Raw genomic sequence first — 119,432 nt, forward strand, 5'->3', positions numbered from 1 at the left:
GATTTTAAACATCTGTGGCTGTAAAATAAATACTCAGAAACGAAATATGAATGCAAGAAAAAGTAAGTAGTTTAGATTCATACGAAAGCACAATAATCAATTTATACTTAATAAAATTATGTTTATTAGTTTGTAGTTTTTGTTTGAAATAAATATGGTCAAATCAAACATGTGTACATTATTAGATTCCATGATAGTAAATTCCAACTGACCCTTCTAGAAACGGACCATTTGAGCCACTCTGGGTCGAGGACCTCGGTAAAGTCGTCCAGTATTTACGACTTTATGGTAATGTGGCCCGCACGGGAAAAGTTGTTGCGCATTTTGCTTGCTACTTACGGTAATCGTAGCACAGCAGCGCGTCTTTCAGCTCCGAGGCAGGAAATTACGGTCCATTCAGACCATGGATCTATTATGATCAATGATCACATAGATCCATCATCATCATGGATCTTTTATGATTCAGACCAGAACCTCTCTCCACAAGTACAGTTTTTGCTGGACACCAGCAGCACCTGTCACTTTAATAACTCACAACTTTAATTCATCTATTTGTACTGATAGTGTTTCCCTGTTGCTCTGTCCACCATATTCCAAATATATCCAGTCAAGTCTTTTTTCTAGTCCAGCACATGTCCAACTAATTTAGTAAGTGATACAGGTCATACACAGACTCCAAAACATGTCATGTGCAAAAAGAAGAGATTTTATGTTGAAAGCAGTTGGTACATTAAATGAGACAGGAAATGTGTAAAATGCGGTGTTTTGATTTAAAAAAAAAAAAAATCTGTAAGTACATTATCACTAGGACATCTTTATCTTGGTCAAATTCAAGAAAAATCTCATATTCCCTGACCTTAATCAAAATAATAATCACTACTTTATCAATTATGGAAATAATTGTTTATAAAATGTCACTGTTTGTCTATGATTAATTTGTTGTTCCATATCGCAGAAGCAAATTGTGAATATGACAATAGCAATGAAACTTTCTGATTTAAGAGTAGGGCTGGGCAATTAATCAAAAGATCGACAGATCGAGTCATGTGAAATCGTCAAATATTTGGTCCACAGACAATCCTCTGTCAGTAAAAAACATGGTGGTTTTGAGCAGAAGTCAGGAAGAATTTTGATTATTATTTGTGTTAAATGGCACAGATTAAAAGGCTGTATAATTTATGTTCATCAAATCAATACTAAAAGCCTTTTTTTTTTTAAAGGCCAAACAACATTTTTTTCAAAATCAATCAATATAAGCTTGCCCAGGCCTATTTATGAGTAGACTAAAAAACAAAAATCTACAAATCATCCAACATTAAAAATAATTTTAAGTTATTTATAAGAATATAAATCAATTAAAAATAAAAATGTAATCGTAAGGCTGCAGCTCAAAAAAACAATCAGCTCACCCCTTAAAATATAAAAAATAATAATTTACAGTGAATAAAAATAATGTAAAAGAAAAACAAAATACAATTAAAAAAAGGTAAACATTTCAGGTCTGATGTCTGAATGAATAGATGAATGAAGAAAAATAATTGAATAGGCTTAAATAAATAAACAAATAAACAAACAAATATATACATTGTATGTCCCTAAGATACGTCTGGTTTTCCAGGTCGAACATGTTGAGGTTTGACACTGGTGACAATTATGTCCTTCAACTTTTCCTGAAGCCACTCCTGTCGTTCTGCCACTTGTTTGTGTTCTTGGACATTATGCATGAGCTGCACTTCACTGATGGTTCTTTTTCTGCAGGAGAAAAAGCTTATCTCAGCCAAAAAGCTCTCACAGAACGGTAAGCGAAGTTTATTATTAAATGTTAATAACTTTTGTACCCCCCAAAAGAGTCAAGATTTACCTCAGAGGTTTGGCTTTTGTTTGTAAACTGGTCATGAGAAGTATCAGAAACACTATTCCCAAGTGCTTTAGTGAAAACCTCGTCAGTGACTAAAAATAAGAGAGTAAAGTTAATCAAATATCAAATAGACCATTAACACACTTTCTAAAGTTGCATATCATGAACAGATTTTTTCCTTCTTCAATTAAATAAATAAATAATAATTATAATGATTATTATAATAATAATAATTGTATACGTACCATTGTATTCCTGAGCTGTGTTAAAATGAAAAACATTCACCCGTGACCTTCTAGCAAAGAAGTCTAACTTATTTATGTGTGTTTTTCGCGAGGAGGGCTCAGTCCTTTATATACGGCCTGCCCTCCCCTGGTCATCAATGCCAGTTTCATTCTTGATGTTGATGTCACTTTTCTAGTCCATCGATGGGAACTGGCATCTGCATGACACCACTTCTCACTAACTTTTCTGTCAACACCCCGCGCACCTCTTTGGGTGTCACATTGTGTCCTTGTTTCGGTAGAGTAATAGATTCAAAACATACTTTTTGTAATATTACACATTTCAGTGTTGCCACAGATATGTCTGATTGGATGCTTTCATGCACCAAGACTGCACTGAAAACATATACTCTTTGAAAAGGCAATGACTGTCAGCTTTATTGGCAATGCAATTTATTTTATGGTTTGCGTTCTTGCATGCATTTAAAGGTCAAGAAGAGGTGCATCTGGGCCAGGCCACACTGAACTGAAGTGTCCAATCCTAAACCAGCTGCACCAGTCGCCACACATTCAACTCATAAAGCTCGTTTGTGACATTTGATCTGTTCATTTAGAAACACATTTAATGCTTTTGTGCACAAAATATTTTTTTGTTGTATTTGCTTTTTATTATTTTGTAGTGACTGATTGCATTGATTTGAATGGTTTCTTTTTGCTTTTATTCAATTACGATGTATAACCTTGTCAATGTGTCATGAGAAACATTAGGTAACCATTGGAGGCATTTTCTAAATGTGGAAAAGGAATGGTTGTGTCCTCAAGAAGAAACAGTATCTTACAAGGATCTATCTTCCTGTCATTCAAAATGATAATTTGTTCTGTCTCCTCAAAGTGGAATACAAGTATGCATGGCAAAGTCAATTTTTATATTTCCTAAAGGCGACTACAGTGACAATTCTGCACTGGTTGTTGATTGATGTCAATACAAAGCCCCTGTGTAGTAGTGTAGCTGATGCTGACCTGCGTTTTTAGGATCTCAAAGCATTGAGCTTCTAACTGCGCTGCACCTGCGGCTTCAGCTCTGTGTCCACGTGGAGTCCACTCACAGTGCCACTGTCATTACCTCATGGACTCACAATGCGAGTCATCCCTGCAATGGCACGCTGCTGGGGTTCAGAGGGACCTGTCAGGGACTGATGGGAAGAATTCCCTGCAAATCATGTACGTGGGTCACCCCATGTCACAAAAAAAAAAAAAAACAGCTCTCACTTTGAACTATATATAAGTGTATTGGCCTCAAATAGCTTTCCTTCTCTTAGTGCTATCAAAGCACATTGTTTGAAGTTCCTACTGCTCACAATTATCTTTGTTCACCTGTCAAACCACAGTGAGTCTATAGCAGGGAAGGCATCTCCAATATTGTGCTAATAAATACTGGAGAGGATTAGTCGAACTCATTAGCCATCTGATGTGTTCCGTGAAATCTAAAAATGGATTTACTTTTTGTGTGAAATGAGGTCACCTCATATCACCTAACCAAATATATTTAGAAGAGCTACATCAACCTTTGCTTGTAAAATAAAGCAAACACATACAATAAATCATAACATGACTCTCTAAATATATAAAGACATACAGCCGAGCCAAATGTTTGATTTCTCCATGTTAATAATGCCTTGTCATCATCAGATAATAACTCATTAACTGTTATTTGCACAGGTGTTATTGCTTTCAAACTTACAAAGTGTTTTATACTTTTGAAATCAAACTGCTGTATAAATATTTTTTAAAATAGCATAATTCACATGCAGTTGTTCAGAAAGACATGTGATCATTGGGTTTGTTTTATTTGACTGGTCCTCGGATTCTGTATTTAAAAAGTTGTAAGCAAGATATGGGTTAATTTCATACAACATATGAGTCTTTGCAATCAGGAAGTTCTTGATAGATTTTTTGCCACCAGATGTGACAGAGTGGAGCTCCGCTGAGCAGCCAAACATATGATCTTATAATACTTCCACTCCTGCGTCTGCAGCTAGACCCTGAAGTATGTCTCAGTAAGTTGTTTGTAAGTTTACAGCATTTATTGTTTTTGCTTCCATTACTCTCATCTACTTCAAGAGCCTTTCTGATGTCCCAACTCGGTGTCTTTTTTTTTTTAAGGAGAATTGTCACATCCATGTTTTTTACATGGATGTATTATTAAACATAAAACAAACAAAAAAACAACGCTTTTTCATGTTGTGGAGGGAAGGGGAGGCGCTCTACTACGGACACTTGTGGGTTACCCAGACCTGAAGATAGCAGGAGTGTGAAATACTATACTGGTATATATACTATTGGTATATTACGTGCACAAAAGTCTGTGGACATTGTCTCAATCCATGGTCGGCTGCATAAACAGAACCACAATAAGCTATTTAGCACATGTGTTTTATTTTACCTTTCCTGGTGGATTTGTTTTCTCATTGTTCATTCCCCAAAAAATGTCACAAGAATCAGGACAGCTTAGGTCAATGAAGCTGACTTTTGAATACTTCTTTGCCATTATGATTAATTTACTCAATTTGAGAATTGGCTGGTAAATCCAGAACAATCCAGAAGGATAGTATTTTTTTTAATAAAGATCGATAAATAAAAGTGTATTGCAGCCCCATTTTAAAGTGTTTTCCCTCTCGTTTGAAAAGTATAACATTTTGACTCTTAGTGGAAGAGTATACAATGCCCCCTCAGTTTGGCCTGGACCCGGGTCGGCCTGTCAGGTAAAAATAGCCGAGGGGGCATTTCTAACATGTTCCACTAGGTGGTAGTATACACACAACATTAAGTGCCTGCAGTTTGTGCACCTTCTCAGGTCAGGGACCACTGATCGCTCTGCGGCCGCGGGGCTGGGAGCCGGGCGCTTCTGTCTTTGCCTGAGACCATACCTGAGACGACCTGGTGCGGCTTCCCGCTCATTTGACGAGTGTGTCTCCGCGAAATCGACGCTCAGGTGGTTTTAGGTTTAGGGTTAGGTTTGTTAAACATAAACATAAAGCCATAGCCTGATTATTTCCAGTCAAATCAACAAATCTGGGATGATCCAGGGCAAATTTGACGAAATAAAAAAATCTGGATTCCGCCTGGACATTTTAATTTAGTTTCTTAGCTTATTACAAGTCCCTAAATCATATTTTTAGTTAAATTTGCTTCAGCTCTTAAATGTATAAACCCAAGAAATGCACAAGTGCATAGTGTCGATCAGTCTATACCTCACGACACCAGCTATACACATTCATACTAAAAAACACTTATAATTAAAGTAAATCAGGCATAAAAGGCAAAAACTATAGAGTCTCAGCAAAGAGTCCAGCCATATCCTTCAAAAGGTTCATAAGCAGCTTCAGATTTAATTGGGCTCATTTTAGTTGAGTGTTTTTTTGAACAATAGGCCCCTAAATGGTCACATTTATACAGCGCTTGTTCTACCATCAAAGCCCTTTACATCAAGGAACTAGTCACCCATTCACACACACACATTCACACACCAGTTGTTCACAGATACTGGGGCGAGGCGGGTTAGGTGTCTTACCACAACGGCACTGAGCTACTGCAACATTCTTCCCCTATGCCTATATTCTGCAATATACAAATAATCAGCAGATGGAGCTAGTTGTGCACTATTTAAAGATATTTAATATTTTGCTGTTAAAAATAACGCTTCAGTGCAAGGTGTAATATGGACCAACACCTTTGAAGCTGGTTCAAGTCCCGATTGTGAGTAAAAACTTTTACAAACTCAATTTTTTTTTTTTATAGCTGTTTTATGAAAAGAGCATTATTTTGGAAAGGTACATTTTGTAGGTTCTGTGCTGGGATACAGTTGGCCTTCTGTCCGAAAGTAAGAACGCACAGCGTCAGGTAGATATTTATGTGACGGACTCAGAGAGGAAGAAGCTGTGCAACCTCTGCTTTCAGTGTGAGAGGTAAGAGCATGTTCCACCATGAGGAGGCCCCGCGGAAGACACAGGACACTCTGGAGGGTCTAGGTCTCTCGGCTGACCTGGGAAAACCTCGGGATCCCCCTGGAGGAAGTGTCTAGGGGTGAAGGGATGTCTGTGAGTTCCTGCTGATCCTGCTTTAACTGGAAATTTCTCAAATTTCTATATTTTTAATAATTTATCTTGCGTATGTTGTACTATATTGTTTGCTTTTCTTGTACTTTGCTGTTCCAACACTACAATTTAATGAGTTTAATGTATGTATTCAGAGTTAAAATTGTGACGTGACCCTTGGATAAGAAGCTGTACTGCCCTAAAGTGGCCCAACAGTTTTAATTGAACTGAGAGAAAACATATATGACAAGACACTGTATATAAAATGCTTAGTTTTTCCCATTTTATTCTATAGAAAAATCCAATCCAAGAACCCCTTTCAAAATAGTCGATACTTTCTCTATTGCAAACCTCCTCAGCAGCACAAATATCTTGATCCACTGCTCACAGACAGACTGAACAATTTCCCCAAATCCTCTGCCCTTTCATTCAATATTACACAGTGGAAATGGCAGAAAGTCTCAAACTCAATATATTTAACATTTTCTTTCTATAGGCTACAAATGAAAAACATCTTAAAATAAAATCAAATAAGCAACTGCGTCAACATGGCTACTTGGCTACTTGTACTTGATACTAGTGAGTGTAGAAAAACATTGAATAAAGTCTCTTTTTTAAGGAAACTAAACCACCCAAGTGTTCGAAATGATAATATTATATTGTGCGGATCTTAATGAGTTAATGTTCTTCCATGTGTAAGTTTATTTGATTGTCCCTAAAAATGGAAAAAAAATCAACAATAGCAGTCATAACATTAATCCCATTTACCGTACACAAGCATTTACACTAGACACATAGACATTGGCATTAGACCAGGGGAGGTAGGAGACTCCAACGCAACTAAAGATGCTCAGATTTCCTCCAAGTATTGCCTTCTCAGAACACTCTTGTTGATAAATTTAGTCTACAACAACTTGCACATCCACTTGCTTCTCCATTTATGCTCAGTGCACTTACAAGACGCAAAGAGCCCTGGAGAAAGAAGAGTCCATTTTTTTTTCAGTAAACGCTGACAAAATAGCAATTTTACAAACTCAATTTATAAATAACATGATCAAAAATAGTATCTTACAAGGAGGACTTTGAATGGTATCGAGTCATGACACATGTGGAAGATAAGGATGAGTACAGCAGCCAGAGTGAAGATGAAGATGCCAGTCCCAGTGAGAGTTGGTCCTGGGTAAGAACACAAAACATCTATATCTTAACATACTGGGCCCATTGTTTTTCTCTGTAAGCAGATGTCATACAGGTGCAGTTTGATATTATATTTAAGATTATATAAGATGTCGCTTACTTACTTCTACATGCTAACAAAAAGCAACAACACTTAAACTGCAGATGGAAATTAGCTTTCATAGCTATAATCTGGTATGACCATTTTTACCCTCGGGCATTATGAACTAACTGCATGTCAAAAGTTTTGTCTTGTGTCATGTGTTTTCATGTATAGCCATGGGCACGAGACATTTCACATCGCACTCTGCAGAAATATTGCAAAACAAAAGTCCCACACTGAGACCTGTTATAGCATCTGTGGGGTCCCAACACTTCCCCTCCCTGTCTGCGATATTAAATGCTTTTATGCAAGGGTCCCTTTGTCAGACATGTCAGCGTCACAATAACAAAATATGATGTTATTGAGCTAAATTGTGTGCCTTATTTCCACAGAAACCAGTCACTAAAAAACAGCTCAGGATGTTCTGTAGTAAATCTCTACACTGTGGTGGTTGAACAGTTCACTTGAGATGTATATCTCAAGCTTTTTTTCTGATTGGCTCCTGTGGCCCATCCCACCGCAACACCCACATAACCATGGAGATGATATGAATGCATTCTTGACCCCAGAGTTCCTGGGATAGATCAGGCCAGCGTTGTCTCAGCAAACCACCTTGTTCCTTCCCCTCTCACGTGTCCAACATGAGGCAGGCACAGAAGTCAAGCATGTAAACAAAATCACTGCTCACTACCCAAACAAACACACTTGGACTACACACTTTAACGGACACGACCAATAAATCAACATTTTCAACAGTCAGCGTGACTCATTGTGTTAGCCCCAAGCCAGGGTAGATAGAGAAAGTGGCACCTGGAATGGCATCGGGAGTAAAAACTCACTAAAGACACAGCAGTAGAGTGCCTGTCCCACTGCCTCTAGGTGTTTAAGACATAGCATTAAAATAGTAGTTTAATATGACAATTATAGCTAAAAGTAAATGAAAAGAGCATCATGTTTTCTGCATATTGTGGTGGATATGTAGAATGTGAATGACAATTTCAATTTGAGGCATCTTTACTGTACTACTTTTGTTATAGAAGAAATGTATAGTGCTCCCTCTCTGTCGTCATAGGCTCCCCTTGCAGTGCCTCTCTACCCTCGCCTCCCCTCTCTGTTCCAGTCACTCTCTGAAGGATTTTCTTAGAAACCACTGACACGTGCTTCCTTTCCTTCCTTGTTCCATATCTGATTGCCTGTTTCTCTCCCTGCCATTATTGACCATAAAGCAAATAGTCACATGATCCACAAGCTATGCACCATAAGTCACTGACAGCTGAAAATGAACCACAGTCCAATGAACTATGACCAAGTTAAGGAATGGACATTAATTAAGGAAAACAATTGGACTGTTAAGAGGTGTTTTGCAATGAGACAAGAATAACAAAAAGGGGCCATAGTGTCTGTTCTTCGAATCAGTGAGAAAAACATGAGAGCCCGCCAAGGGAGAGTGTGTGGGGAAATCTTCTGTTTGTGGTGGGCTGGACCAAGGCAAAACTCAACCAACCACCATATCACCTTATATAACATCACAATCTGATTACACACATAAAGGACAAGAAAGGTTATTGGAAAACACGTTGAACTTTCAAACTTTCATGGTACAATATATTTAAATGTAAGCATTATTTAGTGAAAGATCTCAAATATGTATTAAAATCTAGATAAACATATTTAATAATGTTTTTTTGTTTTTGTTTCTGCAAATGCACAAGAGGAATAGGGCTTACAAAAGCCATCATATCAAATAGCTGATCTGTAAATGGGACAGGTGACTGAAGTTGTATTTTTAAATGAATGACAGGCCTTTAGTTCATTGCACAAGATGTTTTGGAGCTGAATGTCATTGCTATTCTCGTCCCTGCCTTTGCATACAAGACATAGCAGCCTACGTTCTCACAATATATACTCTTGTCCGCTTCAACGTGAAGCTTTTCCAGTAGGGGTCTGCCACCTGCTTGTCTCCATGGAGATATTACTGCTTTAACCAGAATATTCCACTGTATGACATTAAATGTATGTGTTGTATTTATTCAATGTAAAATGCATTTACTGCCAAAATCTTTATAACATAATATATTTCATGTAAAAACATGATATTTTACTATGATTCGCCTCTCCACAGATCTGACGTGAAACTTGGCCTGGTGGCATCACTTGATTTTCTCTGTTCTGAGAGGTGAATTTAATGCCATACTGTTTCCATGCAAAGCAAGAACATCTCCATGGAGACAAGCAGGTGGCAGAGTCTCCATCAAACCCTTGAAAGATACATTGTACTCCTTTAATCTCATTTTGACATTAGAACTTCTCAAATATCACTTACATTTTAAACATTTCTCAAAATCCTAACATAAGCAGAGTAACAAAGACTTCAAAATCTAAGAGCAGTCAAATTCTAGTTTAAGATTCAAATATTACATTTTTATGACATACTGTAGTAGGCTTGCTTAGGCTAGAGAACAAATGCATTTTAGTTTTCTCATGTTTTGTCTGACCTTCAACTTCTGAGTGTGTTTGCTGCTCCTCAAGTGACAAATTCAGTTTGTTGCATATTTTGGCCAATTTAATATGTTTGGCCTATGATCCATAACGCTTATGCAGGTTAACTGGTTATTGCTAATTAATTAAACCTTTTCTATGAAGGGGGCGCCCCGCGGGTCCGCCTGTCGCGTCACTGCGCAACAGCCAATAACGCGCGCGCGTTCGTGTTGTGGCGCTCGCGGTGGGAGGAATATTTTGGCTGCGCTTTAAATAGAAAAGACAGACTCCAGAGAAGATCTTACATCATTTATCAGTGTGGCTTTTTCACGCGCTAAATGACAAGCACAGTCATGTTATGTTATTCCAAAAATGTGACGAAGTGACGAAATACACCCTTGAAGGACGTTTGATGGAGACACATTTTATGGCCAAAACAACCCGAGACGAAACGCGTCACGTTAATAAATAATGTAAGTAGGAAAACCGTACAGCTCTGCATTGAAATGGAATGCATATATTGCCTGAAATGAAGCTACCGGCTGGTTGTATTGTTGTAGACCGTGTATGCTTTTCCCATGGCGATGCTGCTCTTTGAATGAGGACACGCAGCCTCACCCGTGTGCAGTCTGGTGTTTACACTGCTTTATAATGGCATGGTATGATGCTTGGAAATGTGGGTGTATTTTACTGTGGTTTGGCTTGAGAAATAATATCACTGTCATAGTAAAATGTGTAACGCTTCAGGAAAGGTGTGTACAATAATTCGTTTGTGTTATGTAAACCATTTAGTGGTGTTTACTCTGTTATGTTGTAGTTACCTGATCACTCCTTTCATAGACAATGAATAAACAAGGCTTGGACGTTGAAGTGTTTCCTTACATTTCGTAACAAGAGCTCATTGCTCAACTTGAAGCATTATGAGGCTTTCGCAGGTTGGAATTTTAGTAAACAATGCAGCAACTGCTATGAATGGACAATCATTTGTGTCTTGTGATTGGTTAGAACATAATGCAGAGTTGTGATTGGCTGTGGAAGTGTCCTGCTCCCGAGTGTGAGTAAAGGAATCTGTTATCACGTGGCCTCTGTTGACAGTGATATCAAGTTGGAGGTATGTTCTCATTGTATGTTCATGTGTGTTTGTGCTGTTGTGACCAAACACAATATAAGAGCTTTGACAAAGGGGTCAGAATGTTACATAATGATTGTACAACCACCGGACCAATGTTATGTGCCTGAGCAGGTGCACAGAATTATTTAACCTAATTTTGGTCTGAAAAAGCACACAAACGCATGGTCAAAATACTGTTGTTTTACCTATAGTTTCACTGAAAGAGTTTGAGTATTTAGTTTTAAATTACAACATATGCTGATCATTATTTTACATTCTGTTCATTATAAAATAACGGCTTAGTAGTGCAATAAAACCAGGTCTATTAACTTTGGGTTCAAAACTGCACATCTGATGACGCAGCAGATATATATTGTTGTAAAATGGCTACATGACATTTTTAAATGATAAGGAGTCAGAATTTTTTAAATAGTCACAGGTAAGCACAGCAAAGTAGTAGATGCTATTAAGGTACTCATCAGTGATGAGGGAGGGGGCGCCAGCTTACGATAGGATTTCCCATTACAGGGCTGTAAACAGGACAGGACAAGATGGGCTGGCCTTACTCAGATTGGGATAAATATCTGAGTTCTCAGACCAAATCCGCTGATTGGGAATGACTTATTTTTCTAAAACAGTGTCTAGATGAATAAAACTGAATCTTTTTCTACAATGAACAAATTGTGGACAAATGAGAGATTACACTAACTTGTTTCCACAGGTGATTATGTTTTGTATGTGTGATTTAACTGAGAACCCCTGTGGTGAAGCGTGTGCAATGACAATAAAGGTATTCTGATTCTCATTTTCTAGTGCTCAACCAATATCTTAAGATGCATCTTGTCTCCAGCCTCATCCACTTCTATAAATGACCAGTGCGTTACAATCCATGAATGTTCACACAGTGCCACTCCTCACTTCCCTGCTTGTCACAGCTTGATGTAGAGCAACACAATAATCTCTCATGCACGACACTTAAATGAGAAATCAAAGTAGTAGTATCCAACAAGTTTTAGGCTTCTTAAATATAAGTCTTTGCATAAACTAAATGAGGTTTTTGGTCTTGCGATTGTATGAAGGCCACATGAGAACATTCATTGGAGTGTTTGTCCTGCTGCGGGGAAGTCCATTTCTGAAACTGCTTTGGTCAATTATAACTGACACAGATCTGTGTATTATTTTTAAGTAAATCCATTCTTAATTTTTAGCTGCAGACCATGAACTATGTGGGACAGCTGGCGGGCCAGGTGTTCGTGCAGGTGAAGGAGCTGTACAGGGGGCTGAACCCCGCCACATTGTCCGGGTGCATCGATGTGATAGTGGTGCGACAGCCTGATGGATCCCTACAGTGCTCCCCTTTTCATGTCCGTTTTGGCAAGATAGGTGTGCTTCGGTCCAGGGAGAAAGTGGTAAGACAACACAACACACTTGTTAATGCTCTCCTAGTTTAAAGTGTTTAAAATACCTTGTCCTGCAGGTTGATATAGAAATCAATGGAGAGACAGTGAGTTTGCACATGAAACTGGGAGAAAATGGAGAAGCGTTCTTTGTCAAAGAGACTGAAGATACTCTGGTAAGTGCCAAATAATAATGCGGGATTGTTTATGAGCAGGTGAATACAATGTATTATATGTGTTTGTGCTGAATCCGCTTTGTGTTGTAAAAACTGAGCTTTGTTAGTCCTGTGTTTTATTGGAATAGATTAGAGAAACTATTTTGATTGTCAGTTATTATAGCACTTTCTTATAGTTTGGATTTAATTTGAACTGGCCCAGATTTATTGACCTTGTTTAATAGCCAGATTGATAACATAAAATAAATACAAATAAACATTCCGTCTAAATTTGGAAAATTAACTTCCAGAAGTACACTTTAAAACCAGCAAGATAATTGTACTAGTTAGTCTGTTTTTACAGTATTTGCATTATTCATGTCCATGTGACTACTCACAGCATCTATGAGGCAAAGGAAAACACTGTTAAATGGCTGAAAAAACACAATAATGTCAGGGAACACCAATAGTTTTTACTGAATGTAAGAGAGAGTCATTGAATGCACAGTTAGAACATGGTTGAACTGTAGGCCCTAGATAAGGGATGGCCAGCTTGGCTTGTATGGGAAATGTACCCTTTTGGTTAAAACACTTGTGTAATTAATTGCATACAACACAAAACACCTCTAGGTACAGAATGGACATAGAACGGAAAAGCACATTTATTTATAGCTTTGCTGGCGCGTCCATGGTCACACAAGAACACAACTGCTGCAGTGTGTGCGTTCTTTCTTACCCACTTATACAATCGTACTGTCTTTTCGGGTTTATCAAATCGTGTGTAGAACTGGGAACATATTTAAAACCCAAGACATTGAATTCCTTCCTCTTTAAAACAATAAAACAACTATGGAGAAAATGTTGGCCTGAAGCTAAATCCTGCATGTGAAACATTAACCTGTGTCAGCACAGTGATCTGCAGACTCAAACAAACAAGCTCTTCTCAGACCTGTATGATAGTGTGCTACACTGTGATACACTAGCTTGGCGTGCTTTCATTCAATACAATTATTCTATGGATTCGTAAGCGAGGGCTGAGACGACTGCAGATGAGTTTTGTCCTCTTGACATTCATAGAGTTTTCTTCCTACCTCCAGATGAATTGGGCTGGGTTGTTTGGACAGAGTTGTGACACGTGCTTTAGGAGGCATGTGTCATTGGGGATCATCTCTCTCCTTTATACCGTGTCGATCTGTGCACAAAATTACTTTGCTAATCCAAGGTCATAGCAATAGATGACAAAAACACAACAACTGCATTTTGAACTCATCAATGAAAATTAAAATGTTATTTTACAATTTCAGTGTATGTAGTTTGTTTATCAAATAGAACGGTTGCCAAACTTTAACATACAGTAACATAAAAAGGGGAAATGATCTTGATAAAACAAATAATGAAAATATGGGGATTTAGGGGTTGAGCCAACTTTTCAGTCATATTCATCGATCACAATTTTAAAATTTTCCTTATATTTGTCTTATTAAAAACTAATATAAATATTGCTTTCAGTGCAACAGAGGATTGTCTATGACATTTAGAAAGGACAGAAAATACAGTAAAAGCATGTGGTTTGGAGAAAGAAATATCTTCCTTCCTTTTAGTGTTAAAATTAATGTATTTATTGTTTTTGCACTGCTGGTGAGAAACAACTTTTCTCTGTGTATTCATAGTGAATACCATGTGAAATGACAATAAAGTCATATCAATACTAATAATAATAATCTTGTTTCATTCTGGTGTGTTCAGGAAATAATTCCACCCTACTTGGCTACATCACCTATCATTTCAATAGGACAAGAATTAATGGAGTCCCAACTAAAAAGAAACCCTTCCCAACGACACGGTAAACCACCTCATTGAATGTTTAACATTTACCAAAAATCCTGTCTCTCATTTACGTTATGCTTTTCTGGTGTTGTGCAGTCCTATGCAGCTCTCTGCCTGTTCACAACCTGGGACCACAGAATGATGGAGGGATGAGTAAGAAGAGGAGAAAGAGGAGAAGGAGGGTTCGACCTGATGGAGGAGGAGGAGGAGGAGGAAGCAGGATTGATGAGAGCGAGCTTTCAAAAGACGAGGACATGTTCACCATTGACCTGAGTTCAGATGAGAACACTGACACCACCAGGTACAGTTCATCCATCCATCCATTTTCTACCGCTTGTTCCCTTTCGGGGTCGCGGGTGACTGGAGCCTATCCCAGTGACTTCGGGCCTTAGGCGGGGTGCACCCTGGACAGTGGCCAACTCGTCGCAGGGCCAACACAGAGACATAGACATTACAGACAGTTAACGCTCACATTCATTCACTACGGCCAATTTAGAGTCACCAATTTTTACCCAACACATGCATGTCTTTGGACATGGGAGGAGCCGGAGAACCCGGAGAGAACCCACGGTAACACGGGGAGGACATGCAGACTCCACCCAGAGAGATCATGTGATGTTGGTCTGGTCCGGGAATCGAACCCATGTACAGTTCATGTTGAGATAAATGCTACATTGCAACACAGCTTTTATTGTTTTACATTGTGTCACATGCAGAAATTCAGTATGATAATCAACATCGCTCCATAGGCGAAATAATAAAAGTGTATATAACAGATAAAATAGTTGTATTGCGTTCAAATGAAATACGCCTTAAAATGTTTGTGTACAGCCCTTTGAAAATGCCTTATTGGATTAGGGCCAATACGGCAGAGATTCTTCCGTTCCCTCGGGGTTCTCCATCTCTTTCAATTCATAACTCACTGTCCTGCCCTCACTGCAGGCAGAATGATTTTGTAATACTAGTTACTGAAAAGTAACAAAATATAATTGGTAAAAAATCTACAGCAATTTGACCTCAATCAACAAATAACATGTTATTTGTAAAGCACAATTGATACAAAAATGCATTTCAACACAATAAAAACACAATGCCTTATGAATCTAGTGTATATACTGTATTGACTGTTGTGACCTTTGTGTTGTCAGGACTGGATTTTGTGAGTCTAATGCCAGTGGAAACACATATACAAACAGATCAGACAGGTAATTAACATTACTAAGATAAGGTAATAATACAATTGTCTTTAATAATGCCTTTGTACAAATCGCATTGAAGAGTTTTTCTGCTTATCCCCTAAAGGTCATTGCTCTGTTTCTTTCTGTTCTTGTAGTACTATTATCAAGGACACTCTGTCCATACATCCGCACTGTGGCCTTTCTATCTCTTGTCCTCAACAGACCTCTCACTTTTCCTCTATTAGGTATTTTTAACATTTTCCTTTTAGAACATGTAATTATTTGTTTATTTAATGTTTTTTTTCTTTTTTTTTCTTGAATGTGGTTTAACAGCAGTCCAAACGATTCACTGTCCTCAACTCCAAAAAGTGACTCAGAGATCTCAAACCAGAAGAGAGAAAACCCTGAGATGTTGTGGACCTGGGGAGAGCTTCCACAGGCTGCACAGGTGAATACAGCTGTCATGTCAGGAATGTCTATTCTTCTGTGTCTCTTTATGTATATACTATTGTCTTTTCCATAGACATCCTTTCTCACAGAGAACCAGAGACAAGACTCTACCTCCACTGTGACAATCCATGTTTCTGACAGCACTCACTTCAGAGCCATCAGTCACTGTGAAGTCCCCTCCCTCACTGTCTACCCCCCTAAAACAGACAGGGCACACAGCACCAAGGAAACCACTACAACAACTGCACAGAATATTACAGTTGAACAAGGTAAATAACAATAATTCTATATGGTCCAGAGATACATGTTGATAATAATAATAATCATCATCATTTATATCCGAGCCTTGGTGAGTCATGAAATAGAATCAGGTTTATTCTTTGTTATAAGAGATAGGATAGGACCAAGCCTGGCCAGCACTGGCCATGGACGGCAGCCTCACGGCATCCCACCCTATTTTATACCTGAAGTACAGAGGGTCAGATAAATCAAAACAGAATGACTTTTGCTCACAGTCAAATGTTGATTATGACAATGTTGATTAACATTCACATAGAGCACATTTCACACACAAGGCAATTCAAAGTGCTTTACACAACAGAAAAGATGTATTAAAATCACAAAGAAATGACAGACCACATACATAGCATTCCAGACACTCTTTCCCATATTTATTTGACATTGCCACTATGACAGGTGTCTCCGGGATGGACACATCACTTTTAGATTGATTCTTTCCCATATCAGCGAGCTATCTGCAAACTGCTCACGTCTGTGCTGAGCGTATGTATCTTTTACGACGACTCCTTCGTCGACGCCTCCACCTTATGTGTGGCGCTTTGTATCTTTAATGATGGACCCAGTCTCCTCTGCCCCTCCCTAGATTTAGCTTTCACTAAACTAATTGTCCCAGATAAAACTCGACCAAAGCTTTTAGTATTAAAACTGGCTATTGGTCAGTGGGAAGGTGCGCCAGGCTCTTCCTGGTCTTTACAATAGGCTTAGTGCCGACCGACAATCTAACCAGCGAGTGTTCTAGCCCACTCCCCGAGCACCTCCTCTGCTGCTGCGCTTGGACACCGGCACAATGGACTATTGTGTCCAGGAGAAGTATTTACATGTTCAATTTCAATCTTGTTTAAATAGTAATAAATTTAAAGGTGCTATTTTTATGATAACATTTAAACTTGCAGGGTACTACCTCAACCTCACCAGACCCGTATTTTAGTGTTAAAAATTTTAGTGTTATAAATGTCAAAAATAGGTCACAGAATAGTCCGTCTGTCAGTTAACAATTAAATCACAAAACAGTAGACAGTCCCTGATAAACAAAATGTTTCCTGGTGGAGACAGTGGGCCTGATAAGCTTCTTCACATATCTAAATGTATATCTGGCTTCTCAGGCAAGATTACATGCATTAACCCAAAGACAGATTTCTTTCTGGATAAGAACATAAACATTGATACATTTCCATCACAACATTTTGTCTACTATGTTGCTTTAGGGAGAGTGGTTGAAAGCTTTGCCTTGTCATTGTCAGAGATGGAGGCCTGCTCAGTATCTCCCAGAAGTCTCCCTGACCATCTGGACAGAGGTGAAGTCAGGGGGAGTCCCAATAGGATAAATGATTCACCCTCAAAGAAGACGGGTACAAACAGCTTAAACTAGAACACATTTTTTATTATAGGTATTAGGTGTTCAGTTTGTTTGTTTTTTCTCAGAAAAAAGAAGCCAACACTTGGGTACAGATGGCATGTACCTGGATGATATTACAGGACTTGAGCCTGACGTCGCTGCTCTCTATTTCCCCAAAAGGTAAGAACGACAATTTGATGTAGAATTCAAAACTGCAGGGTGAACTTCAAAAGTATTATCCTGTATCTGCCTTTCATCAGCTCTCATTTTCTGTTTTTCTTGTCTGGTGTTAGTGATGGTGTCGGCAGCTCAGTGAAGCTGGACGCAGAGATGATGTTATGCGTGCGCAGTGAGAACCACTCTCCTCAGTCTGTGGGCAGCAGTGGGATGGACAGTGGTGTTGACTGTTTACCCGATCACTTCGGCGACCAGCCTCATGTGGCGATCTCTTTATGCGGAGGCCTCACAGACAACAAGGAGATCACAAGAGGTACTATAAACCAGCACACATTACTCTTCACTAATATTCACATTACTCATAGAGGACTGTTGTTTATGCCACAGAGCAATTCCTGCAGAGGGCAGTATCGTATCAGCAGTTTTCTGAAAATCCTTCCATTATTGATGATCCCAACCTGGTGGTGAAAATAGGAAACAAGTGCGTACAACAAATTACACTATAAATCTAACAGCAATCAAATGTCTTTAATCTTTAATCTTTCTATCTTTAAATACAGATAGCTGTTTAGAATGAACATGTTGATGATGCTATATTGTGCTTCTCATTATTGTAGATACTACAACTGGAACACAGCCGCTCCTGTCATGTTGGCCATGCAAGTTTATCAAAAACCCCTGCCCCAGGTAATTACACCACAACAGACAATAACTAAAACTAACTGACTAATGCAACAAGATGTTCACAGCGGATATCGTGTGAAAGAGTGTGTTATAAAAATATTATATCAACAATTTCACAATGGTTCAATCATTGAATTAATGGTACTGGGCTGATCAATTAAGAAAATCATACCATATTGAAAATTATCCTCCAATCATTCAGAGAGCGAGAGAAAGTTAGTGTGAATAAATGTTTATTAGATTTTTTGCACGTAATAAGCTTGATTGATCATAAATCTTGTTAATTGCACAGCCCTAAACTGTGATGAAACCACAGTGAAATAAATCGTTATGTTGAATCAAAACCTAACTTTAATAATATATTTCTTTCACTTCTCCTGTTTTTATTCCCATTTTATTTGCCTCACCATCCATCCCACATTTGTGTGATTAAAGTGCTGGTGCTTGAGCTATGTGTTTTCTGTTTTTGGTCTCTTCACATACTGCTTTCCTGGTCTTTTTGGACCCAGTGCTTCTGAGCATGTATGGCAGTTGACATTTTAGTCTGTATTTCTCATTCAAGTTGAATGAAACATGCAGGTAAAACATGCAGTTTATGTTTAATGAATGATTCAATTTAAACATTAACTGCATGTTTTCACAGTTTCAATTCACTGCCTTAATGCTTATATTTATTACATCTTCTGTTGCATGCATTTTGTGTTTCCGTGAGATTTGTGCTTTATTTTCATAATTCATAATTTTGAGTTATGTGCGCATGTCCTCAGGCTTCAGTGGAGAACATCATGAAGGAAAGGATGCCAAAGAAAGGTGGACGCTGGTGGTTTTCATGGAGAAGCAGAAACAGTGACTCCAAATCAGTATGTCACTGAATCACAGAACAAAGTCATCATTAATTCCTCTATACACCAAACATGCTATATTATTAAATCATTGTCAATGGCTTTATTTTACAGGAGTCTGGGGCAGAATGTGGAGAACCGTCACTTGCCATGTCCCCAATTGACAGGTTAGTTTGCACGTTTACTAAGGAAACAAAGTGATTTGTAAGTGAGGCTGAAAGTTAATCTATTTTTTCCAGGCTGAAAGATGACTCATCCAGTGATGAAGATCATAGATCATCTAATTTTGTGTCAGGATCTGTTCTGCCTGAACCTTTGGATACATCAAGCAGCATCTGCTACAAGAAGACACTGAGGCTCACGTCAGAACAACTGGTAAATCTTCTTTAAAACATATAAACAATGTATTGATCATTTCTACAATTGAATTGCTAAGAATCAAAAGTATTGACACAATTTTACAGACTAGTCTGCAGCTGAGGGAGGGGCCCAATGATGTGGTGTTCAGTGTAACCACACAATACCAAGGGACCTGTCGCTGCAACGGCACCATCTACCTTTGGAACTGGGATGATAAGATTGTCATCTCAGATATAGATGGAACTATTACAAGGTATAGTGAAAAGGACATTAACATTAAAACTTTAGTAATTTAGGGTTCAATGAATTTGATTAAAATGATGTCACGGTTTTGTTTTAATGATGACTTTCAGGTCTGACACCTTGGGTCACATTCTTCCCACACTGGGTAAAGACTGGACTCATCAGGGAATAGCGAGACTCTATAACAAAGTCAGCCTGTCAGTACAAGTGATATCATTTAACATTATCTTTCGTTGTAACTTGAGTGGAGTGAAGTTGAAACTATCCCTCATGTTTCACAGGAATGGATATAAGTACATGTACTGCTCTGCGAGGGCTATTGGCATGGCTGACATGACCAGAGGTTATCTGAACTGGGTCAACGAGAGAGGAACTATGCTGCCTATGGGTCCAGTTCTCCTCAGTCCCAGCAGTCTGTTTTCTGCACTGCACAGGTAATGTGAGACAAACATATAATCGAAGTATGGTACGTTAATACATACAGTAGCATCAATAATGTTTGTTTCGTTGCATAGAGAGGTAATTGAGAAGAAACCGGAAAGATTTAAGATTGAGTGTCTTACAGACATAAAACAACTTTTTTACCCAAACACTGAACCGTTTTATGCTGCTTTTGGTAACAGAGCAACGGTAAGGACAAAGAATAGGGTTAAACATGGTGCAAAATCAATATGCATTTACTCAATTGTCCAAATGTTATTCCAGGATGTGTATTCCTACAAAGAAGTGGGGGTTCCCCTCAACAGGATTTTCACTGTTAACCCCAAAGGAGAGCTGACACAGGAACATGCCAAAACCAACATTTCCTCGTAAGATTTTGAGCTGTTTATTTGCATCCGTTTTGATCCGTTTTCAAGTACCTGCAGAGCCTTGCATAGTCTGCACTCTTAACGCTGACATGCTTTCTTCACACAGATTTGGCCATCTGTGTGAAATGGTGGACCATGTTTTCCCCGTGCTCCTGCGAGATGGTTCTGAAGTACCTGAAAACTTTGATCAGACTAACTACTGGAGCAAACAGCTCGATGATATGAACACAAATGAGGTAGAAGACGGTCTACAGACTGCTGAGACAAGTTAAGGAAAAAACTAAGTATTTTGAAGGAAAGGCATTTTGTGGCACAAATGTGGTTATAAATTTCACATATTTATTACTTACTTTAATTTGGAATGTATTTTGACAAATCAACAAAAGTAGTAACAAGCAATGAATGAACTGCAAACTAAAAACTAGTACCACTTTTAACTGTACTTAACGCTGCACTTACAGGTTACATTCATGCAAAGGTCTCACAGAATGTCCTGAAATGTTTTTCAGGTTCACATTTATGATCCATGGACCTTTCTACTGTGAATGTTTTTTTTTTTTGTTTTTTTTTAGCAATAACGTTAATAATAAGGTTTTCATATGGATGAATGCAGAATCAATGCAACCATATGCATTTTGCCTTTGTGTTGTCCACAGAATGTCCAAAATGTAGTTATTGTGAATGTGGTTTATAAACGTTTTATAATGTCGATCAATGCAAGTTCAAGTTTATATATGTCAAGAGTTCAAACAAAGGCAGGACATTAATGTTTTCACACCTTCGTCATCTTTTATAGCTGTTTTAAGAGAATCATTTCATTTTCTGGCCACTACTGGATGTAGATTTTATATATATTATATCAGATTTTATATATTTTTATATTGGTCTGTTGAGCTTGAGTTTGTTAGCACTTGTAAAAGTAGTCTAATTTTGTAATAGGAAACACATTTTTACTCACAAATGTTTTTGAGTGATAACTCTTGGACAGCTATATTATTTTAAGTCTGTTTTGTGCACTGGTTAAAATGACTGTTTCAAACCAGTGATGGATTTATTACCCTTACAATCAATAGCATCTATAGTTTGTTAAACACCTCAGTATAAGCTAATGGTGCAATTACAGCATCCTGCAATAAGATACGCACAATACAATAACACCAGAACTGTCCTATTGCATAACGAAATATGAATTACTTTGAAATGTAAAGTGTTCTGGGTTAATCGGTGATGTGCAAATATTGTCTTTGTCTGTGTGACCAACTGTGAGTTTTGTATATTATCGGATAGATATATGTTGTTTGTCTTAAATTAAGAATTAAGAAACATAATTATTTAAATGGCACTGAATGTCACTGTTTGTCACATTAACATTACATACATAAGCATTTATTTGCATCCATTAACATGTGAATTGTGATCTTTCTGTGTGAACTTGATTTTTGCTACTTTTACTTTACTGTATGAAGACCCTTGCACTGTTCTTATGTCTCCTGCAGAGGAGCAACATCTGTTTCTAATGCATTTCTCTGCTCTGACATCATTCGTAGTACAAAACTTCTTGTTTGTTTTTTTGTTATTTGAATGCAGTGTCTCAAGCAGTAATCATCTTTCAGATGGTTGTATCATCCTTTCAATAAAAGATACATTCATTGCTATTACCTGTTTGCTGTCTTAATTATGTATCATTTATTTGTATTTCATTAGGGACAAATTGAAGATACAACAAACAGAATAACACATGGCTAATTCTTAACATCAGTCCCTAGAGGGGCTTAAACAGATTTCACTGAATACTGTGTTAAATTAGTGTAATAACAATATACAAGCAATAAATACAGTGGATATGTCAAAAACACCAAATGTGTGATAGGACAGCAATATACACTCACACATCACATCCACACACTCTCTATGTTGACAACACGTACAACATGAGTATGATTTAAAGATTCAGGTCTCAGTCTGTTGTCAAATGTGTTGAGCAAATGGGTCTGTTTAAAAAACACATTTCTACTAAAGTGATTCCAACCTAAATCTATGTGTGAAACGTTGTTTTTCTGCCTGCTCCAGTGTGAGGCTGGTGTACACATCTGTTTCTCAGTAAAACCATGAAAACTCCTCACGTGACACTCCCCCGCGCTCCCCCTGATCCGTCTCACTCTTGTGTCGTAGAAGAGGGTTTTTTTAATATAGTCACAATAAATAGGGAGAATAAATAGAATAATACATAAATAGGGAAAATTAAGCAATTAAATGAACTATATTGCTTTCTAACGTGCTGGAAGGGTTAGGCTGATGGGGCGGGGGCGGGACAGTGACGTCACAGTTACGTACGTGGTTCCAGATGTGCTCACGTCGTGAATCTGAGCAAAGCTACGGGAACATCTCTGAAACACGGTATGACTTTGCGTGTTTTACACCGGAATATACTGCAAACTGTGTCCAGAATCAATCGTGAGCGTGTCAAGTCAAGTTTTTCCAGGCTCTGGAAAAACTTGACTCTTTTGTGTTGGAACTTGCGATGTTCTTTCAGGGCTGCTCTTTGGCGTAGGATAGCATAACACCACCAGACTTTTGCAAATGCGTTGTAACATTGTTGCTACTTCAAAATAAAGTAGCCTAAAATAGCTTTAAGTTAAATTAAAATTATAGTTAAGTTGCTTGCATTGGCCACTCAAACTACCACTTCACTAGGCTATTTCTTGTGCATTCAAAAGCAGTAGTTGACTGTATGTTTGAACAAAATCATGTGACTTCTGTGTATTTGTCTGTCTATGAAGATGTCAGCTGAACTTTACATACCACCAAGACCCAGAGACAACAATGGATTGGTCCAAACCACCACTGCAGGAGGAACCAAACCATTGCATCGCTTCATCAAAGCACAACCAAAGATAGTTGGAGTAAATTGTTCATCTCATATTGTTCCCTTTTCCAAAACTGCTTTCCCGACACTTACCTTCAACCTTCTGCACTGTTTTGTTTGGCTTTCAGATCATTGTGCTCTGTTTGGGAACATCTATCTTCACCATTACTGCTGTGGTTGTTGAAGACAGAGACATGCACTACATATGGAACGTCATCCCACCTGGCTTTCTGCAAGGAACACTGGTTTGTACATTCAAAAGAACAACACTCGGCTCTCCAAGGAAATCCATTCGACAAGTGCAAATGATTGTTCTTTTGTCTTACAGTACATCATATGTGGGATTTTGTATATATTAACAGAGCACAACCCAACAAAGAAAACAGTAAGGCCACCCACTAGTCATCACCTTTTATCTATTCTTGATCTTGTCGAAGCCTCGTTTGAGCAAATTATGGTAACACTTTTGTTTAGGGACCACATTCGCTGAGCACAGTAAGTGATCATTGGTTTGTTTTTTCAAGTATTAGGTAGTTTTTATAAAGCAAATATGAATGCATAGTAAGATAATGTCCAATATCACCCATATGATGCTTGAAGAAAATATCAAAGGGAAAAACTGTTGATTGCTAAATAGTTTTACAGTTATACAGAATAAAATATACTTTGTAAACAGTAACAAATATCTAATGAACTGCTTAGTATGCCTATAATTACCTATGCGGTCCCTAAACTAAAAGGTCCATGCATCCGACACTGTATTTGTTGCTGTATTTATAAATCAGGCCACAATATCATGAACAATTTGGATTTAGTGGCCTCTTTTGTCTTTGATTGTTGTAGGTGACCTTTTGCTTAGCGTTGAGTATCGTCACTTTACTTGGGACTTTGTGGACAATTCTGCATATCGTGCCTGATATTGCTCATTGGCATATCAGACACTACAAATATATGGAAGAAAATTTCAACGATACTGAATATTTTCCGTCGTTACAATACGAGGCAAGTGTTTCTCATGAATTATTATTATTACATTTTTGACTCAAAACTAAACTTTTGTATTCCTTTTACTATTCAGACAATGGGCAAGAGTTTGGAAGTGATTTTTCTCGTCAAGTTCATAATGGGAGGAATCATTTTTATTGTCATGTCAACTCTGGGAGGTATTGCCCTGCGATCCACCAACAACCAGGTAAAATCACATATAGCATAATTGCATATAGCATAATTGCATATAGCAACGATTTACCTTTTTCTGTTTCAATATCGATAATCAACCGATAGAAGTGCAGAGACTGAACATAGCATTTTATTTCCAAAACTGATCCAAAAGCGTTATTTAACTATCATTTATACTTCTAGTACCTATCAATCATTATGAGACAACATTGGCCAGTAAAATACTACATTATTTGATGGACCCAAACAGAACTAAACCAAAATCCTGGAACCAATACTCGATCCAGCAATTTCTTTCATGATCAGGCCCGATATGTAACAGCGGTATCTGTAAATCGGTGCAGCTGTAATAACAACGTCATCCTTGGACATCGATAATTATTATTATTTCCTCTTTTTTCTCTAGGCCATTGTAGTGATGACAACGGCACAGACAGAAACCCCTGCGGAATAGAAGTCAGTCATTGAGAATAAATACACCACCAAGTTTTGTACGTAATGTTCATTTCCCATATAGTCTTTCCTTCATTTATTTAGCGATATTAAACGATGAACAGTTTAAACTTTCAGTAATTATTATAAACACACGAGACATGTTTTATATTAAAGGCACAATTGACTTATATCCATCATATTTATAAGATCATATAATAAAGATTTATTGAGAGTCATTGTCAAGTCTTAAGTTCTGTACCCTCTGTATTTTCGACTCCGATCAGGCATAACATTATTCGACATTTGACAGAGAAACTGAATATTAGATGGAGTTTGGTCTTTTTACTCAAGCTCCAAACCAAAGAGAAATAGTTTACGTTGCTGGACACAAGAGAATTTAAACTGAAGAGGCTGGTGGCTTTGGAAAGTCAGTCTCGAGGGCAGAGCGCTGGTGAACACGCATGTGCTCAGCGACCCGGTACTGGCGCGAAAAGGACATGGGACATCGTGGACAGGGGAAGGGCCGAACTCCAAAATGGCTCCTGACGTGCCTGTTCAGAGATCCTCTTTGGCTGAAGGAGCGCTCACATAAGGAACACCGGAAGGCATGATGCGCAGGTGACGACGGGTCTGATGTGTTTTTTTGCACGCAAGATGAAGGTGTGAGATCAGACACGGACATGGACAAAGTTGAATTATGTACACACTCTTTACCACAGTCAGATGTACAGCGTGTGAAGGATGTTGTCATGACATTCACCCCATCTGCATGAGAAGATGCTCTAAGTCTATCATTACCCTCTTGGTATTCACCTTCACTGTCTTCACTCTTGTCGTGATCCGTCTTTATTTTATGTGCGGTGTCAGTTGCGTGTGTCTCCATTTCAGAAGTACATTTATAAGACACCAACATCTCAGATGATTTAGAGCTAATGTCCAACAAAACAACTTCCCCTGCACCTAATGTTCCTGTTTGACAAAGAGTAGAAAATATAGACACATTGTCCTCACTGGAGGTGTCTGCAAACGTAGGGCTGCAATTTGCAGCAAATGGTATGTGACTGGTCCTGGATTCACAGTGGTAAAAAAGTTGCCCACTGTATGACGTATCAGTATAAGCAGGCTGACATGTGTTTCCTTCTAGTGGCAGTGATAGACTCCTATACAATTTTGTGGTTGGTGCATTCATGTTTTCCAGTTTAGCTTCTTGTTCGTTGTTGTAGAAAGAATCTGTGTTGATTTCTGTCTCGACAGAAGCAGAACATGCCAAATCATTTTTTGCTGATTTGCAGAATTTGTCACTGTTTTCCTCTTTTAGTTTCCTCTTGACACATGTCCCTTTGTTTCGAAACTTTATTCTTGTATCCGATATTTCATCAGCAAATGCAACTTCAACATTGTCAACTGATGAATTACATGCAGTATTTTTTACAGAAACACTAACAATTTCTTGCACTTGTGAGTGTTTCCTGTGTCTCTTGTCTGGACAATACTTTGAATATTTCTCATTGTTCTTTAACAAATTCACACTACAGCTACTGTTGTCATAAGACGGGTTGTATTTCAGATCTTGGTTGTCGAAATGGCGATTTGGTGTCTTCACTTCTTCAGCAATGACACAAGATGTTCCGTCTGTCAGAGTGTGACTGGTGCAGGGCTCAGTGTCATGAGAAGGTTTTATTGCCACATTTTCTTCATCTTCTCTTGTTACTCTGCTGCTATGGCGGATAACAGATGTAGAACAGGAGGAAGAATTATGGTTCTTGTATTCTCCTGAATTTGATTGCATTTCTTCAACTTTAACCATGCCTTGTTTGCAAAGGTCTGGTGTCGTCTCAACTTGGCTTTGTTCATTCTGTTGCACTTCGGTTGAGACAGATGAATGTGATCTGACCTCTTCCTCTTTATTTTTGGCATCTGAAGATAAATGTGTCCCACAAGTATTTTTGCTCTCAGATGAGCAGCGGAGTGGAGCTTCCGGGCTTTTATCAATCCTTATCGGTATTAAAGTAAATCCAGTGGCTTCATCAGTTGTATTGTCATTTTCCAGTGTATCTGTGTTCTTAGTCCTTATAGTATGTTGTAGTTCATCCATCTCCAGGTATTGAGCAGCAGCAAGCAAATCCATATAAAGTTTGTAATCCAAATGTGGCAAAGTGCCAGTGTAGATGTAGTCCAACAAATATCCCAGGATGCAATCAGATAAACAAGGAGCCTCCAGCTCCACCAGGACACCACAGGAATACAGGATAGAAGCAAGCACTGGGCTGGAGGCAGCCAAGATACACCTGGAAAAACATGGCACTTATGAGGAGCACATGGGACAACATGTTAAAGCCATGCTATGCACACTTGTAGAAGCTGTAGCATTCCTCCACTCTCTTACCTGTGCACAGGGTAGACTTGCCCATCTCCCTTTCTAATGACACAGTCACAAAACTGAGCCTGCGTTCTCTGGTGGTTTAATTTGACCATCAGCGAAGAAGCACAAATACCGTCATCCTCAACTGTAAGTCCCATCTGTGAAGTACAGTCAATTATATATTGTAGAAAATACTTATAGTTGCGGCTTTTGTTATTCATTTATACTCCTAAGGGTCCAATCACACTTGCACATATAGCGTGTCAAAATTGGGATTAAACTGGGAACTAAACTAAAAAAGCACCAAAGTCTATATCAGGACCTAATAAAGCTCAATGAAGGAAAATGCACTCTTAGATATGCAACACAGAACAATGTGGTTTCTGACCATATTTATATGATCTTTTAATTTTAAGTATCGTAAAATGAATGCCAAAAATTAGTAAAGGAGTTGCCATGGTAACAATAAGTATAATAGAGTAAGTAATGAAGAGTCAGCATAATAATAGCAGTAGCAGACTAGTCTTAGAAACTATAGTGCTAGTAATAATATGTTTAATATAGTGAATGCTATATTAGTCACTAAAGTACTAACTAAAATGAAGTAGGTTATTTCCTGTAAACTAAACTCAAGAATGTTATTTAGTTATTTCCTGTAACTAACTCAATAATGTTATTTAATACCTGCCTTGTAATCTTTCAAGTAAAACATATCAAATATATCCTACCTTAGAATGTCTTTGGAGCAGCGTTTTAAGTACGGCAGGAAGGTTTGAATGAGTAGTACTCACATGTGGACTTTATAGCTTCTGCTCGTGGCGTCTCAGTTGGAAAACAATCACACGGTCGGAGCAGGGAGCATTCTGTGACGTTGAGGGACAGCTGCTCACGGGGGGCACTCGTGATGCCACTCTCCACTTGTAACTTCAAAATATAGACACCGCATTGAGCTCAGGGACTATGAAAAAGAGAAATGTTATACCGTGATATAAACTATTTCATTTATTGTGACGTACATTAAAGTTGAGGTGTGTCAGTCTATGGAAAATGAGCAGAACGCCACAACGAATCCACTGATCCACAAGCAACTGTAAATATAGTTATTTTTTTATTCTAAGTATTCTTCAAAAGCCCCACGAATATGAATAATGTCCTGTAGTTTTCTTAACAAGAGGTTTTCCTGGCCTCTGTCCTAGTCTGTGCCCATGACGATTTGTTGACTATGCCATACAAGGTAGTTTCTCCACCCTTTCACACCATGTGCTTGTCACGCCTCTTCATTTCAGGCGTCTCTAATATTACTGTGTGTGACCAGACGACTCTGGCGATGCTGCAATGGAAATACTCTCTTATTTAGCACAAAGTATATTCTCGATTGTACCCAAGAACATGTGATCGCAATAATGTCATTAATAAAGTAATACAAATCTTTATCTGAAGTTATCAAGCATTCATACATTCACTAGTTTAGCTAATGTTGTGAGACTGTAACATTATTAACATATCCAAATGAGAAACCTTATGTAAGTCACTGAACATTAGGAGTCTGATTAAAAATGTATTCAGTATTTTCTTTTGTGCCTCTAAAACTGCTCACAGAATCTACAAGACTGGACTAAACAATTGGAAATGTTAATATTTCCTTAAAAGTAAAAAAACAGTTCATTGAGTAGAATATAGAAATAGAATATTTACCACGATACCACCTGGTAATATCTGTAAAATCTGTAATCTATATATATGTGCCGTCGTGACACATATTCATGTGCAATTACTGTCGTGATCACATGAAATGGTATTTATGTATTTATTTATTTGTCTATGGGAGTTTTTGTTTATAGAAGATTTTCTACTGAAATTGTTTTTCAGACTTCCTATAAGTGATCTGTTCTTTTCTTCTGTATCTGCCTCTGTATCTTCCTGCGTTGCACCAATGAAATTTCCCCATGTGTGGACAATAAAGGATTATCTTATCTTATATAGTTAGGCAGTAGACTAGTTTTTTTGGTTATTTTTTTTGTCGCAACATATTAACCAAAACTACAACCTTACCAAATCACACCTTTAAGTAAAAAAGTGGAATATATAATGTGGCGAATATTGGTGTAGAAGTTTACTCAAAAGACAAAATGGTAAATTGTTCCGTTAAAGCCATGTGTGTATTCGTTTGGAGATTGGAAAAGCAAGGGTGTACAATAACAACAATAACATCACATGAATAACCAACAGAACAGAATTATTGCATGTACGAGTAGCTGGGACTGTTTCTACGTTGATTGAAACTCCAGAAGAGACTGGCTCTCTCTGGCACACGCCTAGAGACTGGCACCAAATCGCTTTCGACACTGTAAATGTATCTCGCGGTCGCCTCTGCCAAATTATTTCAGTCATACAAACTATTTAATGCGGCCACAACATGGACACGACCCCAGTGTCCCAGGCCAGTCCCACAGCACAGTGTGTACAATTATTCAGGACAAGGTTTATTACCGTTCTGATCTACACATTCAGACAGACCTGTTGACCTTTTGTCAGATTGTAATATTCTGAAAGTTATTCTGAGAAGTGACCATTACTTTATACCACAGAAAGTATTTATTGCAGTTACAACTGTTGGTAATGGAACACCAATATTATTTGACACAGATATTACTGAAATAAAAGTTCTTCGTACAGCATTTCCAGGGGACTATTACAATACCATACGAGCACATGATTTCCTCTTTTGTAGTCTGTAAATGTATATTGCAAGTGTTAATAAGCTAATAAACAATAGTCAATCGTTGTAACCAAACTTTGCATCATAAATTCCTACTACTGGTAATTGATATGCTGTGACAAAACTAGTGATTTACATCCCTAATAAATATGCCAGATTATGTCACACTTGCTGCATCCAAAACAATGTAACACAGACATTAATTTTCCTCAGTTTCAGAAAATGCTAGCACAGAAAAAAAAAATCTCATTTGAAATTTAAGATTGTGTAACATGATTTATGTTCTTAATATGCACTATGCAAGATATATTAGTGTAAGGGTTGTAGGAACTTGGGCAGAGTTTCTAACAGGCAAAGGGTCATGGCTGAGATCTTAATTCTTCTCCGGGCCAAAGAATGTGAGTATAAGACTTGGCAGCTGCAATCACTTTGACATATAAATAAAACCAATCAGACAGAATCAGAAAATAAGTCCCTTGACCAATCACATTCTTCATTTTCCTCAATTGCACAGTCAGACAATTTACACACAGACGGGGACTCTGGTTTGAGTGGTGCCTTACTTAGCTTTGCAGGAGTAGGTGGAACAGTATCGTCTATATTGTCAATTCCAAAACTTGACCTGCGTTTACAGATTCTTGAGTTCAATCTTAAATCATATCCGAGTTTGTCTGGTTTTCTGAATCTGCTTCTAGGAGTAACACAAAGTGTGGCCTGGTTCCTGCTATTTTCTTTTGTATATTTTCTCATGTATTTGTTGCTTAAATTTGACTGGATAGAATTTTCCTTTTCTGCAGGTGTGGACTGAGAGGCAGGAATAAAATCAACATTTTCATTGAGTTGAAAACTCTCTCGACGTTCACCCTTTTCTAGTTTTTGATAGTTTGGTGTTGAACATATTTCAGACAAAGGTTGCTGTATGCAAGGTTGTGTATGTAAGTGTCCTTCAGATGTTGGCAATGGAAAACACACACTGTGAAATGGAGACTTGTCAAAGGTCTCAGCGCTCATGTCCATCCTCGGTGAGTTGCTGAAGAGATCTGCTGAGTAATTGTAGACGCCGCTTTCACACTGCTCATCTTCACTGCTTTCCTTAGCCTCTATTGTTGATGCCAATTTGCTGTCATTTTGCCTTTCACAAACATCTCCAGCTTGGCTCCCATCTAAAACTACCGGTATATCCTGGTGATCACCTGGTCCCAACGACGGCTGAGTGTTTTTGTCCTTAAAAAACGCAGTAAGACTCTCTGACAGTGGGTATTCCTCCTGACACTCGAAAATAGATGTTGTAAGATCTGGAGTGGAATAGTCCATTTTATGTAGAGTCAGTCCAGTGGTTTTGTGAACAGCTGGAGAAAGACCCAACCAGGCTTTGAATGGAGAGCTGCTTTGCACATCCTTTTTGATAACAGGACTGTTACTGACATCCTGGCTCATTTCATCCTGCTCTGCTGATGAAGTAATTAGTCCCAGAGATTGCTGCCAGGGCGGAGTAGGGCTGAGAGAGCTGTCCAGCGGTGATCTAGAAGAACACACATAATAAGCATGCCCATGTTGTTTATAGTTATAGAAATATGACACATCAGAACAATACATATTTATATAAACACATTTACTTATAATTATATTACAATTTTAAATGACATACCTTGAAAGAGACCAAGGAAGGAAATCAGAAGAACAAAATGTGTCATTTGTGAATCCACTGGTTGGTGAATTGTGTGGAATTGGCCACAGAGATTCTCTTTGGAGTTTTGCATTATTGAATATGTTTGTTGTGCTGAGCTTGGCTTCCGCAGCTTTCTGAAGAACTGCCTCAAAATAACTAAGAACAGTGCAGCCCCTTAGGCCTGCAGCTTCAGGAAGCATCATCTGTGTGGCAATGAGCTGAGCCATATTATTACTGCCACAAGAACGTCCCACCCAAGGCTCATGATCACTTTGAGTTACCTGGAAGACAACCAAACACGAGTATGAACATTTATGGCTTAGGAGAAGGCCCAGTTTAAAAAAAATATATAGAATAAAACTCAACCAGTGAAAGTGTATTCGTACCTTTATACCAAAGATGAAATGCTTGCCAATGAAACACTCCTCAACTGCTTTCACCAACAATGTAGATTTAGATAATGTCTCTAAAGGACCAGTTTTATCTGACACCAACCTACAAAAATACAAAGACATATCACATTTATTGTATATGTTAGGATCTTTATCAGTGGTGCATTTTATAACAGTCCCTGACCTTTGTAGACCACTTGCATGTATACCAAAGAACTGATTCAAGCAGTTTCCAAAGACTGTGACTCCAAACAAGCAGCTTCCACGGGCCACTCGCACAGACAGACGGTACCGGAAGTCCAAAAGGCTCCTGGCACAGTTGTATCCACACTTGGAGCAGGAAAGCCTTTAGAAAACACCACCAAGAGCGTTACAAAACCATTCTCTCCGCGGTTGAGCAGTGGAGACTCTTACCGTGCGCCGGTGGAGTCAGTGTGTATTCTTGAGAAGCAGCCTTTGCAGCTCGGGTAAAACACACACGAGTCTTGTAGCGACAACACGGCGCACTCCACCAGAACTCTTCTCACAGACATTTACCGGGCAAACACAGCATGAAACATATAACATCAGCATCTAAGAGTTCATTTAACAGTGATCGACGTGTAAACATTTCCCCGACGACTTTATGATGTTAGAAAGTGTTCATTGGCACTTTTTGTTTACTTGTGAAAGAAAAGCTACGAAAACACGGCCTCTGATTGGACGATGTTTCTTCTTCTACGTGTCCATAATAGTTTACTACTGCCATCTGCTGGTGGTGGTTGGTGCGTCACGTCATACTTGACGTCAGTACAGCGCTTTTCAGAATCTTTTGAGTCACTTTATTTGAAAAGATGTTACAGCCCAACATCCACTAAAACATTATCAAATGACACAATTTATAGAAAAAAGGAGAGTGTCACTATGGATTTTTACAATCGTGGTTTTGTCTCTTTTCTTTTTCTCAGGTTTGCTGAGGCTTTTCTAAAATGCCAATTTATCACTATAAATAACACTGTGGGGAAAAAAAGAAAGTGAAATCGTTTGGCAAATCCACTTTTTTATATACTGGAATAAAAGCCTGGAATCAATTACCTAGTCATGTACAGAATGCTCAAAATAAGTCTCATTTTAAAGCTCTAGTCAAAACCTTTTTATTTGAATGTCTAAATAGCCAGGAATCAAACTTGTCTGTATTTTATTAACATGTTTTACATTTCCTTTTTACTTACTATACAAGGACCACAAATAAGTGCTTGCGCTTTTTTGTGTTATCCTGGCTTTTTAAATTGTATTTTACATATTTACATTTATGTATTACATGCTCATGCACTTTATGGCAAATAATTCGATTTTTCCCCCCCCAAAGCAAACCTGCAATAGGCCTACCATGAGACACACCAGTGCTGCCCAGACACACCGATTGGCACTCAATGCTTTAATGCGTTAATATTATGAAATGCATGTGTCAAAAATTCTGTTGATAGTGATGGCAAATAAATTACAGTTGATATTGTACTGTTGCAGTGGTTTTATAAACTCAACTTTTATTCAATCAAAATGTTAAATAATACAATGTCATTGAACATTCACAATCAAGTATCTACTTTGACTAATTACTAATTACATTGACAGAGTTTCACCATAAAGGAGCTCTGGTCAGCATTCCCTTCCAGCTGTGAGAATCCGCTATCTGAAAAGGAAAAAATAATCTTATAATGAGTTAAATCTACAAAATTACATCACATTCAACCAGTTATTGTGTATTGAAAAAAATAAATAAATACAAACTCAAAATGTTAAACATGTGTTCTACAAATAAAATTTATTGATTGATTGATTGATTGATTGATTGATTACTAACCTGCATTTTCTTGTGAAGAAAATTCAACTTTTGGGTGAGACATTCTATCTCCTAAGTATGATCAATATAATTTAGTGTTTACATAATTTTAAAACAGTTTATAAATTAATAAAAAAAATACCTGGGTCAATTTTTCATCCTGTCTGTGTTTAATCTTAGGCAGCAACTCCTCCAGTCTGTGAATCTACAATAAAAATATACTAGTCTACTTTTTATTTTTAGACAACATTTTGCTCAATAGGTCTCACTCACCCTTCTATCAATGACATGCAGCCTGGTTTTCATGCTTTTGTTGATCACAGTCTTGGGAATGGTTCGCGCCTTTACAGCCACTGTCAGCATTAAAAAAAAAATGATTTAATCTTTGTTGAAACATCAATATTTATGCCAAACCAGGCTTACCATGTTGAAAGATGTTGGTCACCTCAAGTACATATGGCCTAAAATGAAAAAGACACATTAGTGCTTTTTGTCATTTGGATTGTAGTCTCTGTCAGATCACTTCACTTACTTATGCTTGCCGTTAACCGGAACGTAGCCATTTAAAGGAATCAAGAAGCCACGATGATTTCTGATTTTTAATATAAGGTTTGATGAATTCAGTCGAAATGTACTTGTGAAAATCTGGAAAATACAAGTTTACTCAAATAATTCTGTTGCAATTTATACAGGGAGGACTACAATGTCAAATGTGGTTTTATTTCTTATGTGCATAGAAAGGCCTTCTCTTTTTTCAGATAATGTCTTTATATGTCTTTCATAGCGCTTTTTTGGTTTACACTAATTCTTTCAAACACAGATTTCTGATGGTAAACTTCCACTGAATGTAAAGCTTCCCTGGGACAGATGAACAGAAAAGTGTCAACATCTGTGACTCTCAAGGTGGCTTTTTTTTTTTTTTAACCTAAAACACAACAATAACAGTATGCAATATTTGAATGTGCACCAACATTTGGGACAATGGATGAACACAAAAGCCTACTGCTATTGGTATTAATAAAAATATAACATGACTTACTTGAACAACTGTTGCTAAATCAGCTGCTGGAGGAATGAGCACTTCTCGAAGAGCTACCACTCTGTCATCTACAAGAAACAACATCAATTTTATCCTTTGATATTATCCTTTAAGGTCTAACATTTATTTTTTAAAGAGCATAGCAAAATGTAATTATTCTTTCATATAAAATTGGTCAAACCTCAGACAAAAAAATATTTCTATATCTATCTATATCTATATCTATCCATCTATCTATATCTACATCGATATATATATATATATATATATATATATATATATATATATATATATATATATATATATATATATATATATATATATATAATTGTATTTTTTTCAAATTACATGATGGAAACAAAAGGCACGCACGCGCATTGCCTACGTGGGGCCTTCCGCACGTGACCTTTTGTCTAATGCACCTGTTCTTAAAAGGTGAAGTGCTTAAATAATCATTATTTAAATGTGTTATGTTTTAATAATGTGAACAAAATCACAAAATAATTTCCGCGTTACAACCTCACAGTGTGTTAAACGACCTGTTGCTATGGACACAGATGAACGGGATAAAAGGCTTACAATAAACAAACAGAAATGTAAATATTCCCACCAAAACAAAAATACAAACCATTTTTATCCAGGCGCTTCAGAGCGATCCAGACCTTGGATCCTCGCGGTGCAGTGTCAGGCTCAGCGTTGGTCCTGGACATGTTTGTCGTCCGCTGTGTCCGCGCTGTGTCCGCACAAGTGTCCGCAACAGACGCTCAGCTCGTGCGCGCTCAGCTCAGTGCGTCAGCGGACAATAGCGCCATCTCCTGGTGAAGAACAACAGGTTTGAATAACATGAGTGGGCCGTCCTTCCATGGAAAGTCGGACCATATTTCCCAATAGTCTGTCACAGGAAGAGACACATCCCCATGGAAGCACTGCGAACTACGCAGATGGACGGGAAATGAAACTAAATATTTTGGAATGAAGGTAACTATTAATCTGTTTTTGTGTGGACTATTACAGTCATGGTAAATCAGATGTAGCCTTCTATAATGTTCATGTTTGTTATAACGTCTGTATTTTTTTTTTTTTTAGCAAATTCTCGATATGTTTTTTCGGGTCTTGATCATTGCGGAGATCCTCCTTTTTGAAACCTCTGGTAAGTCTTGTTTGTTTGTTTTTGTTTAGTTACGTCTAGATGTGAATTACATTTGTACAATTCTCAAATCCAGGTTTCAAGCTTCTCTGTACAAACAACCAAAACACATCGATCTCTTGCCACATTGACACGACACATTACGCGGAAGTCAAAGTGAAACTGACCCTTAACGAGACTGAATCGTAAGTGGACTTTCTTATTTTGGGAGTGTTTCTTTATTACGGTGTTCCCCTGTGGTTCCCCTGTGGTCCGCAGGTTCGAGACTTGGACGTGCGCGTTTGATCCGTGCGTCGGAGGATGTTGCTGCGAAATAGACGTGACTCCCATAATGTTACTCGACAATATATTTCTAGCTGAGATTTATGTTGGTGAACAAAGAGTGCACTCTCAAACAATCAATGCACTTAAAACATGTGAGTATTCAATATAAATTATATAAAGCATCATCATTTAATTTACATTTTAAATACACAGTGAAGGACGTGTGCATTTGAGTCTGTACCTCAACCTGATGTTTGTTTGAAAACAGTCAAACCCCCAAATCCATTTATCATCTCTGTGGATAAAATAAATGAAAGTTATCAAGTGAAATGGAGAACAAATACAGAAAGGGCTCTTCGGGAGGATCTTTGGGCCGTTGTCACGTTCCAGAAAAAAGGAGACAAGCCTAAAGTAAGATTTATATGACGTCTGTGATGCCTCACTGTAATGTAATGCTGCCTTTGTTTGTCTTTTCAATTAGAAATCAGAAATTTTAAGGATGAGTACAGTGGAAGACATCAACTATTATGAGATCCTTGGTCAGGATTTAGAGCCAGGTACAACATATGCGGTCAGTGTGAAGACCTACACAAGATATAACGTTTCCAGTGACAGCAGCAAAGAGGTGGAATTCACAACAGGTAAAACACCATTATTAAAATCATTAGATGCGTTTCTGATGTCTAGATATTGTGGGTGGGCGGTTGAACTTCTTATATTCACACATTTTCATTACATTACTTAATCACATTACGTCTCTGTTCTCCACAGCCCGAAATGGTGTGATTATCGCAGTGATCTTAAGCCTGTGCGTTGTTTCAATTGTTGTCAGTGCAGTGTTATTTGCAGCTTTCATCAAGTAAGTCACATAGATAGATACATAGATAGATCAAATTACTATGTCTGTAATTAGACTGTTTTAAGTGTTGTTGTTTTATTTTTACTTGCAGGTTAAAAGGAAAGCTATGGGACAACGCTGTGAAAGTTGAAAAGCCCAAACTTCTGAATATTAAACCTAAAAAGCAAATGGTAAGTGTTTTGTTGTTAAAACATTTGAATAATGATGGGTATTTTAAAGTGACATTGTAATTTCTTGCTTGTTATTCATGCAGATTCTGACATCGGAGTCCCTGCTCGTACACTCCTTCAGTGTAGAGCCGCTTGTTCCAAGAAAGAGCCTGACGTCGTAAGTAAAAAATATCGAAAAATAACAATAAAACAGAGATAATTGAATAGAGAATGATTGAGACTCAGTACACACAGAGAAATGTATTCCTACTTCAAAGTAATATGACTCAAGTAAATAGTGGTAAGTAAGAGTTTAATAAAAGCGTTTGGACAAATTAGTATACAAAGAGTAACTGTGTGAATTTGAAGTTGATATAATTATAAGGACCACACAATAAATAAAAACACAAAAAAAAACAACACACTCCTATCTGAAGGGGCGGTGCTGGAAACACAATGTTGAAATAATTTCACATTGCCAGCATAGAGCTTTTGTCCGATGAGCACTTCCTCACAGTGGAAAGAAGAACCAACACTTTTACTCGAGTAAGAAAACTGTTAAACTGTGAAATGTATCGCTCAAGTAGAAGTAAAAGTATGAAAATGAAATGAAAAGTACAATTTCTTCACAACATTATTCAAATAAATATAACCCACCACTGATTTGAGTTTTTGAATTTTTTCATAGTTTTGGCCGGGGTGCGACTTATACTTATATTCATACTTATATACTTATACTCCAGAGCGACTTATACGTGATATTATTTGTTATTTTCACACTTGCAACCACATTTCATACTCAAGTGCAACTTATACATTTTTTATTTTTATTTTTTTATTTATTGTGGTTTGGTCAAAAACAAACCGAAGGTGCTCAACATTCAAGCACAAAACTAAATTCGAGATACATTAATGTTTTTTGACCAGGTGTAGGCAGAAGCCAAGGCTTGTTGTGCCTACCCTTCTCTCAAACGCTCAACATTGGTGGATATTTTATAGTTCACAAGCCACAGTTCATCAAAAAAAACAACACTACATAATACTGGACAGTCTGCTCACAAGTATCCTCCACAAACATTCAAGGTATTATAACAAAGCTGCATTTTCATTCTGCTAAATATTTTTCTATGATTGTTTCCTTAAAGATCCTTTTAAACATAAATAAAGAAATGGCATTTTTTAATTCATCGCAACAATTGTTCCATAATTTAACTCCTTTACTTGACAAACAATGTTCCCTCAGCGTGGTTCTCACATAAGGTCTGTCAAATATACACGTTCCCCTTAAATTATATTTACTTTCCCTCTGGGTAAACTATATCCTCAATGATGTAGGTACTTGATATATGTTTTTATCTTCTCTATTATGTGTTTTTTGGCTGGTGCTACTTATACTCCGGTGCAACTTGTAGTCCGGAAAATACTGTATTTATTTTATAGGGATAATTCACATTAGTCAACATCCGTATTGAACAAATATGAATATACCGGATTATATCTACTGTACAAAGCTAATATACATAGTCCCTTGTCCCTTTTATCTTCTGCCTCAACCACACACCACATCATCTCAATTACTAATGATAGTTCAAAAGTAATGTAACTGTATTCCACAATGTTCTGTTTTCTCTATTTGCGTGATAATAATAAGGATCCTTCCGCAGGTCTAAGGAGTCTCTGTCCAACAGCTGTGGAGGATCAGGTCAGACCAGCGGCATGAGCTCGGCCTCGTCCTCTCCCGAGTACGCCAACACAGAACCACTCGACATCGACATCGAGGCGGTTGTCATGGAAGCCATACAGAACGATTTGCGAATGTTCACGCCGAGTATGCACGCGCCGGGATCAGGAGAACCCAAACCAAACTGGGTTTTTTTTCCATCTGAGACCACAGCTGTCCCATTGGTCTTTGAAAACACATGTTATATGACCCAATCTCCAAAAATGACATGCGACGTTGGCAGGCCGGTGGCTAGTGACTCGAGTTACCATTCAAGTGATGCACCGCGGATACAGGACTTGCTTATTCCCCCTCATGTTTCCACCATTGAGACGGACATGTCGTATCAGCCATGTCCTCAGTCAGAAGAGGCCTCGAACGCAGCTGGCTCTCACATCTTTCTCCCCGTGGTCTACGGCTTCCAGGATTTTGAGAGACAGTCCAATAACGTGCTATCGGGACACAATAGCGAGTGTCCGTCATTGATAACAGGATTTACAAATATTTTACAAACCTCAGACATGGGTCAGTTTCAGGTTGGAATCCCACAAGTGTCTGATGAGATCATTGTAGACTCTGGTTATCATAGTGTTTAAGTAATTATGTTCATTGTCCGCACACATTTAAGATATAGAGATACTTCATTGATCCCAAAGAAAATGATAATCATCCACCTTCAATGTGAGGCTCTCTGGCTGCTGTGTCAGCATGCTGCATGTTTATTATGTAAGTCATTACTTTATGTCTCACACCTCACAGTAGATGGGTTAACCCAGGGGTGTCCAAACTCAGGTCCGGCTAAATTGGCAACAACAACAAATAGTACTTTTTATTGTAAAGTTGGAAAAAATCTAATATTTTGATGTTATACCAACCTAATATTAATGTTCCAAGTCTTATTAAAATGTAAAGGCTCATCAAAACTGTCAAATGTCAAATGCAAAACATTTTGAAACATTCACTTGATTGTCAGGTTGTCTTTGGCCCTTTGCCTTGAATGAGTTTCACAGTGTGGCCCTCTGTGAAAAAGGTCTGGACAACCCTGATGTTCACCACTCTGCACTCTTACTATAAATACTGTTGTTTGTGAATTCACTGACAAGAATGTTTGCAATTAGCATTTGCCTAAAATGTGTTTTTACACTGCACTTTCTAAAACATATGTTGACTGTGTTTGTATATCTGTTTGTAATAAAACTTGTTTCACATTGTTTCATGTTGTCAAACATGAATAGACTAAAAGCAGCTACATATTTGGAGATGACTTCCTGCATTCTCAAGACAGGCAAAGCTTAAACAAAGAAACTTGGCATACATCCAGAGGAGAGTTAATATATCCGACATGTGTCAGATATATTAAAGCTCAGGGAATGTATAGGCATCAGAGATGTTTTATATGTATAAAACATCTCTGATGCCTATACATTCCCTGAGCTTTCTAAATGGACAAAGATTACTGTACTTCCACTGGTGGTTATATCCAACCCTGTGAAAGCGAAAGAAAAATATTGTTTGTGTGGGTGTTTAAGCAAGCGCAAGAGAAAGATAACTGACCAAGATAGATCACTACATAGTTTAATTGAGCATTTCCTGCAATGTGAGACATAACTAAAACACACTCAATCATTGGCAGACGAGATGGGGTGTCATAAGTGTAATCCAACTGATGCTGGAGAGTGCATATCTTAGGAACTCAGTCAAACTCCTTGGTAGACTGCCTGCTGACCTTTGATGAAGACAGTATGCAGCATCAGGGGCGACTGAGATTGAGAGCGTGGCTGGAGGAGCAGATTCACTCTGGGAAGTATCCAGGGGTCAGATGGCTCGACCGGGTAATTTATTAATTCATCATATATATACCATATACACTATATATATAATTCTTCAGCATAGTCTCATTAACACTAAAACAATGTTTGTTGTTTGTAGTCGGCACAGATCTTTCAGATTCCTTGGAAGCATGCAGCTCGCCATGGCTGGAGTATTGACCGAGATGCCACTCTCTTCAGGAGCTGGGCAATGCACACTGGTATGAGCATGAGCTGAAAAACATTTGTGCTTGAGTAATTTGTATGTGTATGTGCTCTTGTGTCAAAGACTTTAATGGCATCTATGCACAGGTCCTGGCTCTATATATAATTGTAAAGTAAAAAATAATAAAGTATAATTGATGGCATATTAATGGTTTTATCTGCTGATTGTTTATGTAGCATAACAACATTTGAGCTACACAAAAAAAGAGAATGTATTAAACTTAGATTTATCCCTCTTAAAAGTGTTTCTGGATAAGATTTTAGTCATTTTGACACCGACCAACAGTTGGCAGTTACTTGTCTGTATAGTTTTCAGTTTGTTGAAACAATGCCATGTTTAACTTGATCTGCAGCATTCTTACCTTAGGGCTTTTTAGGCAACTAATACACTGGTTTTGTAGTCACTCGCTTCACCATTTACAAACCAGAGGCAACCAGGGAAAAAAGCCCCTAGAAAAATAAGACAGCAGCTGTTTTATGTCATGGGAACTGATTCTGCACATGTTTTTGGGTGCATTTAAGTGGCCTATCGTGTTGCTGTCACAGTACAATAAGAAGCATCATATGTCAATGCGTTGCTGGAAAGGATATGGGAGACGTCACACGGCTTTCATCTAAAATGCTGGATTGGCTGTGGCGATGTTCACTTATCAATCCATTTGCCTTGCAGTGATACAGTGAGCCTGATGGAGAATTAACTGGTGTCTCATTTCAAAATCAGTCCATGTGTTTCGCAATGACAATGAAAAATTTGTACCACTGCCATAGCCATTAACAATTTAAAACAAATATATTATGATTATTAAAATATTCTATGGTTTGAATGGTGAAAAATCCTCTACCAAACTACAGACTTAAATCATGCTTTCTGTCTTTTTCAGGACGATATGAACCAGGGAGGGATAAACCAGACCCAAAAACATGGAAGGCAAATTTTCGATGTGCCCTGAACTCTTTGTCTGATATTTGTGAGCTGAGGGAGCACAGCAAGAAAAAAGGAACCAATGCGTCCAGAGTCTATCGGATGATGCCCAACAAACAAACGCTAAGGCGGAAGAGAGGTGAGAACTAAAAGATAATCACACGTACTAACAAACATTTGACATTATAAATGTTTTGACTTCTCACTACTTCCCACTTCAGGGCCGAGATCAAACAGACGTGCAGCAAACAGAGACAATGACAGATGTGCCACACAGCAACCTGCTGCAATCAAATCTACTCTCGACCCGGGGCAAAAGGACCTTTTTAGTGGCACTTCATCAACTGGTCAGTGAACGATATGAGTTAGATCAGGCATGTCCAAACTAGGGCCCGGGGGCCAAATGCGGCCCTCAGACCTATTTTTGTTGGCCCTCCAGCTTCCTGCTATGTTGGCCCAAACAACAAAAAGTAGTACTTTTTACTGTGAAATTGGGAAAATGCAGGCATATTGATGTTATACCAACCTAATATTAATGTTCTAGATCTAATTAAAGGTTTACGTCAAATGCAAAATTTCGAATGATTCACTTTGCCATTCAACAAATTCGACATTGTCAACGTTAAGTTTCAAAATGCGGCCCTTGGTGAAAAATGTTTGGACACCCCTGAGTTAGATGAATGAACGCAAAGATAATTATGTAACTCTCGCCTGTTTTTGTTGCTCAGCCATGTCCACAGAGATTGATGAGCAGGAGCAGAAAGAAGCTGTTTTTAAGGTATTTTTAAGGTGTTTTGATAATACTTTTGCCCCCCAAAAAACTACGTTGTCATTCTTCATGTCATGTATCTTTCCCCCATGTAGTTAATGGACCATCTAAACAACGGTGACAGTTGGAGCCACATGTGTGAACCTAGAACATGGAGAACTCATTCACTTGATAACCACTGGCATTGTAAGTTATATAATGGTAAAAACAGTACAACTTCATGAACTTGATTCTTATGCATTGTCTTATACTGTATGCAGTAAATAGGAAAACTACCCCAAGAGACATGTTGTGGGGGTGACTTTTTATATTACACATACAGATATTGGAATAGGTGTCAACATTTTACAACACAACACATATAAAGTATACTGTATTACATTATCATTTTTGCTGCATTAAATTAGCTTTGTTTTGTTTTTCAGGGTCTGCAGAGGATTTCAACCCACAAACAGAAAGCTACAATGAACTTTTCCCAAACTATATCAGAGAAATCAATGACTGGTCTTCCTATCATCAAACGGTGACGCAGTAATGCTACAAACTATATTCTCCTGGACTAAATGTGATATGCTTCAGCAGATTTACCTGCTGAGTTGAGCACTGAAGAAGAGAAACCAGAGAGGGGCACCTGAGAGGTAAAAGAGTGAGTCATCCGCTTGTCAGCCCTGTGTTTGAGCTGAGTGTATAAGAAATGATCTTCCAAGCCAAGCCTTCAGGATAAAATGATGGATCTGTCAGCGCATGATTTACTGTTTAAAGTTCAATGAGTGAGACTTACACGCCTGTACATCAATTTTGATATTTTTTTTTTATTCTTTTAGTCACTAGCAAGGGTTTTTAGCAGACCTACCTCTCAAAAAGTAAGTAGGTTCAATTAAAATCGTGGCCCATTGTCTACATTTATAGAAACTACCAGGACTTGCTGGTCACTGTTCCTACCACACAGAATTCAAGAATAAAATAGTAACTTTTGCTTTGAAAATGTAATTCTTCAATTGACATTTTGTACTACACATTGTTGTTTAATAACAGAATTCAATAATTGCATAAATGATATGGTTGTACTGTGTATAATAAAAATATGAAATTTGCTCAGTTCTTTGTTTTATTTTGAAAATTGCAAACAGGTTCTCAGCAGAACAAACAAAAATCTTCTCCAACATTCAAATGGTCCACTTGCACAACCTGCTGGTTTTTGTTTTTTTTAAGAGGATGGTTTTACAGTTGCAAAATTTGAGGTTGGTTTACATTAATTGTACAACAACCAATAACAATTACATTCATTCCGTAAATGTTACAGCACAGTTAATGCGGATACAAATGAACATTTTCATGGCTTGGCTTTAAGCACCATAATAAAAAAAGGAAAATCATTAGACCTGGGTTTCAATGTTCCTGCTTTGAATAAAAATATGAATTCTTACAGATAACATTAGCTTAGCTCATTTTACAGTAAGACTATACATAGACATATCTTTATATTTCAAACACATTATAAATGGGAGACAATCTAAAGCGGTTTGTACAGTAGGCAGACTTCTTTGCAGCTTGAAATTCAATGATTCAATAAACAATTTTGGATTTTAATAAAACAGAAATAAATGGAGCAAGTATTATGACAGGAGTTACAACAATTATAATAGACTTTTTATCACACAAAGTAGTCTGCCGACTTGAGCGTGAACAGACCAAAGCCTGCTGGTCTATTATTCGGATTACAAAACCCATTTTGAACAAATAAGTACAAACTGTAATTCTAAAATAGTGCCTATTAAAGATAATAACCAATTGCCTTTGAAGTTGTCTTTATACTTTGGCACAAACAAAAAAGTGGCAATTTTAAAACAAACACAGACTGTGTGAAGGCTAAGTAATGGGAAAAATGTTAAAATTCCATACAAAGCATCTTTAACACTGAAACGATTAAACCCCAAAACACTGTTACAAACATGAAACAGGCTGTATGAGACAGCGTTGAACGAGCATGGAATATCCAGAGTACCCTTATCCTTAACTATTTGAGCAAGTCATATTCCACAGTTTCCAGATGGGTTTAACAGGAAAAAGGATTACAATATGAATGAAGGCGGGCAAAATCTAGAAAGTGACATAGAAAATTAATAATTCATTCAAAGTCTCTATTGTTTACCCTAAATGAGGATAAATAAACAGTTGATGGATGAAAAATTCCTAAGCAAGTGTGCGTGTACAAGGCATGGTCCAGTGTACTCTACTCAATTCAAGTTTGCAAACAGCAATCATTAACCTGAGAGCAACTCAGAGATCATGACTGTTTCTCAGAATAAAACTTTGCTGCTTTTATCTTGCCACCTGTTCCTCAATAAACCTCTGAGAATAAAGCATGAAACTGAATGTTCCAAATCTGCAGTGTGGCCCAGCCACCATGAGGTCCGATCACATCAGAAAATAAATACAGGCATCAAATGGGCAACAACAGCAATGTTTTTGTTTGCTCTAACGTACACACAAGCAGACATTTGAGTTTATGCTCCATCTATGGCCTCCAATCTATTTTATACAACTAAACAGCTATTCTATACAGTGCAACAGCATGGCAGCGTATGGATATAGCAGTGCTTTTATTAAAAGGAATGAGAAATAAAAATATATACATTTTGCTTAATAGCAGTAGAATCTTTTGGTCCTGTGTCCTTCACAGACAGAACTGCTTTAATTAACCAACAGTAGTATCCACCTGAAAAAGTCTGTAAAGACAAGCAGACAAACATTAGTGCATTTACAAAATAAAATCAGTGGTCTAAAGTTTTACATACGACTATTAGAGCTCAGTCATTAACCATCTCTGAAAAGGCATTTTAGATCAGGCATAAATTATAGCTCTATGTTCATTGGAATAAATAAATAAATCACATCTCGTGGCGGTGAAAAGAAGAATTGGAAAGAATGTTAAACTTTAAGATCTAATCACTTCTTATTCACAAACAAGGCTAGCAGTGCAATGTGCACAGAGAAAACAGAAGCACTATTGATTCAACATGATCACATTATGCGCTCCACAGTTTTGTTAAAGAATGTTGTAAGAATGGTGTGGCAAAATGCGGCTTAGCAGTATGTTTTAAAACAAACAAAAAAAGCTAATTCAAAAGAAACAAAAATTAAGCGTGTTACCTCGCTATAACTGAGAGCCTTCAGATCCTCCATGTGAGTAGCCCCCTTTGGATTTCATCTGGGCCTGAACAATGTCCACCTTTAAATGACAAAAACTGGTGTAAATAAATAGAAACCAGAAATAAAACAGCACAAAAACAATCAAACATACAGATGCCAGTCCTAGGCCCATGTCGCCTGAGCCCACATGTGTGGTGTGGACAAAGTTTGTAGGCTCCCCAATCATGGAGCGATCAAGTCGCCGCCGTCGTTTCTGAAAATAACCAACCAACCAATATTGTACTATATTAGATGAGCAATATTCAATGTTTTTTAAAACATTTGTACCACGTGAGGCCAAAACTGACATCCAAGGACTTTTGATAGATCACATGTACAGACAATTTAACAAAAACAAAAAGTGAAAATACTTCATGCACTATTTTGATAGAATAAATTACATTACTGGCAATAATTAATCAGATAAGTCATTGGAGCCCATACACATACATATCTGTTAATATTTAGAAGTAGGCTACATATGTTACGATTAACAACTGTAAATATTACATTCAGACTGGAAAGTAATTAAACAAAAAAGAAACTATAAAGAGCTCATAAGCAGTCGAGACATAATTTCTTCCAAATCTCTAAAACGTGAGCAAATTAGTTGAATCTCCAAGTACTCACCGGCTGAGGCTGCTCTGCTATGCAGCAGCTAAAACAAACCCAGAACTCAGTCATTCTGAAGTTAAAGAAGAAGCCACAGCAGTTTCCTCTGCGCTCAGACGTCTCCCTGTCTCACTGTTCTCACTGTTCTTCCTGTTCAGCGTTATCAGAGCCACAAACACAAGCCGGAAACTGATGACAGACATACACTGCTGCGTCTGAAGAGTAAACTCTTAACACAGCAACCACACATCAAGCACAGAGGGGAAGGAGGCCCTGCAGACACAGCAAATAACACAAATGAGGACATAATTAGTAATTCTTCACTTCAGATTCAGTAAAGAGAAGCTAATAGAAGAACAACACTTTTGAACAGAGCACTGCTTCAGAGCAAAGCTGTCAGGATGGAGAAGGAGACATGCAGATGCTGATGGATCAAAGTTAGAAAACACATTATATTACCCATTTTTGACCTTGGAGACCATAATAAATAGACACAAATGTAGGTGTGCAATATGTATTTAAAAGGGTGGCGTAATCCTCATTGGATCAGCGACTCTTGCTCCAATATCGGATTACGAAATGATAATCAGTATTTACAAACAATTAGGGTTATGTAACTAGTGAAGGCTGCGTCAAAAACCTTAGCAAGAAGTATATGCACACATTAGTTAATATGCACGTCTCAGAATGACCTGTATACATTTCTTTGTTAAAAATAGGCCACTGCCCTGCAGCAAGTTAGCTTTTAATGCACAACAGTGTTAGCTAGACGCTAGCGCCTGTACCAATAGGCAAGCTTCTGTTTCCAGGCTCAGAGCTAACCGAGCTAAATTCGCTTATTTTCGATAATTTGCCTGTTGTAACAAGCTAAAATACCAACAAAACAAACTCGTGTGGCTATTAAATTATATTCATATAACGAGTACTGTTTTTTGTCTAAAAAAACATCCGTTTTGATGTATAATCTTACCTAATGGTAGCCAGATTCTCGGAGGAAAAGGCGTATGACAAATCTGAAGAATGAAAAAAACCAGGAAATGCACTCAGTGTTGAATTCGTTCACTTCCGGGTTAAAGTGTATTCACTTGCCGGAGTTGACCCACGTTTTCTCGAGAATTTGTTTTCCGTTTGTAAAACCCGCAAAGACATCGCCATGCGTCCTCTAACAGACGAAGAGACCAAAACGATGTTTGAGAAATTATCTAAATAGTAAGTGTTTGTCAATCTAAAGCTCAGTGTTACTGACGTTTGCTCGTGGCTCGATGCTAACTCTGTCCTTCTGTTTTACAGCATTAGCGAAAATATAAAACTTCTAGTTGACAGACCTGATGGTACTTACTGCTTCAGATTACACAATGATCGCGTCTATTATATGAGGTATTACTCCTGTCAAAGGATTTTCAACTTTTTGCATGTATAATAAATGCTAATCGTCTACTTTGTTTTGGTGAACAGTGAGAAAATTCTGAAATTGGCAACTAATATTGCAAGAGATAAGCTCGTGTCAGTGGGCACATGTTTTGGCAAATTCACCAAGACACTTAAGTTCCGTCTTCACATCACAGCGTTGGACTTTCTTGCTCCGTATGCTAAAGTAAGTAGGCTTTCATCTTGTGGTCAACATCATTATGTCAAGGCTTGCTGCTTGAACTGTTTGTATATTGTGTTATTTCAGTACAAAGTGTGGGTTAAGCCGGGCTCTGAGCAGTCTTTTCTGTATGGAAACCATGTCCAAAAAGCCGGACTGGGAAGAATCACTGAGAACACAGAGCAGTACCAGGGAGTAGTGGTGTACTCCATGGCGGATGTGCCCCTTGTAAGTACTGAAGCTCCAGTCTGCCCTGCTGATATGAAGTCACAAGTAATAAATAACTATGTTTGTACTCACAGGGCTTTGGAGTTGCTGCAAAATCAACACAAGAGTGCCGAAGAGTGGATCCAATGGCCATTGTTGTATTCCATCAGGCAGATGTAGGAGAGTTTATTAGAAATGAGGACGCGTTGACATGAGGATCCAACAAGTCTTTTGATTTCACTGATGTTCTGCTGCGTTTTTCTACAAGTCTTTTACCAACTTGACACAAGACGCAGAGTCACATTCCTTTGTAATTTTGCCTACTCCAAAAATGGACTGAAATGATTTTGCTTTCCTTTTGAATACCCCTACTTTCTTAGACATTGCTAACCATGCTATTTTCCCCATTGGATTGTATGAGGGCAAAATTCTTGTATTCAAAGTATTATTAAAGTCAAAAGAGCTACCGTACTTGCCAAATGACAGTAACAAACTTTGTGTTGGTCAGAGTATTTTATACACTTTTCACTGTAAATGCCATGTAAAAAAAAAAGTACCATTAAACCTGAAAAAATGTATTTAAAAGTACATGAATATGATTATATTGGCAAGAGGTTCCCAAACTCAAACACCATCTAAGACTATGAAAAAAATATTTTAACCTTCCAAATATCACCAGATCTAAACCCCAGTGGTAGTTTTAGAGCTACTGATCTATACAAAATGAAATTTAGGTACAACTGCTTTGTTGAGACGATTTAAACATCTATACCAGCTTCAATTTCTTCATTGTTCTCCATCTGTCTTTCAAATTGACATTGGATCGATCTTTGAACTTGCAATATGCCTTGATCTTGCTCCAATGCCCCTCTCCGTATTTCTCAACCCCTTCTTTCAGTCGCTGGCTTTCAGCGTCCGTCCATTTCTGCAACACAATGTTATTAATTTAAAAAAACTTCCATAAAAAAGAACTTTAGTTTTACTATTACCCTTTTCCTCTGACTAGCATTGGATGTCAGGCTTTCATTTGGTGACCCTGTGAAACATGGAATATTAATACAAATCTTTTACATTGTGTGCAAAATTATAGTGATATGTACAGTACCTTCATCAAAAAGTACTTCTTCATCGCTCCATTCTTCCTTAGACTCCTTGGCACTATTGAATGCTTGTTTCCTTTTAAACATAAATGCCCGATTACAACATTACCTTCCACATTATAGTACTATTGGATAAATGCAGCTGTATGTAAGATAAGCCTTTATTTGCAACACAAAGTAGGTACAGAACAGATAAGAATAGAACACTTTTAAAAATACCTTAATAGAAAAGCCTCTTATAGTCTTAAAAGTAAAACATCAAAACGTAAAAACAATAGTAACACTAATTTACAGCAGTTATACGGACGGAGAATATTGCACCAATATGATTATGTCCGTATTGCACATGGGTATGACAGTATACACGTGTTCAGGGCTAACTGTTTGTAGTAAAGTCTGACAGCAGCAGGAAGGAAAGACCTGCGAAGCCTCTCCTTCACACAGCAAGGGTGGATCAGTCTCTCACTGAAGCTGCTCTCCAGAGTGGACAGAGTGTACTGCAGGGGGTGACACTCATGGTCCAGCATAGATGTGAGTTTAGCCAGGACCCTTCTGTCCCCCACCTCCTGCACCGAGTCCAGAGCGCAGCCCAGGACGGAGCTGGACTTCTTGATGACCTTGTCCAGCTTCTTCCTCTCCCTGTCTGTGATGCTGCTGCTCCAGCAGGCCACACCATACAGGAGGGCTGATGCCACCACAGAGTCATAGAAGGTCTTCAGGAGTGGCCCTGTCACTCCAAAAGACCTGAGTCTCCTCAGGATGTAGAGCCGACTCTGGCTCTTCCTGTACAGTGCGTCTGTGTTATGAGTCCAGTCCAGTTTGTGGTTCAGATGAACACCCAGGTACTTGTATGAGTCCACTCTCTCAATGTCCCGTCCCTGGATGTTCACTGGTGAGGGGGCAGTGGGGTGGCGTCTGCGGAAGTCCACAAACATCTCCTTGGTCTTCCCCGCGTTGATGAGGAGGCGGTTCTGCTGACACCAGTCCACAAAGTCCTGCTCCAGTCCTCTGTACTCCGCATCATTGTCGTCCGTGATGAGTCTGATGATGGCAGAGTCGTCAGAGAACTTCTGCAGGACACAGCTGTCCGTGTCGTGTCTGAAGTCTGCAGTGTAAAGGGTGAAGAGAAAGGGTGAGAAAGAAGAATAAGCCTCCTTGGTGTTGGCAAAGAACAAGTCCAGTGTTTTATTATCTCTGGTGGGGCAGGTAACATACTGGGTGTATGTTGGCAGAACAGAATAGGGAGAAGCGTGGTTGAAGTCACCAGAGACGAGGAAGAGGGCCTGTGGGTGCTGTGTCTGTAACCTGCTGGTGCAGGAGAGCAGTGCTTCACAAGCATTTTCAGCATTAGCAGAGGGGGCCACATACACATGTGTAAACTCCCGGGCCAGATAATACAGCCTCATGCCAACAGCCAACAGTCCAATGTCTTTGTTACACAGCTGCTCCTTTACTGTATAATGGTCAGAGTTGCACCACTTCTCGTTCACAAACACAGCCATTCCGCCTCCTCTCTTCTTCCAGCACGCAGCAGATGAAAGTGATCCAAAGCGACAATAGAATCTGGCATTTCTGGGGTTAACCACGTATCTGTGAAAAGCATGACGCTGCTGTCCCTGTACTCCCTCTGGGACCGCGTGAGACTCGCCAGTTCCGTCGTCTTGTTCTGGAGAGACCTCACATTTCCCGTGACGATGGCGGGGAGAACAGGTCTGAAGCATCTCTTCTTTTCCCAGAGTCTGAGCCCCGCTCTCCGGCCACTCTGTGTTTTACGTAGCATATCAGCCAGGATTACGTGCCGGTCGCGGGGGAAAACCACCGCGCTCCAGAGCTCCAACAGCTGTTCCTTTGTGTAAACAACCGGGGGACTCGGGGCCAGCACACATCATAATGACAAAAAACATGCAATAATCCAGCGAAATAAAGTTGAATCAAAGCGGGTCTGCGAGCCCCAGCCGTACAAGTGAATGTACAAAAATTTACAAAAATACAATAAATAGAGCACAAAAAGTTTGAAAGAGAGAGGGATCATTGCAACGAGCAGCTGGCTCTCATCAGCGCCGGAAGTATCTTACCATTTGGTGGGTGGAGAAGATTTGATTTTGTGCGGAGTAGAGCTCGTTTGTCTGTCATCCTTTAAAACTGGAATGGGAGATCCATCCAAACCATCCGCAACCATCACATTTTCATTCTCCGACTCTCTGCAAAAAAGGTTGTACATTTGTTTACCCAGTGAAATACTGCATTTACGACCCTTGTATGTAATGGATGTACCTGCTAGCATTAGTTTTATAAGCATCAGAGAGCTCTTCCTCCTCCTCCTCTTCTTCTTCCTCAGCTGATGTTGCTTTGGCTCTAAAACAAAGATCCGTCTAAAATTAACTTCAACATGGAAAAAAAATATCGAGAGATATTTCTTTACCTATTGCAACTCTTTAGTTTTCGTAAAGGTCTACTAATTTCGCCCTCGATTAGCGGACACTGTGTGATGTCCATGTTCTCAGAGATTTCAAGTGTTTCCTTGGGTGTCAGCTCAGTGTCCAAGTCTGGAGATCCAATTGGAGTGTCCGGCTCCATCACCAGCCGAGCGACAGTGTAAGACCGGTTGTTGGTTGGCGATTTAGAAAGTGAACCCGTCTGTGCTTGTGGAACGTCACTGATCTGAGCTGGTTCTTCAGCGGGGGAAGCCTCCAGTGGGCTACCAGAGTTTGTTAGATACAGTTGATCTTTTATTTCCTCACTCCCCTGGGCCTGAGATTCTTCCTCCTCCAAGTCTTTTTCCAAGCGCACAAAACTTGCCTCATCTGCCAAAACTTTGAATCCTGCTTCAAGCCTGGACTTGGCAATAAACATACGGTTGCTTCAGTCAGGACGGATGGTTGGGGATAGACAAAACGCAAATAAAAAAGATTTAATCAAACATCATGCGGCATTAAATTTAGGAGTTGGAAGTTAACAATTGCACGTGCACAATACATACAGCTGATTTACAAGTATAATGTATTATTCTACAGTTCTACAGACTGTATTCAAAACTAAAGCCTTGCATTAATGGTTGTGATAATGTCGAACCTACCAAGGTTTACAACTGTGCTGCCCAGGCTCCTCCTCATCAATGTTGTCTGGCTCAGTGCGTCTTGATCCAATAAGACGGACTGCTGCCTGTACACCATGCGAAAAAACAAAGCAACAATAAAACACCACACTGGTAATATTAAATAATGCGCTGAAGTGATGAGATTTCAGTATGATTTTTTTTGCATACCTTCAGAAGAAATGGAGTTGTAAATTGGCAAAGCTTCTGACAGAAGCCCAACATCTCTTCCCTAAACTTGATCAACTCCATTGGGTCTATAGTAGTTTGGACTCTCTGGTTAATGAGACTCATGAATATAGCTTTCTACACATGAAAATAAAACGATATACATTTATGGAGTCAAACATATATACATCAACAAATAAAAACCTGCAGTGCCTCACTATAAACCGCCCTGTGCACATTCATATCTTACCTTGTCAACCATCGACTTGGGGAAGTGCCTCAGAGCCTTCTTTGCCCGGCCAAACTCTCCCTTCATGATGAATATCCTTACAATCTAGAAACACAGAAAGTAATACAGCAAATTAAGAAAGCAGTGCACATAATAAAGACAGGATACAGGGAGTGAGAGCGACACTGGGTAAAATAAGTGCAGGAACAAACTGTATTCTCAGCAGGTTCTGGGCCGAGTCACAATAACCCATTCCGTGTGATTTAACGGAACGGAAATTATCACCATAAACATTCAAACGTGCCACTGACACAATAATCCTAGAGCAAGATATAGTGTAAGCCCTTTTGTAACAGTATATTATTGTTGAGCTGCAGCATGGAAAGCAGAATGAAACACCTCAAAACAGTATCTTCTAATTGAATCACATTGCAAAAATACAAAATAAAAAGGCTATAAATATTGACCCCCAAAATAAATGGTTCCAGGTCAAATCTATTCAACAATATCAGAGTTCCCACACTCCCACATGTTGCTGGAAATACATTTTCCCAGGACTTTTCTAGTTTTGTAATCACGGTGTCCACATTACCACATTTATTGTAGTTTTTATAATAAAGATGTAGTCTAATGCTTTACCTGAACTTCACAATGATTGCAAATTAATTACACAACAAGGCAAACAACATTATATTTAAATGTATAAAGTTTAAGGTCAAATTAAATGGAGAACACACACAAACCCAAACAATATTTAGACTCATTTAGTGTTGAATACACTTTCTTCTCATTTGAAGTGCGACTAATGTTTCACTTCTAACTCTGTTACACAATAAGTGACACATTTAAGTGACATCAATGACATGTCTAGCAGATACAGAGATGGAAGAACGTTTTTACAAAAAGGTGAACCTTCCCTGCAAAAGCTCTTTTTACTGATGATTGTCTCTATTCTTTTGATATTCAATAATTCAGCAAGGAAAAGAGAAGATCATTCGTTTTCATCCGTCATATTAAGGAACACAAACTTGGACTGGCTTGTGAATAACAGTACATACCATTTCCTTGAGTGAGGAGGACAGTTTGACATAATCCGACTGAAGAGGACAGTCCTCTCTCATGGTCTGTAGTAAATGTAATGCAGACTCAAGAGGACTGAGAGCTGGGTCTTCATCAGAGGCAAAATCTGGGGACATGACATTTAGAATCACATGAAGCCACATGAAGTATTTGAAACATATTCAAGTATAGTTTGAGAATTATGTTTAAAATGTATTCAAATCAGTAAAACATTTTGAATTAATAACCAATATTAGTGCCATTCTCAATGAAATAAACAGTGATTACAATAGCATCCTTAAGGTTTATTTGACGTAAATGAAGCTCACCAAAACTTTCCCCGTCCTTTATCCAGCTGAGGAACTGCAAAACTCTGAGCTTTGCTGGTGTCGTTTCACTGGACTCCAACGGACGAGACAAAACACCTGCAGCAAAGCGGGCGCTTCGTTATTGTTTGAACATAAATTCTTGCATAGTATTTGCGTTTGTATAAAGAATAAACCAGTTGCAAGAGTTACAAAGTAAAAAAAGCCGAAGCAAAGTAGTGGTCAGATTGTGACCAGGGAAACGGCGCCGTAAAACACTCTCATACTCACGGTCAAACAAGTCTCGAATTGCACAAAATTCATTGTATTGTTTCTTTTCAAATAAATCGATGGCCAAAAACAGGTAAAAATCTACAAGCCAGCGATTTATAACAGGTTCGGTTTGCTGAATGTTTACAGTTGCAGACGCCATGATCGTGAAGGCGGGACTGGGCTTCCGCGCTGTGACTGAGACACTGCCCCCTGCCGTGTGCTCCGGGTATGTGCAACACGCGAGCTGAACAAACCAGAGCCAAAGGTTCAAAAACGTGTGTGTGTGTGTGTCTGTGTGTCTGTGTGTGTCTGTCTGTCTGTCTGTGTGTGTGTCTGTGTCTGTCTGTCTGTTGAAAGAATGTATAACAGACGTGTTTAATGTCTTAATGTCAGTACTAGATCTGATCACCTCCTCCACTTGAGGATTGCAGATGGTGGAACCAGTCGTTGAACTCTAAATGACCACTGAATGTATGAACTATCAAATGTGTGCAGTAAAAAACAAAACTGTTTTCACAGAACTAAGATTCATGTTTAAGGTAAACACAACATATTAAAATTTAAGTAATACATTTTATACATACTTTTATTGTTTCATAATTGACAAATGTTGATCAAATTTATATTTTGGTTTGCGAAAGCAAGAGGAGAGTGAACAAACAATTAAATTTTAGCAATTGCAGTCCAGATAATAAAATCTCAAATAAAACATCTATGATTCCACAACATGACCCATAACCTTGTTTTACAATCAAAGACAGAATGTTCTGCAGAATATTTAAGCCATACGACTTATCAGGGAATGGTGCGCTCCTCTTTACCACAGACCAGAACAAACAGCAAGTTACTGTACTGAAAAAAAAAAGATAAATATCAAATTTCAAAACATCTTTTTGCCAGTATTAAAATGTAATTAAACATTCAAAGGATGTAAATGGTCTCTTTAAAACAAACCAGAAACACCGTACACATAAAATCCAATGAACTTTAAAGGCATTATAATCAGTTTATTAACATGGCGACGACCGCTGCAGGCAAGTCAAACAAAGCCTCTGAGACAGTTTAACTAGAGAGCCATATTCTAGCACTCAACAACTGCACTCATGTTTAGAGGCTCAAATGTCAGCAAAAATCTGTTTTAAGTGTTTCCAAGTTCATGATAATTTGATGTTTATAAAACCTAACTCCTTATATGGTAAATATATTAGATTAATACAAATGTACAACTAAACATTCTTCCAATCCTCTCATTCTCAGCAGCCTTTTCCTGAATGATTGAGATTGTGTTAGATCAAGGGAAAATAAACCTGTAGTGCAGCATGAAGTTTGATTTGATCATGATTTAACAGCATTGGCATTTAAACAACATGGACACTGCTGTTTGGAAGGGCAGGGACCATGGCAAAACATTAAGAGCAATACAAAATATATATCTTTTCTACTGGCACATACATTTGTCCATGAACACGTATATCAGATGTCCAAACACAGAAAACAAGGCACATTGCCTTAAGTCTGCTAAATGTCCAGAGTATTATTGTCCATTTGAGACCAAGGTAACATGCATTTTGGAGCCATCCCTTTGTTCACGGCACACAAACTGTAAAACTGCTTGTCAGAGTCAATAGATATGAGATTTGTATTACCTTTCTATTCATAGATAAAATAACTGTTGGTCCCTTGGTTTTACAGCAATAACGAATTGCTGGAGATATTTATGAACTAAAGACCTTGGACGGCAATTGATGAATTAAGATGCACTTGAGAATGCATTGCATGCTTAAAAAAGTCCAACAGTTTGAATGACCACGACGAGACGGGTGTATGGACCCCTGGAGTAGCTCGTCTTCTTGGACAAGTATCTGGTTTGGAACATTTCCGCACAGGTCTCAGGATCAACACGACACCTTTTGTCTTGGAGACAAAAGAACAGAGTGCAGGTTTTATCCATGTCTCTTTCTCAGACAGAGAATTCTGATCCACTGCGGCGACTATAGGTCAGAAATATCAAACGTCGCAGGCGTAGCCCTGTGAACGGATTACACCACAGTAGAGATGGAGGACCCCCAAAGACTGTCTTCATCCCATCCCACCTCACCCGGCGCTCCCAGGTAGGCTTCTCATTTTTAAGGCGCTCAATCTCCTGCCACAAAAAGATAAAAAGAGCCTTAGGTGTCTTTAATGGACTAATGACATAAAATCAAGTGTAAAACAAGCGAGATTCAGCGAGGACTGACCGTCTCATCGTTGCAGATGGAGTGGATCTGTGTACCGAACATTACAGCGGTGAAAGTGAGGAAGAGGATGGCTTCCAGACAGAGGAAGATGAGAAGCAGCACAGACACACCGGGAGAGAAATTACTGCACTCTAGAGTTCAATAAAGAAAATCAAATTGTTGACAGAATTCAAGCATGAAAATCCTGTTAAGTTGTTTAAGTAGATTTGTTTTACTGATAAAAATGTGTTTCAATATCATTCTGTTTCCTTGTCAACACAAAATCAATAGAAGACCAATTGTGACTTTGTTTTTAACGGCTTTAATGTGTGCAGTGTTTTCAATACGGCTCGTGCAGATCAACAACTAACAAAGTTAACTTGTACAATTCATTTATAGCAATAAATAACCATGTCAAAGTCACAATTTTCATCTGTGCAGTGGATCACCTTACCCCGCTACTAGATATTTTAAATTTACTATATTTTAATTTGTCCATATAAAAATCTGTAGATCAGCAGTCTTTTAAGATTTAGAATTTTGCTTGTATTGTAATGAGTGAGGTAATTTTCTTGTGGATCAATAAAGTTTGTCTAAATCTAGATGAGGGTGAAATCAATTACCGTTCCATTGGGTTTTAATACATGTGAAAAAGTGCATTCCACTCAGTCCCAGGGCGTGGCCAGAAATCAGAGATATATACATCTGTACAAGACATGAAACAGCGTGTTATTCATCTACTCAACATATTATTCTAAACATATAATTATTTTTGTACTTACTGTGAAAAGAACAAAAAATCTTTGATTCTTTTCTCCCACGCAGTTATTGACCCAAGGACAATGGTGATCCATCTTTTTGATGCATCTTTTACAAATACTGAGAGCAATGAAAACAAAGAGGTCGCTGAAGAACTTATGACTGGCTTATGAAGTAATGACTTGACACTGGACTGACCTGCAGTGGTGTGCTCGCTCAGGTTTGATGCTGCAGCACTTGGGACACTTGTAGATGACCTCCCCAGGCTTTAACTGCAGGCTCTCCATGTACTCCTTGGTTGCATTTCCTTTTGGAACAGCCCCCTATTTGTAACACAGAAGGAAGTGTTAAGCTACAATTTTAGACTGACAAAACTCTAGAGTTTTGCAAATAATCTTCTAAATTCTTCTTACTGGGTCGGTCAACATTGTGCGCAGATGTGAGGCCAGCGCTAGAACAGCCAGGGAGTTGAAGGTCGCCCCATTGAGGAGCGAGTACCAGAAGCTCTTGGCAGGCAGCAGCATGACAAAGTTCACCACAAAGTCAGCATACAACACCAGAAACCAGGTCATGGTTGCACACACCATCCCGCAGCCGTCTTGAATAAACCATAGAGTGCGATTTCCCCCCGTTTGTCCAGCGTGAGCGCTGCCCACCATCACGCCAGTCCCAAGACCTCCAGCTTCAATGTCACCTGAGGCGGACAGCAGTGGGTGGTGTTGCTCCATATCTCGCAGCCGGTGGTTTGACGACTGCATCCTGCCCTGCACACAACAAAATCAACATTATAATTCACAACTGGCCAAGGTAAACTAGGACTAAATAAGTGATGAAGGGCAGGTTATTGTTTTCTATCAAAAGTCGTTTCTGGAACTTCCTGAAAAGGGAAAATAAAACTAACTGTCATGAATCACAGAAGTGCAGAAATATCAGTGTATACACTCATTTGAAAGTAAAATACAACTTTCTTCCATTTTTATATGTAATATTTCTTCAAAACAACATTAACAATATTATGTAAATATATTGCCCACCTCTATAGCAGTTGAGCACTGTGGGATGATTAATGGACCTCTTCTCTCTTCAAGATAAACTGCTTTAATCAGGGCCTCATTCGGTCCGTTTGAGAGTCTGTTTCAGCTTTCTATTTATAAGCAAGAATCTGAGGACCTTTCACCATTCAAAAGGATTTTCTTTTGACTAGTTTATTGCTATAGCAATGGTCCTAATTTTCCATCACTCTTTTCAATACCCGGGATATCAAGGTCCTTCAAAAACATGGCACCAACTTGAGACAACTACATCCTCCGATTCAAATGAAATCAATGGCTGCACTGGTCCATTTGTGAAACTGAGCCCGAGGTAAAGGGGCTATAAATAATAATCCTGTGGGCTCAGCAGGCAGCAGGCATGAGGGACAGACTCCAGACCCCCAACCTACCTTTTACATAGGGAATCCACATAGATTTGGACCAGTGAATGAATCTTTTTAGTAGATGTGGTTAGAGATAGTAATGTACTTAATTTAGGAAATTGCATTTGTGCTAGCAAGTCTGCGGTGTTCTTTTGCACTTCAGTCAATACTTTTGGTTAGTCCAGTTTGACAAGATAACTTTTGTGTGACATTATTTCTGAAACAGGAAGAGGAAGAATCTTTTTACAGGATGCATAAACCAGAAAAGTCTGAAAAGTAATATTTTATGAGACAATAGCAGCTGCATAAAATACTTATCAATAGGCGTCAGATCATTTTGCACTCCTAAAATTACGCATTATTACTAGTATTCTTACCATAAATATTCTGTAAGTGCATTTGTCAGATCTGGAAGCTTTAAAAGGCTCAGTTTTGATTTGTTGAGAATGTTATCAGTAAATAGAAAAGGCAGAGTTTCAGACCTTCAAAAGCCAAGGGCACAGGAACTCTTTTCAGTCTGTTTTCAGGTCCCGTGTCACCAGCAGCAGGTTCTTCTCTGCTGTCCACTTCAGATCACTTGATTCCTATACGCCATATAAGTCTAGTTCTAGTCGCAAACGTTCATAGACTTTAAGTGACAATAGAAAAAAAGTGTAACTGGAAACCTACCTAATTTGTTTGTGGCTTACAATAACATGATGTTGTGTGCTTCTCCCCCAGCAGCATTTAGGATTACAGTCATCTCAGGGCTTAGACACCTGCAAGACACAAACCAAACAAATAACAGATTTAGTCAGTTAAAGATACGTGGATTCAACTGTGTACTAAAACTGTGACTAGTCGATTATAAAAAATAAAGTCTAGTTTTATTTTTTGGGAGGGATAATTGTAATTGTTATCTGGACAATACAGCCTCTAACACACATACGAAAAACAACATTTATATAACAAAAGACAGTGGTATTTTTTTATTATCAATAATACAATTTTTATATAAATATAATATTTTATATATACACTTTATTCCTAAATATTCTCTGTCTAGAAGCCTTCAGTCACCGTATTTCACCTTTATTTGGTTGATAATGCAAATGTAATCATGTAAAAAGTCTCAATGTACAACAGCAATAATTGTTTTAGTCGAATCACTGTCACTTCTAAAATAAACGTAAGTTACGGCACTCGCCAATTAATTTGGTAATTTAATAAATTATTATCTGAACCATACAGACTTTAAACATGTCATGTGCTGAGAGAAGAGGATTTATGACAAAATTGGTGTTTTAGATGCTGCTTTGAGTGAGAGAGAAGATTACATTTTATGATAATATATAACATGTGCAAAATAATATTCCACCTGGTTACTCAAAATAACCTCCTGTGACATACATTCTTTAATAGTACATTGACTTTATAGATGATAACTTTCTGTACGGAGATCATTTGGCATTTGTGTCGGTGTCAACACAAACGTGAGCAAAAACATTATCTGCAAGATTCAAGCCAGACAGAGATTTACAATGCTAATCACTTCACTTCTTATTGCACTACATATTTTATTTATGTACATATCATGCCTATTTCTAACCTTTACTTACTTATTTTTTATATATCTGGTAGCTATTCATTGTTTTGTATTTATTGTTCAATGTTTTGTTGTTTGTGTTGCATCGAATCACCGGGACAAGTTCCTATTGACAATGGCAATATAAATATTCTGATTCTGATGCACAGTAGAATTACTTAACAATTAAAGCTCTACATGTGCCAGTTTGGATATAACACATCGGTGTAATCCCTCATTCGTCCAGGAGTGTTCCATTGTAGAAACATTTAGTTGTATAAAACAACTATGATACAAAAGACGATACTACCGATTTTTTTTCTACAATGTTTGGATACAACTTTAGGCTGAGTTAGTCCACACTTGCTCGCTAGCTCCAGGACAAAAGGTAAATGGTTAAAAACAGGTCAATTCAGTGTGCAGCTAGCGTTAGCCAGTAGCTCAAGGCTAGCTTGCGTGCACAGATCAGTCACGAGCGACAGTCAAAATATCTGCTAAATAACATACCTTTGAAATCCATGTGCATGGTAAACACTATCACACGTTTATAGCATGTTGGCGTCCATAAATATTGATCGCCAGCCCCAAAACGAGTGTGCCCACACACGACATAAAATCACAGGATGAAGCATCACTTTAACAACGGGATGACAGGGCCGACGAAGTTTCCGGGTCAGCCTCGGGCCTTTTCGGATATGTTCGGAACAGTTCGGAAGAATCCGGAAAGAGCTTTATGAGGAGCACTAAACAGCGCCCACTAATGGCAGGCAGGAGATGGTTCTGTAAAGGAAACCTATGTGTGCGCAAAGAAGCACACCTCCACAGAGAGGCGCTAGTTAACTGCAAGGGAGAGGCCCAGGTTTTGCAGGGATCTGTTATAAAGCAGGGATCCGTTATAAAGCAGGGATCTGTTATAAAGCAGGGATCTGTTATAAAGCAGGGATCCGTTATAAAGCAGGGATTCGTTACAAAGCAGGGATCTGTTATAAAGCAGGGATCTGTTATAAAGCAGGGATCCGTTATAAAGCAGGGATCTGTTATAAAGCAGGGATCTGTTATAAAGCAGGGATCCGTTATAAAGCAGGGATCTGTTATAAAGCAGGGATCCGTTATAAAGCAGGGATCCGTTATAAAGCAGGGATCTGTTATAAAGCAGGGATCTGTTATAAAGCAGGGATCCGTTATAAAGCAGGGATATGGTTACACACCAAGTGGAATAAACGCGTGGAAGTTTGAGAGAATTAAATAGGATTTGTAAGAAGCAAGTTAGAATTGGATGAATTATATGCACAATTGATTAAGGTACAATTCTCATAAAAGTAGAATAAATAAAGGCCTGTCTACACTGATTTGACCTTTGACTTTATGCAACATAGATTAACAAAGAAATCAAACATTTCCAGAAAAAGTTAAAATAGGCAAGTGTACAAGTGTCAATATTTCAAAATCCAGCATAAACCCGAGCTTTCCCTAACCTTTTCATTAAAACATTGATTTAATTTGGGCAATTCTGATATCAATAAAATATTAGGCACAGCCTAAATATAAAATGCCTGAAAATCAAAAAACAAAACCTGCCCCATCTGGCTTTTCCCCCCCTTTTTTTTGTGAAACTCTGAAAAAAAAAAGTGTTTCTATGTTTCAGTGGTTCTCAACCTGGGGTTTGATTTCAGAGGGTCCGCAAATGATATGAGAAACATTGAAAATGCATCTAATTGTCTTAAACAAGGCTTCACGCCCTTCACATGCAGTTTGGAGCAGATAAAAGTCATTTATCTAGGTCTATCAAAATAAAATAAAACATCATACATGTGGCTACTTTGGGGGTAACTGTTTATGTTTGAGGGTCGTGAATGCCAACGGTTGTTATTTTGGGGATTGTGACTGAAAAAGGTTGAGAACCACTGGCCTAAACTAAACTAATCTAACCTTGACTGACATCATATTTTTAGCCTGGTCCCATCATAGATTCAGTGGTCACCTGGGGACATGGCTGACTTGTACTGTGCTGCCCTCAGCATCAGTCTACGTCGTCACGTGGCTCCAGAAGAAGATTATGAAGTCAAGATAAAGCCCCTTGACCCATTCCTGCTCCATGTCTGCAGCTGCGCAGTGAAAGCTCAGGGCTTTTGGCCTCTCCTGTTCTAGTTCAGAGCCAATATCAGCTTTCTGTTTGAGAGCAAGGCAGGGAAAAATACCCAGCAATCCTCTAAAGCAGCTTAAAGGCTGAAGCAAAACTGAAGCTCTTTCCAATTCTGGAGCTCTCTCTCTCTCTCTCTCTCTCTCTCTCTCTCTCTCTTTCTCTCTCTCTCTCTCTCTCTCTCTCTCTCTCTCTCTCTCTCTCTCTCTCTCTCTCTCTCTCTCTCCCCTCTCTCTCTCTCTCTCTTTCTCTCTCCCCCTCTCTCTCTCTCTCTCTCTCTCTCTCTCTCTCTCTCCCCCTCTCTCTCTCCATTATGGCTAGATGAGCATCTGACTGTAAAAGTGCTGCCACTGTAGCTGTATGTAAAACATCTGCTGTGCACACCCCTTTACCCAACCCCCTGATGATAGGCCTTGTACAACATTCAGACTAAAAAGGGTCCCAACAAGTGAAGCGTGGCAGAAAACCCAAAAATAATAATGTTGCATTTGGTAAGGGCAACACATTGTTCAGAAAAAAATGTTGAAACCGATAAATATGTTTACTAATGGTTTGTGACCCAATATGTCCCAGCATACACCATATGGACTAAAAACTATGAACCAAGCATTATTTCCTTACTCTGGGTTTGGCATTTTTCATATCATCAAGTAAAATGTGACTTTCAAGAATAATCCTACTATTATAAACATTATTTCATGTATCAAATCAAATCAATTTATTTTTGTAAGGCCCAAATTCACAACAACAGCTGCCTCTGAGGGCCACACACATGTACAGTAACCCAAACAGTAACAACCTGCTCAATTACCTATATCCCTGCATATATACTGCAATCCGGAATAAAAATCAGAGCATAAATATACATTGTACATTGTGCACATTGACAATCAGGCCGGTTCCACATTGGGCTCAGGAGGAAAAGTCTTCTAACCTCTCACCGGCTTATCCCTTCTGCAGCACCTTTACCTTCCCTTTAAATCCAACCTTTTAAAAGGGATTTTGTGAGAAGGGCAATCTGTTGGCTTCTCTGCACACACAAACACTTACGCTAAATATATTTGATTGTGTTGATAGCATTGACTTGTAAGTTCTTGAACTTACTAATCAAGAGGTGAATGTTAAATATGTTGGTTAATGTATTTATAGCTTTGAGCCTCTCTGGAGCAGGTGTCATTGTTCTATCTAGAACACGATGAAAGAACATATGTCTAAAATTTAAAACTGGTCAATAAAATATTTCATTTTATTTGCTCAAAATCTAGAATGATAGCTTTCATGTGATAGCATAATTATTATAGACATGTGACATACCTACAGTATGTTGATGCCAAGAAGTCTCTCAATTAGATTGCTCTGTTGCGTGCAGTCACAAGAAGACATTACAGCATTTCTGAGTAGAAATCCATTTGTTACAATCAATACAAAACTCATATGAAGCTTTTAAGGAAAGCTTATCTTTCAGCTTCATAGTGAGTCAAGGGAGTTGTGATTTATGAGTGTGAATGTGTTGTGTTGAACTTGAGGATGAGATGATTCTGTCTGGATGTGACTCATGGTTCCCCCTGCTGCTGCTGCTGCTGCTGCTGCTGCTGACAAACCACAGAGAGGAGGAACGCCATCAATAATTCAAGAAAGACACTTCTTTTTCTGCCCTTCTCTTGTCTCTTTTCTGGCCCCTTCCTCTTACTATTTCTGATTGCATCTGTCTTTATAAACAACAAACTTCAGGAGTGCTCACTCAGCCAAACAGAACAGTCATGCTAAACATTTCCAGTCTTCATCTTTTTGCCTCTGTTCTGTAAAGCGTCTTTGGGCATTTTGAAATGTGCTATACAAGTGTTACGTAGAAATCCAAGTAAGAGTTTCATGATCAGAGATTAGGGCTACAAAGTGCTAATCCTGTCTGATTCCAACACAGACTCGAAGTGCCAAAAACGACAGGTCAATGTATCATGGTTAGTTTATGTTGGGATTAGGCCAGACATGTGTGGACATGGCCAGACATCAGAGTCAGAAGGTTTATTGCCAATGGGAATTCTGTACATTGACAATTGCAATAAACCTTTTCTGGTTCTGATTCTGATTCTGTATCTAGCATTGACAGAATAATGAGGGGGTTTAGGGTTAGGCATGTTTTTACGTATTGTAATTTAGTGACTTCCCCATGTAAGACCATAATCACTTTATAAACCAGATTCAAAGGTCAATGGTAATGCATTATATATTATTAATTTGTGCATTTTACATAAGGATTATGGAGTGAATAGAGAACACTGCAGCACATCACTCACTATTGTTTGATTCTAAAAATGTCTTTCTCACGCGAGAGAGCGGCGACAGGCTCTTTCCTACTTAAGCAGTGACTCCATATGAAAATGCTTGGATGAGGAGAGTCCATTAAAAGATACATTAGAGGGTATTATAGTGTTAATCCAAAGAAACTGGATTACACACTTTATAAATCGTCATTTTTCAACCCATCATACGTTTTTACCCATCACTTCACATCCAGATGTTTTGTCCTCATTCCTACTTCATAGCAACATAAAGTTTACAAGTCAAATCCAATTGTAAATGTTTATTTCAGATAATATATATAATATAATGTCTTTATGGGTTCAGTCCTGTGACAGCAAACAACGTTAATGATTCATATCTGCTTGAATGACTTATGACTGTCTTGATTTTTCTTTCTTGAAGAGCATGGCAGACTACGTGATGTATCTTTTACTTCAATCATGCAGAACGTCATAACAAAGTTATGGCTTCCTGCTTAAAGGTGAACAATGTTTACTTGTCTCCATGTAGATGTTGTTGCTTGGCCTAGAACGTTCTATAGTTTGACATTAAGTTTATCTATCTCCATGGAGACAAGCAAGTTACAGGTTAGATCTGTGGAGAAGTGTGCCCGCTCACAGTAGTGGTGGTTTTTCTCAAGGTATTGTTTTAGTAATAAAACACCTGTGAATGGGAAATAGTTCGGTTTAATGCCACATTTGTGGAACATTCTTATTCTCTATTATACTCATGAAGACAAGCAGGTGGCAGATCCCACACAAGAAAGGTTGCAGAGTGCACCTTTAATATGTAGCTCCAATCAAACTGTGATGAATGATGCACTATATTCTGAGTCGTTCTTTAGTGGTTCATGTAATTCCTGCTCTGAAGTGAAGATGAGGAACACACTAGAGCTTCGCTGTTGGATAATCTCTGTCAGAGTTTTTTTTATAGTTACCATGTTAAACTTCTTTACACATCCACCATATGAGGTCACAATATTGACTGTCCAATCAATTCATTTGAGTGCAAACTACCTGGCCATTATGCTGGACTGACAATTACAAGTTAAGTGCACTTCGATAACCAGACTATAGGGAGGGTAAGACATCTGTACGGCAGTAATTGAAATTGCACTTGTCAAGAGGTGACAGCGTTGCCATGGAAACATTCAGGGAAAAGCGGATGCGTTTCTTGAGATCTTACAAAACAAGATATGACTTTGATGAGGCATTTATTAAGACCTCAGCAGTGTGTAAGCGTCTAATGTTGTCCAATGTGTAAGTGTCCAATGCTATCTGTTAATAAGAATAAAGCATAACATCTGCATGCTTCAGCCAACATATTTTTTGCCAGATTAATTTTGTAATTTGCTCTAATCAAATGGCTTCACACCGCACGCAGTCACTGGATCATTTGGTCCCATCCACTTCAATAATGCAAACAGAGTGAAGCAGGCAAACACTGCACATCCCTCCTTTCTCTCACCTGCACAATGAGCCACAAGGCCTGTCATCTATTCATACTGGAATGTTGGCAGACTGACGTAGTAGCAATAACTGCAGATTTTGGTTTTTCTAAGACAGCATAAATGGTAGTTATGCCAGAACATTTTTAAAATTTGGTTTTGAAAGTGATGCTGTGTTTATCATGGCATACTAGAGTGCCTCTGTAAATTGATAAGTATATTATTCATATGATGCACAGACGTGTAATCCTAAGAACATTAGTTCATTTTTAATCAATGAAATAGCCCAAATGCCCCAAGAATACAATATATTACTACAGTAGATTTTAAGTGTTCATAAATGATTATCACCATTGGCATAGTCTAGTTATGTTGTATGAACAAGTAACTTAGTCCAGCCTACAAACAAAGGAGATTTCCGCTGTCTGTGTGAAAAATAAAGGGTTGCTATTCTACTGACTGTAAAATGGAGCAATGTTTTTTTTTTTATCCTCAGCACCGCCCCTACTGTAACAGAGCAGCCAATAGCAGCTCTGTCCTCAGCATCACCGTGGTGCGCATGACCAATGGGAGTGAAGTGGCCGACTTACTCCTTCAGCCTATGGATGAATATTTGTGTTTTGTGGACACATGTGACCTGGAAGGCGCTCACAGCGATTTAAACATCATCGATTCGATGTATAAATGGACAGCTCTTGTGACAGAAAGGGCAAGGTCTCTGACTCACTGAGCGGCAGACACGTCGCGTTAGCTTGCAGCAGTCCACTTCATTCTTCCATCCACATCATTTTTGAAGAGCACAGTGACTGAGTCAAGCGGATGCTCCAACACCTGTAACATCGTCTACTTTTGTGCAAAACAACCGGAATTGTTTGTCTTTGAGTGAAGCTGAAGGTTATCAAGAGTCATCTGAGAAGAGATCTGATCTGCGGCGCGATGCTGCCGCCCAAAGCCGCACTAATATCTAAGCTGCTCTGTGCGCTGCCTGCACAGGAAGGACTATGGCTATAAAGGAATGTGCTTTAACTGATGCGCTGAGGAGATTTGAGCTGGAGCTGTGTGAACCAAACTAAGACGGTGGCTCAAGGCACCACAGCACACGGGCTCTTCTTCACTTTTAGTTGGAACGCAACGTTTTAAGCCATGGGGAAAGAAGAGTGCAAAACAATGCTGGACGCTTTGAACAAAGTCACCGCTTGTTACAGGCATTTGGTGATCGCACTTGGAAGCACATCAGACTCTCAGAATCTACGCGAGGAACTGAAGAGGACTCGTAAAAAGGCCCAGGAGCTGGCCGTGGCAAACAGGACTAAATTGACTTCTCTGCTTAAAGACAAGAGCATCAGCAAGGAGGACCGCACCGAGTATGAGCGCCTGTGGGTGCTGTTCTCCAGTAGCATGGAGCTGCTGGAGGTGGACATGAAACGCTCTCTGGAGATAGGGCAGGATTTCCCCCTGAAGGTGCCCACCAGGCACCTGATCCAGACGGGCATGACGGGCAGCACGACCACGGTGGCAGCGCGGGCCATGAGCGTGCAAAACATGAAGTACGAGGCGGACAGCAACATCGACACCGCGGACCTGAGGGAACTGCAGTGCGAGATCGGCCAGGTCACGCAGATGATGGAGGAGATGGAGATGAAGGTGCAGGTGGCTCCATGGGCGGTCGAGGCCAAGCAGGAGGCGGGCGCCGAGCTCAAGTCCAACATGAGCGTGGGGAATTCCTCGGTGGGCGTCATCTCCATCTGCGAAGAGGAGCCCAAAGAAGAGGACGGGGGCGGCGGGGGTCAAGGCTCGGGTTTGGGGTCCATCTGTGCCGTGTTGGTTTTCATCGTCATCGTCGGTGTGGCGCTGGTGCTTGGGTATCTGGTGATTAACATGTCCTGAACGCCAGATGCTTCAGAGAGGAGCGCCAGCGTGGAAAGAACCGCGCGTACAATAACAGACTATTAACATTGAGGGTCCTGATTGAATTTGTTGGGAAGTTGCATTAGATAGTTTAGTGCTGAGGATGAAATCTGGCAATGTGAGGTAATAATGACCGGGAAGTGCTGTTGTTTTTTGGGGGGGACAAAGTGTGGGAAGTGGCTTGAACTGATGTGCCAGTCTGACCACCAGAATGATTTAAATAACGTAATCCAGCTGGATTAGGCCTGTAGAAAATGCCAGGCGTGATAGGAGCCGACTGTAATTCCCCTTGATTTATGCTGTAAACATATGAATCCTATAAAGCAAAGCCAGGTCAGATGTGAGTTAGTGACAACAGCTATGACCCTTTTGGATTGGATCCGTTTGAGCTGTTTCAGCAGCTGCACCCATATACTCCCAAGAACACTTTCGTAATGTAGTTCACATTCAGAAAACTTGCTTGTTCAATCGTTAACCACAGCATAACACTCTGGGCATCATGGCATCCTTTGGACTTGACAGACTTAACACTGCACCCATCACTGGGAGCACAATCACTTCTTTTCAGGGTTTTCTTGCAAACAGTATTGAATGTAATACTTTTGAATAGAAGATTTGAATTAAACACACAGTTGAATGCTGTTTCAGGTACTGTACATATAATAAAGTATATTTATATGATTGACACATTACGTTGAACTGGTGCGACTTCTTAATGTAGACAACACAAGATAGAAAATAGATGCTTGTAGGCAGAGGATTATGGTCTTAGATGTCACCAGGCTTACAGCAGCGTTAGACTAACTCTTAAGAGTTTTAGTTGTAAGAGACTTTGAAGGGATTCCAAGAATAGACCCAAGATCAACTGAGGACTGGGCCAAAAGCTTTAGGAGCAACAGAGCAACAAATGTAGTTGAAATTGGACTTTTAACAAATATCTTCAAGATATACGCATACATTATCAACTTTGATGATGATCACAAAACACTGTCAACAAATAATTTATATTTAAAACTCAAAAGTATGCTTTACTTTACTAATTACTGACTGTACACAAAAATATGCATAGCACTGCTTTTTCACAGTGCATGCACGTTTTTTGTTTTTCTAAATGCTGTATGTGGTGGGATAATACCAGAAGTAATTAAAAAAAAAATCAAGTGGCAGATTGTGAGGAGAAGTGCTGAGTTCTGACACATATTGATTATGTAGGTAAAGCAGATTCAAAAAAATATATTTTATTTAGCAAGGAAGGTCCCATTAGGATACAAATCTCATGATGCAGTGGGGACACAGAATACCATTCATCAGACACAATTAAGTTACAATATTATCATTATTCATTAAAAATGTGCGTATATTATTATATTAAATATTATAGTTTTATAAATTAGATTAGCTTTTACCTAGTATGGTTGTGATGGAACGGAATAAACATAGATCTATTTCGTACCCGGTAGGAAAATGTTAAAAAAAAGATTAACTAGGCAAATTATATATATTATTATTATCAATAGTAATAATAAAATAACAAAGCTTCTTGGTCCCTCATGACCTCAACTATCACATCTTCTGAGCAACTTAAACATGAAATTCATGAATCAGCCCATTTCTGTATTGCTGACTGGTTTACAGACGGGAAACACTTTGCAGAACCACCGCTGCATCTTATCTGACAAAGATACTAGCTTTGAAAGGCTGTGGGTTGCCATAGAAACCCTCAACATTTTCTATTGCAAAACACACTTGAGGTTTGTCAGCTTTATTTTCACTCATCACCTTCATCTGTCCTGCAGACAAGACATTGCTCTGGACATGGATTGAGAAAGACCAGGAAAGCTTTTAAATAACGCATTCAATAATTCTAATCTGGAATGCATCAATAGATGCAAGCTTTATTTTGTTTTTAAATTCTCTCTGCACTCTTCATTTTAGAAAATCTTAAACAGGAATAAAACTATGTTGAATAAAAAATATGCTACTGTTAAAGCATTATGGCATTTATCATTTAACAGTCAACAATAATAAAGGAAAAATGCTACACTAATATAAATTATACATTTTAATTGACAATATTTTCCAATATGTTATTAGTTATTAATCATGCCCTGCTGTGCGTGGGGAAGTCATCCAAAGGAGGTGATGTGGCAGCTCAGCAGTGAGTCTTGCACTGACATATGCCTTCCATACACTAGAACCAATGTTAGAAGCGTAGAACACAAAAATAAGCACATTTAAGTTGTTCTTATGTGTTTTGAAAAGTGGCTTAACAGTTAGAAGGCACCAACAACTCATTTAGAAATCTGCCTTTTTTAACATTGTAAAAGACAAAAACACGAAGGTCCAGATCAAAGCAGACTTTCGGAGCCGAGAGGTAATACAGGCAGCAGGTGCTTGTACTTGGGAGGGATATTTATCTGCAGTCTTACAGTATATGAATCTTCAATCACTAAACGGTGCAGCGCAGCAACTCCATCGTGGCCTGTGCTTGACGCCGATAGAGTCCCGGGGTAAAGTCTGTCGCCTAGAAGAAACATAGAATGCCATTTGAACAGTGATTAGGTGGTCACAGAGAGGGCAAACATAGAAATGCATAAGCACAAATAAAATATGGAAGGAAGATGTAATGCACACATGTAAATATATGGTGTATTAGCCATGAACTCAAACCTCCTCGTTGGATAACACGATCAAAATATTCAATCATGCATTTCAAACTAAACTACCTGGTAATAGTGACACAAGTTTGTCGTCTTCAACTGTAACAACTGGCATCCAGTGTTCACAGCCTTCCACGGCGCGCTCACGGGCAAACCTGTGGAGGTCATTTAGTGAAGGAAGCTGGCACAAGCGGCCCAGCTCGTAAAACTGTGGCGGGGCAATCCAGAATTCCTTCGCTTCGTAGCTCTGCAAAACCTCAGACGGCGTGGACCACTGGAAACAAAAAAAACAATAACAATTCACAAACTGTATCTCGTCAGAAAAGTTGTGCTTGTGCATGGAAATAACCTGGAAGAGTTCAATCTCCTTCTGGTCCTGGAGTGTATGGGGAATCTCTTTCAAGCAGCAAATAAAAAAGGCTGTGTCAAACCTTCTGACCCCATAGCTGCCCTCAGGAGTGAGCCAGTTGGACCACTCGTGTAGGGCCCAGATGTTAGGCAAGACCCCCAGCTCCCTGCACATCCTGATGAAATTAGCGGGGTTCTGGTTCACCAACGACCTCCACTTTTTCAGTTCATCGGGGCATATGTCATTATCAATACCGTCATGGATAGTGTCCTCGTCACGTTGGAGCGTGTCCCTAGGAACCACCAGGAGCACGCCCGACTCCTCGAACGTCTCTCTCAGGGCGCAGATGCGGAACGCCACCTCGCCGGGGATCGGAGAGCCCAAATTGACCCGGTCGGTGGCGAACACGGGGGGTCTCGTCTCGGCCTTCTGCTTCACGCGCCTCAAACCAAAACGGGGGGCACTGCTGAGCGACTTGAACACGTCCAGCCACTCGCTAGAGAAGTCCGTGGGGTCGACGAGTCCTCCGGGGAAGACGTACGCGTTGGGCATGAAGCCGCTTTTGCCGCTCCGTTTCAGCAGCAGCGTGTTGTAGTCGAAGCGAGACGCGTGCGGCAGGTGTTGCGTGAGTTTGGTCCCCCGCGGCGGTGTTGTCGTCCTTGAGCCTCCGCAGAGTCGCTGTTCTGCGGCTACAATCAGCGTGGCCGCCTCCTTCCAGTGCTTGAGCGAGTGGTTCATCTTTAGGGAAAAGTAGTGTTTGAAGTACTTTATTTGTCTACTTCTCTCATGGATTTATTATAATATCGACTTCTCGTGCGACTTCTCTACAACTGTTTTGTTTTGGTGGAAGTGACGTATAGTGGAAGCGCTGGTTTTCCTTTGTTTGACTCTATCGCCACCTTCAGGCCAAAAGATGAAATGACTCACAGTCCACTTCAGTTTCAGGGAATCATCAAAATGCTTTAGAACATTGAGCGCTAAGCCTCAACCGCGGTCATAGTTTTTTGGGGAAATAACTTCATTGTCCGATCTGCTCCTAAAGCTGTTGAATTATTTCATATAATCCACGTGCAATTCAAAGAGGCAATAAGAGCACCGTTTCCCTCAATTTGCATTCAGATGACCACTTGAAGTAGCACACACACACACACACATACACACATACACACACACACAAAAATGTGCAATTTTGGCAACTTTTACAAATACATAATGCCTTATTTCGATATGAAAATATGTCATGATGAACAAATTCTAAATAAATAAAACAAATTCTTACATTTATGTGAGTAAAATACAGGAGAAACCTGTATTTTACTCACATAAAGAAAGCAGGTTCCTAGGTTTGTGAATTCTGTTCATTGGCAATGGCAATAAACCTTCAGTTCAAATTGATATCTTCAAAAAATATTCACCTACAGTGTCTCACCTGGTGTTTTCAAACTAAAAGAATAAAATAAAACACTGTTGACTTTTTCTACAGTTGTGATTGTGCCACCACATGCCTTAAGACGCCCACTCAATTTCAGAACAATTTGGGCCTCAAAACATTTTGGAACATACTTTGGGCGGCCAGGAAAAGGTTATCAAGAAACAATAAGCGACTGTGGCCACAGATCACATTCATACAAGGCTGTGTGGCTGAAGTGTCCTGCCCAAGGACACAACAACAATAGCTTATGTGCTGGACCGAGCAGGAATTGAGCCTCCGGAGGTGGTGAATGACGAGCGCTCTGACCGTTCCGATATTTAAGCAGGTTTGTGATATTTGTCTGATATCAGTGTTGAAAGAGAGGCTATTTGACCACAAAGCACAACATTGCTTTCTTCTCTTGTGCATTGTTTTTTTCCCCATCAAAGTTCTAAAGTTTAGGTTTTCATTTTTAAAAAGATTACAAATCCCAACCATAAAAATACCGTTACATCTTACCAAGCAAATGAAAGTGAAAGATCAAATGGAGGGAATGTAGCACACCGGGAACACAAGTGTCAGATGTCTCTATCAAAGAAGCTTTGTGTTGAAATCAGCTCAGCAAACTTAGGGAGGAAATGCTTTAGTGATCGCTGTTGAAAAATATATTCTTGTAAAAAGTCTTGTTTTAGTCATATAAGTCTATTTGTGGGAACTGTTGTGTACACCCACATAGTTTGTAGAATCAAGTCAACAAAACTATTTTATATATTTGCGGGTCTGGGCCCTCCCATGTTGCCCTGAGCTGTGGGATATCCAGTCAGATCTGGCTCCTCCCACCAGAGCTACACATTTTCAAATACATTCCTTAATGCCTAACTTTATGGCAGTGTCACTTTGGCAGCCTGGATGATTTGGAAAGCACTTGTTTTCAAAGTGAATAAAACTCACTCTCAGAGGTAAGTGTATTTTTGTTTCTTTTAACTACTAATGCTATTCAAATATACATGGTAAATTCAAAAATACTATACATTTCCTTTCCCGGGTTTAATAGATGTTATTGTGCATGTGCTTTGCCAGTAATCCGAAATGGACCAAGACAGTGGTTATAATCATACTTTACAAAATGGTGAAACTAAAGGCAAGAAATCTGCAAAAGTCACCATGCTCCAAAAAGAAGTAAGTATATTTTGATTCACAGTAAATAATTCATTCATTTTGTCAGTCCAGACAGCTATTGACCCCCGTCTTTCCCACATGGACCCAAAAGCATGGATTTAGTACCAGGCAGTTCCAAGTGCAGTCTTTCATAGTCTTTACCACAGAGGATATGCATGTCCAATCCAACTATAAGCTTTCTAGAGATGTTAATACATATTTGTGCAATGTTCTGACTGTAGGTTGGTTTGCTGAGTGGAATCAGTCTGATTGTTGGGACTATGATAGGTTCGGGCATCTTCATCTCTCCTAAATCTGTTCTGCTGTACTCGGGAGCAGTGGGGCCCTCTCTTCTGATCTGGGCAGCCTGTGGAGTCCTGTCCACTCTCGGTGAGAATGTTATAATCCTAAATGTGTGTTGAATATATCGGTGCGCAAACCTCTTTTCAGTCCGTGATGTGGTTTACATATTGGTCAGGTTGTTATGTACGGGTGACGCCCTTCCTGAATAGGTCGATTCCTGCTTATAAAATCTCACAAATAACACATTTACAGTCATTTTTTCGCATTGTCAGTGTGTGTCATTTAATCTTCCCATAAAATCATAAAACTCATAAAATCTTAATCTCTTCAAATCTTAACTGCCTTTAAATCCAACGAATAGAACCACAACAAGTAAAGATACGCACTATAATAACATTAACGTGCCATAAAAATTAAGAACACTGTCTCAAACGTTTTATTAGTATGACCACTATGATTCATATAATTGTTATGTTGTGAGGATACAATATTTGATGGCTTAAATGAAGTCAAAATGTTACTTTTTCTGTTGATTACTGGTACACAAGATTAATAATATTTATTCTTACTGTGATACTGATATTTTTCATTTTTGTTTATTTATTTATTAATTTTGAAAATGTATTCTTCAGTGGCATGGCTCTAAAAGTGGGAATAAATAATAATAATAATAATGATAATGTACATCTCATTTTTATATACGTTATGTTAACGTGAACAATGCAAGGTTTATTGTATGTTTCAGATACACATTAACAGGGATACTGTTTTTGTCCGGTCTCCACAGGAGCACTCTGTTATGCTGAACTTGGAACCATGATCACCAAATCAGGGGCCGAGTACGTGTACCTCTTTGAGAGTTTTGGCTCTATTGTGGCATACCTGTACTCCTGGACCACCGTTATGGTTCTGAAGCCCTCCTCCTTTGCCATCATTACTCTGAGTTTTGCAGAATACGCCGCCGCTCCCTTCTTCCCCGGCTGCAGTCCTCCAATACTTGTCACAAAATGTCTGGCGGTGGCTGCAATGTGTAAGTTGAGCTTTAAAAATGTGCTGATTATAGGGTGCAATTACAGCATCTTAGGTAATTATTGTAGAGTTACTGCTGTGGTAGATGTGTTTGGTTAAAGGAACAGTATGTACTGTGCTTGTACTGGTTTAAAAAAGGTACAACAATCACAACTGAACCTGTGTTTCCAGAGCTTTAACCTGCAGATAGAGACAAACACACAAGCGTTTCACTGGCTGCACTGGCACTAATAGGTTTTAGATGGGATTTAGGCGTAGGAACTGGCAACCCAAATGAGAGACTCAGGTTTTTGATTGGATAATTGTCTCCAGTACAAAACGCCAAATTATAATACAAACAATGTAGACTTAATGTCCAATGTTTATGCAATTAAGAATAAATCAGCATTAAAATGTTTTACCAGAAAAAGGTATGGTTGATTTGAAAATGTTTATCTCGTATCTTTCAGTTTTGATTGTCGCTGTCAACTGTCTAAGCGTTAAATTGGCAAGTTATGTCCAAAATGTCTTCACTGTAGCCAAACTACTGATCATTGCCGTTATTGCCGTGGCTGGCATGGTGTTGCTGAGTCAAGGTATGACTTTAGCACTCGGCATCATAAAAAAAAAAAAAAAAAAAATCCAAATTCCTAACCGGTGTGTTTTATATGTGCACAGGAAAAACAGAAAACCTTTCCAATGCGTTTGAAACTTCGTCAATATCTTTTGGTTCCATTGGTCTTGCATTTTACAATGGACTTTGGGCATATGATGGATGGTAATTTATCAAAAAATACTTTATATTATTTTAAATGTAAAATCATCAAATGTGCTTTTCTATTTATTTTTAGGAACCAACTGAACTTCATCACAGAGGAGTTACGAGACCCTTATAGGTATAATACTGGACACATTTATTTCAAATGTTTAGCAAAAATCCACATCAAATGATAACATTTTCACGCAGGAATCTACCCATGGCTATTATAATTGGTATCCCTTTAGTGACAGTTTGTTATGTGTTGGTCAATGTGGCTTATTTTACTGTCATGACGCCCAGTGAGCTGCTGCTGTCTCCGGCTGTCGCTGTGGTAAGTTTCACACACAAGTGACATGCATTTTGATTTGTTTAAAAGCTGTTTTGGACTGAAATGTTTGATTGTCTTCAGACTTTTGGCGACAGAGTACTTTACCCTGTGTCGTGGATCGTTCCACTTTTTGTGGTTTTTTCTACATTTGGTTCGGCCAATGGCAGCTGCTTCACTGCTGGCAGGTATTTTATATGAACTTGTCATCTATCTTTTAGTTTTTTATTATTGAGACAGATGAGGTTATAAGATTGTAAACGTCACAGCATTTGTTGTAAAGCTCCTGTAAATGTCTTGACTGAGTTAAGTATTACCCAAAATGTAAAAGAAGACTTTGTACTCCTTATCAAAGATTGCAACTGCAAGATTACATTTTTTTAATCAGCTCGTTTAGCAGCCTGTAGAAATAGATTTGATTATAATAACATACTCAATAGTCTGATTTAGCTTATCTCCACAACAACAATTGCGATATAATGTGCTTTTCCTTGCAGACTGGCATATGTCAGTGGTAGAGAGGGCCACATGGTTAAAATCTTATCCTTTATCAGCCTCAAACGCTTCACACCAGCACCTGCTCTGATTTTTAATGTAAGTTCAAACTATTTCATTTTGTAAAGGCAAATCACATTTATAAATTGCTGTTTTGTTTATTGTGTTACAGGGCTTTTTGTCTCTACTTTATATCCTCCCAACAGACATTAACACCCTCATTAACTACTTCAGCTTTGCTCAGTGGTTCTTCTATGGTCTGACTGCATTTTCTCTCATTGTGATGCGTTTCACGAGAAAGGAACTTAACAGGCCAGTCAAGGTAGTTATTTAAAAAAAAAAAAATCAAATAAATATATGATTTTAGAATATAGGAGTAATGCGTGTGCTGACCCGCAGGTGCCGGTTGTTTTTGCTGGGCTCATGACCCTTGTGAGCTTCTACCTGGTGTTGGCTCCCATCATTGACAAACCAGAAATTGAGTACCTCTATTGCACTATATTCATTCTCAGTGGACTCATATTCTATTACATCTTTGTCTACAAAAAGGTCACCTGGGCACATGAGATGATGAGTGAGTTTAGCGTCTGTATGTTTATATATATTCATGGGTTTCAGCTCCCTCATAAAGGCAACATTTTGAGGACTTTTCATCATTCAAAAGATATGATATTTTGTTTTGAATTGCACACAATTTGCATTGACCTGTGCATTGTGTGTATTCCAGGACCCATCACCATGCATCTGCAGCTGCTCATGGAGGTCGTGCCACCTGAGAAAATGGAATGAACCTTTTCAAAAAGTGTCTCCAAGGTTGTCAGTTGAATAGAGACTCAGAAAAATCTTCTGTACAGTGTTCATAATCAATTGTAAAAAAAAATAAAATAAAAAATAAGACAGAGAGAGAGGGAGAGGGAGAAAAACAATGCTGTTATAGTGAGGTGCTTGCACGATATACTTTTTATAAATAGCCAACAGTTTGCATTTTTACTTAATTGTTTTGAGATGTTTTGTTTATAGCTGCTGCAATTAGCCCGTATGTCCACTAGATGTCAGTAACACTTCTGTATTGAGGGACGTTTCCTATAAACATGCTGCTGTATTTATTTAATAATTTAATCCATTACTTTCCGCACAACATTATTCCTTTTGCACTATTTGGTCCCATTATGAATGTCAAAAGCAACTGCTATTATGTTTCTTAAAACCTTGAATGAAAGTTTTAAAAAGTATGTAAATTCTACATTTAATAAACATGAGCTATCTGTGTACCCACATAGGAACCATATGTCCTCTTTTTGTTGTGAATGGTCACTACCTAAAGCCCAGCACTTCATGAATCAGTGCTAGTGCAGCCTCTGCAGCTCAGTGATACAGGGATTCTGGATGAGAAGGAGCTGAACATGAAATATTGCCTTTCCATAAACTGAGAGGGGGAAACACTTGTATGTTAGAGAAACAGGTTTAGTTGTGATTGAAGTTTATTTTTTTAAAACAGAAGGTGCGCGGGCGATACATTTCTCTGCCGTGGTTGTTACAGGGTGCCCCTTATTAGTGATAAATGCAAAGATATGTTTTATAGGTAAATTTTGTTATATGCCATTATATTATAGATATAAAAATGTTATGTTTTAGATGCGTGTGATCGATTTAACAGAAAACCAAAATTGTATTGTTACAACTTCTCAAATACACTTTTCAGTGAATTGATGAAATAGTAAAAAACAAAATCACAAAAATAACTTTAACAATATTAAGCAAATCAGTGTGGTGTATTAGAAATATTCCTCCCCCTTCACAACCACCAAATACTGGTGTTGGAACTTTGCAGCGTAGTGATAAGTAGTTACATTTTGTTTCATCACTCTGTAATATGCTTGTGTTCTGGGATGAAAGAAACATTTTTAACACATTTCTTTTTTTATTTGGGGCCTCAGTAACCTGCACCAAGTCCACACCCACTGGAATACGCTGTAAACCCACATTATCGAGACATTTCAACATTGCCCCATTGTGTGTTTCCTCATCGGGGACTTAATTCTTCCTTCAGCTGATGAATCAAGTGAGTTACAGTTCATTCTCAAGAATGCAATGAGTAATGGGCTAAAAGCTTCAGGTCATGAAAATGATCTTGCGGAAATCCTAAAACAAAATCTTAGGTCTGTCAAACTATAAATGTTATTTTATTAATTTAAATGTGAATACTAACCATTTCTGTATGTATATACATTATTAATAATACATTATTATTATTATTATTATTATTATTATTATTATTATTACTGTATGTACATCATGAAATGTAGGCTTCAAAGTTCATTAGAGAAGAATAGAAAACACATTCTTATAGTGAGTACATGTGCAATATTCCCTCTTTTCTCCATTTTGTGATAAAGGCTGTCTTTATCTTACAATAACAAACAACAACAGAATGCGCTTGTTTTAGGCCTGTTGTTTATTTAAATCAAACTCACCACATCGCTGTTACCCTACAGTTATTCCTCAGCTTCAAAATAGCGGTTATTTATTTACTAGATTACACAGGGGCACAAAACTGACATATTACGTTCCTCATGACGCAAAAAAAGTATTTTGAGTACTCTAACGTGTTACCAGCTAACGCATTACCCCCAACTCTACTAAACTAAAGACATTTTCAATTTTTTTTCCCCCACTGAATATCAAGTGAGTTTTACCAACAATTTGAAGATTTATAATCAAAATAATCTTACAAATTCACAAGACTAAAATTAAAGTTGCACTACATTTTCTCATGGGTTTGAGCCTTCTGCTTGTCTCCAAATGTTATTCCTTTGACTGAAGTTTCACATTAAGGCATTAAAGATACTGGTTTTCATGCAGGTGGCACCACCAGACAAAGTAACTGGTCAGATCTGTGGACTTTTCAATGGAGACAAGCCTGCAGCGCACTCTCCACCAGAAGAGATATATTGTGCACCTTTAAATTTCTTTCGTATGGCTAATAATGATTCTTCTGTTATATCTTAATCAAACTTCACATAAGTCCAGTGAAGATTGATTAGATCATGTTAAATATTCTGATTAAGGCAAATTTACACAGTGAAATATGCACAGCCATTTACATGTGTGTGAGAGTGTGCGTGTGTGCATGCGTGCGTGTGTGTGTGTGTGCGTGTGTGTGTGTGCGTGTGTGTGGGTGTGTGCATGCGTGTGTGTGCGTGCGTGTGTGTGTGTGTGCGTGTGTGTGCGTGTGTGTGTGCGTGTGTGTGTGTGCGTGCGTGCGTGTGTGTGTGCGTGTGTGTGTGTGCGTGCGTGTGTGTGTGTGTGTGCGTGTGTGTGTGTGTGTGCGTGTGTGTGTGTGCGTGTGTGTGTGTGTGTGTGCGTGTGTGTGTGTGTGTGTGTGTGCGTGTGTGTGTGTGTGAGTGTGTGTGCTCGCTCCAGCTCTGACATTGCACTCAGATATCAGCTCATTATTAAATAGACAGCTCTGATGAGAACTCATCTGCATCTCATTATCATCACATTACTGAGTTTTTCAATCAGTTTCCAAATTAGCATTTATATTTTAAAAATCACAATCATTGGCCAACCTTTCTGAAAAACTATATGGTGATCAAGTCAACTATACAAGGAAGAAAATAAGTGTTTGAACAACCTGCGATTTTGCAAGTTATCCCACTTAGAAATTATGGAAGGAATTTTCATTGTAGGTGCATTTCCACTGTGAGAGACAGACAAAATCTAGAGATCACATTGTGTGAATTTAAAATAATTTATTTGTATGTTATTGCTGCAAATAAGTTTATGAACACCTGCCAATCAGAAAGAATTCTGGCTCTCAAAGATGTTAGTCTGCCTTTAAAAAGTCCACCTCTACTCCACTTATTTATCAAAATTATTAGCACCTATTACTAAAGCTCGTTAGCTGCACAAAGACACCTGCCCACCCCACAATCAGTCAGACACCAACTACTACCATGGGCAAGACCAAAGAGCAGTCAAAAGACACCAGAGAGTAAATTGTAGACTTCACAAGGCTGGAAAGGGCTATGTGGAAATTGGCAGCAGTTTGGTGAAAAAAGAACAGCTTTTAGAGCAATGTATTAGAAAATGGAAGAGGCTAATGATGTCTGTCAATCTCCCTCGGACTGGGGCTCCATGCAAGATCTCACCTCGTGGGGGATCAGTGATGATAATAAAAGGTGAAGAACCAGCCCAGAACTACGCGGGTGGAGCTGGTCAATGACCTGAAGAGAGTTGGGACCATAGTTTCAAAGGTTACTGTCAGTAATACACTGTCATGGTTTAAAATCATGCATCACATAGAAGATTCCCCTTCTTAAGTCAGCACATGTCCAGGACCATCTGAAGTTTGCCAATGACCATCTGCATGATGGTGGAGGAGTGTGTGCCAACCAAAGAACTACAGGAAAAGCTTGTGTAATTGTAAACAAAGGCTTACAAAATATTATATAACATAGATGTTCATGTCAATACGTATTTGCAGCAATAACATAAAAATAAATAAATAATTTAAAAATCATTAAAAAAAAAATTTGATTCTGTCTTTCACAGTGGAAATGCACCTACGATGAGCATTTCGGACCACTCCATAATTTCTAAATGGGAGAACTTGCAAAAAAGCAGGGTGTTTTCCTCGCTGTACATGTGAATGTATAACCATGCTGCCTGGTGGTCGAGTAGTTGTGGCACAGCACATGTATGCCACCTCCAAGTGTAGCCGGCCGCAGTGTCATGAGAGAGATTCCTGACGCTGACATTTACTGCATGTCCTCCCTTCTCTCTTTCTCGTCTCCAATTTCACACTTTCCTGTCAATAAAGGCTACGGGCACAAAATCTTAATCTGTTTGACATGGCAAGGCTTTTGAAAGTTCAGCTCTTACAGTGAAAGTTTACAGTCATTTCAAGCCTCTATCCATGTCACTGTGAGTACTTTAGCTAGCACTCTCCCCTTACAGCAAAAAGGTTGTGGGTTCGACTCCCAGGCCAGATTGGGTCTTTCTGTGTGGAGTTTGCATGTTTCTCCCCGTCTCTGGGTGGGTTTTTTCCAGACGTTCTGGAACCCAAAACATCACAATAGGTAAAATTCTCCAGCTATATGAGTCCCCAGGCACTGCAGCGACCATTGCTCCTGACAGGTTGCTCCAAAAGCATGGAAAAGATGGGTCAAATGCAGAGGACTAATTTCCCTACGGGACAAATAAAGGCTAACCCAATGTGCATGAGACATGAGAGCAATGACCTTTCTCAACATGACCTGTTTTCCTCTATTGGAGGGCACACTTGAATAAGCAGTGGCTGTGAAGTGCACAATCACTACTTTGGTACATTCTTTTTTATTTTACAGTTTATTCGATTTTACCTGCATATTTAAAACCTTCATATGGACAATATAATTGTTATTACCCTATAACCTATTGTTATTATTATCATCACAGCTTGAGGTAGTTCTTCCTTGGGTTTAAATCTAAATATATACCTCTTTGTTATTTGGCATTTAAACAAAAAATAATAATATTTTAATTTGTTTTTGTCCAGGATTAAATTGTAATGTCCTCCTGTTTGCTTCGATGTTTAATCCATGATTATTACCGCTTTATACCTTTAGTATTGACCTTTTTTATTTTTGTCATTCTGATTTGTTCATTATTCATTACCAAAATGTATGAATGAACATAAGATTTCTGAAAATTATTTTTGCATTTTCGTTTTGAGAGTTTTCTCAGAGACATAAGTTCAGTTTGTAATGAGATGCAGAGGGAGTTCACGGTAAGGGAGTGGAGTGTATTTGTACCTGTATTAAATAGTGGTGCTACTCACTAATTGCTCTGCGCGTTTCATTTTCTGAAGGTTGCTTCTGTTTAATGCCTCTTTGTTCACTAGATCTAGAAATGACGAGGAAGAGGCTGCTCCAGCTGCCTGAGGCATAGGCGCCTTCAAATACACTGTGAGGCCAGATGGGGATATCTGTAAAAACTTGGAGGAAAAGCACAGAACAGTATGTCTGTATAGACAGAATGATTAGAAATATGCTACAATCTCAACGTTGATCGCCATTTGCATTATTTATTTTACAGGTAATAACAGGTTAGCAATCTATCCTAACTGCAGGAAAAGTGACAGCAGTGATAATTAACAAAAATCATCCTTCTTTTATTCAAAGAACCACAAATATTAAATGTGCGATAGTCCTTCTAAATTAATACGAGATACTTTCATACAAAGCGGGCTGTTTCACTCTAGTGATGTGACTGGCTCTACCAAGTCAATACAGATGGTGTGTGTCTGATGGAAGTTGAAAAGATAAGAAAAATCTTATTTACGGACTAAAGCGTTCATATAGATTTTCTATAGCCCATCACTTAGGCTATAGTAAAGTCCACTGCAGTGACTAAAATGAAAGAACATAATTTTAGGGTTGACTGCAGTAGTGTAACATTAAATAATTAAACTTAAATGGGCTTGTATCATTCAGTAACATTTGTTGACATCTATTTAATTTCGAGGACTACCCCTGTTTTTGAAGAACCTAATGTCATTTTCTGCTTTTTCTGGCCCATTTACTGTAGGCTTTATTTGACAAGACAGTGCAGCGTGACTCACAGACCTGCCAAGACCTCAGTTCATGATTGTGGGCCAAATCAGAACGGAACACACTATATTCGGTTGGTATTACAAAGTGCCACTTAAAAGCAGATAAAATGTTCAGGAACTTTGTACAGTGGCTCGAACAGAAGAACAATTCATGGACAGAGAGGAAGAAATTCTAGACCTAAAAGAGAGAATCAGTGATAACTATACTGCCATTTTCTGGAGACTAGAAATGCCTGAATGCCTCAAGGAGAACATAATGACAGCTAGATGAAGAAAAACATTACCAACCCTAATGTTACAAAAATAAACCCAAGAAAAAGAAAAAGGATACGTAGATCATCCCCTCTCCATTTGGCCACTTTTATGCCTCTTATGCCTCTTTTGGATCATGGAAATCCTTGGATACTGTATATCACTGAGCTTTGAGATTACAACAGGCTCCCCTTTCCCTAAGAACTGAGAGCTAATCATTAGTTCATCATTATAGAATCCCCTCTGCAAAAGTGGTGCCTTTTTAAGGCTTTAAACAAGATTCAAACATGCTCTTAATGCCCTACTTTAATGCCATTTCAGTCAAAGTTAAGCAATAAGATTTCAATGAACACAAGCTGGTTGACCCTCCAACAAACTGGCACCTTTAAACTCTTCGCCACTGTCACTGTCAAAAAACTGTTAATCCTATTTTATTTCCCATTTTTGCCTTTTGAGTATTAGCTGTGCTGTTTTGTATAATTATTCTATCCAACAAACTTTAAAAGCCTGTTTGAATCTTTATATAAAGCCTAAAAAACTACCACGTTGACTGTTAGTTTTAGACAAAGCTTCAGAATCAGAAAACTTTCTTGCCATTGCTATGAAGCAGACACACAGCAGATTTGAGCTCTTTGGAGTTTTTATTTTGTCTCAATCTCTCAAGGGATCATTTAATTACAAAGAGCTGAAGTTTCAACTTGTTTATGATGTTAAATACTGAGGATTAATTAGCTGCGAGTCTAATAGTAATAATAACAACGTCACACTGTTTTTTCAGATTGTTCCTTTCACATTTTACTGTCTGCAATGTGAATAAATCGGGTCTCTATTTACATGTCATAATTGAAGTCCTGGACTGGATTAGAAAGAGAAAGGAGGACAGAACAGCAGCAGAGCAAGAGGAGAAGACATTTTTAGATTGTGATGAATTAATATTGTTCTGCAAAGTTATGAAAGAAATCACATTTAACATTGAGCTGAATGTTCTGTATGACATGAGCAAGCAGTGGCCCTCCAGTCCTAGTTACAAGTCAGATCTGTGACCCTGGTATGTGACCCTGCTCACAGAACCCAGATTTTTCAGGGTATTTTTAAGCGATAAAAACATCTGTAATTGGATAAATACTAGATAGATGTTTGCATATTGTGAAACATTCCAGGCAAAGCAATACCGTCTGCATAGAGACAAGCAGGTAGCAGACCCCCTCCAGAAATGCAGAATTTGTATTTGTATTCTTTGTTCTGCTCAAAAGGATCTGCACAGCTGTGTAATATTTTATTTGGAATATGACAATTTTACAAAAACATGCTAAACAATGGGTGCATAAGTCTAATAGACAAGGCCATTTTTTATTAGTTGTGGACCTGATCGGTTTAGTTCAAAAGACTGAGGTAAAAATGCTAAAAGCCATGATTTTATTTACACTACATCCAGCTATAGATTATCTGTAAAAATGGCCCAAAAAGCAGAAAACAATGTTTTTTTTTCAAAAAGGTTCTGGACCCAGACCGCCCTGGTTACACTGCAGCTTATGTGTTGTTGTTGTTAAGTTTCCAGCCTCTGTGCTGCACTGGTGCTTCTGATGTGGGTGATACATTTGTGCAGATGATGACATCATGTTGTGGCACGTGAATCATCATAGTTGAGTCCGGGTGGCAATGGCCCCCATGCTCACGTATGCTTAGGGCCCCCTGAAGGTTAGATACGGCTCTGCCCACAGTATTGTATAGTATTGTGATCTCCCTCTTGAAGCCAGCGGGGCTCATGATCAGGTCAAATGCCACAGAATCTCCAGTGCCAGGCCACAGCTCTCTCGGCCTCCAGTTTTCTATCTCGTCCTCTCCTTTGTTCCCGCAGATTGTTGGTTCCCGTGTCCCGCTCCCGGACCACCCCCGTCCCGCCTCTGCAGTGGTCTCTCCCTGGCTCCAGCTGATCGTCGCTCTGGTGAGTTGGACTTGACGGCTCTTCCTCTTTGATAGCGACAGTTCAGTCCGTCTTTCACACGCACACGTCAGATGATGATGCGCTTCTCGTGTGTCTAGGCTTCTACCCATTTGGGGTAAAGGATCCAAAGGCAGGACGAGGCCCACCGTCTGTCCCCGGATTCACCTGAGGACAGGCCGACCACAGCAGCGACATGGGGGACACGGGGAGCGAGGGCAGAAAGCCTGCTGCAAACGTAAACCTTAGACCCCCGCGCTGTCCGTGTGGGTTCTGGGGGTAAGGACAACTATGTCTTCACGTTACATGTCTTTGAGCTGCTTTCGTCTTCACAGAAAGCTAGCGAAGTGGCTAGCCACTAGCTTAGCAGCTCGAACAGGACTGTTCACGTAAACCTTCTCTTTTGTTTGTCTCTGAGCAGCAGCTCCTGCATGAGAAAACCTGCTGTCATGAGAGCACAAGCTCATAATGTCCCCGAAACACTGTGGGACACGGCACAAACACCACGAACATTAGTAACAAAGACTTATCCTCGCGCTAAATATAAGGAAGTAACAGTTAATGCTGTGTCTCATAATCGGACTATCACCTTTGGTTTGTCTCGTGTCAACAAGATTACTTTGACTTTACCCTAAAATACACTTCTAGGCCTTTAGGAGCTTGACTGAAATGTATAAAATCCCCTTAAAAACAAACTGGCCAGTGAAAACAAGCGACTCCTAAATATAGAAGGTAGAAACGTGTAAACTTCTGTTCCCAGCACGTTATTAAACTGCTGAGTTGGTCACTAGGCCAACATGATTTACCCCACTAAACACAAGAATGATCATTTTTATGCTTTTGCCACAGCTCTCACTAAGCAGTGGAGCATGTATGCTTTACAGTAGTAGTAGTTCACTCACCACATCTTAAGAAAACATTTAGCCTTGAAAGAATCACCAGATCCAAACCTGGTCTAAAACAGGACGAGGCTATTCCAGGTTCAAACTTTGGCTAATGAGAACCTGTATTTGTCCTGCAGTGGGTGAATACCAGTGTTCAAGTACAGCAGGGGAATAGTAACATGCCATCAAAGAAGATCAAAGATAAATAACACAACTTTCTGCAAGTAGATCAGAAATACAAGGCACTTTGATGTACAATAACTCTGACTCTGGCTATGTAACAGTGCAACATATGGACAGAATAAATGGCTTTAGTGACATGTACCGTTGATCATTATGGGTTAGACAATTGCTATTTCTAAACGAGGACTAACCCAAATGTGGACAGAAATGGGGATTAAATTGGCTGTAAAACCTGAAGGAGCTTGCTTTTCACAGTTTGAGAACCACTGGTCTAAACACAATCGCCACATAAGCTTAATTCAGTCATGAAGATTCTGTGTGTGCGCTTTTTTCGGACCAATTATTCACACGCACACATTATTAGGGTTATTCCTTAATTTCTTCCACACAGTCATAATGCTTGATCTTCCCACTTCCTCATAAGCTGTAATTGTGCGTGGCATTTAGCTGAAGTTGTTAAATTAATCCTGCCATGTCCTTTTCCATCGCTCCTTAGTACAGCCCCCATTATGGTCATAAAGGGTTCTTTAGAGCCATAGTTAGAAAGGTGAACAAATTGAGCTAAACCTTTTTTTTTTTTTTTGCTCTGCCTTTAGTGTTCAGAACATTGGCAGTGGCCGTCTTTAAAATGACTTGAGCTCCTCTAATATTTTACTTCATTTCTATTCACTGACACAGCAAAGTGTAAATGCGTCCGGGCCCAGTTCGACTAATAACCTTTTTGGTGGCTCAAGAGGCAATTGGCTACGGTCACGATAATCATATCCACTTATCGTTCAGTAAATAACAGCTAGAACATTATATTTTGTTACTCTAGTATTTATCATTTCCTTTGCATTTGTGGGGATATTTTGTAATTTGTTTGTACTATGATAAGATTTGAGCCGTAGAGGATCAAATGGATAACTTCAATGACTTGTATAGTTAGTATCTAAAGCACACATGACTGGTGTTCATGTGTTTATAATGATTACTTTGTTTAGTGGGATGGAATAGATAGTGCTGGGTTTTAAAACAGACTGTCACCGATAAGTGACATTAAAATCCAGGCAAACCTTACGCACAATTTACAATTTTTTTTGACAGTGTAAACAATCATTTAACACAATAAAGGTGTAATCGGAGATATTCTTTGTTGAATAATAACTTAAGTGTACTTTTGTATGGTTTGGTCGCTGGGTAACAGTTGTGGAATTACCTCTACCTATGTCTGTTGCTCATGTCCAAACAGGAAATACAATTATAAATAGGCAATATTTCTTGTAAAATCTTAAATATAGTAATCTAACATGTCATATGCACTATAATCCCTTCACATTTTGCTGGGACTGTACAGACCTGGTGGACATTTTTTGCATTTATTCAATTTTTTCCAGAGGCCTTTTATAGATACAATGTTTTTAGTTTGTGTGAAATTCGCCTCAGGTAAATCAGACCACAGATCAGCCAAGACGGTCTCAGATTCACCAAGAGTTCAGCTAAATGTTTGCACTCCAAAGGGTTTGAAGACATTTGAGTCAAGCAGAAAAATCAGCTGGAATGTTAAGTAGTGTCTATTTAGAAAATTATTGAGATGATCTTTAGTTATTATTGAGCCAGTAGCATAATGTAGTTTCAATACTGTCCTTTATTGTGACCTATTTTGGTTCTGTTTTTTTAATAGTTCATAGTAAATTCATGCATGAATAAATTATATATTTATGCATTGGTAAACTATGATTCATCAGGAAACACTATGATTTGATGTTGTTTCCTGGATTACTTAATTAAATAATTAAACCATTAACCACTGTAATGAACAAACATGGAAATCATGTTAGTAAATAATTTGTCATAGTTTTGAAAACTTTTGAACACAAACTGTTAATTCATGATTTTCATAAATCATTTCATAAACATCAGAATTCATCATGAATTATGTTTGCAAAAGATACAAACAGAGAACCAAATCTAGCCTTAGTATAAAACTTGACATTTTAAAAATCAAATGGAAAGGCTATTACTGAAATATCGTTGACGGAAACGGAAAATCTAATATTTTATCAGTTTTGTACTGCAAGATGCATTAAGTATTTTAACAAAGACAGAAAGAAGGTGACAGGCCTTGTCCCAACCAAATGAAAAATACAATAAGCAGATGCTAATTAATTACAGACCCAGTGTATTTTATCCACAACCCATATTTATGATGAGTTTCCTGGGCCTCTGATCAGTTTGCCTGGTATTTACCTTTGCCTTCAGTGCACTAATCATGTTGTTTGGAGTTTGTGTGTTATTTTTACATCATCTCACCTTGACTTTCATGAATTAACCTTTTGATTAGTGTTAATATGAGGGCTTGTCAATGGGAAGTGCTGTTTATCCTGATTGGCTTCCTTCCTGCCTGCCAGTCCCTGATGAGGAGTTGTGTTTTCTCCTCTTCTGCTTGTGTGCCTGAGAAGGCAGCAGTGGGCTGACAGTCCTTGGGTCGCCTGCAGCTGACCCTACATGTAAAAATGGGGACAAAAGTGTGCAACGAGGCACCCAAAATAAATAGGATGTGACTGATAGCAGTGACCGTCACGCTCGGTGCTTTCACAGGGAGGACAGAACCGAGAGGAAATAAGAGAAGAGCTCTGAGAAGAAACACGGCCATTTGCTGCAACACACACTGCCCCTGAACTCTAAAAAGAATCTGTGACCTGCCATAAAGTGTTTGAAAGCTGAAATGGTGTTTTATACACTATGACATGCATATGAATTAAGGATACATGGGATTTCTACATTTTTTCAGAACAAAAGTACATTGTTAACACATTTAGAGTTCTTGAAAATTCTGCTTTGTCAGAAAGAGCATTTTTGTTCAATGATAAGATGATATATATATATAATAGATTTCTTTTTGTCAGGTCGAGCAAAACAATGAATCTCTGCTCCAAATGTTTTGCAGGTAAATTTTCCTTTCTGGTTTCTGTTTATGATTATTTTATTTTAACTTGTCATTAATGTCAATTTTATTACCGTTTTTACTAACAGAGATTGAAAAAAAACCTCCAGATGAAGATTGCGCTGTTAAGAATTCTCCAAGCACCAGCTACAGCCCACCGGACCTCCTCTGTATCGATGCAAACAGCAGCGTATCTCCAGCACTTACCTCACCAGCCAGTGCAGCAGCGGACCCTCCTCCAGCAGCTGCCGCACTACCTGCTCCTGATGGTAACACCCACATCTTTTATGACATGTGTGCTTTATTAAAATATGTGCGTTTAATTACTCTGAAGGTTCATTCTGCCCGCTTGACCTATTTTGTATTACTATTGTACATTAATTGTTTCACTTTGATTGACCAATGGAGTGTAGTGTGCATTTTAGAAGGGGGCCGACCACTCCCTCTGCTCTTTCTTTTTGTTATGTGAAGGAGCAGCAGCTGGAGTACCTCTGCCCTGGCTATATTTGTCCTCGTGGCACAGATAGAGGAAATGATTGGAAAGGGTATTCTGAAGTGAAGCTTTTAAGAGGACACTGACAATTGCCAGGGCATCCTTCATAGCTTTACAGTGACAAGGTTATCTGTGAAGGCCAAACCAGGACAGGAGAATAAAGTGGTTACCAAATAAGCTACAAGCTTTGTGTACTGCATAATGTGTACTGTACTATAATACTTAAAGTGCATATGACAGGTTGGACTACACATTTCACTCAAACGTAGTGAACATGATTATTTTTAGATTTGACTACAAACATTGCCCATTTTCCCTGTTACCTAGCAACCATAATGTAAACAAGGGCCAAAATCCTCATAAAAACCCTTAAGTTATGATTTGAAAAACAAGAATATACAAGAATATAATAATATAATACCTTTATTTCGTCAAATAAATATTCATCAAATGTGTTAGTTGTGTGTAAATTGTCCCTGCATTTTGGACTCAACGTCGCTTATTGATGACATGGATTTTGTTTTATAGCTCGGCTCTTTAACCAACTTCCTATAATTTTCTGTGCTTATTGTTCCGATTTTTCAAATCCACTTGACTGATGTCAAAACTGTGATAAATATTTTCCACAGGGACTATATCCCATCAAGCAAAGTATTAATTAGAAAAACACCTGTCATATGCACTTCATAATCTCGTGCCACTCTATTTTATATCCGGGCTGCTTTCTCTTTACTTCATTTATAAGATATAATATTCTATAGAATTTCTCAGTGACATTTGGTTTTTGTCAAACTGTATGAAAGGAATAACTTGACATTTAGAACTCTTTTGAAAAAGAATATCGTTTTAACGGCTGTATTTTTATACACTTTTCTCTGACATTTTCTCCTTCTCCCGTTAGATCCTCTCTCTGACTTACCACTTGCTTACCATATATCTGTTTTGATCTCATTTGTTTTTCTCTTTTCCTTGGACAGATGTATCCAGCACAGGCACTGATTACAGTGCACTTTGCACTCCCACAAAACGCTCTTTAGAATCAGGTGAGATGATTATGATACAAGTTTATTTCGGTTGGGTAACCGAACATAAGTACATGATGCGTACATTTCTTTACGGATAACATTACACCTGTACAACTCTCGTTTTGATGGGGGGGTTTATAATACCCTCCATAGCAGTGATTCTACTGGTGGTAGACTTTTCACCTCTACTATTGTTAAGAAGGCCGATGTTGACTAAAACACAATTAGTTAATTTAAATTAATGCTATGATTTTTTTGACTGTGTTAAGATGCACTCTGTACAGCTTTGAAACACTGTGTGAACATGTTGATCCTTAAAGCCATGCGCACACAGCATCATATAAAGCTGCTACAGGGATTTCCACTGCCCCTTCTGACCTGACTCACTTTAAGCTCTTATTTAATTATTTTGATGTATTAAGTTAACATCATATTTTTTTTTATTTCAACCATCTGAAGCTGACTCGCTTAAGTATTTGCTTTTGTAAATTGGATGTGGGCTTTTAGCAGGATAATGAACATCAGCAGAAGAAGGCATGTAACGATGCACAGACTCTCACACAGACACTGTTGGGATCGATGTCGGTCGTGGGGATAGGGCTGCTAAGCCTGGCCTAGTTCTCATAGATTTATTGAATGCTGATCTGCATTGGGCTGGTCTATGGAAAAAAAAAAAAAACACTGCAGGATTGATGAGAAAAGCTGAGTTGAAATTCCAGCTGGCCAGTACAACGCTCTGCATGCCTCCACAGTCTCAGGTGCAGGTCGAGCATAATCTAACGCAAGACTAACATTAATCTTCTAACTGCCTTTTATTCAACACAAAAAGGCTTTTTGCCTCTAGTGCATCATCATTTGTTTTGTCCCTGGTGAAGACCTCTCTAAATCAAATATGCCCATGTATTAAATGAAGGGTAGGTCTAACTTGTGTAATATTAGCACCTAGTATTTCTATTGTTTGCACAATAAATGGTAAATAAATGGAGAATACACTACAACTGTAGGCCTCACCCTGCTCTTTCTTATTTTTTATTCAGCCTCTGAGTCAGAAGGTTCTGTCCCTCCCACAAAGCGAGCAAGACTGGCTGATGTGTCACAGGACGAGGAAGCTTCATCATCATTGGCGTTTCTGTCGTCTTCATCACCTTTGTCACGTAGTGGCCCAAAACAACGGAATCGGAAACGTTGTCATCACTGCCAAACCAAACTGGAGCTGGTCCAACAGGAGTTGGGTTCTTGTAGATGCGGTATGTCTTATAATGCACAAGAGTAAAAGTAACATTTTATAAGGTACAAGTTGTGGATTGGCCTTACCTCTTTAAACAGACATTCAGGAGAACAATAACAGGGATTATGTGTAACCGTTAACGGGTATCTGCAGGTTTGTTTGTCTGGAATATTGATGACTGAAAGGGCTTTGGTTGGCCTTGGGGAGCACCGTAACATTGCACATAAACCATAAGTCAATTACAACAAACACTAATACAGTTTAGACGAATACTGGGCTTGGTAATCAGCTTGTTTGCATACAAATGAAAGTGCTTAAAAAGTCACAGCCCCTCATTGCTTAAAAAACATCTGTTTAAACCCAGGCCATCGTTTTAAAATTGGAAATTGACTTTACCTTTTCCACAAGGTGCTTGGCATTAGATGACCCTTCATGCCTTGATGCTTAAACGCCGACTATGAGAACACTTTTTTCAGATTGAAAAGGGAAATTGCGGCAATTATAGTGATTTCTGACTTCATCAGTAATTGCAGATTATTTTGGTAATGACTCTGTGGAGTGTCTCGGAGTAAGAAGCTCTGATAATGAGCCGAAAGCATAAAGACTATTCAATCTTTAAGCAGGAAAAAGGGAAAGATTGTTCAAACTGAGAATCATCAAATCATCAGATTTATTGCGTGCTGGCACAAAATACGTGTAATCATTAGATTTACAAAATGGGGCAAGATTACACATATCTAGAGTCGCTATTAAATAAATAATATGGCTATGTACTTTTTTAAACAAAACTTTCCTATTTGTTTTCTTCTTTATTTTTAGGGAGTAGATATTGACATTGTGACTATCTTTCAAACATTGCCCAACGCTCTTTGGCTCAGTGTTATCATTATGGATATTATGGATTGTTACCTTTTGATCAGTGGAGTCAAAAAAACAAAGACCAATTTGAATTGCATTTTTGTTTTCTTTTTATGGCACAGCACAGCTTCAATTCAAAAATGACTGCTTTCATTGGTTCATTGGTAGCACTTGAAATCAACATGTTTGTATGTTTCAATTGTGGCACTTCTTTCTCATCTAATGCCTCCCTCACCTCCCTTTTGTAGGCTACGTCTTCTGTATGTTGCACCGTCTCCCAGAACAACATGAGTGCATGTTTGACCACTTGGGCCGCAGTCGCCAGGAGGCTGTTCTGAAGATGGTAAAGCTGGATCGTAAGGTGGGCCGCTCATGCCAGCGCATCGGGGAGGAGTGCTCCTGAGCAGCGTCCTAATTGTGATGTTCAGAAGGCATCTTCGCATTCACAGGGACTCTTTGTGTTATTAGAAAACATTTCTTTATAACCAAACCTTTACCTCTGCACCAGTTTCTGCTTGTTCCCTTGCTGTTATGTCTATGATGTCTTTGAAAGAACATTAACAGCAAAAAGCAAAGGGTTTTGGAAGATGTTTGAGTGATACAAAACAAATGGAGACAACGGATGCGTTATACATATTTTCTCAGCAAAACAGTGAAATATTGTACTCTTTACCTCACAGAGAATATTAGAAGTACAATAGGAGAAGTAGGCGCCATTTAAAGACTGGGCTCTTTACCTCAAATCAAACAGAGCTTTGTTTTGCTCTGTGCCAAGCAAACTCTCCTAGCTTCACTTCCAGTTAGTGTCTTACCTGTGGACGAATCCTCCAACCCTTCAGAGGACTGTAATCATCTATCTCAGGTTAAGAGGACGTCTAAGCTTCTGCTCTAGCATGCTGCGTCTGAAGCCTACACACTGGACAATACCTGTGGAAATCACAACTGTCTTCATTGCGGGGACTTGGTCAATCCAGACACACAAGTCATTTATAGATTTTTGTCTTCCTCACTTTCAGGTTCTCTTTCAGTTGATATACATGAACTTGACAAGGGACAAAAGCTAAATTGTGGTTTGGACAGCACTAATGTCTGTGGCGTGACTGTTGATCTCTTCTGAACGGAGGTGGAGAATACTGTTTGAGTGCAGAAGGCTTGGACTGTGATCATGCCTATCTAATCACACATTTGTAGCTGCTGTCGTTGAGAAGCTACAATCATAAGAATATTTTTGCTTCGCTCGTCTCTCTTGTCCCTGTACTTCCTTGACCCACAGCCTTTTTTTTTTTTTTGATCTCATACTTAGGTTTGAGATGTAGTTTGTTTCTGGAATAAACAAATTGAACGTTAAAATATCTTTTGTTTGACTAATTAATATAAATATTATTGTTCTAATCAATTCTCAATGTAAAATAAAATTTAATCTATTTGAGTTACAGAGTGTCCTACTTTACACTTTAATGTAGATGTGCTTTTTGAGTTTTTATGTACAAATATGAGACAATGACTGGGAACCTAATTGTGTTTGTGGCTTTACCTCTGTTGTGCTTATTATTTACTAAGTAAAATAAATTCAACACAGAAAGTAAGGTTGGTTGTGTTGTCAATTACATTATAATAGATTTGGTCGTAACTTGCATGTTAAATAATGTGCACTGCATTGTAGTCAAGGACAAGTGTTTCTCTGTTATTGCACTCACACTTTTACACACCAGTGTACACTGTCCCTGGAGGCAATTTACTGCTCTCAGCTCTGCTGTAAGTAATAGAATTGTTTAACATTTGTTTTTTTGTTAAGTGCCAAAACTTAAGCCCTGACAAATGTGTTTGAATTAAATGGTCTGTAAATTACAGCATAGCCGCAAACTCATGTAATATACTAAATGAGTGAAAACAAAGGTAGAAAATGATCGATGGCTGCTCCTTGTTCAGCCTTGAGTTGGTTGTTGTTCAATGAAAACATGTGAGATTTATCTCCGCCCTACAGGCCTTCATGCCTCGCTTTGTTTTCTTTGTGACTGTCTCTTTTTCCCTGTTATGTTTTGTCTTGATGATATCCTGACACTATGGATGGAGCCCACACTCATGGTGGCAACAAGGAGCGAGAGGTTTTTATTTGCCAAAGGCTGACTAGTGTTCGAGAGGGATTTGGGGATAAGATGTTGTGGCCGGTGCTAAGTAATCTGCTTAGAGCTCAACAAATACAAGACAGCCTGCCACTCTCTTGGCGCCTTGAGCCACTCACATTAGTAACATACACCGTCTTTTTTTTATTGGAGATTGTCTTGTTAATTGCTTTACTTTTATATGTCATGACTTCTCTTCAGTTCCCAGTTCAATTCAGTGTTTCTCTCTGAAGACGTTCTGCCTAAGCATCCTTTTTATACAGTGCGTGTGTACCCATGGGAAGAAAATTCTGAAGTTACTACGAGGTTTGAAGCCCAGATTAAAAGGGAAAATGATCTCAGATGTGCAGTAAATGCAGAGCCTCACTGTAAACATCAGTCTGACTCTGATGTGTCACGCAGGGTTTTCCAGGCACTGCTCACACACACATTAGGATTGATGATGAGCCACTAGTTTAAAAGCATATACCATACTGTATGTAATTACACCCCACTTTTACTTACTCACTCAAACCGCTGCTTGCTTAGAGAGCATTAGGATCATATTTTGCTTTAGTGATCTCTACAGTAAAGTCAAATGCATGGAATGGTGAGTGTGTTGTATCAGAATCCTTTTAAAGTGAGACCACACCCAACAAAACTCAATTGCAACTTTATTTTTTGCCCATACTTGTCCATTGATATTTTGAATTCAACACCAACATACAGAAAACAATACCTTTAAAAATGTTTTAAATAATGACTTAGCCCAGGTAAAATAAAGGCTTTTAATACTTTTTTATACTTTTATAACATGAAGAGTGCTTTGGCTCCTGCTTTTTTCTTGCAAATACAAACATACTTTCTTGCATTTCTATGTTTTACTCTGACTCTGACTATGACTTATAGAGTATGAGTTCCTGTTTTGAAATCTCGGGGTAATTAGTTGGACATGGCTGGACTTTGCAAAAGCCAAAAGTGGCCATTTACACAATCAAAACTGAACTTGACTTTTTCGGTATGATCTGGTTGTTGCTACACTTATCTTTAATATTTGCCTTTGGTAAAGTGGCCTTGGAGAGTGTTAGTCTTTTCCGTGCACATTTTTTGCAGTGAAGTGAGATGCCATGCAGTATTGACCCTATTCATTAGCATTTATGTAGGATCTTTATATATTCTATCCAAGAGTGAATCCCTCTACAGACCTGATGTCTCGGTAGCATTCAAATTAAATTCAGAGCTTCACATTTGTGTTCAGAAAAGGCTACAAGTGCACAAGTGGTGTGTGGCTGGCATTTGGTGTGGTTGGAGAAAATGAGCGCGGCCCTCCTGGCCCAGCCGTTATTGTCAGGTGGAGATTTTTCTGCAGTCTGACCTTTAAGGAAGGAGCTGACTGCACACTTCCCTTCAGCCAGTGGCCATCTTGATCAAAGAAAGATAAACTAGTGAAAAGGAGAGAATTTACAGATGAACTAGAGATGAAATGAGAAGTTTGTGAGCATATATACTCACACAAAAACACCCGCAGGTACACTCTTATTGCTTATTCATTTGGCGTTGTTGCATTTTTATGTTTACTAAGAGAAAAATAGTAAGGAGCACTGTAAAGCAAATCCTATTGCTTTGAGTGTATGTAAACAGGAATGTCACATTTTAGTGTTGCAATTATTGTGAGAAGAAGCATCACAATTAAAATTGTGATAAAGCTAATGTCACCACCATATAAAAAAATCCCTTTACATGTACTTTTACTTTTTTGGAGAATATTGAACTGAAATGACTTAATTTTGCAATAATTATACACAATTTACAATATTTTTTTGTTCTTTAGTTCTACAATATTGTGGCCAAAGTGATCAAGATTATCGAATGATCCAAATAATAAATGTATAATGTCTATTGAATTATTCTGCTGATTCAATTTCAAATGCAGGCTATTAATTAATTTCAGTATAACATGTCGCCAAATGCATTTTTGTCTATTCTTGAATTGCAACCTCGGTGGTTCATGGGCCTCCAACATGAAGCTTGCTGGCTGTTCACCAATATTGATTTCTAATTCTCAATTTTCTAAACCAGGAACCAATTTGGGAAGAGGTGCTTTTTCCGGTATTTCCACTGAAAACCTACCTCTTGTTGTTTTTGACCAATGGACCATCTCATCAGCTCCGGTATAAAATACTTCTGTCACATAGGCCTTTCCTGAGGGCTGGCAGAGAAACCACATACATGCTTTATCAATCAGCAAATGTGGCTATGGACCATTAACTTTTCTCCTTAGGGCAAACCTATCCAAGCATCTCCTGAAAGTGGATCTTTGTTGCATCACTTAACATCCACCACAAGAGGTAAGTGTCTGGGTCTGAGTGCATTTACAGAACATCTTTGGTGATGTCAGTATGGACGCCTTGCATGTCTTTACTTTTAGCTGTTTTATAGCTTATGATTTGTATGCAAAATGATGCTTTGCACATATGTTACACATCTTATTCTATGTGGATCTGATTTATGGCGAGACGAGCCCACTCACAATAAAGGTGCCTGTATTTAAAATGTCCAGGGTGAAAATAAATGAATAAATCATAAGAAATACATCTTATTCTATGTGGATCTGATTTATGGAGAGACGAGCCCACTCACAATAAAGTTGCATGCAGGAAATAATTGTAATTCATTGAAATGCTCCTTTGATTTCAGTCCTTTTTTGAAATACCCTATTAACTTAACTTGAAATAAAGAACGTTATTAAGTGTCATAGGGAATGTATTAATAACCTAAATGAATGTATGATACACATGACAGAATATAATCACTAAAAAATTCAATTGCGTCTATAATTTGTGCTTGTGTTGCCATTCGCATACAAATACAGGTAGCACTACTATTAGATTTTACAAGCCTTTTCGTAAAGACATTATACATTCTGTAGATGTATTTTCACAACATATCAATTCTATATAAACTACTGCATTTCCGATAATAGAATTCTGCCAGGAAGTTTTCGACAACCCAATCCTTCAGACCCCTCCCTTGTCTACCGTTGATTCCATTAAACCAACTGTGATATAATTTACCAGTGACACTCGGCACCATTACACTGCCACAGACGCAATCAGAAATCTAAACGTGATGGACCACATCCTTGTATAGTGTCTAATTACTAATTGTTCTAATATCACATTTCGGCAGAGGGGCTGAGGTGCCTGATCAATCGAGTACATTTTTCTTTTCTTTTTTTAAAGGTTTTGTGGTCTGTAAACTTTATTGACCGGAAAGTACTGAGTGAAATGGAGGGTGAGAGAGAAGGGAGGACATGCAGTATATTGTAGGAGCCGGGAATCGAACTCGCGACACTGCCTAGTATAGTACTTCAGAGTAGTTCAAACTGAAAAATGACTACCGGTACATATATGTTTTGTAGTGTGCCTGAATGAGAATAGGTACGTCATACAGATTATTAAAAGGTGATCACACAATAAACATGGACATACATTATTAAATTACATAAATCACTGAATGTATCTTGTCGATTTTTTGCATAAACCTAAATCATAACTTTGAAAATGTTGTTTCATGAGTGAGCCAGACTGGCTGTTATGTGCTGGCCTGTAAAAGGTTCAATGACTGGTGATGCAGTGCTGTTTGTGTGTTTAAAGTTGCCTTGGAAACTAAATAAGGACCCAAAATTAGAAGCAGAATTTCTCCAAATTAGTCTTACTGGAAAGTCTTCCTGATTTTCTCTAATGTTAATGTAAGAGTCATGATTTATATGTCTAATATATTACAAGTTCATAATTGTATTGCATTTATTGGAGATTGACGAGAAAATAAACTCATGTTACATTACCAATTACCATGTGAGCTGGAGTGGAGATGTTGTAACTGTAAATGAAGAATCCCTTATAATAGGCATATCTTTTATACAACACAACAACATACATCTAAAAAAAGAAAATCAGTGGATTAAATTAAAACAAAAGCCCTGCAACACCAGGATGATAAAGCCTATTGCTCAGTCTTGTGAAGCCCTCACCTGTGCATTGTTTTCACACTTGGAGCTCTGTGCTCATTAGCTCCCCGATAACGTCTTTGAATAGCGACTATAATAGGACTCCAGTCCAGTCTGGTATGAGGTCCTAATGTGCCTGGGACACTTTAGTCCCTGTAGTTATTACAGAGCGTTAGATCATTGAAGTTAACATCCCCCTGCCATACAGTGTTGTGTTAAATACGATGGAAGACACTTACAACAACAATTAACATAAAAAGGAACTATCATTTAGATTCATATACTTAAGCAGCAAACCTTTTGGATTGCTGGAGCTTTTTGAAAGACTGCATCTGCCTTAATCTAGTGAAAATGAAAGATATGAAAAAGCTGTGGAGGCTCAATTTCAGAGGCTTTTCCATTCCCGGAGCTGTGGGCTATGCAGGTGAGGAAACAGATTTATTCTTGAGCGTGTGGATGTCTCTGCAGGAAAACCAGTGTTGTGTTGTGGCAGTGGTGCAAAAGAAGCACTTTTTGTTTTTTGGACATGGCGAATGGGCTAAAATTGCCTATATGTTTAACAAGGATATTATTTATTCATATCATACATCTCATTGTAGACTAAGAGCAAAATGTATATGCAAAGACTGTTTCGTCCTGGTTCAATTATTTGAAATGCCTTCTCTATTTTTACACTTCCTGCTTACATTACAGACTTGAATTGTCTATTGTTCAACAGAGCTCTGGACATGCAGTGTGTTTTATTTCTCTCCATGCCCAACAATTGCTGCTGGTGCACTGTGTTCCTGCTCTGCAACATTCCCATCATTTACAGGTCACACGCAGAAGCCCAGACACTATAACGACAACACAACAACTTATTCAAAGCACCCGCAGTTCCCTCCGGATTCATCTCGTCTCGTGGCGGCAGACCCTAATTGGGGAGAGAGATGTCACACTGAGATTGCTATTGGAAATTGGGACTCAAAGTCGATTCTCATCACTCTCACAGAGCTGATCAGTGCCAGAACACACCGCGCCCCTCATCTGATTCGTGCTTATTTATTGTAGTGCTCAATTAACATGTGCAAGCACAATCTTCTGGGTACTTTACATGGAGACTATTCATATCAACACTCCATTCTTTCCGGTCTAACTGGTTGCTATTTTAATTTAGGTCCTTAGAGCTGATTAGAATAGCATGGATTTCTCTTGCAGCATGTGAGATTGTTGGCAGTCATTAAGAAGTGGAAAATTCATGGAGCTCATTATGAACAGTACTCAACGAATTGCTTGAGGCATAGCCATATTATATTGTATTATATATTATTATATGTTTATACACCCAGCTTAAAATCTATTATATCTACGTCGTATTTGTATTTGATCAATGATGATGATTGTTTGTCCCCACCATAACCCAAAATTCCCAGTGGTTCTTATAACTTGCAACCTGAAATATATTTATATTTATCTAATTGTCCAAATAAAACAAATTAAATAATTTGTTTAAATGTAGTATTTGTCCCTTTCATCCACTGTTTTCCTCTTTGTTGGGTCTTTTTCCGCCTGTAAAGGATTCATTTGAAGGGAGACATTGAGGGTGTGCAGACTCTGGGCTCAAAGCCAGCTGCAGCTTAGACTATCTGTGAGATAACCCTCCTTTCTCCCAGCTAATTGACTGTGGGGATGACAATTGTGTAGATTCCACTGACTTGACAACCATCAATAGAGGCATTTGTGGTGGAGTATGTGTCCACTAGCAACCTCTGACACACACATTTCTGCTGGGAACTAGGCATCCAAGATGATAAACTGCACTGCAACCCTTTTCATGCATGTTTGAGTTGGATTTGTGGTCCATGTTTGATGTACTAGCTGTTGTGCTTCTTCAGAAGACTGTTGGCTGAGCATTGCAATCACAAGAGAACAACATCTCTGCACTTTTGGAAGATTTGCCTTCATTTTCCACAGAACTTTGAGTTACATGGGTGTGCGCAGTACTTGTAAATTTGGGGTTCTTGTAGTGCATAAAATAACAACATTAATTTGAATATTGGAAGGGCGAGGGCATTCTTCCAAATGTCTTTGGTTCTCAACAAAAAAAGCAAGTTTGCATTAGGTGCATTTTGGGTGTAGTACTATTGCGGCAATAGTATTGCCTATATGTTAGTTTATGTATAGAACACATATAGTTACATGTGACATAGCCTGAGCATATAATCTAAATGTTATGGATTTAATAAATAAGTCTTTTAAACTTATCGTAGTTGTGACGTGACAGAAACAGTGGTAATTGTGAGAGTTGGCTCAGTGGTTAGCTGCTAAATGAGTCTCTGATACAATGGCTGCTTGTTAGTACTGTGTAATAAAAAGCTGTGAAAAATGAGACTGCAAATTATGTCACTTTTAAGCACTCAGTTTGAAATAAAATTAAAACATTTTTTTGTACCTTGTGAGTCGGACTGTTCAGTGAACAGAGCCTGAATAAGGCTACATTTGTTAAAAAAACACAAAAGAATTAGCATATTGAGTGATCACGTGTCACTTGAAGAGTTCAGTGTATTGTGAGTTAACCTTATTTTCTTAATTTGTTCCTTTTTGTCCACTATTTGATAGAGGAAACGATGAAGCTTCTGGGTATGTTAATAGAAAGCTGTAGGAACCAAACACAATTTTTTTTTTTTTAGAAACAATCAAAAATGTGTTAAATAGCTTCAGCTTTTAAAGTTTTGCCCAAACTAGACCAGTCTTTCCGACACCAGCTTTACACCTCCTTTTATTTACCAAAGAAAATATAGGCGGCAGTTAAAATCTGATAATCCTCTGTACATTGTTCGTTATGCTTATAATTAGAGTAAATCAGGCATCAGAGTGTTTAGAACTGAAGTGTTCAGAAACAGCTTCAGTTTGAATTGGGGCTCATTTTAGTCAGGCGTTTTAGGAAAAATAGGCCCTAAGCTTAAGGGGTGTTAAACCCCTTACATATTACATCCTGAAGCTCCCGAACCTCTTTTTTACTTTGGTAATTACTGAACCAATTTGCAGCAGTGCATTATCCACTTTAAAAAGTCTAAGTCTTAAGCAGGAGCAGTAAAATGGAGACATAATGAAAATGTTTGCCTGTGGCCAAACATGAAGAACGAGCAGCGTGTTGGCTTCAACATGCAGATAATAGCACTGAGAGTAATTTGACAAATCCAAGCAGTGGCTATTTAAGTAATTTCTTTAGCCTTAATTCACACTGCAGGGCATTGGGGATGAGCAAAGAAAGAAAGGAAGATCTTTAAACAAGTACTGCATTAAAAGATGAAGGTAATTACTCATACCACTCAAGTCGACTTAAGCAAACTCTGTGTGTCCACTTTTTGTTTTGTTTATTTTGTTCTCCTTTTCTTTTCTTCACCTTTTCTTTCTTCTTCGTAAGGGAGCAGCAGCAGCTGCAGCAGCAGAGGTTTGGTAATGAGGATCAGTGTTGTTTTAAACATGAAATGGTTGTACAAGGGGGGTGGGATCAATAAGAACCATTACCTCTTTTCTCTAATGATGCTGCCACCTCCTCTGCACACTCTGCCCCATGTCTGTGGCCATTCCCTTACACATTCCAATATCAGATGGGAGGAGGTTATGAATTATCGAATCCCAAGGGCAATGTGCCTGGCCGCCAATTACCTGTATGAAAAATGACCCTTTCTTTGGACGTGTGAGCGTGCTTGAGAGAGAAGGAGAGAGGCACAAGAGGCTGACACAGAACAGCTGGTGTCAAACAATAATGGACAGTCACGCTTCCTCTGTCTGTTTGTCTGGCTGTGACGCACTTAATCTCCATTTTTCTTACTTAACTTGTTCATGTTTGGGGCGTGTGAGATGCAAACAAGCTATAAATCAGTGTCTTGCCCATTGAAATGAGAAAATGTTTCAACCTTATGACACTTTGTATATGCTAAAACTGTTAAAGAGTGTTTCTAATGGGCAACAATCAGTGAAATCTGCAGTGAACAATACTGTGTATCATAGGATTATGGTTGATGTGCCAGTATTCAACAAAACAAATGGATTTAAATAATGTTGCAGTTGTGATACCTGCCAAGTGACAAAGGAATACTGTATGTTGTCTTGCCTATGGACGGATTAGCCGTGTGGTTCAGGGAAATTTAACCACAAATCTCTGAGATGAATATCTCTGCCCTGTATTGTTCTGGGAGAACAGATAAATAATGATTTATCCAGCATTTATCATACCACCATTAACCATTCTGGTCTCATGCTTGTTTCGCAAACAACAGTTCTAGTCCTGTGACATATTTTTGTAATGTGATATTTATGTCTCCTAATGTCCACAGTTGTCTGAGTGCTGTTAGCACTGTCACTAGGAGACCTGCATATAACACGTATTGGCTGCTGTGCAAGTGAGTGATGGTAATTGAAAGAACAAACAGTTGCAATTACTTGTAAAACTAATTAACAGTGTTTTATATGTGCTCATAAAGCCATGGTAACAGATGATAATTGTCTCTCTTTTCCTCACATATGTCTGCCTCCGGGCCTGTCCTATCAATGCAGCCTCTCACTGGTGGAAGTGGGTCCCTCTCAGGCCTTGGCTCCCATGTGGATCTGTCATGTCTGATTCTGTTATCACGTCTCTATTGAACAAAATATATCTTTACTGTACTTTTGCTACCTGTCAGCGAGGATGGCTAGCTGTCATCATCCACACACAAGCACGCACACACACACACACACACACACACACCAGCAAACAATGAAATTATTGCAGGTCTCTAGTGTATCTTTTCTGTCCATTTAGCTCTTTCTATGTGGGGAAGTGCTTGGTGCTGATATACAGCATTTGAGCTATGATTGAATTACACTGATGGGAACATCAATTACAGAGTGTGGTACCAGAAAGGATTTAACCAAGCTCTGCAGATAGCATTACATTCTGCAGTGCTACTGGGAAGAAAAAAACAGTCTGTCTTTGTAGTGTTTATAAAATCGAAAATATCATTGAACTTTAATGTAAACATACATTTGTGTCTACTCTTTTGAGTTTCCCCATAAATCTGTATTTCACATTTTACATATATTCCACCTATTTATTTTGTGCTGGATGTCTGACCATGCAGTCGAACAAATGCCTAGTGCCTATTTTGAGCTACATATCGTATACCAAGTGTAAATCAAGTGTTAATCTGACACTTGGCATGTCAGCTTACTGTGTTCTTAATGCTGTCACTCACACTGTGTTACTTTACTTTGATTGAAGTGTAACTCAGTGTGAATCTTGACAGAGAGTGTGACTTGTCTTTATGCTCAGAACAAGGTCTTTAAGTTAAGGTTAGACTAAGGTTAGGGACAGGGCCACCACAGTATAGTGCTCCCAAAGAGCACCATCACTGAGGCTAATGCTTGTGTCTGATTCATTGCCATATGCAGCAATAACACACTCCCTGTATGTCATGTCAGTGGCGCTGGCTGCAGGCTGGTACAAGAAACATCCACAAGAAATAAGAGGCATATTCCTTAACTGTAAACTTGTGATCAATAAATCAATTGTAAAAACATTTAGCATTTTATATGGGGACAAATTCTCAAATGTAAATTATAATTTTTCTTTTTTGAATCAATGACCATATCGTTTGCATGTTCCTTGACATTAATGAAATGTACCATATTTTCTGGACTATAAGTTGCACCTTTTTACATAGTTTTGGCCGGGGTGCAACTTATACTTATATTTATATTTATACTTATACTCCGAAGCGACTTATATGTGATATTATTTGTTATTTTCACACTTGCAACCGCATTTCATACTCCAGTGTGACTTATATATGTTTTTTTTCTTCTCTATTATGCATTTTTTGGCTGGTGCGACTTATACTCCGGTGCTTATAGTCCGGAAAATACGGTATAGCAATAGTGTTTCCATGTGTTTGAAGGTTTGTTTGAAATGTCTTCCTTACTGCATTTTTGGGGGGAACAATGGAATTTCTGAGGCCATTTTACTAAAGTGTATTTTTTACTCACACTTCTCACACTGACCAATTAAAGCAATTCGCATTCTTAACAATTTTTTCATACGCTTTTTGCAAATGGATTTGTATAATTCTGAGCCTGATTCATTAGGGTATTGTTAACACACCGTAGAGAGGGACACCCAGGTTCAAAGTAAAAGTCCAGCAGCATGCCGTAGTTCTACAAAGTATTGAGTTTGCCTTCAAGCCTTTTCCAAATAGCTGCATGTTGTGTGGCCTACGGTGCTTTCCTATAGTGCAGAGCTGGGTTCACTTAAGAGCTGCACAATTTGAGAAAAATATCTACGATTCACTTTATGATGTATGTCTTAATCATAGTATTCTGTTCACTTTTCAAACATGTCCAGGAGAATTTACAAAAACACTTGAAACTGACAAACCAATAAAAGATTCATGTAGCAGAACATGCCTGTGCAGATTTTCCACAGGGTAAGCAGCTTTAATGCAGGATAAAACCAGATATTTTGTTGCTAGTGGAGGAAGTTATGGTATTTCAAAAATGCTGCCTTTTCAATATTCCATTTGTGTCCAATAAGATTGAAATGTTGATTCAACTGCGATGAATTGTGCTGCCAGATTTCACTTGTGTCCTGTTTCGTGCCCAGTTTAGACCTGATGCAGACTTGGTTTTGATCATGTTCTAGTCCTGGTTTAGCCCTGGTCGAGTCTTGTGCAAGTGTGAACACACCTTTAATCTCCTCTTGTTTCTTGCCTGTCAGATGATAAAAGATCAGATAACACAGAGCCCATAACATTATAGCAGCCTTATACTCACGCAGCATCAGCACCCTCGCGAACCAACTGAAAGGCTCCCTCTGGTGGTATCCATAACCACTGCACCGACCCCAGCGCCGCAGAAAAGAGGGCAGAGAACACGAAACGACCGCGATCGCGAGTGTAAAAGCCCAGGCGCGCGTGGGCTTCACTCAACCACTTTTACTGTCATACATAATTGGTCCGGCGGGGGTGTGGAGGTGCAGTTAAGGCCTGCCCCATTAGGTATCAGACAAAGTATAGAGCTTTTAATTGGCAGTTTGATGCTGGCTGGCCTGGGGGTAAAGTCTGCACAAGGCACAACAATATGAAAGAGGTCCAAAGCAAAGCGCGCGCGGGGGGACTCTTGGCACTTTGGAACATCATGTTGCGTAAAGAGAGGATATTCAAATGAGCAAATGGAATTCCAACCCTTGTTCAAACCAGTGGTCCTGGTGCTTGACCCGTGCAACCATCCGACTCACTTTTTATTCTATGCAAGGGTGAGAAAAAAAAAGAAAAAAAATAGAGAGAATAAACTTGGCGTATAACGGGAACTACGTGACGACAGATGCTTCAACAACCTGTGCATCTCCAAAGTGCGGTGCCCGGCCGCGCTCATCTGTGTGTGTTTCAGTGTGCCAGCGTCCTCCTCCTCCTCCTCCTCCTCCTCCTCCTCCTCCTTCTATCTCTACTCCTCTCTCTCCGTTCACAGACAGGGGCGGTCGTTCTCAGTCTGCGCACATATTCCACTTGGCCACAATCACTCGGAGTCCACAGACACTGCGCTGATTGAACGAGCGCAGGAAAAAGGGGAGGCTCGTTGTCAGAGCGCGTGATTGTGTTAACGCCGGGGTTCCACTATAGAGCTCTGATTCCGGTCCGAGGCTGAGAAAAACGAGGCAACAAAGAGTTTACATCCAAGGGACAAGGATCGTTCTGACTGTTTTAGTTTTTAGTGTTTTTTCTGTGTGTTTTACCTCGGGAAATAAGAAAGAAAGAAAAGAGCGTCTGTCAGCGGATGCGCTCCATGCTTAAAGGGGACAAAAAAAGTTCACCAGAATGGACATGAAATAAGCGGGTTTGGAGCATCAAAAACGCTGATATTTTCAACCAACAACACTGCAGAGTTTATTCTGGATCAAAGGGGATTTATAACTTTTATTTTTGATTCCCTCTGTGACGGTGAGGCTCGGAGGAAAGCGGAGCAGTCTTGTTTGGGGGAAGCCGGAGGAGTGCGCACGGCTCGGTGCCCGCACTGACCAGAAGACGGGACACGGGAGCAAGGTACGGAATGTAAACCTGTCCCCGGTGTCCTGTGTTTGACGGCATCTTTGTGCTCGTCCCGGAGTTCGCGCTCTGAACCATTTTGCCCAGACTTTCACACCGTTTCTCTAAAACCAACGTGGACAAGCACAAGTTTGCATACAACCAGACACTTAACAAACATGATTAACTACCACCTTTATTTGTGGAGGGGGGGAATAAAATAAAATGTGTAATGCAGTTATTAATTCATAACATATTGGTAATTCAAATATCCTCATTAGGCCTACAACATCTTTCATTAGGTGGATTGCCAAACGAATTCACGACGCACATTTATAACTTTTAACCAAGTCTGTGCAAAGTTAGATGCCAAAGATCATGGGCAGTAGGAGAAGGAGCCAGAACGGACCTGGAGCAGAGCCCGGAGAGGTCATCTAAACGTTATTAATCTGGGTCGTCTATAGACAGTGTCATTCCCCCTCTTGTTCCATACAATCCTGCACAAATACTCATGTAATCCATGTGAGCCACGTCCTGCCCTCACTCTGCACACACCTGCTCCAAATTCATAGAACCAATGGTAACTTTGTCACAGAGAGACAAATCCAATCCTGTCAATCATGCAACACACAGCTCTTCTTCTTAAGCCTTGTGATTGAATTACCTGCCCTTTGGTTTGAATGAGGACATACAGTAGGCTGCGTGCCCAGGATAAATTGCTTTGTAATATTATTGTCAAGGCTTAAAACGTTTAAAATCCACTGGCACAGAAAACATGATCCAGAACAGTGTAGTAAGTTGTTTTGTGTTTTTGCCCTCTCTTAGGTTATGATGCAACTGAGCTGAACATGGAGTTTTTCTGGATTTTGTTATTTTGCTGCATTTGCTCACATGCCTGGGCCCAAGGAGTTTATGGTAAGAATACTAATATACTCATATTTACTAATGGACCTGTAATAGCTCTCCACATCAAAGCGCCGGACGGCTACCTGATGGGGCTTCAGCGTTAATTTGTTCAATGATTAGCCCGTAGCCTTCATTAAAGAGCTTCCACATGTGACTTTCACTACCACATGCTAATAATCTGCAATAACTGGCATTTAAAATTGTCAGAGAATAGCTTGAGGGAGGATCGACAGCAAATTAACTTGAAAGGGAGGTATTAATTCTTCGAAAGTCACACAAGGCGGCTGGAAAACATCCAGAAATACAGCGAAGGGGAACCCACCTAGTGTAAATCTAATCCTATTCCACTCTAAGGTTCATATAAATCTTCATGGCAGAATAATGAACGCATAGGGGAAAGGAGACAAAAACAAAGTCATAGTCAGGATTCAGAACATTTCAGTGACAGTGGCAGTTTCGCACGTTAAATATTGCAGAGAATAATTGTAATGCAGAACTAGAGGTGAAAGTACTCTAAAACTCTGATAAAATGCTGTGAATAGTCATGTGATTATGAAACCTTTGTTCCAATACTTGATATACAGTAACTTGAAATGCAGTACCACTCCAGTTACCATCACTACTATTATGCCCAATTTACATCAAGGTCAACATGTTTAATTTAGTCTGGGTTTTTGAGGTCAAATCATCGTCAGTAAAAGCATGAGGTTTGGAGCAGAATTCAGACTAGGGAGGAAGAAATTTGACAAATATGAAATGGTATTAATAGTCTGTATTGTTTATGTTTGTCAAGATTGAAAACCTTTTTATTAGCTTTAAATAAGAACGTAAGACAAAATCAAATTAAACTGAATATTGCCCAGCCTTTGCCAGTATTTGCACTATAGAGCCACTATAAATATAACTACTGCTACGACGACTTGCTTTTATTACTTTGCACAACCAGTGCTCACAACCAAGAAGCATCAGACAGACACATATATTTTCTCTGTAATGTTTAAAGGATATGCTCCACTCTTCTTGATCAGAACTTTTAAGAACATTTAGTGGTTTCCTCTTAAGGCTCCCTGTGTTACGCTGTGCTGTGTTTCGCTTTCTTTCCGTTACAAGCGTTTGGCCAGATTACGCACTGTCCCTCTGGGCTAGGTAAACACACAAAACGATCTGTCTGCTCTGATCCTGTGATTTTGACGGTTTAAGCCATGTGACAGCCGTAGAAAAACAGCTCTGTTTAGCGGTAGTGCGCGGGGAAGAGCGCTTCTTGTCATAAGCGATCGCATGGGCCCATTGTCATATCGCACGCTCCTGTTTCGCCCCGGCATGTATTTCTAATCAGCTAGTTACTCCATCCACCGCTATCGATCCTGTATTATATTATCCATCCATGCTTTTGAGTGGATACATACATTGATACTTTCGGCCTCATGTTTCACTTCTATTTCGGGTTGTATTTTGACAAAGAGGTGGCTTGACTCTGCGACAGCGCTGGATAAGGTCAGTAAGGGTGCACAGGGCGATTTCAACAAGCACTATCGGTTTATGTGTACATGGCTTTACTGCTTCATCCGGGATCATCTTTATTTTACTTCGGGGTTTGGGATGAAGCCGAGTAACAACGTGAGAACAGTATTCCTTTTTTCTCCTGGTATATGAAGGCAGTCTTTGAAAATGTTTGTTCATAAATGATCTGATAGACATGAGTTACATGAGTGGTTGTTTGAAATACTTTTGTATAGTATATTTGCAGTGATTTTTTTTTAATGTAACTACTTGGATTCAAATACTTTCACCTTGAGTTATATTATGTTGTATAGTGTAAAGAAAATAAAGACACTCCCTAGTATCAAAATAGCTTTTTTAAAATTTTGTTTCATTGCTTGTTTTGCATTCAAATAAGAGTAATTTTATTTCTCACAAATTAGAGAAGGAAGAATAGCACATGCACTCACTGTAAGAGCTGTTCTTTTTTTCTCACTAATTCAGGTACGTTTGAAACCTACATTTCATGATTAAATACCACAATATATTCCCCTGGTTTTAGAGAAGTGACTGTGTAATGAACACCACCAAATGAAGAAGAAACAGTTACTCAATATTAGTATTATGTATTCAGTTACATCCCAACACTGTATAATTATGCTTAACAAGTCCTCCATATGGTTCGGTGTGTTTTCAAGATTTTCTAGCACTGCACTAAGGAAATGCTTGTACATTTAAAGAAACTAACTAACTATAAATCTAAATAATCACTGTCTTAAGACTTTACACATCCAGTTACATACGGCACTAGTTTGTCTTAATCCAACTAACTCATTTCTGTGGATAATATGCAGATTAGAACTGAGAATTTATGCATGTGCGTCTCCTGGGCTCTGTCACAAATTCTCATCAGATGTTGCAGCGGTGTGGCGTAGCCTTGGAGTTTATTAGGCAAGAAAAATCCTCCTGCAGCGTCGTCTTGAGCAAAGTTGCCTTTTAGTCACTGCTGAGGGAGTCCCAGCTCTTTGTAAGTGTGTTAGATCCACATTTCCCCTGCGATGCTTGTAAAAGTAGTGCTCAGCTGTGCGTACCTGTGGAGCGGCTGTTTTATGTCGGCAAATCAGCAGCAATCAGAGGGGTTACTCGGGAAGAACAAAACGCTTGACAGTTTTGCGCCGTTTCAGTGAGCACATGAGAACGTCACGGGGAAAAAAACATAACAACAACAACAACAACAACAACAACTCATTCTCGTCGTGTAAACATGTTGAAAGTGCTTTTTCAGTTTTCATTTACTTGTTTAGCACTTGCAGGAGCAGGCAGATGTGACTCGGTGTCCATCGGGAACCGGAGCTTTGCAAGTGTTGCTTGATTGATGTCAGCGCTTTACGTCTGTGAGCTTCATTTACTGTGGCCGCCCTCGAGTCTATTTAAAAAACGTGTGTGTGTATGTTTGCCTATAGGACGCCGGTTGCAGGTGTTAGCTCTCGTCTGTGTGTGAGCGAGCGAGCATGTTAATGTGAAAATTGAACGCGTGTGTGTGTGTGTTAGAGTCCAATGCTGTGAGTGCGCCTGTTTGTTGGTATGTGGGAAGTGTTTGCGCGGCCGCCTCACTTTTCTTCCCACCGCAACAGTTTGCTGGCTCAGCAGGGACTTGTAGATCCGTCACTGTTTCTCTTGCAGTGCCGCACTATCGATTGTGCTCGTGTGAGTTTTGATAGGCTGTCAAACAGGCTCCCATCTCGTGTCAGTTGCGGAGAAAGAATTGTCTACAAATTAGCCTCAAAAGCAGATGGAAAGATAACCATTTTGTTTGATAAATGCCTTTTGATATTGCTTTTTCATTTTCAATTCAGAGAAAATGAGAGGATGCACAGAGAGTGGTGAGTGTTCCCGTTTTTCACAGGCATCACGTCTATGATCCTCACTGAGAAACGGTAACCTCTCTTCAGATACTGTAAAAAGGGTTCAGAAAATGATTATGGTGAGAATATACGGTTTGTTCTGTCACTTCCACTGAGAGAAGGCTGCACAATATATTGCAATCGAACTGAATCACAATTTCAGTTATTATTTCAGGTATTATTAGTATAAGAGAATGCCCCCTGCAATGAACAAAATACTGTGTTTTTTTACAGAAAAGCCTTGCTGAAACTCTACAAATATGGCTCTGGAATTCATGTGATTCTTGTCTAATTTCAGTCTCTCAAATGTTAAAGCTTCTGGAGTCTATAATGTGCCTTCTCAACATAATCCTACTTGTTAAATATGATCACAAATCTAACATTCGCAACATCGCAACATTTGATTTCTTCCCAAAGTCGTGCAGCCCTAACAGAGAGAGAAGATGAATGAAACAAAGAACAAATGATGAAACCGACATCCACAGAGGATATGACTTATGACAAAGAAGAAAAGTGTCTCTTCAACTTCCTTTTTTTTTGCACTGCCTCACACTCTGCCAAGCAACACAGTTCACAGGGACACCAAATTATTAATCGCTCACAAAGTCACACCACACCATTAGCTGCTACTTTAGACGGCATCGACACAGCATCAGTCAGCAATATGATGCTTCATTATTGCCTTGTTAACAGGAAATCTCATGAACCGAAATCAATGCGTGTTTTATACCTCTAAAAGTATCATCTTTCATCTGGGCAATACATCGGAAAATATATAATATCGTAAATGTTGTTTTGAAAATATGAAAAATTTGAATACATATAATAATTTAGTAAAAAAATAGTAAATATATACTATATATTTTTTTTTACTATTTGATTATATATATATAATATTAAACATTATTTCAGTCCATTCACATTTCTCAGATATTTAGATACATTTAATGACACATTTGAACACATTGAATTGCAAGACTAAAACAGGACAAAACCAGAGACTAAAACAGGACTAAACCAGAGACGAAAACAGGACTAAACCAGAGACTAAAACAGGACTAAACCAGAGACTAAAACAGCACAAAACCAGAGACAAAAACAGCACAAAACCAGAATTTATACAGGTCTAAAACAGCACAAAACCAGAATTTATACAGGTCTAAAACAGCACAAAACCAGAATTTATACAGGTCTAAAACAGCACAAAACCAGAATTTATACAGGTCTAAACCAGGCCGTCACCAAGGATTACAGCAGGACGAACACGAGACTAAAACAGCCATGAACTAAAACCGGGACTTAAGCAGGACTAAATCAGGGACAGCACAAGGACTCAAAGACTAAACCTATTTGTATTTATGTTCGTATATTTCTTTTATAAATGGACCTTTAGTCCGGAATAGATGTTGAATGAATCGAAAAAAAAGAGAAATGAATAAATCAAGACTAAAACAGGTCTTAACCAGGGAAAAAAACAGAGACAAAACCAGGACTAAATCAAGACTAAATCAAGACTAAAACAATAATAATATTGTAACACATAATAATAATAATAATAATAATAATAATAATAATATTGTCCGAATATTATTTTTGAGATACTCCAAAAAAGCATCAAGATGTGATTTTTTGTCAAAATTGCCCACCTCTAATCTTTTCATCTCATCAAATGTATTTGTGTACTTTCTTTCTTTGTATTTGTGTTTTGATGTGAGTTGTTAATAGCTAGTTCCAGCTCTTATTAGTCTCATTGAATTGGTTAAATGAGCCAGAAAGTTGTTACAAAACATTTGAACTTCAAGTTCATGTGAGAGTTTTGGCATTGCCACTGGCCATGCAACAAAGCAGTACATTCAAAAAGTGAAGAAGTAATATGCCTTAATTGCACTTAAACTTAACATAACTTTGAAGATGATGCCTTAGGAGGAATGTGAGCCTGGGAATTAAGTTTTAGTGTCGAAACGAATGCCCAACAGCCAACATCGGAGGAGGATCTTACTAATGCTTGAAGCCATCTTGATGCATTAGCCGGTTGCCAGGTTAAAGGCACTGACCTAGAAAGACGACATTTACAGGTTTACCGACCCTGGCCACTATACAGTAAGTTCCCCAGCGACTTTATCCCTCCATTCACGTCAGCACTTTTTTTTGTTTGTCTCTTTTATGTCTTCCCCACTGCTGAGTTTATTTTGGATGCTGAATATTGCCCTTTTCTAATAAGCATTCATAATTTATGGGTAGCTCTGGGGCAACGAGGAGGGGAAGAGGGAGAGAGGAGAGGGACGATGATAGGAAGTGACTGGAGCATTAATCTGAGATGTGTTTGATAGTGCTTTGCCTCCCACAGACGGACAGCTACAGCGCTGCCCACACACCACATAACATTGTCTTTTTCATCTTCAAGTACACGTATCCCTGGGTTAAGGCAAAGTTGGAAGTAACGCAATACTCTTGGAATTGGAACGTAAACGGATGTGTAAAAGTAACTAAATGTGTACTTCTGACTATGGCGTGTACTTAAAGTGAATGACAGCACTTTTGAACTTATTAAACTGCTTAGAAATGATTGCAGTTTACGTTATAATACGTTGTTGCAGTTCATATGTAATCCTAGCACTTTACTGAAGTACTTTGGCTTGAGTATTTGTTTGAAAGAACCCTGTCTTATCAGAGGTGTGTAATATGTTTACTTCAGTTACTGTTACTTTCTGAAGAAATTGTACTCCTCTGAGTAGTTGTTGGACGGCATACTTTACGGATATTTGTTTTAAAGTAACATTACTCATTAGTTTCCAAATGACATGAGCTTAATTTTGACCGTATTAAATTAGTTGAACATTTGTGTTTCTTGCACTGCTTTCCAGATATGATTCCAATTTCAAATGTTTGTGTCCAATCCTTTGAAAAAAAACACCTTTTATACATTGTTTCATGTTTTATCCTTCCAATTACATTAAGTCATATTATAAATCATATGCTTTGTTGAGGTGCAGCATCACAACACACTTTTTACTCTTACTTTTCTTTTACTTCTATTTTCTACTTCTACGTGAGATATAGTATTTGCATTAGAAGCAACGTTACTCTTACTTGAATACACGTTTTGGCTTCTACATATCTGCTTCTAGTGAGTACAGGCAACATAATTGCAGTACAAGCTCCCTGGTTATTTCTTACATAGATTTCATGTCCTCTATTTGAGCTGTGTAAAGTCCAATCAATGTCACTATTAATTGAGCAATTGACCTTGATTAAGATTCAAGAATTAGTTTAATAGCATATGAAATCTTCGCAAAGCTCGGGTATTAGGTAGGATTTTGGATTTCACATAATTACTGAAACATGCAGAACAAGCATTTAGAAGTATTAAACTATGATGTTTGACGTTTGATTGATATATTTCTGCTTTTAGTGGCAGTTCCAAGCCTGGATCAATGCAGACTATGGTAAAAGAGTATAGGAAAAAGGTTTCTGTGGGGGGAGAAAAGAGCTTAGCTAAAACAATTCTTGCTCAAGTAAACATATGTTACAAATACAAGTACTTCTGCCAAAGTAGGCAGGAAAAATACTACTTAAAATGTTCGTTTTTACTTTTTGTGCGATTTTAGATCAGTTTGTTTTATTGAAAAACCTGAATTATGTAGTTTTGAACCGCAATCCACATCATCTCTGATCTCTGGCAACCTGGAGCTGGCCATGCAGTGCACTTGTGTGTTTTTTTTGCTTTTGTTGGTACAGAAATGAGGGCAATTAAGACTTGAACTTACTCGTACTCACACGTAACCATTTATACTCAACTGCATTTGAAATCTCTTTGTAATGGACATTCATTATTGTGTTGTACATACAGGTAATATAACTTTATCCTGGTCCTTTTGTTGTAATAAGAGCAACATTTTTATTAAAGTTAGCACTGGGAACAAGGTCGAGAAAGCGATTACTTAGCTTGTATGTCCACTAGTGCGCTCTATGCTTTCTTTTGTGTTTACATCTCCTGTGGCTCAAATTCTCATTCTTCTCGTAAAAAGACTTGATGTTACAGGACGGGAACAATTCTATTAACCTGCGGGTCAGCTGCGGAGGCATAGGCCTGTGTCTGTGGTGATGTGGTGACCAGGGTTTACACTGGCCACACTTCCCAGGGCTGCACGATAACAGTGTTCACACAATCACCACTCGGAAGCTCAGATTTATTACCCTTAGTTTATCTATTACACTCAGAGGGCAACGTGGGGACAGGCAACAGGTAAAGAGGACTTGATCTATAACATCTATATAATCTGTGAATCTGTGAACAATGAACAAAGAGAAAGAAGAGGATTCCAGGGCTAAGTTAGTGTTGACCAGTCAGAAAGTGTATGGTCATTAGGGCCGCAGCTGGAATAATTGTGACTAGTCGACGATAATCATGATTGTATTTTGGTACTTGTTTTTCCTATCTGGACTATACAGACTTTAAAACACATGCCAAAAGACCTTTCATTTGAAAAACAACGGCATTATTACATAAAATTGTCAAAAGGGAATAAACTAGAAGCCTTTAATCAGTCATGTTCAAGCATTATTTGGTTAAAAATGTACAAACAATCTCAATAGAAATAATTGTTTAACCAGTCGACTAATAGAAAACATAATCACTGATGTGTTGGTTACTAAAATAATCAGTATTTGCAGCCCTAATAGTCTTATAAATTGACACTGAGGTTACTGTATTCTTGATTTGTTCCTTTGCAGCAAAGATCAGATCAGAAGGACACATTTTAAACACATTTTATTAAACACTTTCTCTGTGTTAGTGAAAGTAGGAACGCAACTATTGCAACTTCAGATTATCTATAAATGTAATGAATAATGTTCTAGCAAGTCTGTGCAAACCCTTACAGAATGATGTGTTTAGCAATTAACCCTAGTAAATTACCCATCCTAGTAACATCAACACTAAACTGACTCTTTACTAATTACTGGTTTACATAGTGGTAAATCCTCTCCTTGAACCGACACCTTAACGTGGTGGAGGGGTTTGAGTGCCCGAATGATCCCGGGAGCTATGTTGTCGGGGGCTTCATGCCCCTGGTAGGGTCTCCCAAGGCAAACAGGTCCTAGGTGACGGGTCAGACAAAGATCGGTTCAGAAGCCTCTTATGATGACAACACGAACAAGGCAGTTTACGTCGCCCGGATCGGCGTCACCGGGGCCCCATCCTGGAGCCAGGCCTGGGATGGGTGCTCCATGGCGAGCGCCTGGTGGCCGGGTCTTACCCCACGGGGCCCGGCCGGGCACAGCCCGAAAGAGCGACGTGGGGCCGCCCTCCCGTGGGCCCACCACCCGCAGGAGGATCCATAAGGGGCCGGTGCAGAGAGATCTGGGCGGCAGTCGACGGCAGGGGCCTCGGCGACCAGATCTCCAGACACAGAGACTAACTCTGGGGACATGGAATGTCACCTCGCTGGGGGGGAAAGAGCCTGAGCTTGTGCGGGAGGTTGAGCGATACCGACTAGATATAGTCGGCCTCACCTCCACGCACAGTTTGGGCTCTGGAACCCATCTCCTCGAGAGGGGCTGGACGCTCCACTTCTCTGGTGTTGCCCGCGGGGAGAGGCGACGGGCTGGTGTGGGCTTGCTGATAGCCCCTCAGCTCAGCCGCCACGTGTTGGAGTTTACCCCGGTGAACGAGAGGGTCGCGTCCCTCCGCCTTCGGGTGGGGGACAGGTCTCTCACTGTTGTGGCGGCCTACGGGCCGAACAGCAGTGCAGAGTACCCGGCCTTCTTGGAGTCCTTGGGAGGGGTACTGGACAGTGCACCGACCGGGGACTCCGTTGTTCTACTGGGGGACTTCAACGCCCACGTGGGCAATGACAGTGACACCTGGAGAGGGGTGATCGGGAAGAACGGCTTCCCCGATCTGAACCCGAGCGGTGTTCAGTTATTGGACTTCTGTGCTAGCCACGGATTGTCCATAACGAACACCATGTTCAAGCACAAGGGTGTTCATCAGTGCACATGGCACCAGGACACCCTAGGCCGGAGGTCAATGATCGACTTTGTTGTCGTGTCATCAGACCTCCGGCCGCGTGTCTTGGACACTCGGGTGAAGAGAGGGGCAGAGTTGTCAACCGATCACCACCTGGTGGTGAGTTGGATCCGCTGGCGGAGGAGGAAGCCGGACAGACTTGGCAGACCCAAGCGCATTGTGAGGGTCTGTTGGGAACGTCTAGTGGAGCCCTCTGTCAGTAGGGTATTCAACTCGCACCTCCGGGAGAGCTTCTCCCATGTCCCGGGGGAGGCTGGGGACATTGAGTCCGAGTGGACCATGTTCTCCGCCTCCATTGTTGATGCGGCTGCGCGGAGCTGTGGTCGCAAGGTCTCCGGTGCCTGTCGTGGCGGCAACCCCCGAACCCGGTGGTGGACACCGGAAGTAAGGGATGCCGTCAGACTGAAGAAGGAGGCCTATCAGGCCACTCTGGCTTGTAGGTCTCCGGAGGTCATCGAGGGGTATCGGCAGGCCAAGCGAGCCGCGGCTCGTGCTGTCGCAGAGGCAAAAACCCGGGCCTGGGAGGAGTTCGGGGAGGCCATGGAGGAGGACTATCGGTCGGCACCAAAGAAATTCTGGCAAACCGTCCGGCGCCTCAGGAGGGGGAAGCAGTGTCTCACCAACACCGTTTACGGTGCGGGTGGAGGCCTGCTGACCTCGACTGGGGATGTCGTCGGACGGTGGAAGGAATACTTTGAGGATCTCCTTAATCCCTCAGTCACGTCTTCCGAAGAGGAAGTAGAGACCGGGGACTCGGAGGCTGGCTCATCCATCACCCAAGCTGAAGTCACTGAGGTTGTTCGCAAACTCCTCGGTGGCAGGGCTCCGGGGGTGGATGAGATCCGCCCTGAGTACCTAAAGTATCTGGATGTTGTAGGACTGTCTTGGTTGACACGTCTCTGCAACATCGCGTGGCGTTCGGGGACCGTGCCTCTGGACTGGCAGACCGGGGTGGTGGTCCCTCTGTTCAAGAAGGGGGACCGGAGGGTGTGTTCCAACTACAGAGGGATCACACTCCTCAGCCTCCCAGGTAAGGTCTATTCCAAGGTACTGGAGAGGAGAATCCGACCGATAGTCGAACCTCGGATTCAGGAGGAGCAGAGTGGTTTTCGTCCCGGTCGTGGAACACTGGACCAGCTCTATACCCTCCATCGGGTGCTCGAGGGTTCATGGGAGTTTGCCCAACCAGTCTACATGTGCTTTGTGGATCTGGAGAAGGCTTTCGACCGTGTCCCTCGGGGTGTCCTTTGGGGGGTGCTTCGGGAGTACGGGGTCCGGGGCCCTTTGCTCAGGGCTGTCCGGTCCCTGTATGACCGGAGCAGGAGCTGTGTTCGCATTGCCGGCAGTAAGTCAGACCTGTTCCCAGTGCATGTTGGACTC

At 39.2% G+C, this 119,432-nt stretch overlaps 16 protein-coding genes across 18 annotated transcripts in view; 9 read left to right on the forward strand and 7 right to left on the reverse strand.

Annotated features, from left to right (window-relative positions):
* Positions 1-7,257: 7,257 nt before the first annotated feature.
* LOC140380820 (phosphatidate phosphatase LPIN1-like) lies at positions 7,258-22,455 on the forward strand. Of its 2 annotated transcripts, XM_072464738.1 has the most exons (24): positions 7,258-7,356; positions 12,253-12,453; positions 12,522-12,617; positions 14,343-14,439; positions 14,520-14,724; positions 15,572-15,628; positions 15,757-15,846; positions 15,935-16,049; positions 16,125-16,320; positions 17,557-17,700; positions 17,774-17,867; positions 17,981-18,177; positions 18,252-18,345; positions 18,482-18,551; positions 18,984-19,070; positions 19,316-19,408; positions 19,505-19,557; positions 19,630-19,765; positions 19,855-20,003; positions 20,104-20,190; positions 20,275-20,427; positions 20,509-20,623; positions 20,699-20,802; positions 20,909-22,455. In XM_072464738.1, the coding sequence occupies exons 1-24, from the start codon at positions 7,276-7,278 to the stop codon at positions 21,072-21,074; spliced, it is 2,880 nt and encodes a 959-aa protein (XP_072320839.1). In that variant the 5' UTR covers positions 7,258-7,275; the 3' UTR covers positions 21,075-22,455. The 2 variants fall into 2 exon arrangements, with proteins under 2 accessions (XP_072320839.1, XP_072320840.1); XM_072464739.1 differs by lacking the exon at positions 18,984-19,070 and having other exon boundaries at positions 7,259-7,356.
* A 666-nt stretch (positions 22,456-23,121) lies between these two features.
* On the forward strand, positions 23,122-25,337 carry LOC140381439 (uncharacterized). Its single transcript, XM_072465503.1, has 7 exons — positions 23,122-23,199; positions 23,583-23,705; positions 23,797-23,913; positions 23,997-24,053; positions 24,512-24,670; positions 24,747-24,860; positions 25,254-25,337. Exons 2-7 carry the CDS (start codon positions 23,583-23,585, stop codon positions 25,299-25,301), a joined length of 618 nt encoding a protein of 205 aa, XP_072321604.1. The 5' UTR covers positions 23,122-23,199; the 3' UTR covers positions 25,302-25,337.
* A 72-nt stretch (positions 25,338-25,409) lies between these two features.
* LOC140381436 (uncharacterized) lies at positions 25,410-28,482 on the reverse strand. The gene is made up of 3 exons (XM_072465500.1): positions 28,373-28,482; positions 27,669-27,802; positions 25,410-27,570 (listed from the first exon to the last, which is right to left on the reverse strand). Exons 2-3 carry the CDS (start codon positions 27,800-27,802, stop codon positions 25,680-25,682), a joined length of 2,025 nt encoding a protein of 674 aa, XP_072321601.1. The 5' UTR covers positions 28,373-28,482; the 3' UTR covers positions 25,410-25,679.
* A 1,738-nt stretch (positions 28,483-30,220) lies between these two features.
* Positions 30,221-33,004, reverse strand: ddias (DNA damage-induced apoptosis suppressor). The gene is made up of 5 exons (XM_072465532.1): positions 32,839-33,004; positions 32,609-32,770; positions 32,419-32,527; positions 32,012-32,313; positions 30,221-31,885 (listed from the first exon to the last, which is right to left on the reverse strand). Exons 1-5 carry the CDS (start codon positions 32,955-32,957, stop codon positions 30,814-30,816), a joined length of 1,764 nt encoding a protein of 587 aa, XP_072321633.1. The 5' UTR covers positions 32,958-33,004; the 3' UTR covers positions 30,221-30,813.
* Positions 33,005-33,930: 926 nt separating this feature from the next.
* On the reverse strand, positions 33,931-36,109 carry LOC140381133 (uncharacterized). Its single transcript, XM_072465154.1, has 8 exons — positions 35,914-36,109; positions 35,286-35,353; positions 34,779-34,891; positions 34,670-34,707; positions 34,520-34,599; positions 34,389-34,451; positions 34,268-34,318; positions 33,931-34,096 (listed from the first exon to the last, which is right to left on the reverse strand). The coding sequence occupies exons 1-8, from the start codon at positions 35,993-35,995 to the stop codon at positions 34,043-34,045; spliced, it is 549 nt and encodes a 182-aa protein (XP_072321255.1). The 5' UTR covers positions 35,996-36,109; the 3' UTR covers positions 33,931-34,042.
* An 86-nt stretch (positions 36,110-36,195) lies between these two features.
* il4r.1 (interleukin 4 receptor, tandem duplicate 1) lies at positions 36,196-40,587 on the forward strand. Its single transcript, XM_072465681.1, has 10 exons — positions 36,196-36,263; positions 36,372-36,435; positions 36,509-36,617; positions 36,691-36,848; positions 36,965-37,107; positions 37,178-37,337; positions 37,468-37,555; positions 37,647-37,725; positions 37,809-37,882; positions 39,369-40,587. Exons 1-10 carry the CDS (start codon positions 36,258-36,260, stop codon positions 40,018-40,020), a joined length of 1,533 nt encoding a protein of 510 aa, XP_072321782.1. The 5' UTR covers positions 36,196-36,257; the 3' UTR covers positions 40,021-40,587.
* A 356-nt stretch (positions 40,588-40,943) lies between these two features.
* LOC140381077 (uncharacterized) lies at positions 40,944-43,768 on the forward strand. Its single transcript, XM_072465098.1, has 7 exons — positions 40,944-41,256; positions 41,354-41,453; positions 42,339-42,518; positions 42,601-42,726; positions 43,108-43,157; positions 43,244-43,334; positions 43,574-43,768. The coding sequence occupies exons 1-7, from the start codon at positions 41,167-41,169 to the stop codon at positions 43,681-43,683; spliced, it is 747 nt and encodes a 248-aa protein (XP_072321199.1). The 5' UTR covers positions 40,944-41,166; the 3' UTR covers positions 43,684-43,768.
* A 481-nt stretch (positions 43,769-44,249) lies between these two features.
* On the reverse strand, positions 44,250-47,990 carry cdc42se2 (CDC42 small effector 2). The gene is made up of 5 exons (XM_072465505.1): positions 47,923-47,990; positions 46,971-47,225; positions 46,453-46,554; positions 46,302-46,380; positions 44,250-45,877 (listed from the first exon to the last, which is right to left on the reverse strand). Exons 2-4 carry the CDS (start codon positions 47,022-47,024, stop codon positions 46,306-46,308), a joined length of 231 nt encoding a protein of 76 aa, XP_072321606.1. The 5' UTR covers positions 47,025-47,225; positions 47,923-47,990; the 3' UTR covers positions 44,250-45,877; positions 46,302-46,305.
* A 27-nt stretch (positions 47,991-48,017) lies between these two features.
* nip7 (NIP7 nucleolar pre-rRNA processing protein) lies at positions 48,018-49,044 on the forward strand. The gene is made up of 5 exons (XM_072465504.1): positions 48,018-48,161; positions 48,243-48,329; positions 48,408-48,546; positions 48,628-48,768; positions 48,843-49,044. The coding sequence occupies exons 1-5, from the start codon at positions 48,106-48,108 to the stop codon at positions 48,960-48,962; spliced, it is 543 nt and encodes a 180-aa protein (XP_072321605.1). The 5' UTR covers positions 48,018-48,105; the 3' UTR covers positions 48,963-49,044.
* A 438-nt stretch (positions 49,045-49,482) lies between these two features.
* Positions 49,483-55,159, reverse strand: terfa (telomeric repeat binding factor a). Its single transcript, XM_072465501.1, has 12 exons — positions 54,994-55,159; positions 54,727-54,822; positions 54,397-54,524; positions 53,360-53,443; positions 53,113-53,247; positions 52,924-53,009; positions 52,270-52,707; positions 52,122-52,202; positions 51,923-52,048; positions 49,853-49,923; positions 49,737-49,783; positions 49,483-49,672 (listed from the first exon to the last, which is right to left on the reverse strand). The coding sequence occupies exons 1-12, from the start codon at positions 55,133-55,135 to the stop codon at positions 49,514-49,516; spliced, it is 1,593 nt and encodes a 530-aa protein (XP_072321602.1). The 5' UTR covers positions 55,136-55,159; the 3' UTR covers positions 49,483-49,513.
* A 369-nt stretch (positions 55,160-55,528) lies between these two features.
* zdhhc7 (zDHHC palmitoyltransferase 7) lies at positions 55,529-61,606 on the reverse strand. The gene is made up of 8 exons (XM_072465165.1): positions 61,436-61,606; positions 60,034-60,122; positions 58,364-58,714; positions 58,149-58,273; positions 57,974-58,070; positions 57,815-57,896; positions 57,213-57,343; positions 55,529-57,118 (listed from the first exon to the last, which is right to left on the reverse strand). Exons 3-8 carry the CDS (start codon positions 58,706-58,708, stop codon positions 56,936-56,938), a joined length of 963 nt encoding a protein of 320 aa, XP_072321266.1. The 5' UTR covers positions 58,709-58,714; positions 60,034-60,122; positions 61,436-61,606; the 3' UTR covers positions 55,529-56,935.
* Positions 61,607-67,422: 5,816 nt separating this feature from the next.
* Positions 67,423-69,416, forward strand: LOC140381193 (regulator of G-protein signaling 9-binding protein). The gene has a single exon (XM_072465219.1). The coding sequence runs from the start codon at positions 67,960-67,962 to the stop codon at positions 68,701-68,703; it is 744 nt and encodes a 247-aa protein (XP_072321320.1). The 5' UTR covers positions 67,423-67,959; the 3' UTR covers positions 68,704-69,416.
* A 1,355-nt stretch (positions 69,417-70,771) lies between these two features.
* On the reverse strand, positions 70,772-72,571 carry nudt19 (nudix (nucleoside diphosphate linked moiety X)-type motif 19). The gene is made up of 3 exons (XM_072465679.1): positions 71,734-72,571; positions 71,451-71,658; positions 70,772-71,248 (listed from the first exon to the last, which is right to left on the reverse strand). Exons 1-3 carry the CDS (start codon positions 72,469-72,471, stop codon positions 71,073-71,075), a joined length of 1,122 nt encoding a protein of 373 aa, XP_072321780.1. The 5' UTR covers positions 72,472-72,571; the 3' UTR covers positions 70,772-71,072.
* Positions 72,572-74,233: 1,662 nt separating this feature from the next.
* slc7a9 (solute carrier family 7 member 9) lies at positions 74,234-78,065 on the forward strand. The gene is made up of 12 exons (XM_072465653.1): positions 74,234-74,323; positions 74,545-74,692; positions 75,393-75,635; positions 76,084-76,209; positions 76,292-76,391; positions 76,465-76,509; positions 76,581-76,704; positions 76,783-76,886; positions 77,196-77,292; positions 77,366-77,515; positions 77,593-77,767; positions 77,921-78,065. Exons 1-12 carry the CDS (start codon positions 74,234-74,236, stop codon positions 77,980-77,982), a joined length of 1,464 nt encoding a protein of 487 aa, XP_072321754.1. The 3' UTR covers positions 77,983-78,065.
* Positions 78,066-85,884: 7,819 nt separating this feature from the next.
* On the forward strand, positions 85,885-94,932 carry LOC140381438 (AN1-type zinc finger protein 3 homolog). The gene is made up of 7 exons (XM_072465502.1): positions 85,885-85,988; positions 86,087-86,264; positions 89,941-89,981; positions 90,068-90,247; positions 91,449-91,514; positions 92,534-92,743; positions 93,831-94,932. The coding sequence occupies exons 2-7, from the start codon at positions 86,182-86,184 to the stop codon at positions 93,983-93,985; spliced, it is 735 nt and encodes a 244-aa protein (XP_072321603.1). The 5' UTR covers positions 85,885-85,988; positions 86,087-86,181; the 3' UTR covers positions 93,986-94,932.
* Positions 94,933-107,580: 12,648 nt separating this feature from the next.
* The window catches only part of mdga1 (MAM domain containing glycosylphosphatidylinositol anchor 1), a 189,014-nt gene continuing 177,162 nt past the window's right edge, over positions 107,581-119,432 (forward strand). For both annotated transcript variants that reach the window (XM_072465520.1, XM_072465521.1), the window contains exons 1-2: positions 107,581-107,750; positions 108,558-108,647. In XM_072465520.1, the coding sequence (XP_072321621.1) occupies positions 108,581-108,647 (67 nt within the window). In that variant the 5' untranslated portion in view covers positions 107,581-107,750; positions 108,558-108,580. The remainder of the gene's footprint in view (positions 107,751-108,557; positions 108,648-119,432) is intronic.

The sequence above is a fragment of the Eucyclogobius newberryi genome, unplaced genomic scaffold (genome assembly GCF_026437365.1).
Source record: "Eucyclogobius newberryi isolate DKJ021-1_F unplaced genomic scaffold, fEucNew1.0.hap1 SCAF_5, whole genome shotgun sequence".
Lineage (NCBI taxonomy): Eukaryota > Metazoa > Chordata > Actinopteri > Gobiiformes > Gobiidae > Eucyclogobius > Eucyclogobius newberryi.

What these genes read in the sequence shown, in the direction of transcription:
- terfa (XM_072465501.1), bottom strand. Translation starts at nt 55,135, where the DNA reads ATGGCGTCTGCAACTGTAAACATTCAGCAAACCGAACCTGTTATAAAT. An exon ending in AATTCGAGACTTGTTTGACC is followed by an intron (nt 54,823 to 54,993) that starts GTGAGTATGAGA and finishes GCTTTGCTGCAG; the next exon opens with GTGTTTTGTCTCGTCCGTTG. An exon ending in AAAGGACGGGGAAAGTTTTG is followed by an intron (nt 54,525 to 54,726) that starts GTGAGCTTCATT and finishes TCATGTCCCCAG; the next exon opens with ATTTTGCCTCTGATGAAGAC.
- il4r.1 (XM_072465681.1), top strand. An exon ending in AGAGGTGGAATTCACAACAG is followed by an intron (nt 37,338 to 37,467) that starts GTAAAACACCAT and finishes TGTTCTCCACAG; the next exon opens with CCCGAAATGGTGTGATTATC. An exon ending in TTAAACCTAAAAAGCAAATG is followed by an intron (nt 37,726 to 37,808) that starts GTAAGTGTTTTG and finishes TTATTCATGCAG; the next exon opens with ATTCTGACATCGGAGTCCCT.
- slc7a9 (XM_072465653.1), top strand. Translation starts at nt 74,234, where the DNA reads ATGGACCAAGACAGTGGTTATAATCATACTTTACAAAATGGTGAAACT. An exon ending in TCTGGCGGTGGCTGCAATGT is followed by an intron (nt 75,636 to 76,083) that starts GTAAGTTGAGCT and finishes CGTATCTTTCAG; the next exon opens with TTTTGATTGTCGCTGTCAAC. An exon ending in GAGTTACGAGACCCTTATAG is followed by an intron (nt 76,510 to 76,580) that starts GTATAATACTGG and finishes ATTTTCACGCAG; the next exon opens with GAATCTACCCATGGCTATTA.
- LOC140380820 (XM_072464738.1), top strand. Translation starts at nt 7,276, where the DNA reads ATGACACATGTGGAAGATAAGGATGAGTACAGCAGCCAGAGTGAAGAT. An exon ending in CCAGTGAGAGTTGGTCCTGG is followed by an intron (nt 7,357 to 12,252) that starts GTAAGAACACAA and finishes CTTAATTTTTAG; the next exon opens with CTGCAGACCATGAACTATGT. An exon ending in AAACCCTTCCCAACGACACG is followed by an intron (nt 14,440 to 14,519) that starts GTAAACCACCTC and finishes GGTGTTGTGCAG; the next exon opens with TCCTATGCAGCTCTCTGCCT.
- zdhhc7 (XM_072465165.1), bottom strand. Translation starts at nt 58,708, where the DNA reads ATGCAGTCGTCAAACCACCGGCTGCGAGATATGGAGCAACACCACCCA. An exon ending in GAGCGAGCACACCACTGCAG is followed by an intron (nt 58,071 to 58,148) that starts GTCAGTCCAGTG and finishes CATTGCTCTCAG; the next exon opens with TATTTGTAAAAGATGCATCA. An exon ending in CCATCTGCAACGATGAGACG is followed by an intron (nt 57,119 to 57,212) that starts GTCAGTCCTCGC and finishes TTTTTGTGGCAG; the next exon opens with GAGATTGAGCGCCTTAAAAA.
- cdc42se2 (XM_072465505.1), bottom strand. Translation starts at nt 47,024, where the DNA reads ATGACTGAGTTCTGGGTTTGTTTTAGCTGCTGCATAGCAGAGCAGCCT. An exon ending in TAGCAGAGCAGCCTCAGCCG is followed by an intron (nt 46,555 to 46,970) that starts GTGAGTACTTGG and finishes GGTTATTTTCAG; the next exon opens with AAACGACGGCGGCGACTTGA. An exon ending in TGGGCCTAGGACTGGCATCT is followed by an intron (nt 46,381 to 46,452) that starts GTATGTTTGATT and finishes TGTCATTTAAAG; the next exon opens with GTGGACATTGTTCAGGCCCA.
- nudt19 (XM_072465679.1), bottom strand. Translation starts at nt 72,471, where the DNA reads ATGAACCACTCGCTCAAGCACTGGAAGGAGGCGGCCACGCTGATTGTA. An exon ending in AGGAGATTGAACTCTTCCAG is followed by an intron (nt 71,659 to 71,733) that starts GTTATTTCCATG and finishes TTTTGTTTCCAG; the next exon opens with TGGTCCACGCCGTCTGAGGT. An exon ending in ACTTGTGTCACTATTACCAG is followed by an intron (nt 71,249 to 71,450) that starts GTAGTTTAGTTT and finishes TGTTTCTTCTAG; the next exon opens with GCGACAGACTTTACCCCGGG.
- LOC140381193 (XM_072465219.1), top strand. Translation starts at nt 67,960, where the DNA reads ATGGGGAAAGAAGAGTGCAAAACAATGCTGGACGCTTTGAACAAAGTC.
- LOC140381436 (XM_072465500.1), bottom strand. Translation starts at nt 27,802, where the DNA reads ATGGGACTTACAGTTGAGGATGACGGTATTTGTGCTTCTTCGCTGATG. An exon ending in CAAGTCTACCCTGTGCACAG is followed by an intron (nt 27,571 to 27,668) that starts GTAAGAGAGTGG and finishes ATGTTTTTCCAG; the next exon opens with GTGTATCTTGGCTGCCTCCA.
- LOC140381439 (XM_072465503.1), top strand. Translation starts at nt 23,583, where the DNA reads ATGTCAGCTGAACTTTACATACCACCAAGACCCAGAGACAACAATGGA. An exon ending in CACAACCAAAGATAGTTGGA is followed by an intron (nt 23,706 to 23,796) that starts GTAAATTGTTCA and finishes TTTGGCTTTCAG; the next exon opens with ATCATTGTGCTCTGTTTGGG. An exon ending in ACAACCCAACAAAGAAAACA is followed by an intron (nt 24,054 to 24,511) that starts GTAAGGCCACCC and finishes TGATTGTTGTAG; the next exon opens with GTGACCTTTTGCTTAGCGTT.
- nip7 (XM_072465504.1), top strand. Translation starts at nt 48,106, where the DNA reads ATGCGTCCTCTAACAGACGAAGAGACCAAAACGATGTTTGAGAAATTA. An exon ending in GATCGCGTCTATTATATGAG is followed by an intron (nt 48,330 to 48,407) that starts GTATTACTCCTG and finishes TTTGGTGAACAG; the next exon opens with TGAGAAAATTCTGAAATTGG. An exon ending in CCATGGCGGATGTGCCCCTT is followed by an intron (nt 48,769 to 48,842) that starts GTAAGTACTGAA and finishes TTGTACTCACAG; the next exon opens with GGCTTTGGAGTTGCTGCAAA.
- ddias (XM_072465532.1), bottom strand. Translation starts at nt 32,957, where the DNA reads ATGTCTGTGAGAAGAGTTCTGGTGGAGTGCGCCGTGTTGTCGCTACAA. An exon ending in CATGCAAGTGGTCTACAAAG is followed by an intron (nt 32,528 to 32,608) that starts GTCAGGGACTGT and finishes GTATTTTTGTAG; the next exon opens with GTTGGTGTCAGATAAAACTG. An exon ending in ATTTCATCTTTGGTATAAAG is followed by an intron (nt 32,314 to 32,418) that starts GTACGAATACAC and finishes GTTGTCTTCCAG; the next exon opens with GTAACTCAAAGTGATCATGA.
- LOC140381077 (XM_072465098.1), top strand. Translation starts at nt 41,167, where the DNA reads ATGCAGCATCAGGGGCGACTGAGATTGAGAGCGTGGCTGGAGGAGCAG. An exon ending in AACGCTAAGGCGGAAGAGAG is followed by an intron (nt 42,519 to 42,600) that starts GTGAGAACTAAA and finishes TTCCCACTTCAG; the next exon opens with GGCCGAGATCAAACAGACGT. An exon ending in TAGTGGCACTTCATCAACTG is followed by an intron (nt 42,727 to 43,107) that starts GTCAGTGAACGA and finishes TTTGTTGCTCAG; the next exon opens with CCATGTCCACAGAGATTGAT.
- LOC140381438 (XM_072465502.1), top strand. Translation starts at nt 86,182, where the DNA reads ATGGGGGACACGGGGAGCGAGGGCAGAAAGCCTGCTGCAAACGTAAAC. An exon ending in TGTCCGTGTGGGTTCTGGGG is followed by an intron (nt 86,265 to 89,940) that starts GTAAGGACAACT and finishes TCTTTTTGTCAG; the next exon opens with GTCGAGCAAAACAATGAATC. An exon ending in AAAACGCTCTTTAGAATCAG is followed by an intron (nt 91,515 to 92,533) that starts GTGAGATGATTA and finishes TTTTTTATTCAG; the next exon opens with CCTCTGAGTCAGAAGGTTCT.
- LOC140381133 (XM_072465154.1), bottom strand. Translation starts at nt 35,995, where the DNA reads ATGTCCAGGACCAACGCTGAGCCTGACACTGCACCGCGAGGATCCAAG. An exon ending in ATTTAGCAACAGTTGTTCAA is followed by an intron (nt 34,892 to 35,285) that starts GTAAGTCATGTT and finishes TGTATTTTCCAG; the next exon opens with ATTTTCACAAGTACATTTCG. An exon ending in TTCTTCACAAGAAAATGCAG is followed by an intron (nt 34,097 to 34,267) that starts GTTAGTAATCAA and finishes TTTCCTTTTCAG; the next exon opens with ATAGCGGATTCTCACAGCTG.